The sequence below is a fragment of the Lolium rigidum genome, chromosome 3 (assembly GCF_022539505.1).
Source record: "Lolium rigidum isolate FL_2022 chromosome 3, APGP_CSIRO_Lrig_0.1, whole genome shotgun sequence".
Taxonomy (NCBI): Eukaryota; Viridiplantae; Streptophyta; class Magnoliopsida; order Poales; family Poaceae; genus Lolium; species Lolium rigidum.
Genome location: NC_061510.1, coordinates 272,791,861 through 272,936,039, shown reverse-complemented (window position 1 = coordinate 272,936,039; position 144,179 = coordinate 272,791,861). Strand labels below are relative to the sequence as shown.

The following is a 144,179-nucleotide window of genomic DNA, read 5'->3' as shown; positions in this document are numbered from 1 at the left end:
CGAGTAGCAAGATCGCTCCTAGGAAGCAACATGTGGCTTGTTGGTTAGACCCGACTGTTTATTTCTGGACTTTTAGTCCCATTTGGATCTTTGTACTCAGACTATTTGTTTCCGCTTATTGTATGATGTACTGATAGGACATGTGTCCTCAGCGGGATATTTGGATCTTACTCAATTGAGCTTTGCTATATAAACCTTATTTCCACCTTTTATGTCGTAGATATTGATGTTGTGATATGTAATTTTGTATTCCACCCTTGTATCATGTGCACTATGCGCGTATGTTATGAAATGTGAAGCACTCGGGTCTAGTGCCAATCGTGAGACCCATGTAGTTTAGTTGTGTGTGAGCGTGACCTTTGCGCATGGTGACTTCGTGGTCCCTTGTAGTAACCTCATACGCAATTTTACTCATGGCATGCTCGTTTTATTTAAGCCCTTATTCCTGGGGCTTACATGGTGCGCCACTGATACATAGTAGCGGCGCACCACAATTACAGTGCGCCATTGGTAGTAAATTCACGGATAGTTATTTTCCTAGTAGTGGAAATCACGATCATCATCAACTACTTCTCCTTCTTATCCGTCCTTTTATATTAAACTCTTTTAATTTTTACAACATATTTATTCCACCACATATCATATGTAATTTCCTCGTAAATACAAACTGTGGTGAAATTATATGTTTAATTTTTAAAAATCGATATTTCTCAAACATTGAGTAGTAACTATTCTAAGTAAACGATACCACCCTGTGTGAACATCGAAAATATTTTTATACAAAATATGGAAACTTGGAAATATATTTATTATTTGTAGTTGAAATCAAGGAGTTTCTTAGCGTGATACATGCTTTCTATTTGATAACAATAAAATACATTTCATTTGGTTAGTATTCATTGGAGATATTCTTTTAATTTGTATTATAAACGGAAAACCTGTTTCAGTAGTGATTTTAGTTTGGGATATTAAGTTGATATTTTTTCTCTATCTTATCCAACTTGAAAGATCACATTCATTGATAAATACTTTTATTAACTATTTGTTTATCTTATAATACTTTTATATGCACGGGTGACCAAATATCTAAATACCTTAGTACAATGTTCTATGACATGAGTGCAATGTGGTGTTGGCGTGACAGCATAGTGTGTCTTTAGGCTAGCCGGACTGTCTATCTCGCGACTAGCCAAACTTTCTGGCTCAAATATTTAGACGTTAATTAATTATCTAATTATCTAATAGCCCATGGTGAGTTTGAGGTAGGGATTTTTACTAGAGACTCAAAAGAGATAGTAGTGGATGGACACGTCTTTAATTCCCCCCCCCCCCTTTCCCCTCTCGTGAGTCTACAGTAACTTGAGAGTCTCCTCTGTTTTGCCGGCTCCCCTCTCCGTCTCCTCCGGCGGCCTCGCCGGCCGGAGTCACTGGGGGAGGGGAGGCCGGCCCCCCTATGTATATAGTAGCCTAGGAGTAGTTTTTGTTCCTTCGTGGTGTCTGGCGATATGCCGGCGGATGGAGAGCTCCCGGCGATTCCAAGCGGCGCTGGGCGGCCGGTGACGGAGATCTGGATGGTGGCAGCGGCGTGGTGCTGGTGGCCACTGCTCAATCTTCTTCTTTCCCCGTCCAAGAATAAGCTTGAAGAAGCTGTCAAGGCCCTAGATCTTGGATTTGGGGTCATGGCTGCTGCTATCTGCAGATCTGCGGCGGCGGCCCGTGGTTGGTGCCTCCTGCTCGTTGCTGCCGTGGTGGCGAGAACGACAACAAGGCCCTACCACGGATCGGTCTTCTCCTCGATCTGCGCCAGGGGAGTTTGCAAGCTTCTCGTCGGAGGACTTCCACGGCGCCTCTGTCGCCGTACCTAATGGCCGAAGGGCGGCCCCTCCACCCTTGGAGGTTCATCACGGCGCCGCTGTCGCCGTACTCGTTGGCCGGAGGGTGGCCCCTCCATCCTGAGGCAACGACGCTCGTTCTTCGTCCTCAGGTCTTCCTCAACCTCCAATCATCTAGAAGGAGGCTCAAAAGCATCGTCGGAGTTAGCTCCGGCCTCCATGCCCCAAGTGGTTCTGTCCCCGGTGGCATGGAGGTTGACTCCGGCGACCTCGACGGCGGTGGATCTAGAGCTGGACTGGATCGCGTTTCTTTTTTACTCTTTAAGGTCCTTAGTGCAAAGTGCTTGGGTCGATTTGTAATTTTCCTTTTTCTTAGGACCCTTTCTGTAATTTGTACTTTCACCGCTGCTTCGGGGCCTCTCCAAAAAAAAAAAAAAAAAAAAGAGATAGTAGTGCTTGGGAAACGCCCCAAATTGAACAACTTTTGCCGTGTTACCTTGTCCGGTGTACTATCCTAAAAAAATGTTGGATATCTGACCAGAGAGCACTGACCACCACGACCAGATTTCGCAGGGTAGCCTGCTACGCAACAGGGTAACGCAAACAAGGAGGAGCCTGCGCCTGATTCCACCGGCATTGGATGCTGGCACGGCAGGCCTGCTGACGCGCGCCCCGCCGTCCATCTCGTAAGGCGGCAAAGGGGTCGATGATCTCTTCCCGACAGTTGGTTACGAAGCTGCATCTCTGTTGCCCCGTCCTGTCTGTCCTCATCATTCTCTCGACGCATGCCAGGCACAGGCAGCCCAGTTTGCCGCCTTCAGACTGCACCGCAAAGTTTGACGCTGCTGCTAGCCTGGTTAAGCAGGAATTAGCATAGCAGCACGCAGGGAGAGCTCCAATCATGCTAATACACGCGCTTCTCTGAAACAATCGATCGAGGACCACGCACGCAGCAGCTTTTCAGCATCACCTGCCTAGCTAGTTTCCGCCCATGTACTTGGCAGACAAGAAGGCTCTGCGAAGCTCTCTGATCCTAGCAGAGCAGGTGTTTCTACGGTTCAGCTTAGCTTGCTTTGCTTCTTGTCCTCGAGAACTTCTTGGCTTCAACTCCAGTTCTGTGCGATATCTTTTTTGGGTACGTATGATGTGTGCCGGCGCTAATAGAATTGCCCAGTAGTGCCAATTTATCCTGCTGTTATTCTTAAAAATGGTCAAAAAGATGATAACAGGAAGAAAAAAGAACACACAGCTTGTCATACCACCAGGCACCATCAAGTTCATCAATAAAATATAGAGGGCTTTTCTTTGCTCGGCAATGAATACTACTACCGGGGCCAAATGTAAAGTTAATTGGAACACTGTGTGCCACCGATAAGAAGCTTGGAGAGTTTGGTGTCATGAATTTGGATAAATTAGCCACGGCCCTTTGCCTAAGTTTGCCTTGGCTAGAGTGGAAGGATAGCACCAAGGTTTGGGCGAGATCCGTTAACCCATGCCCCGAGGAGGATATAGACATATTCTACGCCGACACCACAATCACTATAGGAAACGGTTGCAAGACACCTTTTTGGGACCCCCCTTGGCTTGAAGGGAGGAGACTCAAAGACACTACCACACTCATCTTCGCTACTTCAAAAACTAAATCTTGGAAGGTTAACAAAGATTTGGAGGACAATGCTTGGGTCCGAAAAATCAACTTAGATGAGAACTTCACCACTGATCACCTCTCCCAATTCGTAGAGCTATGGATAAAGTTGCAAGGGGTGCACCTAAATGAGGATGTCGACGATGATATCTCTTGGAAGCTCACGGAAAATAGACAATATTAGGCCAAGTGTGCCTATGAATTGCAATTCCTCGATTCCACTATATCCTCTTTACACAAGACGACGTGGAAGGATCGGGCTCCTCCGAAGGTTAAGTTCTTCACATGACTTCTCATGCAAAATAGGATTTGGACCGCGGACCGTCCAAAAAAAGCGTGGTTGGCCAAATTGTGGCTTGTGCCCACTTTGCAAGCAAGTGACGGAATCGGTTAGTCATTCATCCATAGCTACTTCATTGTGTGCCTTTGGAACTCCATTAGGCATTGCACTAGTAGGAAAAAAGCTCATCTATGGCGCACCTAAATCCATATTCTGTGGCGCATGGGCTGGTGCGTCACCGAATTCTTGCCACAAAAATAAGAATTCTGTGACGCACCTGCTCATGCGCCACAGAAAGTCTTATTTCTGTGGCGCTCCAGGCAAGGTGCGCTACAGAAAGAGAAAGTCTTATTTATGTGACGCACCGGTGGTGCGCCACAGAATTATTTTTTGAATTTCAAAAAAAAATGGCGGCCAGATCTAGATCTAGATCTGGGGCCGCTGAATTTTGTTTTTGAAATTTCGCCGGAAGGTTGCCGGAGGTGGATGGTTGGGTGGGTGGGTGGGTGGGTGGGTGGGGTGGGTGGGTGGAGGAGGAGGCCGGCCGGAGGAGGTGGTGGTAATGGAGTAGGACGAGGTGGTGGTGGTGGTGGAGGAGGAGGTGGTGGTGGAGGAGGAGGAGGCGGTGGTGGTGGTCGCCGGAGGAGGAGGAGAAGGTGGTGGTGGTGGTAGTGGTGGAGGAGGAGGAGGTGGTGGTGGTGGTCGCTGGAGGAGGAGGAGGAGGAGGAGGTCGCCAGGGGAGCTCGCCGGAGGAGGAGATGGTCACCGGAGTAGGAGAAGGTTGTCAGGTGTGGGTGGAGGAGGAGGAGGGAGAAGAAGGGAGGAGAAAGAGGAGAAGGAAGAAAAAAAGAGAAGGAGGAGAAGAGGAGGAGAATGGCGCCTCCGAAATTCAAAATTCGGCTCAAAACTTCGGTGGCGTATGGGCAGCTCCATGTGCCACATAATTTTTTCTTCCAATTTTTTCTTTTTGCAGCAAAAAATCTTTACTTTGCCGTAACTTTTTACTCTTTTCCAATTTGGCGATTCTAAAAATTGTCTAACCGGGCAAATCCCGGTGAATTCGGATGTAGAATTTTCTCAATGTCATTTTGATATATTGTGCGTTTTTTTAAGTTCGTATGCAACCACAAATCCATTTGATGATTTTGCTAAGCAATTTTGCAAAAAAAAAAAGTCGAAATTCATGTTTGTTAATTCTCAGTGGTACTAGATGACATAATACATGGGCACCTCGAAAGATTTTATTTTTTGAAATTCCTATCTATTTCTTTTGTATTTTATAGAGCTAAAAAGGCGATCCACAGGGGGGTGAAACTGCGTGGGGAGCAAAAAAAACTTTTGTGGCGCATGGAGCTCATGTGCGCCACATAAATATATATTTTCTGTGGCGCACGATTCCACGTGCACCACAGAAAGTCTTATTTATGTGACGCACCCAGGCTGGATTTTGTGCGCCACAGAAATAGTGAAACCAATGATTGGGGCTGAGGCCCACCTTATTTCTATGACGCATACGAGTGAGGTGCGCCACAAAATTCGCTATTTCAGTGGCACACATTGCCTGGTGCGCCACACAAATAAATTATGTGACGCACGCAAAACTGGTGCACCACAAAATAGCATCCCACCTATAGCTAATTTCCTATTAGTGTTGGTTGGGTATTCCCGGTAACCTTCCAAACCAATGGGCAGATCTCTCCATCAAAATGTGGTGGGACTACATGAAAAGTGACGCCACTCCAAACCGCAAGGTCATCGCCTCCCACTGCTTGCTTGTCACATGTGAAATTTGGAACGAACGGAATGCAAGGGTTTTCTGCAACATACATGCTTGATGCGTGTAGTTGACACGTCCGTTGGGAACCCCAAGAGGAAGGTGTGATGCGCACAGTAGCAAGTTTCGCTCAGTAAGAAACCAAGGTTTAATCGAACCAGTAGGAGCCAAGAAGCACGTTGAAGGTTGATGGTGGAGGACTGTAGTGCGGCGCAACACCAGAGATTCCGGCGCCAACGTGGAACCTACACAACACAATCACAGAACTTTGCCCCAACGTAACAGCGAGGTTGTCAATCTCACCGGCTTGCTGTAAACAACGGATTAGATGTATAGTGTGGATGATGATGGTTGTTTGCAAAGAACGATGAAAGAGCAATTGCAGCAGTTTGTATTTCAGATGTAAATAATAGGACCGGGGTCCACAGTTCACTAGCGGTGTCTCTCCCATAAGATAGCAGATGTTGGGTGAACAAATTACAGTTGGGCAATTGACAAATAAAGAAGGCATAACAATGCACATACATATATCATGATGAGTACTATGAGATTTAATCAGGGCATTACGACAAAGTACATAGACCGTTATTCAGCATGCATCTATGCCTAAAAAGTCCACCTTCAGGTTATCATCCGAACCCCTTCCAGTATTAAGTTGTAAACAACAGACAATTGCATTAAGTATGTTGCGTAATGTAATCAACACAAATATCCTTAGACAAAAAACATCGATGTTTTATCCCTAGTAGCGACAACACATCCACAACCTTAGAACTTTCTGTCACTGTCCCAGATTTAATGGAGGCGTGAACCCACTATCGAGCATAAATACTCCCTCTTGGAGTCACAAGTATCAAGGCCAGAGCCTCTACTAGCAACGGAGAGCATGCAAGAACATAAATAACATATATGATAGATTGATAATCAACTTGACATAGTATTCAATATTCATCGGATCCCAACAAACACAACATGAAGGATTACAAATAGATGATCTTGATCATGATAGGCAGCTCACAAGATCTAACATGATAGCACAATGAGGAGAAGACGACCATCTAGCTACTGCTATGGACCCATAGTCCAGGGGTGAACTACTCACACATCGATCCGGAGGAGATCATGGCGATGAAGAGACCTCCGGGAGATGATTCTCCTCTCCGGCAGGGTGCCGGAGGCGATCTCCTGAATCCCCCGAGATGGGATTGGCGGCGGCGGCGTCTCTGGAAGGTTTTCCGTATCGTGGCTCTCGGTACTGGGGGTTTCGCGACAAAGACTATATGTAGGCGGAAGGGCAGGTCAGGAGGCGGCACGAGGGCCCCACACAACAGGCCGGCGCGGCCAAGGCCCAGGCCGCGCCGCCCTGGTGTCTGCCCACCTCGTGGCCCCACTTCGTAAGTCCTCCGGTCTTCTGGAAGCTTCGTGGAAAAATAGGCCCCTGGGCGTTGATTTCGTCCAATTCCGAGAATATTTTCTTACTAGGATTTCTGAAACCAAAAACAGCGTAAAACAGACAATCGGCTCTTCGGCATCTCGTCAATAGGTTAGTGCCGGAAAATGCATAATAATGACATATAATGTGTATAAAACATGTGAGTATCATCATAAAAGTAGCATGGAACATAAGAAATTATAGATACGTTTGAGACGTATCAAGCATCCCCAAGCTTGGTTCCTACTTGCCCTCGAGTAGGTAAACGATAACAAAGATAATTTCTGAAGTGACATGCTATCATAATCTTGATCATACTATTGTAAGCATATGAGATGAATGCAGCGATTCGAAGCAATGATGAAGATAATAAGTAAACTAATGAATCATATAACAAAGACTTTTCATGAATAATACTTTCAAGACAAGCATCAATAAGACTTGCATAAGAGTTACTCATAAAGCAATAAATTCGAAGTAAAGGCATTGAAGCAACACAAAGGAAGATTAAGTTTCAGCGGTTGCTTTCAACTTCAACATATATATCTCATGGATAATTGTCAACACAAGCAATATAACAAGTGCAATAAGTTAACATGTAAGAATCAATGCACACAGTTGATACAAGTGTTTGCTTCTAAGATAGAAAGAATAGGAAAACTGACTCAACAATAAAGTAGAAGATAGGCCCTTCGCAGAGGGAAGCATTGATTACTGTATTTGTGCTAGAGCTTTTCATTTTGAAAACAAGAAACAATTTTGTCAACGGTAGTAATAAAGCATATGAGTTATGTATAAGACATCTTATAAGTTGCAAGCCTCATGCATAGTATACTAATAGTGCTCGCACCTTGTCCTAATTAGCTTGGGTTAACACGGATTATCATTGCATAGCATATGTTTCAACCAAGTGTCACGAAGGGGTACCTCTATGCCGCCTGTACAAAGGTCTAAGGAGAAAGTTCGCATTGGATTTCTCGCTTTTGATTATTCTCAACTTAGACATCCATATCGGGACAACATAGATAACAGATAATGGACTCCTCTTTAATGCATAAGCATTCAACAGTTAATATTCTCATAAGAGATTGAGGATTAGCTGTCCACACTGAAACTTCCACCATGAATCATGGCTTTAGTTAGCGTCCCAATGTTCTTCTCTAAGACGAACATGCATATCAACTCACATGATATTCAACAAAGGTAAAAGAGTTGATGGCGTCCCCAGAAACATGGTTACCGCTCAACAAGCAACTTACTAAGAAATAAGATACATAAGTACATATTCTTCACCACGATAGTTTTTAAGCTATTTTGTCCCATGAGCTATATATTGCAAAGACAAAGAATAGAAATTTTAAAGGTAGCACTCAAGTAATTTACTTTGGAATGGCGGAGAAATACCATGTGGTAGGTAGGTATGGTGGACACAAATGGCATAGTAATTGGCTCAAGGATTTGGATGCACGAGAAGAATTCCTCTCAATACAAGGCTAGGCTAGCAAGGTTGTTTGAAGCAAACTCAAGTATAAAAGGTGCAGCAAAGCTCACATATGAACATATTGTAGCTATTATAAGACTTTATATTGTCTCCTTGTTGTTCAAACACCTCAACCGTAAAATATCTAGACTCTAGAGATCAATCATGCAAACCAAATTTTAACAAGCTCTATGTAGTTATTCATTAATGAGTACAATGTACATGATGCAAGAGCTTAAACAAGATCTATATGAGCACAACAATTGCCAAGTATCACATTATTCAAGACATTTTACCATTTACCACATGCGGCATTTTCCGTTTCCAACCATATAACAATGAATGAAGTAGTTCAAATTTCGCAATGAACATTTAAGATGAAGCTAAGAACACATGTGTTCATACGAAACAGCGGAGCGTGTACCTCTCCCAAAAAAAGAATGCTAGGATCCGATTTATTCAAATAAAAACAAAAATAAAAACAAACAGACGCTCCAAGTAAAGCACATAAGATGTGACGGAATAAAAATATAGTTTCACTAGAGGAACCTGATAAGTTGTCGATGAAGAAGGGATGCCTTGGGCATCCCCAATCTTAGACGCTTGAGTCTTCTTAAAATATGCAGAGATGAACCACGGGGGCATCCCCAAGCTTTGACTTTTCACTCTTCTTGATCATATTGTATCATCCTCCTCTCTTGACCCTTGAAAACTTCCTCCACACCAAACTCGAAACAAACTCATTAGAGGGTCAGTGCATAATTCATATATTCAGAGGTGACATAATCATTCTTAACACTTCTGGCATTGCACAAAGCTACTGAAAGTTAATGGAGCAAACAAATCTATCTAACATAGCAAAACAGGCAATGCGAAATAAAAGGCAGAATCTGTCAAAACAGAACAGTTCGTAAAGACGAATTTTAAAGTGGCACCAGACTTGCTCATATGAAAATTCCCAAATTGAATGAAAGTTGCGTACATATCTGAGGATCACGCACGTAAATTGGCAGATTTTTTTTGATTTTCTACAGGGACTACTGCTCAAATTCGTGACAGCAAGAAATATGTTCCTGCGCAGTAATCCAAATCTAGTATTGGCTTTACTATCAAAGACTTTACTTGGCACAAAAATGCATTAAAATAAAGATAAGGAGAGGTTGCTACAGTAGTAAACAACTTCCAAGACTCAAATATAAAATAAAGTGCAGAAGTAAAATAATGGGTTGTCTCCCATAAGCGCTTTTCTTTAACGCTTTTCAGCTGGGCGCAGAAAGTGTGAATCAAGTAACATCAAGAGACGAAGCATCAACATCATAATTTGTTCTAATAATAGAATCATAGGTTAACTTCATTCTCTTTCTAGGGAAGTGTTCCATACCTGTCTTGAGAGGAAATTAATATTTAATATTACCTTCCTTCATATCAATGGTAGCACCAACAGTTCGAAGAAAAGGTCTTCCCAATATAATGGGACAAGCTGCATTGCATTCAATATCCAAGACAACAAAATCAACGGGGACAAGGTTATTGTTAACCATAATACGAACATTATCAATCCTCACCAAAGGTTTCTTTATAGCATTATCAACAAGATTAACATCCAAATAACAATTCTTCAATGGTGGCAAGTCAAGCATATCATAGATTTTCTTAGGCATAACAGAAATACTTGCACCAAGATCACATAAAGCATTACAATCAAAATCATTGACCCTCATCTTAATGATGGGATCCCAACCATCTTCTAACTTTCTAGGAATAGAGGTTTCAAGTTTTAGTTTCTCTTCTCTAGTTTTTATGAGAGCATTTGTAATATGTTTTGTAAAGGCCAAATTTATAGCACTAGCATTGGGACTTTTAGCAAGATTTTGTAAGAACTTTATAACTTCAAAGATGTGACAATCACCAAAGTCTAAACCATTATGATCTACAGCAATGGGAGCATTGTCCCCAATATTTTGAAAAATTTCAGCAGTTTTATCAATTTCAGCAGTTTTAGCAGTTTCACGCAATTTTGCACGCTTTGCACTAGGAGTAGAAACATTGCTAACACCAATTATTTTACCATTGATAGTAGGAGGTGTAGCAACATGTGAATCATTAACATTACTAGTGGTGGTAATAGTCCAGACTTTAGCTACATTATTCTCTTGAGCTAGTTTTTCATTTTCTTCTCTTTCCCACCTAGCATGCAATTCAGCCATCAATCTAATATTCTCATTAATTCGAACTTGGATGGCATTTGCTGTAGTAACAATCTTATTTTCAATATCCTCAGGTTTAGCAGCCATTTTATTAATTAAAGAGGATTGTGACGCAGACAGGTATGAGATTCGGTTTTCAGCATTTGAAATCTTAGTTTGCAAACCCGAAATCTCCATATTCAAATTTTTAAGTTGATTTCCTATATTTTTCAACAAGGTATATTGTTCATTCATAGTTTTAGTAAACAATTGATTTTGCTCATATTGTGATTGCATAAAGCTCTTAGTGGATCTTTCAATTTCTAGCATCTTTTCCTCATATCTATCGTAAGAGTGATCATTACCACTAGCAGGATATGTCCTATAGTTGTTACCCAAGTTATTCCTATAAGCATTATTATTTTTAATGAAGTTCACATCAACATGTTCTTCTTGGGCAACCAATGAAGCTAAAGGAACATTATTAGGATCAACATTAGATCTACCATTCACAAGCATAGACATAATAGCATCAATCTTATCACTCAAGGAGGAGGTTTCTTCAACAGAATTTACCTTCTTACCTTGTGGAGCTCTTTCCGTGTGCCATTCGAGAGTAATTTGTCATCATATCATCAAGAAGCTTTGTTGCCGCCCCAAAGTGATGGACATAAAGGTACCTCCAGCAGCTGAATCCAATAGGTTCCGCGAAGAAAAATTCAATCCTGCATAAAAGGTTTGGATGATTGATGTCTACGTTCCCCCTCCTTTCCTGTAGACAGTGTTGGGCCTCCAAGAGCAGAGGTTTGTAGAACAGCAGCAAGTTTTCCCTTAAGTGGATCACCCAAGGTTTATCGAACTCGTGGAGGAAGAGGTCAAAGATATCCCTCTCATGCAACCCCGCAACCACAAAGCAAGAAGTCTCTTGTGTCCCCAACACACCAAATAGGTGTACTAGTTCGGCGAAGAGATAGTGAAATACAGGTGGTATGAATAAGTAGCAACGGTGCCAGAAAATAGCTTGCTGGCGTGTAGTTGATGGTGGTAGTGTTGCAGCAGTAGTAACGCAGTAAAATAGTAAGCAAGTAGCGATAGCAGTATTTAGGAACAAGGCCTAGGGATTACACTTTCACTAGTGGACACTCTCAACATTGATCACATAACAGAATAGATAAATGCATACTCTACACTTTTGTTGGATGATGAACACATTGCGTAGGATTACACGAACCCTCAATGCCGGAGTTAACAAGCTCCACAATAATGCTCATGTTTTAGTAACCTTTAGTGTAAGATAGATCAACGTGACTAAACCAAGTACTAGCATAGCATGCACACCGTAACCTTCATGCATATGTAGGAGGAATAGATCACATCAATATTATCATAGCAATAGTTAACTTCACAATCTACAGAGATCATGATCATAGCATAAACCAAGTACTAACACGGTGCACACACTGTCGCCTTTACACACGTGCGGGAGGAATAGAACTACTTTAATAACATCACTAGAGTAGCACATAGATGAATTGTGATACAAAACTCATATGAATCTCAATCATGTAAAGCAGCTCATGAGATTATTGTATTGAGGTACATGGGAGAGAGATGAACCACATAGCTACAGCGAAGCCCTCAGCCTCGGGGTGGATTACTCCTCCTCATCATGGAGGCAGCGATGGCGGTGAAGATGGCGGTGAAGACGGCGGTGGAGACGGCTCGGGGGCAATTCCCCGTCCCGGCAGGGTGCCGGAACAGAGACTTCTGTCCCCCGAATTGGAGTTTCGCGATATGGCGGCGCCCCTGGAGTCTTTCTGGAGGTTCGTCTTTTCTGTCGATGTTTTTAGGTCACGACGGCTTAAATAGGCGAAGAATCGGAGTCGGAGGGTCGAAGGGGTGGCCACACCATATGGCGGCGCGGCCAGGGCCTGGGCCGCGCCGGCCTATGGTCTGGGGGCCCAGTGCCCCCCCTCTGGTCCTTCCCGGGTGTTCTGGATGCTTCCGGTGAAAATAGGAACCCGGGTCTTCGTTTCGTCCAATTCGAGAATATTTCATTACTAGGATTTCGAAACCAAAAACAGCAGAAAACGGAACCGGCACTTCGGCATCTTGTTAATAGGTTAGTTCCGGAAAATGCACGAATATGACATATAATGTGCATAAAACATGTAGATATCATCAATAATGTGGCATGGAACATAAGAAATTATCGATACGCTCTGAGACGTATCAGCATCCCCAAGCTTAGTTATCGCTCGTCCCGAGCAGGTAAAACGATAACAAAGATAATTTCTGAAGTGACATGACATCATAAACTTGATCATATTGTAAACATATGTAATGAATGCAGCGATCAAAACAATGGTAATGACATGAGTAAACAAGTGAATCATAAAGCAAAGACTTTTCATGAATAGTACTTCAAGACAAGTATTAATAAATCTTGCATAAGAGTTAACTCATAAAGCAATAAATCAAAGTAAAGGTATTGAAGCAACACAAAGGAAGATTAAGTTTCAGCGGTTGCTTTCAACTTGTAACATGTATATCTCATGGATAATAGTCAACATAGAGTAATATAACAAGTACAATATGCAAGTATGTAGGAATCAATGCACAGTTCACACAAGTGTTTGCTTCTTGAGGTGGAGAGAAATAGGTGAACTGACTCAACATAAAAGTAAAAGAATGGTCCTTCAAAGAGGAAAGCATCGATTGCTATATTTGTGCTAGAGCTTTTATTTTGAAAACATGAAACAATTTTGTCAACGGTAGTAATAAAGCATATGAGTTATGTACACTATATCTTACAAGTTGCAAGTCTCATGCATAGTATACTAATAGTGCCCGCACCTTGTCCTAATTAACTTGGACTACATGATCTTTGCAATGCACATGTTTTAACCAAGTGTCACAATGGGGTACCTCCATGCCGCCTGTACAAAGGTCTAAGGAGAAAGCTCGCATTTTGGATTTCTCGCTTTTGATTATTCTCAACTTAGACATCCATACCGGACAACATGGACAACAGATAATGGACTCCTCTTTAATGCATAAGCATGTGGCAACAATTATTATTCTCATATGAGATTGAGGATATATGTCCAAAACTGAAACTTCTACCATGATTCATGGCTTTAGTTAGCGGCCCAATGTTCTTCTCTAACAATATGCATGCTCCAACCATTAAGGTGGTAGATCTCTCTTACTTCGAGACAAGATGGACATGCATAGCAACTCACATGATATTCAACAAAGAATAGTTGATGGCGTCCCCGAAGCATGGTTATCGCACAACAAGCAACTTAATAAGAGATAAAGTGCATAAGTACATATTCAATACCACAATAGTTTTTAAGCTATTTGTCCCATGAGCTATATATTGCAAAGGTGAATGATGGAATTTTAAAGGTAGCACTCAAGCAATTTACTTTGGAATGGCGGATAAATACCATGTAGTAGGTAGGTATGGTGGACACAAATGGCATAGTGGTTGGCTCAAGTATTTTGGATGCATGAGAAGTATTCCCTCTCGATACAAGGTTTAGGCTAGCAAGGTTATTTGAAACAAACACAAGGATGAACGGTACAGGAAAACTCACATAAAAGACATATGGTAAACATTATAAGACTCCATACCGTCTTCCTTGTTGTTCAAAACTCAATACTAGATGTTATCTAGACTCTAGAGAAACCAAATATGCAAACCAAATTAGCAAGCTCTAAGTATTTCTTCATTAATGGGTGCAAAGTATATGATGCAAGAGCTTAAACATGAGCACAACAATTGACAAGTATCAAATTATCCAAGACATTTTAGAGTTACTACATGTAGTATTTTCCAATTCCAACCATATAACAATTTAACGAAGAAGAAACTTCGCCATGAATACTATGAGTAGAGCCTAAGGACATACTTGTTCATATGCTACAGCGGAGCGTGTCTCTCTCCCATAAAGTGAATGCTAGGATCCATTTTATTCAAACAAAACAAAAACAAAAACAAACCGACGCTCCAAGCAAAGTGCATAAGATGTGACGGAATAAAAATATAGTTTCGAGGGAGGAACCCGATAATGTTGTCGATGAAGAAGGGGATGCCTTGGGCATCCCCAAGTTTAGACGCTTGAGTCTTCTTAGAATATGCAGGGGTGAACCACCGGGGCATCCCCAAGCTTAGAGCTTTCACTCTCCTTGATCATATTGCATCATACTCCTCTCTTGATCCTTGAAAACTTCCTCCACACCAAACTCGAAACAACTCATTAGAGGGTTAGTCCATAATAAAAATTCACATGTTCAGAGGTGACACAATCATTCTTAACACTTCTGGACATTGCATAAAGCTACTGGACATTAGTGGATCATAGAAATTCATCCAACATAGCAAAAGAGGCAATGCGAAATAAAAGACAGAATCTGTCAAAACAGAACAGTCCGTAAAGATGGATTTTATTAGGCCACCAGACTTGCTCAAACGAAAATGCTCAAATTGAATGAAAGTTGCGTACATATCTGAGGATCATGCTCGTAAATTGGCTTAATTTTCTGAGCTACCTACAGGGAGATAGACCCAGATTCGTGACGACAAAGAAATGCTGGAACTGCGCGAGTAATCCAAATCTAGTACCTACTTTTCTATCAAAGACTTTACTTGGCACAACAAAACATAAAACTAAGATAAGGAGAGGTTGCTACAGTAGTAAACAACTTCCAAGACATAAATATAAAACAAAGTACTGTAGCAAAATAAACACATGGGTTATCTCCCAAGAAGTTCTTTTCTTTATAGCCATTAAGATGGGCTCAGCGGTTTTAATGATGCACTCGCAAGAGATAGTATTTGAAGCAAAAGAGAGCATCAAGAGGCAAATTCGAAACACATTTAAGTCTAACATGCTTCCTATGCATAGGAATCTTGTAAATAAATAAGTTCATGAAGAGCAAAGTAACAAGCATAGGAAGATAAAACAAGTGTAGCTTCAAAAATTTCAGCACATAGAGAGGCATTTTAGTAACATGAAAATTTCTACAACCATATTTTCCTCTCTCATAATAACTTTCAGTAGCAACATGAGCAAACTCAACAATATAACTATCACATAAAGCATTCTTATCATGAGTCTCATGCATAAAATTATTACTCTCCACATAAGCATAATCAATTTTATTAGTTGTAGTGGGAGCAAATTCAACAAAGTAGCTATCATTATTATTCTCATCAAGTGTAGGAGGCATAGTATAATCACAACAAAATTTACTCTCCATAGTAGGCGGCACCAAAAGACCACTATCATTATAATCATAAATAGGAGGCAAAGTATCATCAAAGAAAAATTTCTCTCAATGCTTGGGGGACTAAAAAGATCATGAAAACCAGCTTCCCCAAGCTTAGAACTTTCTATATCATTATCAACAATGGTGTTCAAAGCGTTCATACTAATATTACTACCAGCATGCAAATAAGATTCCATAGGTTTTTTAATTTTCGCATCAAACAATCCATGTCTTAAATCAGGAAATAGAATAAGAAGCTCATTGTTGTCCATTATGCCAAACTAGTGTAAACAAGAAACAAAAAGATGCAATTGCAGGATCTAAAGGAAATAGCTTCGAGCACACACACAACGGTAACAGAAAAGTACTTTACCTGAGACCGGAGTATGAGAGCCTTTTTACCTTTCCTCCCCGGCAACGGCGCCAGAAAATAGCTTGATGTCTACGTTCCCCCTCCTTTCCTGTAGACAGTGTTGGGCCTCCAAGAGCAGAGGTTTGTAGAACAGCGGCAAGTTTTCCCTTAAGTGGATCACCCAAGGTTTATCGAACTCGGGGAGGAAGAGGTCAAAGATATCCCTCTCATGCAACCCTGCAACCACAAAGCAAGAAGTCTCTTGTGTCCCCAACACACCAAATAGGTGTACTAGTTCGGCGAAGAGATAGTGAAATACGAGGTGGTATGAATAAGTAGCAACGGTGCCAGAAAATAGCTTGCTGGCGTGTAGTTGATGGTGGTAGTGTTGCAGCAGTAGTAACGCAGTAAAATAGTAAGCAAGTAGCGATAGCAGTATTTAGGAACAAGGCCTAGGGATTACACTTTCACTAGTGGACACTCTCAACATTGATCACATAACGAGAATAGATAAATGCATACTCTACACTTTTGTTGGATGATGAACACATTGCGTAGGATTACACGAACCCTCAATGCCGGAGTTAACAAGCTCCACAATAATGCTCATGTTTTAGTAACCTTTAGTGTAAGATAGATCAACAGACTAAACCAAGTACTAGCATAGCATGCACACTGTAACCTTCATGCATATGTAGGAGGAATAGATCACATCAATATTATCATAGCAATAGTTAACTTCACAATCTACAAGAGATCATGATCATAGCATAAACCAAGTACTAACACGATGCACACTACTTGTCGCCTTTACACACGTGCAGGAGGAATAGAACTACTTTAATAACATCACTAGAGTAGCACATAGATGAATTGTGATACAAAACTCATATGAATCTCAATCATGTAAAGCGAGCTCATGAGATTATTGTATTGAGGTACATGAGAGAGAGATGAACCACATAGCTACGGCGAAGCCCTCGGCCTCGGGGGTGGATTACTCCCTCCTCATCATGGAGGCAGCGATGGCGGTGAAGATGGCGGTGAAGACGGCGGTGGAGACGGCTCCGGGGCAACTCCCCGTCCCGGCAGGGTGCCGGAACGAGACTTCGTCCCCCGGATTGGAGTTTCGCGATATGGCGGCGCCTCGGAGGTCTTTCTGGAGGTTCGTCTTTTCTGTCGATGTTTTTAGGTCACGACGGCTTAAATAGGCGAAGAATCGGAGTCGGAGGGTCGAAGGGGTGGCCACACCATATGGCGGCGCGGCCAGGGCCTGGGCCGCGCCGGCCTATGGTCTGGGCCGCGCCGGCCTATGGTCTGGGGGCCCAGTGCCCCCCCTCTGGTCCTTCTCGGGTGTTCTGGATGCTTCCGGTGAAAATAGGAACCTGGGTCTTCGTTTCGTCCAATTCCGAGAATATTTCATTACTAGGATTTCTGAAACCAAAAACAGCAGAAAACAGGAACTGGCACTTCGGCATCTTGTTAATAGGTTAGTTCCAGAAAATGCACAAATATGACATATAATGTGCATAAAACATGTAGATATCATCAATAATGTGGCATGGAACATAAGAAATTATCGATACGTCGGAGACGTATCAATGATCATCCAAGTAGTCAGTCCATGGGTTGGGCAATTCTTTACCAAAGATTTCATTCTCTCCCATGCTTGAGCAACATGTTCATTATCTAATTGCTTGAAATTCATTATACTACTTCTCAAAGATATAATTTTAGCGGGAGGATAATATCTACCAATAAAAGCATCCTTACATTTAGTCCATGAATCAATACTATTTCTAGGCAGAGATAGCAAACAATCTTTAGCTCTTCCTCTTAAGGAGAAAGGAAACAATTTTAATTTTATAATGTCACCATCTACATCCTTATACTTTTGCATTTCACATAGTTCAATAAAATTATTAAGATGGGCAGCAGCATCATCAGAACTAACACCAGAAAAGCAGGTTTAATTTCAAAGAATTCTGCTGTAGTAGCAGGTGGAGCAATAGGTGTGCATAGGAAATCATTATTATTTGTGCTAGTGAAGTCACACAACTTAGTATTCTCAACAGTACCCATTTTAGCAAGTAGTAAATAAAGCAAACTAAATAAAGTAAATGCAAGTAACTAATTTTTTTGTGTTTTTGATATAGAGAACAAGATAGTAAATAAAGTAAAACTAGCAACTAATTTTTTTGTGTTTTGTTTAAGTGCAGCAAACAAAGTAGTAAATAAAATAAAGCAAGACAAAAACAAAGTAAAGAGATTGGAAGTGGAGACTCCCTTGCGAGCGTGTCTTGATCCCCCGGCAACGGTGCCAGAAATTTGCTTGATGCGTGTAGTTGACACGTCCGTTGGGAACCCCAAGAGGAAGGTGTGATGCGCATAGTAGCAAGTTTCCCTCAGTAAGAAACCAAGGTTTAATCGAACCAGTAGGAGCCAAGAAGCACGTTGAAGGTTGATGGCGGAGGAGTGTAGTGCGGCGCAACACCAGAGATTCCGGCGCCAACGTGGAACCTCGCACAACACAATCACGTAACTTTGCCCCAACGTAACGAGCGAGGTTGTCAATCTCACCGGCTTGCTTGTAAACAAAGGATTAGATGTATAGTGTGGATGATGATGGTTGTTTGCGAAGAACGAGTAAAGAACAATTGCGGCAGTTTGTATTTCGGATGTAAAGAATAGGACCGGGGTCCACGAGTTCACTAGCGGTGTCTCTCCCATAAGATAGCGGATGTTGGGTGAACAAATTACAGTTGGGCAATTGACAAATAAAGAAGGCATAACAATGCACATACATATATCATGATGAGTACTAAGAGATTTAATCGGGGCATTACGACAAAGTACATAGACCGCTATCCAGCATGCATCTATGCCTAAAAAGTCCACCTTCAGGTTATCATCCGAACCCCTTCCAGTATTAAGTTGTAAATAACAGACAATTGCATTAAGTATGATGCGTAATGTAATCAACACAAATATCCTTAGACAAAGCATCGATGTTTTACCCCTAGTAGCAACAACACATCCACAACCTTAGAACTTTCTGTCACTGTCCCAGATTTAATGGAGGCATGAACCCACTATCGAGCATAAATACTCCCTCTTGGAGTCACAAGTATCAACTTGGCCGAGCCTCTACTAGCAACGGAAAGCATGCAAGAACATAAATAACATATATGATAGATTGATAATCAACTTGACATAGTATTCAATATTCATCGGATCCCAACAAACACAACATGAAGGATTACAAATAGATGATCTTGATCATGATAGGCAGCTCACAAGATCTAACATGATAGCACAATGAGGAGAAGACGACCATCTAGCTACTGCTATGGACCCATAGTCCAGGGGTGAACTACTCACACATCGATCCGGAGGCGATCATGGCGATGAAGAGACCTCCGGAGATGATTCCCTCTCCGGCAGGGTGCCGGAGGCGATCTCCGAATCCCCCGAGATGGGATTGGCGGCGGCGGCGTCTCTGGAAGGTTTTCCATATCGTGGCTCTCGGTACTGGGGGTTTCGCGACGAAGACTATATGTAGGCGGAAGGGTAGGTCAGGAGGCAGCACGAGGGCCCCACACAACAGGCTGGCGCGGCCAAGGCCCAGGCCGCGCCGCCCTGGTGCCTGGCCACCTCGTGGCCCCACTTCGTAAGTCCTCCGGTCTTCTGGAAGCTTCGTGGAAAAATAGGCCCCTGGGCGTTGATTTCGTCCAATTCCGAGAATATTTCCTTACTAGAATTTCTGAAACCAAAACACAGTAGAAACAAAGAATCGGCTCTTCGGCATCTCGTCAATAGGTTAGTGCCGGAAAATGCATAATAATAACATATAATGTGTATAAAACATGTGAGTATCATCATAAAAGTAGCATGGAACATAAGAAATTATAGATACGTTTGAGACGTATCAATGCTCCACACGTTCTTATCCTTGAAAGCTTTAAGAGAGAAGCCCGATTGTGGGTAATAGCAGGAGCAAAGAGTTTAGGGGTGGAAATAATACCAGGAGAGTAATCCTTTGTTTCGCCATTTTGTAAGGACTATCTTGTCTAATTTTTTTTACTTATTTAATAGAATGAAGCAAAGTTATTTCAAAAAAAAAGGCAGACAGCCCAGATCAAATGGGTCAGGCCGTTGAGGTGACATGGACTGGAACAGGCCGACATGGGCCGGTCGCCTGTCCACCTTACCAAAACAGACAAACAAACACATTTCGAGTCCGATTTGGTAATTCATTTGGATCACTGGAGCTACACTATGCGAGGAAATGTTGAATACTTGAATATCTGACTAGTGAGCACTGACGATTTTGCAGGGCAGTATGCTACGCGACGGAGCCACGCAAACAAGAGGAAGAGCAGAGCCCGTGGTGGTCTGCTGCCACCAGCATTGGATGCTGGCACGGCAGGCGGCCGACGCTACGCCCCCGCCGTCTATTCCGTAAGGCCCCGTTCGTTTAATCCCGAATAGCCATGGATCGATCTGGATTGAGGCCCAATCCCGGCTGCCCATCCCTGCGATGTATTTTTTCCAGACCAGAGAAACTGTGGTCTTCGCTTATGCCCTGGAGGGATTAGTGCCCGTCCCATCCCGTCCAACTTCTTCTTGCTTTGTCTGGATTTTTTTTCTCCTCACTTGACCCGTGGAAAATTATCCAGGAGGTGACACAGAGAGAGAGAGGGCGTTGGATGTGGAACGTAAGCTGATGCAAATGACTTAAACGAACAAGTATATTTTGGAGGGGTTAACAGGGATTAGTCCTAACATGGATTGGGTGATAGCACGGGATCAACCCAATCCAAACCTGAATTGGTTCCCTGCTTGGATTGAATCCCAACAAAACGAACAAGGCCTAAAGCGGCAACGGAATGGATGATCCCTGGCCATCAGCTAGTTCCAGAACTGCTATGCTGTCGACTCGTCCCCTGTCTGGCCTAATCATTCTCTCTAGCCTCCACGCATGCCGGCGGATCGCCCTGTTGCCGCGTGCAGAATGCACTGAACCACGCATCTGAGCCGCTGATGGTTAAGCAGGACTGAGCAGCGCAGCACGCATCATGTTAAAGGGTTAAACACGCGCACCTGGAACAATCACCCGGAGCACGCATTAGCTTTTCGGCATGCTAGCTAGCTGCCGTCCGTGTACTTCGCGGACAAGACTCTGTGCAGCACAGATCGATGCTAGCAGTTGTTTCTACGGTTCACCTTAGCTTTTGTCCTCGAGAACTTGGCTTCAACTCCAATTTTTCAGGTTCCTAGGCCTTTCCTACGAGCATTTTTTTACGTCGGATTGGACCGTCAGTTTTAACACATAGGAGTAGCTAGAAGAGAAAGTGAAAACATAACGTTTAGATGAAATAGGGCACCCACGGAATAAACGGCTAGTACCTTTTCTCGGTGAGGTGTGCTTAGATGTCTCCCCTCCGCTCCCGCCACCATTAAAATTGAGAGGATAAGTTAGCCAACGAAAAAGTATTGAGAAATCCTGGCCGTTCACGAAGGCCAAAGTTTGCAAAGGGGGAACACTGAAGCAAAACCCGTTCTTTGTAACCGTCCTGATCAGGCACAGGGATGCCAAAACCAACTTAATACTTTGGTCTCTTGTTGCGAGGCTTTTTACGGTAGGGACAAGAAAATATTAGCCATCCAATCAACAGATCCAATGGTTCAATTTAATCAATACTAGTCGTTTCAAAGAGTAGTATTTTTCCACCCAAGTACTAATTTGGCAGGCGCACATCTAATAAAGAAAAGCTTTCCTTTGCTCAACATTTCTTATAATAGATTTTCTTTTTAGGGAAGCTTCTAATACCTTCTTTATTTCATTCCTTTATAAACAATTTGTGCATGTGCCTAGAGAATTTGGATCTCATTACAGTTCATATAGAGAGAAAAACGTATATCGCCAACGGGAGTGGAGAAAGTATAAATAGAGTGCCCAAATCTCAACCGAGAACTTGGTCAATTATTAAAAAATCATTTGTGTTTAAAAAATAACAAGAATGATAATAACTTTTCCATGTAGTGAAATAATGTACCGCTTGCTTTCAGAGTAATTCTTTGCATAGATAGACTGACAATCTCAGATTAGCAAAACAAAGTTTAAAATAGGTAAAAACTTCATCACAATGAAGATGCATTTCTATCTAAATGGCAGTGGTGAGAGCATCTTCACCGATGCTCTCCAAATAGGCGCCGGCGGGGGCGCCGGCATAGCCTTATGGGGGACGCCGGCACTGCATCCTCCATTTGGGGGGTGCTGCTCCCACACCGGCGTCCCCGCCCCCCAAAAAATCATATGTAATGAAATATTAAATTTATACATTTAGACTAGTGTTATACAAACTGACTCGAGTTTTAACTAAATTTTAAAAAGAAACTAGCGGCGTCTCTGGAATGTGTTGTAGTCGAGGTTGTCCGCGTCGTCGGCGTCGCCGCCACCATCGTCATCGGAGAAGGCAAATGACCAGTCGTCCTCCTCCTCCTTTGGCACCGGCAGCTCAGAAGGACAGTGAGGTCGACGAAGTTCTTGCCGTGGTCCATGGCGGACCACACCGCCGCCTGCCGCGGGTCGAGCGTGATCTGCCGGTAGTCCTCGTCGACGGAGTGGCCGACGATGAGGTGCTGCCCCGGGAAGTCCTCCGGGTCGCCGCCTCCACGGAAGGCCGCATGCGCCTCCGCCTCCATATCCCACCACCTCTTCTTCGCCGACGGAGGTTGTGGCGAGCCCGTAACATCCTCCTCCTTGGGACGGCGGCGTTAAACCGTCCCCGCGTCCTCCGAGCTGGAGCCGAAGCTGTGCGCCTCGGGCCGTCGTGGATGACAACGCCGCCCGAAGGAGGGGCGTGCGCGGCCGAGCGCGCGAGTTGCCTAATGTCATCATCCTTGCCGACGGCCTCCATAGCGGCGGCTCCTCCGGCGCCATGCATTGCGCCTACGGGTAGAAAAGGGGCACGAGTACGCGGTCGACGCCGTGGATGCGCAGACTTAAGCCGTACTCCGCTAGCGTCGCGTTGACATTGTGTCCTTGCCACCAGGCCCGCCGACCAACGCGGTTGAAGCGGCCGGACGAGTGCGTGAACTTGATGTCGCGCTCGTCTTCGAAGCGCTGTGACCACGCCGGGTTGTTATGCACGTTCGCCGGTTGGCTTTGCTCCGCCGGCGGCATGTGTGTTCGCCGCTCGACGATGAGAGCGCGCGTCTCCGGTCCAGGTGGCAGCGGCGGCAGAATGGCGTAGCCGGCGTTGGAGTTATGCCACCTGTGCGGCAGCTTGAACTACACCGGCACCGGGATGCGCTGCCAGTAGAGGACGTCGGAACCGCCTCGGTTGATGCCAACGACCGTCCAGTACGCGTCATTTTTAATGCGACATGTCGCCTCCTGTCGACAAGGCGGCCCCACCCGCAAAACCCCCCGTGGCGCTTTCCGCCGACGCGCCCGATCCGCGCCCTTTGTAAAGGGGCCGACACGGGGTTGCCATCGCTTCTATTGGGCTCGAAAACGCGCCGATGCTTTTTGGGATGCGACGGTGTGAGCCCAATTTGCCCGCCGCCCCCAAAATGCTATCGGGGCTGCCGGTGGAGAAGCTCTAAGTGTCGTCGACTGCAGACCAGATGATTCTTGGTTCAGGCCACCCCATTTTTTTGCAAGTTATTGTATTCTAATTTTAAATTTTTTAAATGATGTGATCTTTTTCATTTATCCGGACACCGACCTAATTTTTAAAATATCCTATCTATACCAGCAGTAGGGCATGATCGAGCCTATGGAGATCCAGCCACTGGTATTTTTTAAAATTCAAACAAAAACTTAAATTGTATTCATATTTTAGGTAGTTTTTAAAATACTACGTGTCACTTGCATGCTTGGTAAGTAGGAACGGATTATCAAATTCTAAACGTGACATAATTTGCAGCAAAGATGGTAACAAATCCACCCAAATCCGTGTCATGATTTTCTGACCATGTAAGTTATTCAAAATACTACTAGTCCATATGACTAGTAAATTGTACCGTAAAAGACCCCCTTGTTGCACTACATCATATAAAAGGGTGAAAAGCCCGACAACGATCGATCTGACCAAGTTCTCTATTTTCTTAACTGCTCTTCTACATCTCCTCATCTGTACTGATCTAGAGAGGCTAAGAGCAACGGGAAGACATATCATATACAATACACCGGCGGTGTCTGGGCAGTGCCGCTCAAGACCAGAGTATCCCTAGGCATCTGCTGCCTCATTGCTTCAAGCCTGAACAAATAGGCGTCGATGTCAAACTCCAGCGACTCGTAATGATTCTTAAACCATGTTTAAAGGTATTCTAGTTGCTGCCATGCATGATCTTATGCTGCTCTCATGGGCGGATCCAAAGAGTGGCCAGGGTGATTCTTGGACCACCCTGGGATTTTGATTTGACCAGTTGTAGGAGGAAAATTAAGGACACATGTGTGTTTCTAATCTGGCTTTTGTTCAACAAGACATCCTGCCTTTCGATATCTTTCCTTGTTCTGCAATCATACATACAAACATGAATCACTTTGTCCTTAGTCACCGGTCACTCGCCAGTTTCCGCCAAAACCTCTTCCAGTAAAAATTTCCCTCCTTCGCGCATCGCTAAAATTTCAAAGTGGATTTGAAATTTTTGAGTTAGAATCGATTATTGAAGAGATAATGGAAGCAAACACGGTACCCACTTTTTTGCATAGATAAAAGCTTCGTCTTCATCTCCTTTACGGCCCGACGATGGATGTGGTCTTGGAGCAAATTAAAGTAATTGTGTCGGTTGGCTGGATGAGCGTTTTTTGAACTTTTGAAGATATGTATGCATATTTATGCAAAACCTACATTAATATGTTTGTAAGACCGTGATGCTATTGCTATTTATAGTTCTATTTTAACAGCTAAATTCATCTTCCAACTGCCTAGCTATGCCAAGTTATGTAGTTTAATCGAGAAAAACAATTAGGCTTGTCCTATTTGCGCCAGAAAATTTTATGAAGGTGGACCAACATTTTACTCCAACAAAACAAGTCGGATTTTCTGTGGTGCTTTGCATATGACTTCGCACACGTTGAGCACCAGAAATTTACCGTAAAGATCAAAGGGAAAATATACGTATTTGCTGGCCTTGCTTGCAAGATTAGCAGCACGCAGGCACGGAAAGAATGATTGGTCGTTACTGTTCCAAGTTGTGTGTTAGGAAAGGATTAACAACAGCAAGGCTAGCGTACTCCTGTTCCTGAACGTATATATGTACGCTGTGTGGTCCTCGGGAACATATCAAATGGCCCAGAAAGCTGCAAAACGATGGATATTATCATGGGTTATCAGCAGCGCCGGTGACCGATACCACTAGTATATTTTTGCTAGGTCCAGTTGAGATGAACGAGCGATACCGTGTGTACAAGGCAGGAACATCAATCATTTGGACGGCTCTTCCTGCTGCTCATGGTAGCATATCATGGACTGTAGCTGTAGGCCTCTCCTGCTTGCTTTGTTAACCGTAGCTGGCTCCTAGACGCCATTGTCAAACTAGCTTAGCCTACCATGAGGCTGTGGCTGCACTGCTAGACATGTTAAGGGCATATCTCGTACCCTTTGCTCCATTTCATTCCACACTCAGGAGCAAGCACATCAGGTTATATCTAGGAGTACGCAACTTCTTTAATTCGATTTGAGTTTCTGTATATGGAAAATCTACAATTTCATCCCAGTTTTATTTGCAACATATATTCATACTCATACTACACCCGGATGTAGTTACACCCATGCGTGTTTCTCATAGTTTAGAGAGTATCTATCATACCAGAGAGTATATACATGTAGTATGAAATATATAAGATTATTTTATACGTATACATATGCATCTATTTTGGATATACAACGCAAATTATGGGTTCAATTGTATTTTTTTCACCGAAAATTGTTTGGAGTATCTAGATATATAGTAGGAACATACTCAAACTGATAAAGTATATTATATTTTCGTATGGTAGTATATGAGACGTGTGTGTAGTTACACCTAGACGTGTGTGTATATTATTGACTTGAAAAGTAAAAAAAAAAAGACGGTCCATGATGCTAGGGCTCACCACCATGCGTGTACTAGATAGACGCTTCACGGATGCACATGCTCCACAGTCCACACCACATACACCAATTTTTGGGTGGACACGTGTTTTCTTTCAATTTGTGGATGTGAACGTCTTGTATATCGCCATGTGCCGACATGTGTTATGACTCTAATGGCATATTTATCGTAACGGTGTTAGTTTTAATGAGAGCAGATGCAGCAACACGATTATGTTAGACATTGCCACATGTCTTCACTGGAAGGTGCCTAGTGTCTTCAGCGGGCTAAGCCACGGCATCATTAACAACATGCTAGACGACAAAATGCTTTCACGCGACCATATTGACAACGCAATCATTGGTCTTACAGGCTGACACGTCGATCTGCTACACTGGGACCACCCGACAGGGATTAAGTCCGTCGTGATGCTCTTACGTAGTCATAGAGGTACTTTCTATATTGTCTCAAAACTATCACTACGGGCGGTGTCTCTACGTGCTAAGAATAATAGTGATAATGTCTTTACATTTTAGAAGACATAAAAGAGACATTATGTTGTGTCTCTAGGGTAAATAAATGTAAAGAAATCATGTACAAGGCAATACTTGAACTCATAACCTTAAATATTAAGACTTATTCAATTAACCATCTCACCCTTTCACAAGTATATGTTTATACTTGGAATAAATTTCTAATTATTATTGCCCACCGTAACCAAAACATAGAACAAATATCTCTAAGGAACAAGCAAAATGCATCAAACATTGCCTTTAGATAAAAAAGTAAAGACATAAATGAAGTGTCTCACGGATTACCTCTTGATAACTTATCTATGACACTTTGGAGTGTCCCATAAGTTGTCTCTAGAATGAAAATTGCAATCGTTACAGAAATGTCTCAACTAACATCCCTACATTTGAGACTATTTCTAAAGTGTCCCAAAAAGTGCCACTACAACATGCAAAGTGTCTTAATGTGATTTTCAAAGAGGCAAAGTAGGAAGTGTCTCTAGTAAGATGTCTCTATGGAAGGTTTTTCTTGTAGTGGATGTACGGGGTCGGATGGGTTTCGGCCTTGGACTTGGCTATCATGGATCCATGGCACGGGATGCTCAAACCAGCAGTCTGGCCATCTGTGACGCGAGGTTGCCAATGAAATTCCAAACAGTCAGTATCACGAGTCTGTGATGGTTTTTTGACATTAGACGAAGAAGTAAATACGTCAGCGAAAGTTGAGTATGTTGTAGTGGGAAGAGGAGACATGGAGGAAGGGGAGGAGGCAGGAAGGAAGAGGAAGAGGAGGTAGGGAGAAAGGGGAGGAGGCAGGGGTGGATAAGGGATGTGTGGATGGGAATATGGTGGTGTTAGTGGGGGTAGGTGGCCGTTTCGAAATTTCAGAACTAGTAGTGGCGCACCATCACTATCGGTGCGCCAGTGGTAAGTTTTACCTCTTTGATTTTTTCTGCATCGAAATCAAGTGTAACTTTTTCTTTAGATAATTTTTCGTTTAAAACACTTTTTCTTACGATGTCGTATGCAAAATCCATAACTGTTTTATCGAAACATGGATCCATCTTGCAAAATATGACGAAATACATGTTTTATTATTTTTACTAACAACTAGATTACATAGCATATGGATATCTCAAAGGATTTTAAAATTTAAAATTTCTATCATTTCCTTTTATTTTTCCAAAACTAAAAAGGTGATTTGGGAGGGGGGAGGGTGAGGATATTTGGTCCCCGCTTACCAATGGATCCTGGTGCGGCACTGGTAAGTGGGACGCCCTTAGCCACCCTAATGCTAGCAGTGACGCACTGTTTGAAGTGATGCTAAGTTCTTACCAATGATGCACAGGTTTGTGGTGCGTCACTGGTACATAGTAACGGGGCACCACAATTATAATGCGCCACTGGTAGCAGAACTACGACTGGCTGTTTTTCTAGTAGTGAAAATCACGATCATCCACTGCTTCAGCATCTTATCTATCCTTTTATATTAAACTCTTTTACTTTTTACAAATAAATTATTCCACCACATATCATATGCAGTTTCCTTGTACATACAAACTGTGGTGAATTGTATGTTTTCTTTTTTAGAATTTTTTTCGCAAGCTGTCAAACATTGAGTCGTGACTATTCTAAGTAAACGACACCCTCGTGTGTGAACATTGAAAACAATATTTATACTAAATATGGAAACTTAGAAATAACAAGGTCGACTGGCAAATACTTATTATTTCTGGTAGAATCAACGAGTTTCTTAGCAAGATGCATGCTTTCTATTTGATAATAATAAGATACATTTCATTTAGTTAGTTATCATTGGAAATAGTCTTTTAATTTTATTGTAAACGGAAAATGTGATTCAGTTGTGATTTTAGTTTGGGATATTAAGTTGATATTTTTCTCTACCTTATCAAACTTGAAAGATCGCATTCATTGCTAAATACTTTTGTTAACTATTTCTTTATCTGATAATACTTTTATATGCAAGGGTGACCAAATATCTAAAGACATTGGTACAATATTCTATAACATGAGTGTACCAATAAAACTATTATTACAAAGGACGTACTAGAGATCAATACGGTCAAACTTAAGAGTGACTAGACGAAAAGGCCTTGGGAAACGCCTAAATTGAACAACTTTTCTTGTGTTACATTGTCTTGTGTATACTTAGAGTATCTCCGCTTGCGTCCCAAGAGAGTCACCTAAAAAGATTTTTGGGCCGGATATCTTTTCGGCTCTAGTCGCGCACTCTAGTCGCGCGTTCCGGCCGCGTGCTCCAAAGCCCACATCCGTCCGGCATGGTCTAATACGCTGTCCGGCGCCCCGAGTCCATCCCCGCTCCACATGGGACGCTTCGGGCGCGCCGGGCAAAGCGCAAAACCAGGCGGGGATTGGCAAGGCCAACGCGTCATTGACACACGAATGATGCTCAACCGTAGCCTACCTCGCGACGGAATTGTTATTGACACGCAGCGATGGTGCAGTTGCCGGGAAGGGGAACCACCGGAGAGGCAACCGCGTCGATCGATGCACGAACCGCTAGAATGGAACGTGAACTCTGCGGAAGAGCAACCACAACCCTCTTTGACATATGCGCATTCGGATCTCCAACCGGCCATCGCTCTTCATCTCTACGACTGAGCAACCTTGATGTCGTGCAAAGCACACCGTTGGGGAACCCCAAGAGGAAGGTATGATGAGCACAGTAGAAAGTTTTTCCTCAGTAAGAAACCAAGGTTTAATCGATCAGTAGGAGAAAGAAATCACTTCTGAAGGTGTTGCTAGCTGACTTTGGCAGGGCGCAGTACCGTTGTCAGTAACAACGTGGAACCCACGCACAACACAACGAAAATACTTTGCGCCAACTTACAGTGAGCTTCAGAATCCTCCCAAGCTAGGGTCGATGATGGCGATAGAACTTTTCGTGGATGGAGGCTCGTGTATTTAGGTTTTTCCCGAACAGAACAATATATAGGCGGAATGGCGAGGTTGGTGGGCGCCCGAGGGGCCCACACCATACCTAGGCGCGGCCAGGGGGTGGGCCGCGCCTAGGGGTGGTGTGGCCACCTCCTGGCTCTTCTCCGTCTCCTCTCCGGACTCCTTCATGACAGTAAAATAGGAACTTCGAATTTCGTTTCGTTCAATTCCGATAATATTTTCTGTACAACTTTTCTGAAATACAAAAACATCAGAAAATAGGAACTGGCACTGTGGCATCTCGTCAGTAGGTTAGTTCCAAAAAAATGCATAAAAGTGCCACGAAGTGTAAACAAAACATATAGAAATTGGTGTAAAACAAACATCGAGCATCAAAAATTATAGATACATTTGCAACGTATGAGCATCCCCAAGCTTACTCCTGCTCGTCCTCGAGTAGGTAAGTGATAACAAAAATAAATATTTGAGGTGACATGCAGCCAACACAATCTTGATCAAGTTATTGTAAAAGCATTGTGAGCTGGGATCAAAGTACTCTAAACATAGGCACGATAGATATAATTATAATAATAGAACTTAGCAACTATATTACAACATGAGAAGTAACTCAAAACAAAAGATCATGAATAATAGTGCACTGAAAGCAACTGTTTTTTTTAGCATAGAGAAAACATAACAAAGTGGTATTCAGCTTGTCCTTTATGGAATAGAAAAACATATATGCCAGGACACCTTTAAAATTCAAAGGGTGACTAGATACAAGTAATTTGAGAACAAGTAATAACATTATCATGAATCAATCAATAATAAATTTTGGGACTATGAACATTATACTCAGAATGACAACTATGTTCTCTTAATTGGTGCATAAAGTTAGAAGATAAAAACTCAACATAAAAGTAAAAGAAAGACCTTGCGCAGAGGAAATCAAGATTACTCATGTGCTAGAGCTTTTTATTTTGAATAAAATAGAGGTATTGAAAATATATTTTGACAGGTATGTATGTCTATGTCAACGAATGGCATCAAATAATCTATCATCCTTTCATGTTTAATGGCTTCAAGAGCGGCAACCATAGAGAGAACAATAAAGTTTCTCTTCTACTTTGTTTGAACAAGCTAAGTTCATGATTTCTCAAGTACATAGTGTGAGGAGATTTTGGTTATTGGTTCATTTTATATTTTAGTGGGTTGGACATCCACTTGCCTTCTCTTTTTGCAGGACTAGCACATTATGCATGCTAGTCAAGTTGTGAAGCCAAAATAAACATGAAAAAGATAATATAGCATTCAACACTTCCTCGTGAGCTAAAATAAGAACACAAAACAAGTAATAATTTTTGAAGGTTTAAAGGTAGCACACAAGCAATTCACTTTGGAGTGGCGGTGAAATACCAGATATATGTAGGTATGATGGACACAATTGGCAAACTTTGGTTTTTGGGAGTTGGATGCACGAGTAGAGCTCATACTCAGTACAGATGAAGGCTAGCAAAAGACTGGGATCGACCAACTAAGAGAGCAATAATGACCATAATCATGCATAGCGACAAAACATTATTAATCAAAACATAAAGTGATATTACAAGTTAAAAAATAAATGATCATTGAGGCTTTAGGTGAATGGTTTGTAATCATAACATGGTGTAAGCATGTGGCAAGTCAACCCAATAAAGCATCAAACGAGAGTACCACAATATTATGTTTTCGTATGGTGGAAACAACACATGATTCTTTGAATGACACATTAAGCACCCCAAGTTATTTGAGACAAGTCATGCTACAACTATAACTACTAATCATATAATTAAAATAACATCTAACATGACATGTTAAAGTCTAAGCCACAGTCTAAGCAAGCTTCCTTTTGCACCACTATAAGCATGAAACATTTTACTCGTCTCCAACACTAACCAGTTTATTTGAAACAACTCCCATAGATAATAATCAAAAAATACCAGAGAGCTAATCATACCTTACTGAAGAAAACTAACAAGCTCTAAACAAAATACGAGTGAAAAGCCAGAGCTAAATGCAGTACTAGAAAAGAGAACACTCGCAGAACAATAAGAGTGAAAACTAGAGTGTTCTATGCAATTAAAACAGAGTGTGTCATTCTCCAAAACAAATATGCTCGGATCCAACCATATTCTAGAGCAAACAAAACAAAATAAAACTAAAAAAATAAAGACACTCCAAGAACAACACATAGCATATGAAGCAACAAAAATATAGCGTCTTGAAAGATAACCTGATACTTTGTTGATGAAGAAGGGGATGCCTTGGGCATCTCCAAGCTTTGACGCTTTGCCTCTTGGATATTTCTTGGGGTGACATGGGCATCCCAAGATTGAGATTTTGTCCATACTTCATCTCATCACATCATTCTTCTCTTCCTACACTTGAAAACTTCCTTCATATAAAACTTCACACAATTTTCATTAGCAGCATTAGTGCAATAAAAATAACAAATCTAGTTGGGTCCAGTTCTAACATAAGTCAAACATCCATTAAAACATTAGCTACTGTAGAAACTTCTTCAAAAAGCTCTTTCTCTCAAAAGAACCCAAAAAGAAAAAGATTAAGAGGCAAACGCAAATAGTGGTAGAAATCTGTCAAAACAGAACATCGGGTAAATATTGATTTTTTCGAAAATCCTCTATTGCTCAAATAAAAAAAAGTGCAAAACTAACGAAAGTTAGATAATAACCCAGGTCATATGCTCAAAACTTATCAGATCAATACGACGTTCTGGCTGGGAATACGGATTTTTTTTGGGACAACACAAAATCTGTTTCAGGACAGCAACTTCCCCAAATATTACTTTCTTCTTATTAGAGGCTATTCTTGGAACAAAAACGAAAAAATTATAAGGAGAGGTTATTACAGAGGTAACAACTTCTAAGATTCAACAAAAGAGAAATTACAAAAATAAAACATGGTTATGTCCCAAGAGTGCTTTTCTTTAACGCCTTTGAGCTAGGCGCCATAAAAAGAGTTTGAATCAAGTATTTTCAAGTGAAGAAGCATCAAGATCAATCACTTCCTCTAAAACACAATTTGTCCAAATAGGAACTTTAGATATCCCCGGAGATGATTCAACATGTAAATCACTCTTAGTTGCACTAAAGGTTTTATCAATTTTAAAAATATTATGGGGTTTTGGTATAGGCATTTTGGGAACATACATAATTTTTTGCTCTTTACCTACAAAAGCACTCTCCTTCTTAAACCCAAGAGAAGAAAAATTGAACTTAAAGTTTCCATAGCCTCCTCTAGTTTATCAATCCTAAGTTTTCGATTATCATGAGTATTGCTAGCCATTCTTTTATTGATACTTTCTATTGATTCATTAACTTTGCTAGTATTATCAAGGAAATTGGACAAACTTTTCTCTAGAGAGTTAAGTCTTTTTACAAGTTCTTCCAAAGTAATCTCAGTTTTAGCAACATTAGTAGATGGTTTTCCTACTAAACTTTTAAATACATTGCAGGCTTCCAAAGCAGGAGTACACAGAAAATTACCCCATGTGAGAGTATCCAGAACATACTTATTCCAGCTAGATATACCAACATAAAAGTTCCAAAGAAGGATCATGGTAGAATATTTTTTAGTACATCTATGATGAGATCACTTATTCTATACCAAGCATCTTTCAAACTATCTCCCCCTTGTTGCTTAAAAGAACGAACCTCAACTTCAGGAATACTCATTTTAGCAAGATTAAAATAGAGCAACAAAAATAAAAGCTATAATAGAAACTATTTTTTGTGTTTTTGATATAAAGAAGTAACAAGACAAAGTAAAATAAACTAAGAAAAACAATAACAAAGTAAAGAGATTGGAGATGAGAGACTCCCCTTGCAGAAATCCTCTTTCTCTCCGGCAACGGTGCCAGAAAAATAGCTTGATGTTGTGCAAAGCACACCGTTGAGGAACCCCAAGAATAAGGTATGATGAGCACGGTACCAAGTTTTCCCTCAGTAAGAAACCAGGTTTAATCGACCAGTAGGAGAAAGTAATCACTTCTGCAGGTGTTGCTAGCTAACTTTGGCAGGGCGCACTACCGGTGTCAGCAACAACGTGAAACCCGCACACAACACAACCAAAATACTTTGCCCCAACTTACAGTGAGGTTGTCGATCTCACCGGTTTTGCTGAAAACAAAGGATTAAACGTATAGTATGGAAACAGATATTTGTTTGCAATGAAATAAAGAGAACAGTAAAAGAGTTGTTGCCGTGGGAGTTGGCAATAAAAAGAACATGTATTTGTAGTGTAAAAGAAAGGACCGGGGTACACAGTTCACTAGAGGTGTCTCTACATAAAGATAAATAACAAGCTGGGTGAATAAATTACAGCTGAGAAATTGACAGAATAAAGATCATACATGATAAGATGATTACTATGAGATTCATTTGGGCATTACAACAAGATACATAGACCGTAATCCAACTGCGTGTATGACTAATAATCCACCTTCCGGTTAGCGTCTGCACCCCTTTCAGTATTAAGTTGCAAGCAACAGATTATTGCATTAAGCAAAGTGTGTAAAGTAAACAATAGAATTATCCTTGGATAAACTATTGTTGTTTTCTCCTTAGTAGAAATAACACATCTACAACCTTAAAAGTTATTGTCACTCTCCCAGATTACTAGAGGCATGAACCCACTATCGAGCATAAATACTCCCTCTTGCAGTCACAAGAACATACTTGTCAAGAGCATCTACTAGCAACGGAGAGCATGCAAGATCACAAATAACATATGACAAGTATATAATCAATCTCAACTATAGTATTAAATATTCATCGAATCCCAGCAAACACAACATGTAGCATTACATAAAGATGATCTTGATCATGATAGGCAGCTCACAAGATCTAAAAATGAATCATAAATTGGAGAAGATAACCATCTAGCTACTGCTATGGACCCGTATTCCAGAGATAGACTACTCACACATCACTTCGGAGGCGGGCATAGCGATGTAGAGGCCTCCGGTGATGATCTCCATCTCCGGGAGGGTGCTGAGAAGAGCTTCAGAACCCTCCTGAGTGAGGGTCGATGATGGTGGCGGCGACGGAACTTTTCATGGATGGAGGCTCGGGTATTTAGGTTTTTCCCGAACAAATGAATATATAGGCGGAAGGGCGAGGTCAGTGGGCGTCCGAGGGGCCCACACCATACCTAGGGGTGGTGTGGCCACCTCCTTCCAATTCCGAGAATATTTGCTGTACAACTTTTTAAAAATACAAAAACAGCAGAAAACGGGAACTGGCACTGTGGCATCTTGTCAGTAGGTTAATTTCAGAAAATGCATAAAAGTACCACGTAGTGTAAACAAAACATAAAGAAATTGGTGTAAAACAAGCATGGAGCATCAAAAATTATAGATACGTTTGCAACGTATCAAACCTCTCCTCTCTGCCCATGAGCAACATCTCTTTGCCATCAGATTCCGATAGCGAGGGGAAGTCGCCGGGATGGCGCCATTGGTGGGAAAGAACTGCCACGCCTAGCAGCTCTAGCCCCCCGCCGACGGTCGGCCAGGAGAGGAGGGGGAGGCTGTGGCCGACGATGTCCTTGAGGAGGAGGAAGAAGAGGATGAAAATTCCATGTGGAGACGGCTGGAGCCGGAGGAGGCGGCGGCAAAGGAGGCAAGGGCCCGGGTGAAGGCGAAAGCGGAGGCGCAGCTGGCGTGCACCGACGACGACGACGAAGACACCAAGAACAACTTATCAGAGGGGGACACAAGCTCTTCGGAAAAGGTAATGAGCAAGAAGCGCCTCCGTGAGGATAACGAGGCGGGCCCATAAAAAGAAATAGTTTAAAAATTAGTTTGAACATATTTTTTCGCAGTTTTTATGTTTAATTTGTTTCAACGTGTCGCTACTTTCAAAATCTCGATTCTACCTACAAATTCCATCTCTCTATTGAAATAAAAATGCCAAAAAAAGTTATTTTTATGTTTGGGGGGTGCAGCTGGACAGCGATGCGCCCAAACCCAGCAAGCGGAGACATCCTCACGTTGTTTAAGGACCGGTTTGGGGATGCGATTGGAGTGAGATGCTCTTATCCTAGAAGAAGAAAAAAAGCTGAAATGTCTGGCCAGCAAGCCCTTGACCACCACGATCAGATTTTGCAGGGTAGTCTACTAGGGGCGACGCAAACAAGAGTGGAGCAGGAGAGCCCGTGCCTGGTTCCACCGGCAATGGATGCTGGCACGGCAGGCCTGCTCACGCGCGCCCCGCCGTCCATCTCGTAAAGCGGCAACGGGGTCGATGATCTCTACCCGTCAGCTGATTCAGAAGCTGCATCGCTGTCGCCTCGTCTCTTCTCCTAATCATTCTCGCGACGCTTGCCAGGCACACGCAGCCCAATTCGCCGCCTTGAGACTGCAGTGCAGCACGCAGCTTAGCCTGGTTAAGCAGGAATTGTGCCTCACTTTCCCTTCCCCGTGCTACAGTAGAGAGGAAGAGAAAAGGGAGTCCGCCACCGTCCCTCGCTCCACCGGTGGCCGATCTGGTGGTCCTCTCCCTCTCCGGTCACCGTTGAGGTGGCTGGAGAGCGGGGGGACCCCGGATTCGTGCCGGCAGTGTGTAGATATTAGGGTAGGCTTCCTTTTCGTCGCCGGCAGGGTGGTGGTGACGGCGGCGATGTGGAATAAGGTGGCCGGTGCTTCTTCCCCACTACGGCGAGGCCATGGCTGGCGGAGCCGTGAAGCTACTGGCGTCTGGTGCCCCCAGATCCGTCGATCTGGTGGGAGATGGTGCTCTGGGCGTGGTCTCCGCGGCGGTGGCGGCCACCCTCTGGAGCTAGGGTTCCTGGGGGGTCGGTGCGGCGGCGGTGCCGATCCCTGTGTGGATTTTGTCCTCGGGTTCCGCCGTCGTGGCCGTGATTTCTCCATAGCCGCCACTGAGCTTCTGAGGTGTTGTACAGGAGATGGGCTGGCCTTCAGCCGGCACGCTCTAGGAGCTGGCTTCTCCGACGTGGGCGAGGTGGAAGCGGAAGGGCGACGTCGCTGTTTTCCATCGACTCCATCGATTGGCTTCGGCGGCGTGGCGGCTCGGACAAGCACGGGGAGTTCCCCGGCCATGGATTCAAAGAGAAGGCAAACCCGTCGTAGGCGGGTGCAGGTACAGGTCCACAAAGCAGCGGTGACTGCGAGGGGCTTCTCCGAGTCTTGGTACGATGGCGTGTCTCCTCTCCCTCCGGCGTCTTCGACGGCGGCGGCCGCAGGGGGCGCTCGTTGGCGTTTTTGCAAAAAGATCTTCTGGGCTTTTCTGTGTTCTCCGGGTTTCGTGAGGTCTTCTTTGCAAAGTGTCGGAACAGCTGTGTTTTCTGGAGTTTTCATGTCGTTTCCGCGTTGTAATCCGATGTTATTTTAACAGAGACGTGGTAACTTCTCCAAAAAAAAAGCAGGAATTAGCATCGCAGCACGCAGGGAGAGCTCCATCGTGCGCGTCTCTCAAACAATGAGGAACACGCATCAGCTTTTCAGCAACACCTGCATGCTAGCTGCCTGCCGCCCGTGTAATGTACTTGGCAGACAAGAAGGCTCTGCGAAGCTCTGATCCTAGCAGAGCAGGTGTTCCTACGGTTCAGCTTGGCTTACTTTGCTTCTTGTGCTCGAGAAGTTCTTGGCTTCAACTCCAGTTTTGCATAAACTATGAGGCCACCCCAAGTGCGGGCAATCGTGCGACTTTTTGTGGGTAATATATGCCGGCGCTAATAGAACTGTCAAGTAGTGGCAATTCATTTTGCCATCATTTGAAAAAAATGGTCAAAATTATGAAAATTGGAGGAAAAAAAACATACAACACGGGCAAAATGGGCCACGCTGTTGAGATGACATGGACCCAACATGGGCCGGTAGCCTGTCGACCGTACCAAAACAGACAAACAAAGCATAATTCGTGTCCGGTTTGAATCACTGGAGCTGCACTATGTGAGAAAATGTGGAATGTCAGACCAGTGAGTACTGACCATCACCACCAGAATTTGCAGGGCAGTATGCTACGCAACAGAGCCACGCAAACAAGAGGAGCAGAGCCTGTGGTGGCCATGGTGGCCTGCTGCCACCAGCATTGGTTGCCGGCACGGCAGGCCGCCGACGCACGCCCCGCCGTCCATTGCCGTAAAGCGGCAACGGAATCGATGATCCCTCTGCCATCAGCTGGTTCTGAAACCGCAATGCTGTCGACTCGCCTCGCCCACTATCTGGCCTAGTCATTCTCTCGAGCGTAGACGCATGCCGGCCGATCGTCCTCTTTGCCGCCTGCAGAATGCACTGAACCATGAAGCTGAGCCGCCGCTGCTAGCCTGGTTAAGCAGGACGGCACACAGCGAGCGGCTCCATCATGTTAAACACGCGCGCCTCAATCACCTTCTGTTACAAAGATCATCCTTAGCAGAGCCCGTAAAAACACGATCTGAAAAACTAGAGTTCAGTTCACCGGACTCGTATTTACAGATTGGAAAACTGCTGTCGCAGAATAGAGCTTCTAATCCAAAACCGTAAAACAGCTAAAGATCCACCTCTTAGTTTTTTTTTTTCTCTTTTTCCTTTTTTCCCTTCTTCTTCCCTAGGCTCTCACATAGGCCGGCCACCCACCAGCCGCCCACACCAGCCCCGCCCTGCCGCGTGCCGGCCCCGCCCCGCCACGCGCTGCTCCACGCCGCACCGCCACGAGCTCGCCCCGCCCCTGTTATCACCAGAATTTGACCAAGTCAGAGGTGGGCCGCGATCGAAGATGGGTGTGAAGAAATATACGTGGAGAATTATATGAATCGGCCTGTTGGGCTTAATTGCCCGTGTATCTGTAACATATTAGATCTATTTTAGTTTAGAGATAGAATCTTAGTCGTGCACGGTTTAGTGCACGCCCTCATTAGAAAGTCCCCTGGACTATAAATATGTACCTAGGGTTTATGGAATAAACAACAACTCACGTTCAACCCCAAAAACAAACCAATCTCGGCGCATCGCCAACTCCTTCATCTCGAGGGTTTCTATCGGGTAGCGACATGCTGCCTAGATCGCATCTTGCGATCTAGGCAAGCACAAGCTCCACGTTGTTCATGCGTTGCTCGTACTGAAGCGTTTTTGATGGCGAGCAACGTAGTTATCTTTAGATGTGTTAGGGTTAGCATTGTTCTTCGTTTAAGCATGCTTACGTAGTGCAACCCTTGCATATCTAGCCGTCCTCACGCCTATCTCAGGTGTGGGGGCGGCACCCCGCTTGATCATTATTTAGTAGATCTGATCCGTTACGATTGCTCCTTGTTCTACAAGGATTAGTTTAATATCTCGCAATAGTTTGGCCTTACAATGGGGGGAGGATCCGAGTGGCACGTAGGGTGGCGTTCGCAAGTCCTAAACGGGATGTTCCTAGGATCAACTTCATGTTGGTTTTTGGCCTTGTTTAGGATCGGCTTACGAGCACCGTGCGTGGCCGCAAGGCCCAACCTGGAGTAGGATGATCCGGTTATGCGGTGAAAACCCTAAATCGTCGTAGATCTCATTAGCTCCATCTTGATCAAGCAGGACCACCAAGTATTCGTGCACCCCGTACGGATCATGGGTGGATCGGCTCTTCGAGCCGATTCACGGGATAACTCGAGAGCCGATCGAGGCTCGTATTTAACGTTTACATGTATGCCCCGGCAGAAACTAAGCGAGGCAACCCCATCACCTTCCCGACCAGGTATAGGTCGGTGGCACGCCCTGCACTTCGCAACGCCGCGTGTGACCGGAAGAGCATTGCGGGCCGTCGCTCGGAGGGGTCTCAGCCAGCCGCAGCTCTAGGCTCCCCCCGGCTCTACAGGGTTGACAAGGCCGCTGCCCGCCGGTGGGTTTTGGCAGTCAACACATTCTGGCACGCCCGGTGGGACAATCGTCTACATCAACCACATCGCCATCTACATCTGAGATGGCGGACGGCACGCCAGCTCACCTACGAGGATCCGCTCGACGACCTCAAGAAGCAATACAACGAGATCAAGGCTACCCTCGAAGCCGACCTCATCGGCTCGTATCACAGGACCCGTCCGCATGGCGTCACGCGGAAAGATTTCTCACCGGAAGGCGCACTCGACGAAGTGGACCTATCCGTCCCGTCAGAAGAACGTACCAGGGCCGTACGCCACGAGATTGGTGGCATGGTGGCTCACTCGTTGCGCCTCCATTCCGAGAGCCCGGTGAATACTTTGGAGCATGTCGCCGTTCGGATGATCGGGGAGGTCATGAAGAATCCGCACTCTTTGTTGGAGTCAGCTCTCAGAACCTACCAAGGGAAAGTGTCACTCCAGCCCCGCTTGCCGTTGTCGCGCACATCGGCGACACCAGGAACGCATAATTCACCGGCGCGTGCCGTTGGCAGGATTAACGGTACTCACCCCTGGAGGTGCCAACCAGGACATCCATTCAACATCAACATGATAGAACTGGGGCACCCCCTTGAGGAAGATAAAGGCGAGGGCAACTGCTCTTATGGCAAAGACAAGGAAGGAGCTGCTCCATGTGATCGGCCCCGACACCGCCAAAACATCCTGGTGATGATCAAGGTAGAAGCCGATGCTAGTAATCGGCCCGCTGCATCCGTATCGCCCGCTCTCCCGCATGCGGAGTCGACCTTACGGGTGACGGGAAGCCGGGGTACGGGTTCACATCAGCCGATGAGCTAGAGGAAGTTGACATCGGTCCCGGGGATAAGCCTCGACCTACTTTTATCGGCAAGAAGTTAGATCCGCAGCTCGGGGACGGATGATAGCCCCGTTGAAGGAATACCCGGATTGCTTTGCATGGGATTACACAGAGATGCCTGGTTTGGACAGGAGCATCATTGAGCATCGCCTCCCCCTGAAGAAAGGATTTCGGCCGTTCCAACAACGAGCACGTCGGATGAGGGCCGAGATTCCGGAAGAAGTCAAGAAGGAGATTGAGAAAATGTTGGCCGCCGGATTCATCGGGCCATGCGGGTATGCTGAGTGGATCTCCAGTATAGTTCCGGTGGAGAAGAAAGACCGGCCGATGGCGCGTGGCCATCGATTTCCGAGATCTTAACGAGCTACCCCAAAGGACGAATATCCGATGCCCGTGGCGGAAACATTGATAAACGCCGCTGCTGGCCACAAGGTGTTGAGCTTCATGGATGGCAACGCCGGTTATAATCAGATTTTCATGGCTCCGGAAGACATACACAAGACCGCATTCGGAGTACCGTGGGCGGTAGGCTTGTTCGAATACGTGGTCATGACCTTCGGGTTAAAGAATGCCGGTGCAACGTACCGGCGAGCCATGAATTATATATTTCATGATCTGATCGGCAAGTTGGTGGAGATCTATATCGACGACGTGGTGGTCAAATCGGTATCCATGGAGGGGCACTTGGACGATCTACGGCGCGTCCTAGAACGGACTCGGAAATTCGGGCCGAGGATGAATCCGAAGAAGTGTGCTTTTGGCGTGACTGGCTGGTCAATTCCTAGGTTTTCTCGGTTCATGAACGGGGAATTGAGATCGGCTCGAAAAGTCGGGAGGAGGTGCGTACCATGCAGCCGCCAACCACGAAAAAGGAGCTTCAACGCCTCATCGGCAAGATCAATTTCGTCCGGCGGTTCATCTCTAATCTGTCGGGACGAATCGAGCCGTTCATGGCGCCGGTGAAGACCAAGTCCGACGACGAGTTTCACCGGGGGCGAGAACGACAACGAGCGTTTGATGAAATTAAGCGATATCTCGACGACGCCGCCCGTGCTAGTTCCGCCCCGAGCAAGACGAGCCATTCTACATCTACCTCGTCGTAGGCTGATACGTCCATCGCTTCAGTAGTGGTGCAACTCTACGACGGCGTTGAGAGAGTCGTTTTCTACCTCGGCGAGGAGGATGCTGGACGCCGAGACAAGATACCCCGAGGTCGAGAAACTTTGCCTCTCGTTTATTCTTCACCCGCACCAAGCTCCATCACATCCTTCGACGGCGGAGATCATCGTCATCCGTAAATCGGACGTCGTCAAACACATGTTGTCGGCCCCTGTTTTGAAAGGCCGACTCGGTAAATGGATGCTTGCTGCTGTCGAGTTTGATCTCCGGTACCGACCTGCGAAGGCGGTTAAGGGCCAAGCGTTAGCCGATCTCATCGCCGAACGGATCAGCACCAATATAGCCGCACTATCCATCCGTGCATGGGCTATGTTCTTCGATGGATCGGTTTGTGACGGTGGTTGCGGCATCGGCATTTTACTCGTATCACCTCGGGGCGAATACTCCTTCTCCATCGGATTATCTACCCCTTGCACCAATAACGTAGCGAATATGAGGCAATACGTAAAGGAATGGAATTGTTATTGGAAGCTGGAGCCGAAGTCGTAGAGCTCTTCGGGGACTCAAAGTTGGTGATTAACCAGCTCACGGAGGAATATAGTTGCGAAAGTGAATCGCTGTTCCCATATTGGGTGGAATGCCGTGAGTTGATGACACGGTTCCGTACATTAACTTCAATTGGATCCCAAGGTCCCGGAATACCGATGCCAACAACCTCGCACAAATGGCGTCGAGCTACATAGACATAGCCGACGGAGCGGAGGTTCGGATACAATTCCCGGAACGAGAATGATTGGAGAGCCGAGATCTTCGATTATTTGAAAGATTCGGCTCGGGGGCACCTAAACGGGTGAGATACGAGCCATGAAGTATGTCCTTATAGGAGACGATATGTTCTACAGGACATTAGAAGGGTTGTTACTCAAGTGCCTAGGACCGATCGAGTCAAATCGGCTCTTACATGAGGTGCATGAAGGCGCTCGTGGAACACATCGATCGGCTCATAAGATGAAGTGGTTGATCGAGCGATCGTGGTTTTATTGGCCCACTATGCTCGAAGATTGCTTCAGCTTATTACGAGGGATGCCAAGCGTGTCGATGTTTGGAAAAATTCAGATGGTGCCAGCATCGTCGATGAACCCCATCATCAAACCTTGGCCGTTTCGGGGTGGGGCATGGATATGATCGGCAAAATCCATCCGGCATCAGGTAAAAAACATGAATGGATTTTGGTTATCACAGATTACTTCACCAAGTGGGTGGAGGCCGTCCCTATGAAAAAAGTAACATCAGAGGACGTGATCAAGTTTGTGAAAGAACACGTCATTCATAGGTTTGGAATCCCCCAGACTATCACGACCGATGGAGGTTCGGTCTTCACTTCTAAAGAATTCAGAAGTTCCGTGATGATGCTCGGGATTAAACCGATCCGATCATCCCCCTACTATGCTCAAGCTAACGGACAGGCCGAGGCGTCCAATCAAAGCCCGATCAAGCCGATCAAGAGGAAAATTGACGAGAACCCTCGGGATTGGCACGAGAAGCTATCGAAGCGTTATGGGCCTACCGCATGTCGTGTCATGGAGCTATAAAGACCTCGCCGTACCAGCTTGTATATGGACAGGAGGCCGTATTGCCTCGGGAAATTACGGCTGGATCAAGACGCGTCACGTTTCGGAATGATCCGACAGCCGAAGAATATGCAGCTTTGATGAGCGACACTATTGAGGACGCAACGGAACTCGGGCTTTGGTCGTTGGAGAAGATTAAGGAAAACAAAGCCGGGGTGGCTCGTGCTTACAACAAAGGTTAGACCAAAGGAGTTCCAAGTTGGTGATCTTGTGTGGGAAGCCGTGTTGCCATTGGGAACCAGGGATAAGGCATATGGCAAATGGTCTCCTAATTGGCACGGCCCGTACAAAGTGGTCCGGGCCTTGAAGGGTAATGCGTACATGCCTGGAGGAATTGAGCGGCGAAAAGTTTCCCGTGGCCGTTAATGGTCAACACCTCAAGAAATATTTCCCAAGCATGTGGGATGATGGACGAGAAGATGTGGGGGCCGATTTCAGAATCGGCCAGAAAAAAAAAAACAAATATATACATCGAGCCGATGCACGAGCATCGACTTGAGCAAACATATGGAGATTAACAGCTTGCAAGTACAGCCGGTGCACGGCATCGACTTCGTAAAACAGAGCCGGTACGCTGATATCGACTTTAGCAAAATAAGTTTATACACAGCTTGGCCTCAGACAGCAAGATGGGCCGATATTGTGCCATCGGCTCCCTGTACGACAACTCGATTCGGCAATCGACAAGGGGGAAATTAGTTGAGGGATTTTCTTCATTGATGAGGGGATTCCTTACAAAGAAAGAGCCGATTGCTTGGGAAGGGAGAACAAAAGAAGGGTCTATTGACCAATCTACTATTGCTAGGCCTATTTTAGTAGATCTTAATCTATGGGCCGTCGCTTCCTTCGTCGTCGTCCTCGGAACTCTCATCGGCACTACTGCCGATGGGTTCCTCGTCGCTGCTTCCGTAACCCTCTACGGGAGCTTCGTCTTCGTCTTCATCGTCGCTGCTGTCGTTGTCCCACCACATGCGGAGACGCTTCGCTGGCGGATAACCCTCGAGTGAGTCATCGTCGTCGTCGTCTTCCTCTTCCTCTTCTTCAGAGGTGGGGCAGCCGTCCCGGGGAACTCGGTCGTCCTCGCTCTCCGACCCGGCTTCCCCGACGACGAGGAACCGAAGATCTCCGTCCCCGCCGGTCGTGGACCGGTCGTCTTCGGACCGGACAGAGGAGGCATGGTCTTCCGGGTCCCATGCTTCCGGGGCGCGGATGTCCGGTGGCGTCTCGCGGGAGGAGGAAGACCCGTAGGAAAGCTCGGAGGAAGAGTCGTGGAAGACCGACGAGGAGGAAGAAGAAGAGGAAGACATGGCCGTGGGAGTTTGGGGGTTTTTGGGTGCCGATGGCCGCAACGTAGCAGGATGGTGAAATGGCGAATTGCTCGGAGCGGTTAAATAAAGAGAGCCACGGTGAAAAAATTCAATGCCACAAGCAGTTTTCGAGGAGGCAAGCACTCAAAGACAACGGTCAAATTGTGCGGAGCAATGGTTCTGCTCTGCCATGACATGACCCGACGAAAAATGCTGCAATGGTTCTGCTCTGCCATGACATGACCCGACGAAAGAAAAAACGTAATGATTTTGGAAATATCATTTCCAAAACCAGGGGGGCATGTGTTATCACCAGAATTTGACCAAGTCAGAGGTGGGCCGCGATCGAAGATGGGTGTGAAGAAATATACGTGGAGAATTATATGAATCGGCCTGTTGGGCTTAATTGCCCGTGTATCTGTAACATATTAGATCTATTTTAGTTTAGAGATAGAATCTTAGTCGTGCACGGTTTAGTGCACGCCCTCATTAGAAAGTCCCCCGGACTATAAATATGTACCTAGGGTTTATGGAATAAACAACAACTCACGTTCAACCCCAAAAACAAACCAATCTCGGCGCATCGCCAACTCCTTCATCTCGAGGGTTTCTATCGGTAAGCGACATGTCTGCCTAGATCGCATCTTGCGATCTAGGCAAGACAAGCCCCACGTTGTTCATGCGTTGCTCGTATCGAAGCGTTTTTGATGGCGAGCAACGTAGTTATCTTTAGATGTGTTAGGGTTAGCATTGTTCTTCGTTTAAGCATGCTTGCGTAGTGCAACCCTTGCATATCTAGCCGTCCTCACGCCTATCTCAGTGTGGGGGCGGCACCCCGCTTGATCATTATTTAGTAGATCTGATCCGTTACGATTGCTCCTTGTTCTACAAGGATTAGTTTAATATCTCGCAATAGTTTGGCCTTACAATGGGGGAGGATCCAGTGGCACGTAGGGTGGCGTTCGCAAGTCCTAAACGGGATGTTCCTAGGATCAACTTCATGTTGGTTTTTTGGCCTTGTTTAGGATCGGCTTACGAGCACCGTGCGTGGCCGCAAGGCCCAACTCCGGAGTAGGATGATCCGGTTATGCGGTGAAAACCCTAAATCGTCGTAGATCTCATTAGCTCCATCTTGATCAGCAGGACCACCAAGTATTCGTGCACCCCGTACGGATCATGGGTGGATCGGCTCTTCGAGCCGATTCACAGGATAACCCGAGAGCCGATCGAGGCTCGTATTTAACGTTTACATGTATGCCCCGCAGAAACTAAGCGAGGCAACCCCATCACCTTCCCGACCAGTGTATAGGTCGGGTGGCACGCCCTTGCACTTCGCAACGCCGCGTGTGACCAGAAGAGCATTGCGGGCCGTCGCTCGGAGGGGTCTCAGCCAGCCGCAGCTCTAGGCTCCCCCCGGCTCTACAGTGTTGACAAGGCCGCTGCCCGCCGGTGGGTTTTGGCAGTCAACAGCCCCTCGCTACCACGAGCTCGCCTCGCCCCTCGTCGCCCCACGCCGCTGCGAGTTCGCCGCCCACAAGCTCGCACTGCCCCATGCCAACTAGGAATTTGGCTAGATTCCGGCAACTGTACCTGCGGAAGCAGTTGGTCTCATCTGAAATTTCAGCGCGTCACGAATAGAGTTTGGTGTTCAGTTCGGCCTTTCAACCCCTACAAATACAGGTCGAGTGGGGTTTTCGGTCTCGGCCTTAAAACTTTTTTTTTTCGATTTTGGCTCGTTTACGGTTGCTGATATGCGCCATTTTCTTAACTGAACTCCTAAATTGACATATATTATTCGGTTTTTTCCAGTTTATGAGATCCGCTAAAGATGCTCTAACACCGAGGAACAAGCAGCAGCTTTTCAGCATGCTAGCTAGCTGCCGTCCGTGTGCGTACTTCGCAGACAAGACTCTGTGCAGCACAGATCGATGCTAGCAGTTGTTTCTACGGTTCACCTTAGCTTGCTTTGCTTATTATCCTTTCTTGGCTTCAACTCCAATTTTTCAGGTTCCTATAAATTTCCTACAAGCGATATTTATGTGGGTTTATCTGTTAGTTTTAGCCGAAGTTAAAAATAGCGTGATATACGTCTTAACAACAACTATTTTCAGACTCTAAGAAAGGTATAGCGAAGCTAAGCCATTTAGCGTTTACTACAAAACAAGAAAACTCCTAAAACTAGGCATCACATCAAATATTTATATTATTTATAAATATGAAAAGAAATTCAATGATATAAACGTGTACTGAACAATAATGATGATTGTACTAATAAAACAAGTTTATAAATATGTAGCAACAAAAGGACCTACCTATACGCTGGTGGTGTTTTGGAGACCTAAGAGGATCCCCATATCATCTGATACCTCACTACATCAAGCGAGCAGGCGACGATGCCAAATCCCAGTGCCTCGTAATGATTCTTCATACCCTCTGTTAATGAAATCCCAGTTGCTGCCATGCAGGAAAAGTCCGGTTTGAACATGGGTGCATGTGAACCCATGTTGGAAATGCATTTTTCAAATGTTAAAAAATTCTGAAATAAAAATATTCGGGTACGTACGCATGTTTCATGTGTGCGTAGAAAGTTTTCGCGGAGAAACCACTTTTTTTATTTCAGAATCTAAAAAGACAAAATACGTCACATATATACTGCTATATAGCCCTGCAAAATTTCACTTTTTTGCCGAGGTAAAATAAAAGGTTTTTTCGTCACGAAACTCATGTCCAGGGCACATATTTGAGATCATCTGGGAAATCATTTTGTGTTTCGATTTTTAAAACATGTTTTGACATCACAAACGGAACTTTTCAAAAAGTGGGTTTACATGCCCCCATGTTCCATATATGCACACAAACGGATAAGATCTACCATGCATGATCTTATCCTGCACCTGATATTTTATATCTAACATTTTAGACCAAAAGAACAAGTCTGATTTTCCTGCGGTGCATATGACTTGCATACGTTGAGCACCAGACATTTACCATGAAGATCAAACGGAAAATATATGTATTTGCTGGCCTTGCTTGCAAGATTAGCAGCACGCATGCACGGAAAGAATGATTGGTCGTTACTGTTCCAAGTTGTCTGTTAGGAAAGGATTAAAAACAGCAAGGCTAGCGTACTCCTGTTCCTGAACGTATATATGCATGGTGTGTGGTCCTTAGGAACATATCAAATGGCCCAGAAAGCTGCAAAACGATGGATATTATCATGTAGGTTATCAGCAACGCCAGTGATCGATACCACTAGTATATTTTAGCTAGGTCCATCCAGTTGAGACGAACGAGCGATACCGTGTGTACAAGGCAGGAACATCAATCATTTGGAGTGCTCTTCCTGCTGCTCATGGTAGCATATCATGGACTGTAGCAGTAGGCCTCACCTGCTTGCTTTGTTAACCCTAGCAACCTTTTGTAGCCTTTCGTGTACGAACTCGTAGCTGGATAGGCGCCATTGTCAAACTAGCTTAGCCTACCATGCGGCGGTGGCTGCACTGCTAGACGTGGTGAGGGCATCTCTCGCACCCTTTGCTAGATTTCATTCCACACTCAGTAGCAAGCACATCAGGGCATCAACAGCGGGCCGACGCATTTCGTCCGAAATGCCCGTTTGCATCGTCCTGCGGACGCGTTGTGGCCCAGTGCGACCGTTTGCGTCGGGGTAGCTCCAGCGGTGCGGACGCATATTTTATCCGGGGACAGCGTCAAGGTCGCTAATGGCGTTTTACGTCCCATCGAGGACTGCCGCCGGCGATTAACTGTTCCAGCGCGACGACGATCGTTCCGCGCGCGCCCAATACATTGGCAAGTTTCGGCGGCGTTTCGCGCGCGGGAAACGCCTGCGCGCCAACGCCGTTTCCCGCCCCGCCGTGGATATATGGTGGACACCGCCGGGTGCGACGGGCACACCTCAAGCTAACCCTACCATCCATCCATGGCGGACCACATGAGTTGGGAGCATGTTGTTCACATGTGCCGCCAGCTCCACCCGGAGGAGGAGGAGGACGAGGTAGCCGCCGCCGGCGTTGAGGCCCAGCAGCTGGACCTGGAGGTCGCGGAGGCGGAGGCGGAGGTCGCGGAGGCGGAGGCGGCAGAGCGCGCGGAAGGGCGCCTCGCGGCGACCAGGGCGGAGATCGCCAACGCCATGGCCGAGCTCGCGGAGGCGCGGGCGGCCATCGCGGCCCCTCCGGCCGACGCCGTCATCCACGACATCGTGGATGACGACCCCCCCCGTGCCCGGGCGCCCGAGTGCGCCGGTGACCGGCCGGTTCCGCTCGCGTCCTTCGAGTCCCCGGGCCGGGACGCCCGAGCGCCGTCGAGCTTGGGCGGCGGAGGAGGAAGCCCACGGCTATGCGATGGCCATGGTCGGGGGTTAATGTGCTCCGACCTGGACTCGCTCCAGCGTAGGGGCCCTTCTCCCGCGCGGGTCGAGCAGGGAGAACCGGGAGGCGGAGGTCGCCATCACCGCTAGGGACGAAGCCGTGGCGGCGCGGCCGGGAAAGGGCCCGCTCGTCGCCGACGTGGCGGCGATCCGAGCCGCGGTCCGAGGCGGAGGAGGACGCGAGCTGCGGCGGCGGTCCGAGCGGCGGCGGAGGAAGAGGCCCGGCGGCGGCGGTCCGAGCGGCGGCGAGAGGAGGAGGAGGCCCGGCGACGGCGGAGGCGGCGGCTACCAAGGTGGCCTTTGCGACGGTGACGGCCCCGTGGGACAGCTCCCTGGCCAAGGCCCTCGAACGCCGCAGGCGGCGGGACGAGATGTCCGTTCGCCGGCGTGCGCGGCGCGCGGAGTGCGAAGCGCTCCCGCTTCGACGACGGCGCCGGCCCATCCAGGCGGCCGATAGTAGGGCGCGCGACCGCGAGTAACCGAGGCCGGTGTAGGCCGGCGCGACGGCGAGTAGGTACGGCCGTTGTAGTTTTAGGTTAACTCGACTAACCATCTCCGTAAAGATGGTCCTTTTGACCAATCAATAGTAATGAAAAAATCTTTTGCTTACCTAGTCACCGCCGACCCGGACCGGATGTACCCAACGCGGACATTTTCCGCGACCGCCGAGCGTCCGCGGAGACGCAAACCTGGCGCATTTTTGGGCCAGGTTTGCGTCTCCGTGGACGGCCCGGTCACTTTGCGTCGCCCCGCTGGAACAGGCCCCAGACGCATTTCCGGTCACGGTGGACGAAAACGATCGCTGAGCGTCCATTTGCGTCGCGGCGCTGGAGATGCACTCAGACTATATGTAAAATCGATTTTAGTTTCTGTCTACAGAAAATCTAGTACAATTTCATACTAGTTTCATTTGCAACATAATATTATTGACATGAAAAGTTGAAAACAAAAGACAGCTCCACGATGCTAGGGCTCACCACCATCTATGTGTGTACTGGATAGACGCTTCACGGATGCACATGCTCCACAGTCCACACCACACACACACGCCGTGGAGAACAGAGCAGCGTCTACGGAACGGACAATAGACAACTCTGAAACTCCAGGACCTCCCTCTAGATCTTGGACAGAGGCACACCTGTTGCGAAACTCCAAAGTATTCAAGAATTTGACCATGGAGGATTGGTGTGTGAGTTGCAAGTTCCCAATAGGTGAGGCGGTACTAAAGACAGTGGACTTGAGAATATTAGTATTTCCTCAGCTTAGACATTGGTCCCTTCTTCCCAGGAAGAACACACAGCCCCAAGAATAAAACTAGCGCTCATGTTCCTCACACCGAGAAAGGTAGTGCAATGCCATTAATGAATGCCAAGGGAAAGATGACACCATGCTTACTCAAGCATCAGGGATGGATGTACTGTACTAGTGTAGCACAGCAGAAAAATAAAGGGTGCTACTACTGCCTAGTATCATGGTTACAAAGCTCACTAGCACATATTATTAAAAGGATAAACCACAGTGTCATCAGAGTAACTGGGTAACACACTTTGACAGCAGCACCTGAGCTGGGGAGCTGGAATGGAAGCAGCACATGGGGGCCATATGGCCATCATAGTAATGAATCATTACTTCCTCCAACATGCTGCAGACCAAAGTAAAATGCAAGCAGCCCAAAAAGGCTCATTGATGTCACACTGCTGCCGGGATTCAACATCCAGAAAAGCTAAAATCATTCCTGGTGCGGAGTGTGCAAAAACAGGGACATCGCAAAACCAGTCCACTCATTAGATGTCTTTGGATTACAACAAGCTTTTCTGTTGAATACAACCTTCATCTTCTCAGGGAAAAATAACAGAGATGCGAAGGAAGCAGGTTCAGGAACAAATGAAACCTAAATAGGTAACAACCATACAGAAGCTATACTTTTCTCATATGTTAGCTTGGCCGGGAACCATCACCAAGCACAGCAAACTGAATGGCCAATTGGATGTAAATGACAGAAATGCTAAAAAACACTGTCGGCTACCGACGAGGAAATGCTTCTTCCCCGCTGACCCCGGTGACTAATTAGTATTGCTAAAGGAGCACAAACAGGCACCACCAGCGATGACCTCTGTTAGGTGGACGCACCAAGTTCTTCCACATGATATACTGACAAAAAGTCTGAAATAGCAAACAAGGTTTACCTACTCCCATCTCTCTTGGTGACATACTGAGATTAGAAATGACTCTTCACACAGAAGCTCCTCAAGGATATTCAAGACCTTGTGAATGCCCCATGCTGCTTCCTATACACTGAGGTCATCTGGAAATCCCAAAATCGAAATCCTCCCTTGACCTGTTTCTCTCCTACACTACATTCATCAGTCAACTGCAATGAAAGAAGCAAGTATGAACTGAACAGGCTAATGAAAATCAGTGATGATCTTCGGGTATGGTTCCCCTCCATGCTAGTTTATCATCATCTGCCTTCTCCAGTGCAGCAACTTTGGCACGGTGACCAGGGGGAGGACCAAACTTGTTCTTCTCGCCATGAGGAAGCTCGACAGCTTCACAAACAGATCCAGACTTGATATCGGTGGGTGGGATGAAGCAATCCATGGACAGCCCAGGGACATTGAACGCCACCTCCTCAATGCTCCATGCCTCCTCCATCCGAGTCTTGGTGTGGCTCATGGCCACCTCGCCGAAACGGAAGAGGGTCACAGCCGAGCGCCCAGAGTGCGCAATCATGATACCATCCACCGGCCGGTAGTCCTCGATGAAGGAATTGATGGTAGTCTCCCAGTAGACCGCATCCCCGCCGGTTGTTGACTGAATCCGTGTCAGGTGCGAGTCCTCAATGTGGACGAGAAGGCCAGTCCTCTGGCTGAAGTACCCGAACATGACATGCCTGATGATCTCCGCGAGGCCCTCGGTCCGCGCCTTGAGGGTCTCAGGGTCGGTGCAGAGCTTGAGAATGAAGCAGTCCTCCCCGTTCACCTTCCTCTCCCCGATGCACCGTGCGCCGGCGAACATGCTCGCTGCCGTCAGTGGATCCAAGCCCTGGAAAGACATCGATCGAAGCATATGAGCATTGAGCTTCTTCCATGGCCGTATGGGTACTAGATATAATCACATACAAGGCGTGGGATGCACAGTGCAATTATGTACCTGAAGAGCACGACGGAGCGGGCGAACAGGGCCCTTGGCGGCATGGGAGCCGAGCCACGGTGTATGGCGCCACACGAGCTTGCCATTGCAGCCCGCATGCACCTTGCTCCCGCCGACGGCCAGTTCGATGTACCACATCTCGGGAGCCATCTGCCAGAGCACGAAGCGGCCCGGCTCGGCGCAGCGGGCGGCATTGCGGTTCTTGACGAGTCTGCCGGCGTTCTCGAACTCGGTGGCCACCATGCGCACCTTGCCCATGACGTAGGTGTTGCGCACGGAGGAGAGCAGCCTCTGCCCGCCGGAGGCCGCCAGGTACTGCTGCAGGATGTACTGCGCCGACGAGGTCTCCTGCGGGAAAAGAGCACGGTAACAAGGACAGAGTGAGTTACAGGTCTGGTAACAGTAAATTTAACTGTGTTTTACTACTGGACATATGCGGCATCCTTGAATCGAACACCTTGCCGACAAAATTTTCAACACGTATTCGTCGTCCTAAGGGAAGGAACAAAGAAGGTAAGATTACTAGACCACACGGAGACAGTAGACGTCAGTGATGGCGTCAAGCGCTCCTTCCTTAGCTCACAAGCTCGGTAAAGAAGACGAATTTTACAGCGCTATGATGAGAACGTGGGTAATAAGTTTTTTACAGTATGCAGGACCATTAACTGAAGAATTAAGAGAACTAGTCAGACACAGACATCCAAGAAAAACGCGACTCGAGCATTTCGCCGAACACATGGCTTGACCAAATCTGGCGCTAACAAAGTGGGGGAGAAAATACAGCAGCATGAACAAGAAGAAGAATCCGCGCTTACGATGGGCGTGTCCTTAATGCTGAGGTGCGGCAGCGGCTCAGCGGCGCAGACATGGACGGGCGCGAGCGGCGCGCCCATGACGCCGAGGAGGAGGCGGAGGTCGTTGCGGGCGGCGCCGGCGCCGGCGGCCGCGGCGGCGACGGAGGAGGGCGCGCGCGCGAGCTGGCCGCGGACCCAGCGGCCCCAGCCCTCCCTCCTGCCGCCCGCGGCCGCCCAGGCGGCGCCGGCGCCGTCGCCGGACTCCGGATCGGGCCCCTCCATGAGCGGCGCCAGCATCTCGCCGCCCGGCCCCCCGGAGAACCTGAGCGCGGCGTCGAGGTCGGCGGAATCCGGCCTCCGGCGCGGCCTGGCCGGCGAGAGGCCGCGCGCCACCTCGTGCTTGAGCGCGGCGAAGAAGCCGTGCGGCCGTTCCATGGTCGCAAATAGGGAAGAAGGTCCGGGATGGTGTGTCGGCTGTCTGGCGCAGTGCTGGCTGCCGAGGCTGAGGGCTGGTTTCAGAATTTATACGGAGGTGTGGGGCCGCGGCGGAAAGAGGAGGTGGGGCCCAGCCGCCGGAAGAGCAAGCTGGAGTGAGCGAGGAGAGCGTGTGTGCTCTCGGGATAGCTCAGCTGTGCCGTTGGTGTTGTGCGTGACACCGTGGGAGGGACGTTTATACGGACGTTGTTCACACCGCACGTCGGCTGCCGCTTCTCCTCACCGCTTCTCGTACACTCACCCTCTACCCTTCACTCTACAAGCATTGTGCTTCTACAAGTAGTAGTATGATGGCACATGTGTTGTTCTTGATATGGTTTTTATGGGCATTTGTCATTTTTTTCAATGTTGGAAAGGATGTGCACTGTGTACACATGTCATAATATATGGAGCAAATGTTGATGATATGGTAGCGCTTATATCTTTCTTAATATGGTTTTGTTGGGATTTTTATGTGTGCTTGATTTGCTTGATTCGATGGCGACAAAGGAAACCATAGCCAACGATCTTTTCAAATAGGTTGCATAGTGTGGATATAAATCATACATATGAGAAAGAATGGTGGTTTTATATAGAGTAGAGTAAGTTCTTTCCGGTGCCGACAATTCTATTGATTGGATGTTTCACGGAGGGCCCATTATTGCCGAGTAGAACCACAAATGTGGGTAGACGACGAACTGGAGAAGTCGTCACAAGTTATTTGTTTTGGAGTGCATGTTATGGGTACTAAATTTGCACGATTCGATGGCGACAGAGGAAACCATCACTAATGATCACGATGTTCTTCCATCGAGATTTGGTTCACGACAAATGCAAAATATCGTTACGCTACAACTACGAGAAGGACACACAATTCACATGAAAACACCGACGTATATGTGACAATTAATGCAGTTATACAGAACAACTCTTATCCCTGTAAAATGCATTGATCACCCTGATTAGGTTGTTGTTTGATACCACCACAAAGACGCAAAATATATCTAATCTAAGGAATAAAATAAGAAAAATGGGTCTAAGTTCAACAAAAAAATTCTCAAGAGCAAGGGAAACTGTTGTTTCCCTGCTGCCCACAAACACGTATAAAATGGATGACGGGAGAAATGTAGCATCACTTTTCCTGCAAGACATCTTGCAAGAAGAAGATAACCTCAAACTTTGACTGGTCAATTTTATTTCTCATGAAGATAGCAAGTTAAGTGAAAGAATTTATCACACAAATAGTCAATTTTCTGGAACTTGCTTCGTAGTGAATTGGGAAACGGGAAGAAAAAGAGAAGGTTGATGCTTCCCTTGAGGTTAGAGAAAATTATCTTATTAGTGATATCCTAAGAATTGAGTTAATCAAGTTCACAATTTCGTATACATGAAAAAGGTATGATAGGAAAAGCCCTCCTCATAATAGGTTAGATAGCACTAATATAAATTCCTTTTATTCCAAGGCAAAGATAGGATCACTTAGCCAACATCATTAAGATATTTTGATGATTTTGTCGGCATCGAACTGTTCTCAAATTGTTTTATTCAAGAACTCAAAACACCCCAATACAATAAAGAATTAAAGCGTAGAATTCCTATTCGAGAAATTTTTGGGCCCTTAAGCATTATTGTACCTAGTATTCTTCATCTTACTATTTATCAACGCATAATCAGATCATGTTAATAAAATATTTGTTTCTTGACATTTTGAAACAAACTTTCCAACTACTTGAAGGACTTAAATACTCTTTAATCCCTGAAAATCAAAGGATTTCTAATTTAGATATTAAAAAATTGTTGGGTCCATTCCTTTTGAATTGTCGTTGTGTCCCTCATGATTGTTGGGATGCGCCATCGGAAATAATTCACCTCGGACAATTTATATGTGAAAATGTCTATTTAAATCGCACATAAAAAATCTGGTCAAATTTCCATTATCAATATATATTTTGTTGTTACAAAAGCAGTTAAACCTAATTTGTCCACTTCAACAATACACCGTTGATGGTCATTATGGAGAAATCCTTTACACAGGTGATAGGTTAGTAACACTCATATATGAAAAATCGTGATCTGGTGACATAACACAAGGTAGCAAAAGCGGAACAAATCTTTGAAGCGCATTCGATTCATTATCCCTGAATCTCAAAAGAATAATTGAGTATTGGAAGCGTATACTAAGAATTCTTGGGATCCCCTGGGGGATTCTTGATTGGTGCTGAGCTAACCATAGGCGAAAGTCCCAAAGTCTTATTTCTTTGGTTAATAATCCCAAAAAATGTATCAATCCCATTTGGTAAAAATCCATAACACACATATAGTGATTGTTATGCATCAAGTAACATCAAATTCCGGGTTTCCAAAGATAAAATGTGTAAAAGTAAATTCAACTAGGGAATTAATTGGACTATTGCAAGTGAAATGAGCAAGGAAAGCTTTGGATGAATCGATCTATTACCTGGTAAATAAAATTGGAATAAAAAGGGCTTCTTGAATACCCAAAGTTCCATATAAGAAGCAAATTTTGAAGAAAGTGCTGTGAGATTGCATTGATTTGTTGAAAGGGTTGAAACAAAACATAGTTATTGGTGTGATTACACTAATTGGTACTGGATTCCAAAAAATTGTCCATCGTTCCCCATATGTCAAGTACCTTTTATTTAGAAAACAAAATATATTCGCTTTGAAAATGAGAGATTTTTTGTTTCTTCAAACATAATTAGTTTCTTCCGATGCTAACATCACAAACAATCTCTACGAGACATTAGAACCACCATTTATACGATTTAAGGATACATAAAGGAGATTTTATTTACTGTACTAGACTTTGTGAACATATACAACACTAAAGTGCAATTGTGGGCATACGATGAGGTAGATAAAATCGTCACGAGTTATTGGTTGTGGGTGCATATTATGCGTACTAAATATGCACGATTCGATGTCGACAAAGGAAACCCTAGCTGATGATCACGGTGTCCTCCCCCCAAGAATTCGCTTCACGACAAATGTGAATTGTCGTTCCGCTACAATTGCGAGAAGGACAAATAGTTGAAATGTGGCCATCGAGGTTTGTGTGACAGTACTTTTGCGGCGCAACTTTTATTTATCTAAATGTAAATGCATTGATTCGTCCTGGCAGTTTGATATGCTTTTTCAATATCTGTTTTGCTAATTCTCATGCAATGAAGATACGAGCCGAGTGCTACAATATTGGAGTAGCTTAAAGATAGACCGGGAAAATCTTCGAGCCGCATCTGCACCGATACTCCTTTTAATAGCAAAAGAAAAATTGGTGTCGGGGAAATAAAACAACAAATCGGTGACCCCCGAAGGAGGTGAGCAGATCCCGATCCCGCCGTGCATGCGGCCAGCGCGGCGTGATCCCGCGACGGCGCCGTTGGTGTAAACTTCGGCCGGTGGTCACTCGTCACTCTCCGGCTAGATCATCGATGGGTTCGCATTTAGTCACTGGCGTGACGACTGGACACTGCTTTGGACGGACGGATGGACGGGCGCTGCTCCGAGTTTAAAGCCGTCGTCCGTTTCCGACTTTCTGTTGCTGCGCCTAGCTACTATACTGCAGCGGAGCGGTGGGTGCAGTGGAAGTCCGTCCGATGCTAGCTTGGCTACGTAGTACGTACAGCGAAGCAGCGCCGCAACGAAACAGCGGGAACTCGGACGCACGCAACGTGCTTTTGCTCCGTCTCCACGGGAACGATGTCACCGGCGCTTTGTCGGACCTGGGTTTCGCTTTGGACGATTCAGTTTTCAGTTGAGGAAGAAGAGGTTCGGGAAGCCACAGCTGTGCCGACCTTGGAAGCGTCTGCGCACTGTGCTGGCCAACAGTAACGTAAAAGGCCACTTTGGGAGGGAGGGAGTGATCTCGCCTGCTTCGTTTCGTTTGGTTCCTGGGAGAAGCCTGAACCGATCATACCTGATCAGGACTCGGGAGAGCGTACGTGGCGCCCACAGGTCTGATGTACTGATCACATCAGGTAATTCTCCATCTGTTTCAGATTAGTTGACCACTAGCATATATCAGATTACCATTATAGATTTCTTACATTTGGGAATGGAGGTAGCAAAATTTATTGGCACACACCCTGTGCAGCATTTCTAAGAGCTTGCCCATATATATATATATATATATATATATATATATATATATATATATATATATATATATATATATATATATATATATATATATATATATATATATATATATATATATATATATATATATATATATATATATATATATATATATATATATATATATAGAGACGCGCTATTTGACTCCCCGGGAGCAGAATATTATTCTGCACCCGAGCCATCGGCCACGCCACGCCAGTTCACCTAGTCCATCTCGTAGGAGCCGAGCAGTTCCGCATGCGTTGTAATTTTACGCCATCCATTCGAACTAGCACACGTCCATCCGGCAACGGCTCAACAGTTGTGCGTGTGTTGTAATTTTACGTTGCATCTGAACTGAATCAGTTCGTACCATGCTTGTGTTACTGCATGTGTTGTAATTTTACATCATGCTTCCGAACTGAATCTGTACGCTGCGTACGCTGTTTGTGTTCATGTGACAGCTTTTGCATCTTAAATGTTATTCAAACGCTTGTGTTCATCTGACGTAACCTTTTGTACTTGCAATATAAACTTATACTACGAGCTATGCAAGAATAAATCACATAATCACATTTACACAATTTTCCGTAGCAACAATACATCTCATAATCACGTTTACACAATTTTATGTCGCAACAAAAATAACCTGACTTAAGGAAAAGGCATAGTCATATAGGGGGAATAAAATGTATTCTATTGTTCCCTCAATGATTCAACTAACTGAATGAATCAGTTTTTGGATAGTAAGAATTACCCCCGATTACTCTCATACCTCTTGCCTACCTCCGAATAGTTTTTCTGAAAAATTATTTCTTCTGGACATCACTAAAATTTTCTGCGACGCTTTGTAAGTTAGCTAATCTACAACAAAGCAGTGCCGAAGAGAATTGTTCAGGGAACTGATGTCTGGTAGAAAGGCTGCTGCTGGAGTCTCCATAAGAGCCCGTGCCCCTCTGCCATTTGGGACCTGAGGCCGTCGGTGGGGACAGGAGCTCCGACATCGACCACTGCATCTCCAGCACCTGGTTGACGAGGACATGTTGATGGCGAGCCGCCAGTGCTGCCTCCATGCTTCCCGCTGTCAGCCAAGCAATCTGATAAACTGCAAATCACTTGAAATATCAATGAATAAGCAAATGAATAAATTGAAAACTTGAAATATCAATCAGTAAGTAAATTGCGGCAATTGGGCGCAGTTAAAATTGTTGAAGTCAACTAAGAACTCTATGAGGAGGCAGTCCATGAGACATACCACTTTCTTTGTTGGTGTTCGGACAAGTGTACTCTATCTCTACATATACCTACTTCCAAACAAAACAACAGGGGCAACATGTGCCCTGAGTTAGCATTTTCTCGTGCGTCCTAGCCCAAATAGAGATAAATATCGTCTAAGTTTCAAAAATATTGTCTCGCTTGTAGCTATTGGCTTACTGCCAAAATGATAAAAATAATGATTTGGACCTTCCGCATAGAATCAAAAGCCTGGGCAGTTGACATAAAATATATTTGTTTCAAAATTTTGTCAGAAATGCTCAATCTGTAAGCTCCAATAGAGATTAGAAACCCCACACGTAGGATTCTTGTTTCAGTAATACATGGCTGATGTATGTATGATAAGAAGAAAACAAAGTCAGCAACTCATTACATGAAGGATCATAAGTTATTCCATGGCGACATGCAGAAGGTGAGCCAACATATTCTAATATTTTACATGAAAAGCTGCATACCTAATCATAAACTTGTTGGAATCAATAATAAAATAAAACCAAACCATATTAAAATATTAAACTAGCTACATCTTTTTTTGGAACACCGCAAAAAGGTTACAATAATCTAGCACTCCAGAAGATCTAAAATATAGGTTTATACGAGAGTTAGCTACATCTTTTTCTTTTACAAGGAGAGAGCTAGCTATTTCGGAACTACCAAATTCAGCATTCAATAAATTGATAAGCTTCTAGTCCCCAACAAATCGATTGATAAGTTTATCCAAACAAGCATGTAAGAAAAAATTCTGAACTTATGGCATGGTGGGATGTCTGCCTAATGTCACATCATCTAAGAATAACCATATGGCATCACGTTCCTAAAAAATTACAACAAGTAAGAAAAACAAGCTTTCGGAACATGTGTTTTATAAGATTGCGCATCTGAATCTATTAGGGAGGGTTTCTATCCTTTAGTGCTTTGTTTTCTTTTTTTGTATTTTCAGCCATAGATGATTATGGCACTACAGGTTGGCAGTAACGTAATATATTAATTCAAAATTATTGGAAGATGATATCATTTGGGATAGAATCTGTTGTATACTTACATTAGAAAGCTGAAAATGTAATGAGTAGTGAAAAATAGGGCTGAATGAAAAGAAACGGCATGAAGAAACTTAGACCTTTCAATTTTAACTTTACTGAATAGCACACTCTCATCTAGCTAGCTAGAATCGTGTGATTACTCACCAAAATATCACATTTCCATCTCGTTTATGTTACAGAAGACTAACAAGTAATAACCTGAGTGAACAGTCAAATTTCTTGTTATAAAAATTAATCCTGGTTTGAGGGAAGGTTAAAAAAAAATCTGCCAAATATTGACATGATGGGTGAGTGTCAGTATGAGTCTGCCTCATTGCAACTGAAATAAATCTAATGGGGACATTGGGGCTTTATGCAGCAGTAATCAGTTTTACCAATTCTAAATTGTCCGAAGTTACAAAATTGCACATTGCACACCCAAAAATTACATTGTGTTCTGCTAATGCTCAATTACACGTAGTTTTTATAAATCTTGTCAAGACATGATCATTAAAGAGTTTCTGGATTCCGTTTTCTTTGAATAAAGGCTATCTTAACCATCGTTCTGTACTCCTATGTCTTCTTCAGCAACTAGACATATACATATTTATCAGCTAACATGTATTAGTCTTCACAAGAATATCAGGACACAAACTCTCCGCAAGAAAAAAGAACGTGCCACAGATTGATGGTTTAGTGGATAGTTTCACAGAGTACGCAGATGACAAATGATCCATGAGAGAACAAATGAGCTACGTAACCTGACATCCATGGGCATGAACCGCTTGCAGCCACCACCCGCCACGCCGCCCGACAACAAGAAAAAGGGAACTCGCATGATTTTGTCCTATATAACCCAAACAATCTATGGGCTGTGATGCATGTGAAGACACGTACATCTGGCTTCAGAATTCAGTTAATGATAAGCTTATTATCCTAATAAATGAGCGGATAATCTTGACAGGCTACAAGGAAATTAGCAAATGAAAAACAATAACATAACCTTAGCTAAAAAAGGCTCGCTGGATTCATGCTTGAGGTCAGGCCCCACAACTACACAAGGCTACAACATGAACAATTATAACACTTGTTATATCATCTCCCTTCCCACAATAAGGGAAACAGCCACTGAACAACAAATGCAATGGATGAACATAGAGAAAAAACTTTCCCCGTGAATATGTGTCGCAGAACCCTTTGAAAGCAAACAAGACTAATGTTCTAATCCCCTAATGTGTACTCCCACTTGCCATTCGAAGCTCCAACTTTCTGTTTGATGGCACCATGGCAGAAATTACGAGAATTTAATTAACCTCATATTGCAAACTCCTTTCAGTTATGTTGACCAACTGTTGGGAAATAAGCAGCGAATATTTGTGGACATGAAAAAAAAGGATGCATTGGTCTAATGTGCTGTAAAATTGCGCCATCTAAGAAATGTTGTCGTGTTCTTATGTTCCAATAAAAAAATTAACATAAGAAGTACCAGCATCAACTTTTGGCCCACCGTAAGAATTACCAGAATCCTATTAACATAGATTTTGTTAGTGATTGTTAGATAGTTCTGAAGATCTGAGATTTGAACCCCTAGAATGCATCCTACATCTCTTTTGAGCTAAACTTATTTCTTCAAGCTAATATAATTCCCAAAATCAGTATAATTGCACATGAACCAAATTATCATATAGCCAACTTTGTATTGCCTAATCCTTTCAGTATGAAAGGGATAACGCAAAAACTACATAGATCTGATAATTTTTATAATCTAATAATGAATAATTAATGGACATATACATTAAAAAATAGTAGCTCTGATCCTAAGGAGACATTATAGACAACAGAATTGATAGCTCTGTTTATGGGGAGAGAGATTAGGACTGGTACCGTGGGCCTAATATGGAGAGAGAAGCTATTTTTGATTCGTCCCTGACATCAAACCTCGTATCGCCCGGATCAGATCACCGCTATGCAATTCTTTTCCACGATTGGCTGAGTAGGAGAAAGGCACGCATTATCAAATCTTACAGAGGCCATACAAAATTCGTGCAAGCAGATTGAAACGAGCAATAGGTACCTAGCAAGGAGATGCAACAATACGCGTCAAAATTGAGGCTGAGGCCGCCGGAGTCACCGTCCACCCGCCGGCTGCTCGTCCAATCCCCTCCAATAGATACGAAGAACGCCACGCCGCCATTGCTGCGGATGCGACCGTCCGACCACGACGCTGCCGAGGGCAAGGTCGTCTGGGAATGAGAGGTTAGATGGAGGAAAGCAAGTGCTCGCGGTGGGCGGCGTAGTCGCTCGTGTACGCGCCGTCGTCCACCGGCAGGCACTCCACGCGCAGCTCCCCTCGGCGCCGCCTGGGATTCAGGATCGTCGGCGAGGGAGTGGAAGGAACTGAACTCGGGGAGCTGGATTCGACAAGCAGGACGCAAATACCGCGCAGAATCTCCGGGCAGCAGCGGCCGGGACCCTGAGGTCACCGGATTTGTGGAGCTAGGAGGAGCGTATTGTGGCAGTTTCTGGAAACAGTACCGAGTGGGGATATCACGTTCCGATCCTCACGGTAAAGAAAACCGGCAACCTAATAAACCAAAAAAAATTACAACGGGTGGAGCCTGCCCATGGTTTGAGCCGCACCGGAGCAACGGCTCGGTCAGCCGACCCGGGAGCAGAATAAATTATTCTGCACCCAGGGGTATAATAGAGTTTCCCTATATATATATATATATATATATATATATATATATATATATATTTTTTCCTGTATATCAAAAAATTAAATTTTGTTTTGCTAATTAAACCTGCATCTTTTTTTTGGCAATTAATCATATTTCTCTGTCCTCTAGACGTCTACCCAAATACAGGTACTCCGAGCCGGCATGCCCCACTGCTCAATAACAAAAATACACACATGGAAATGCCAATGACCTGAGCGTGAAATTTTGAGCCACCGGCATTCCTCTTCAATTCTAGCCACCGGACCTGCCATGGAAGGCAACACTGACCTCATCCATCACCCTGCACCACCCGTCGTCATCCATCCCCCAATTTTTTGTCGTTGCCGGGCGCCACGTGGAAGCACAAAAAGCAACTGCCAATGTCGCGACCACACAATCGAGGTTGAAGAACACTCTCCCGAGCTCATGTGACGACAGCACACTCGAAGACGATCGAGGTGCCTCCCCTACTCTCGCCCCGCCCTTTGTCGGCGACTGATGCGCGCCCCGTCACGGCGCTCCTCGTCTAAGGGCCAAGCCACTATCTTATGTTGTGGCATCCAACGGCTTATCCGAGGTGCTCAGTAAATGCCGCAAAGGCAACTGTATTTGTTTTCCAATTTTTTGGTTGAATTGAAATTATGTCATGATATGTAGAGCCATATAAAAAACTAAAATTTACAAATTTTAGGCTTGCATTAGAATTTTCCATCACATGAAGTGCCAACCGATTTTTTTTTATCGAATTGCAAATTTGAAGTGATGTAGTTGTATTATGTGTTAACAAATTTGATGTTTGTAGTGTGGATGACGAAAACTTGTTGCATTTCACTTGTCTAGCACTGGTGGGTGTAGATGATGTCGACCAATCACAAGATGTGAATAATTCAAGACAAGAATATCTTGATATGGAAGGTGGGGGATTTGTTGGTTCTACTCTACCTAGGGCATTGACAGGAGCAAATTTCACAATAAAATTGGATGATAATTTTGTAGGTCATGCATGGAGGAGAATCGTAGGGGTTGGGCAAAAAAAGTGTCACTTGGATTGTATGCTTGATCACTTCCGAGCCATCAACATGGGTGGCATCTGTTAAACATAAGTGCCCTTTACCGTAACAAAAAAAAACTTCACAAATGCCCCTCTCATATTGTTGGCACACTAGAAAACAAGAGTACCATAAGTGGTGATCAAGATTGGAACAAGTTGAGCCTCTCAATCGAAGTGGTAAAAATTATCAGGATAATGTAATGAATTAATTGCCTTGATCACTTGATAGAACATTTGTTGAGTTCATTGAAGTTTAGCTTTCTTTAGCATTTGTGATTCCCAACTCAACATTGCACCAGAATTGTGAAAGGGCAAACCAAAGAAAAAATCAGAAGGATGTAGACGTCCTTTGGTTTAGACCATCATTTGTTCTTGCTCCAATGTGATGAATGGAAGAATAGAAAAAAATAATGAAATCTCGACTCATAGAAAGGTAAATATATGTTAGTTAGAGAGGTTGCAGAAGTTGTCACCTGTTGAGCATTGAATTAATGATGAGGGAAGGAATCGTCCACCTCTTTGTTGCCAAAAAGTGGCCTAGTGGAAGGATGAGGGGCTGAAGAAGGGAGGATAAAATGCTTACAACGAATCCTTTGATAACATAATGTACATAAAAGGACATTGTTGCTTAATTAGATGAAGGACTTGAAGACCAAGGATATGCGGGTGGCCGATGAAAGGAAGGGTGTATAGTTGAGGAGAGTTGTTGGAAAGGATAGGAGGGTGTCATCACAGGATATGCTTAAGAGGTTGGAAAAGAGAAGAAGCCAACATACACAAATGGTCAAGATGATAAGAGAATAGCATATAGCTTATGCATGGGCAAGTATTGGCATCAAGGTCAGTGGGTCGCTATGAAGGTTTTGGTGGCATGAAAGGCATGGGTGGTAATGATAGCATTAGTGACATAAGCTCCACTGTGAAATGGAGACAATAGTGACATTTGAGAGTGAATGAGAAATTGTTTGCATTTGGGATCTCTATTTCTTAATGAATATGTTTTATGCACTTTCATTTTGCTTATGATGCACTATGCTTTGACCACAACATGAAGATGGAAGTTACAATCATCATGAAATAAAATGTTTAGTTTATTTGTATTGTATGTACTATTTTGAGAGATGAACTAGCAGAAAAAATCATGGGTACACAATTTTCAATAATCTTCAAAATTGTAGCATGAAATTTTTTTACTCAAAATCTTCTCTCTCCCATATCCATAAGTAGTTTTGGATACAAAAAGGGGAAAGACGTTGAAGATGTTCTGACATGCATGGCTTGAGGTATCCTGACGAGGGTGATTCTCGGTAATGCCCAACATGAGGGGCTTAGGGTTGACGGAATCCTGCATGCTAACACGGGACATAGAATACCAAACGAACATGGAGAGAGATTTACCCAGGTTCGGGACCCTCGATGAGGTAAAACCCTTAGTTGCTGCTTGTCAGATCTTGATTTATCGAGTAGAATAGGTTACAATGGGGTAGCCGATAGACTACTATGGTGAACTCGCCAGGAGGCAAGGTTTCTAGGGTTTGTGTATGCTCAGTTGCGAGGGTTGTGTGCGTTCTTCTTCTTGTTCTGTCGTTCGGCAAGCCCTCTCCTGGCCTTTATATAGGAGGCCAGGTCCCGAGACTTCTGTCCGAACTCGACTAGGTTACATTGGGGCCTAATCTAATCTTTCCTTTATTGACGTCTTCTTTCCTTGTTCGTCAAGAGTCCATCTTCTGGTAAGTTTCCTCCGTTGCAACCGACATACGGGCCCACCTTGGTCTTGGACAATCTTCATGGGCCCCTAGTTGGGCCAAGGAAAGTAGACTAATGTCAGGTACCCGAAGGGTAATGCCCACATCATATCCATTTTAAGAAATTGCAATCACAGAATCGGAACGAGTGGGTCTAGAGTCCATCCTAACACACTTGAAATGCAGCTTCTCCCTTCTCCTTTCCAAAAGCAAGTGGATCTCATAGCCTTAGACAATTCGAAAAGTAGGTCTCAGTCTCATTTTCAGATGCCATTTTCACAATTGAGTTTCTGAACAAGTAAAAAAAATTATATAGCATTATCCAGTACTTTCATGATGAACTATTCTTGGTATGATTATATTGGTCACACTTCACCCAAATTTGCCGAGAATAAGCAGTGCTTACTTGATAATACTCTACAACACACTAGAAATAGGGTGGGAGTTATCAAGAGCTCCTAAAATATGTTAGAGCATCTTACGTGAGAGGAGGATTTTAGAAGGTTCTGGAAGCTCCAAGAACAATCATGGTAGAAGTTACTCAAAGTGAACTCTAGAGTCAAGGAGAATTCAAGAGTAAGATACTTAGGTGTACTAAGAATATTCATATATTGATAATGTTATACAGAAATTTAGAACTTAGATATTTGTAGTATAATCCCTACGATGATAAAGCTTATCACACCACTAGTAGAAAATCTCTCATCAGTACCGGTTCCAGAGGGGCTTTAGTACCGGTTGAGCAACCGGTATTAATTATCCGGCACTAAAGCCCCCCACCCTTTCGTACCGGTTTCTTACGAACCGGTATAAAAGGGGCCTCCACGTGGGCCACCAGGAGAGCTCAGGGCTAAGGATCTTTGGTACCGGTTGGTAATACGAACCGGTACCAAAGGTTCCCCCGCGGCGGGGAATTTGCCCAAATCTCCGCCGCGCGAGAAGTGGTTTTTAGGGTTTTTGGAGGGGTTTAGGGATATCGGTTTGTTTCATATCGCGTCGATGCACCAGAAACGCGTTTGGGTTTAGGTAGTACATGAAGATCAAGATGATGCATAGCAAGTTGGTGCATATAATATAACACACATGTTTATTGCATAAGATCGCAAATTAAGTAGCACTATGCATGAAGATCGATCTTCATGCATAGTGGTACTCTCCGAGGCGTACTCTATATATGTCTATTACATGTAGCATAGTGGTACTCTTCGAGTCAACTATATATGTAACATGTACATCTTCATTCATAGTGGAACTCTGCGAGTGGTGGTATGACGTCCCGAAGGAAAAATCCCGCCAATTCCTCGCCTATTGCTATGAAGCGGTCATCGATTGAGAGCTTGTTCCGCTTTCTTGCCAACTATAAAAGAATAAGATACAAATGAATACATGAAACAACTATTACTGAAACTCAGCACAACTTATGATAACAAAACAAATTTGTGAAGATTGTTTTTGTACCTCTTTATTTCTTTCATTATTCGTTCTCTCGTTGATAATTCTGCGGATGTACTCGCAAACGAAGAATCCACGAGAGATCGGTTCCCGGAGGTTGTTGCGGGCATTTCTTTACAAGAATATAATTCAATCAAACAATAGTCAAGTATGATAATTAAAAGGTGTGTGAACCTAGGTAGTACTACTTACTTTCGCACGCCATCGCAGCTTCGGTGTCCATTCACGGGACGTATCTTCCTTGATGAAAGTTTGCCATACGCTGCTCGACAAAAGAAAATGCATAAAAGAGTCATCAATTAGTTCAAAGCAGGAAATTAACGAAACAAACCGATAAGAATTAAAATTACCTTCTGAGCATTAAAAAACAAGACAAGTATAGATCCTTTTTTTTGCTTAGTGAGTCCAAGACTTCAACTTCTGCAATTTCCAAATTGATGACGAGAAGAATAAAGTGAAACCTACGCACGTTTCAATATGTAGTGTCATATACATAAGTCATTAGTTAAAATTTTGACATACGGTGAGCAAAATATAATGTGTTATAAGACGGTAAGACTCACTCGAAGTTGTAAGGCCAAAGTATTAGCTTTTTGTCACGTTGTCGCTTCAAAAACCTTAGCAAAGTCTGCGGTGTATCCTTGTTATAGAGGGGATTCTCTATGGTTTTAACATGCATTGTGTTCGGGTCAATGAACCCAATGTCTGTGATATCGTCCCTTTTGCATTCGAGCATCTTCGATCTGCATAATATAGCGCACACAAGATTATAATCTGCGAGACAATGAACGACTTCTCAAATTAAATAAATAAATCACTTACGAGACAATAGCAAGCGATGATTGATTTGTCGAGGGCCCGGAGATTGTATAGCCGAAAGAGTTCGGCGAAGTCAACGTTCACACGGTACTCCTGGAAGTAGTGCTCTTCCCTAACTCGCACCATGATAGTCTCGATCCCTTCCTTTGAGGCCTTAAGGTACCACGAATGCAAGTTACGCATACATGTTGGTACCTTCCCGAGATTCTCGACCAAATCTTTCCCTTGAACAAACCGATATGCTCGTTCAGCTAAGGCGTAATCGGTTGCGTCTTGTCGAGAACTTTGAACGGTCTTCCCGTCAAACACCTTGAGAGGGGCGACCGATTGAACGGGTTGTTGTCCGAGCTGGTAGACACCGTGTATCCCTTTTATCTCCCCGATACCCGATTGAACGGGTTTTGTCGCCTCGATCATCTTGTCATACGACCTTTCAATAGAACGCACATAGTCGGATGGCGGCGATGGTACGGGGTCATATAGATTGTCAACGGTACGCACAACTTTCTCCCGATCTAGTGTCTTCTCAAAAGGTATCTCCGGCACTTTCGGTGCAAAAAATTTCTTCACCTCGGCCCGAACGGCCTCCGCGTTTTCCTCCGGAGTTTTTTCCCAAGGTAACTTCTCCGTAGGCGGCGGTTGTTTCTCCTTTCTAGCTTTCTTCCTAGGCGGCGTGCCGTTCCGCTTAACGGACGCTGTCTTACGCGGAGGATCTCGAGATGGTGGACTCACGCCGGGGTCCCTCTCGGGTAGGTGTGGACTTGGCTGCTCACCGGGACCGCCACCGGGAGGAGTCGATGGCATTTGCTGCTCATGTGTAGGAGTCGGTAGCCTTTGCAAAAGGACGACGTACTTCTTCGGCCATAGGGCGAAACCGTGCTTGACATCGGCCGGTGTCCTCTCATCTTCACCTCTAGGAATATCAAGCTCCACTTTTTCAAAACCCGAAACAACTTCATCCACCCCGACACGAACACAACCAGGTGGAATGGGCATATGATGGTGCATTGCTCCATCTTCACTTGGGTACACATAGCCGACCGCCACCTTAACGGACGCGGTCCCGATTAACATATGTAGCTCGCAATCTGTCTTCTCCGTGACATAATCCACGGGGTAGCTTCATCCACATCCGTCAAGATGCGAGGAACCGACACCGCTTCTTCGCTGAGATGGGGCAGCATCGGCTTGTGGATCCTGTAGAAACAGCGGTCGATCGGGTGCCCTCCGATTTCTCTCAAGAGCCTCCACCCTAGTTAACAACTCCGTTACAATGTCGGCGTCCTTCTTCTTCTTTCGCGAACGGCTTCTATAAGTGTCAACGCTGTCCGGCCACGCTTCCTTCATGGTGAGACCTGGGCGAGCTCGTACCCGTCCAACATGTTCGGGGTTCCCCGGAGCGAGTGTCGGCTCGTCATTCTCTCGATCGGGAATGTACTCTCCCTTTCGACCTTGTCAATTGCATCTACAAGCTTCGGTACAATTGCCTCAATTTTTTCCTTCCGTTTTCCCTTCGCAACGATCAGCCCTGTCTTTGGGTCCAACCCCGCCCCATGAGCGAACAACCATAACTTGGACCGTTCGGGCCGGTCCCATGTCCGTGGAGTGATTCCATGATCAATCGGTTTATTCTCAAACGCTGTCCACTTCGGAATGGCACTCTTGTAGCCACCGACCCCAAATGATGCGGAAGTTTCTTCTTTGCAGCATTTTTGGTATTTTTCTTCGATCGGGACACAAAAGTAGACGATTGCTTATACTCCTTAAATGCGGCCCGGTGATCTTTTATCTTCACTAGATTATCATCGAATACTTGGATCTTCATTCTTATATTTGTCCCATAAATTTTTCTTGAAGGTCTGGAATTGTATGGCCATCTTCTTCCATGTCCATTCCTTGACTTTATTCTTCTGGCCTTCCGTCATGTCTTCCGGTAGGCTGAACTTTGTCAGTAGCGTGTCCCAAAGAAATTTTTTCAACTTGTCGTTGAGATAACTAGCACCACTCTCCGGGTTCTTCGGCTTATGCCACTCTTGAATGCTGATCGGTACATGGTCCCTAACAATAACTCCGGATTGACTTGTAAATTTGCGGCAAAACTCCTTGGGCTCCACTGGTTCACCATTATCCTTGAATGCCGTGAGGGCTAACCTGCCCTCGCCCTTTAGCACCCGCGTCGGGCCTCGTTTTGATCTAACGAGACTTGCTCGATGATCCGGAAGGCTAAAAGAAAAAATTATTCGTTAATAAGTGCAATACAAATAAATGAATGCATCTAGGGATGAACATATAGACTAATTGATACATAGATATACACCTCGCCGGAGTTTGTGATGGACACTTCGTTGTCTCTTCTAATTTGTTCGGACTCAAGTCCCTCGCCGAAATCATTCGGAAAGTCTTGGAAATCATTGTCATCTCCATCGTCGGGTTCCGGACCACGGGCACTCTCATAGATCAATTGCTGCACCGCTTCTTCCCCCTCCTCATCTCGGACGAAGGTGCCGTCCTCCATACCTCAATGTCACTCGCAAAATTAAGAAAGCAATTGTATTTCATTCATCATGTCATGATCATATAACAGATTGCTAGATGGATAACAATTGAAATGAAGAAAGCAAAAAAACCCTAACGGACCGCCACGGCCATGGACACGGTGTTCCCCCTCCTCCTCTCGCTCTTCTCTCTATGTCGCGGCGGCACCGCCACGGACTCGGCACCGCTACGGACCCTAACCCTAACACTCGGCGCTCCTCCTCTCGCTCTTCTCTCTATGTATACCGATTAATAGCGAAACCATAGAGTGCCGGAACACCGCCTAATTAATGTAGCAAATCTTCAACATAGAGTGCCGAAACCATAGAAATCTTGAACAATGACTTGAAATCAATTAAGGGGCTTAAGATAATGTTAGATTCCTGCTAAAAATGTAGCAAACTAAGAACGAGAACACCGCCTACCGCGACGCCATCACGCGCCGCGACGCCATCATCACCGCCTACCGCCGGGAACGCGAGACGGCCGCCGGCCCTCCCGGCGGCATGGTAGAGAGCTCCCCGAGCGTCGCGCCGGAGTCCACCCACGCGGTGGCGGGCGGTCCCCGGGTGACCCGCACGGAGCGAAGGCGGGCGAGGTCGACCACGGCGAACGCCGCGCCGGGCCGCACCGACCCGTAAGGGATGTTCATCCGGACATGGACATCCCACGGCGCGTGGGGCTGGACACCGAGTCCGTGTGCCCGTCGCCTCCCACCCACGACCGCACGGTGCTGCGCGCCCGCTCCCCTCCGCACGTGACCTTCGAGCACCCGGTCTACTCACCGAGCAACCTCAATGGCATGCCCCGTCCCTTCGTCACCCGTGTCTACGCCGTGCCGCCCAAGCTCCTCGCCGGCATCAAGTCCAGTTGCGCCCCGGCGTGTCCACCTACTGCGCGGTGACCGCGCACCTGTGGCGCGCCATGTGCGTGGCCCGCGGCCTGGCCCCCGACGCCGAGTCCAGGCTGCGCGTGCCGGCCACCTCTCGCGCGTCCACTGGACCTCGTCACCGTGCGCGTCGGCGACGTGCTTCGTCGCAGCCGCCGGGGTTCGTGGCGGAGCGGCATTTCGTCGAGCACGCTGCGGGCGTGTGTGAGGGAAGGCCGGCGGCGGCGCGGCGGCGCGGCGGTCGACGCGCGCGCGGGCTCCTCCCGGCAGGCGCGCGGCGGCCAGGGAGGCGACGCGAGGGAGGCGAGGCGAGGGAGGGAGAGGAGGGGGTGCTCACCTCGGTTGCCGGCGCGGGGAGAGGTGGAGAGCGGCGGGCGACGCGGCGACGACGGCGACCCGGCCTGTTGCTGCGCGCGACGGTGGCCTGCTGCTGCGGGCAACGACGACGGCGGCGGCTACGGCAGTAGCTGCGGGCGACGACGCGGGCGACGGCGAGCTCGGGCCTGTCTGCGCGCGGAGGAGCTGTTGAATTTGGCGAAGTTTTGCCACGAGCCTAAGTGATAACACAGGGGAGAGGGCCTTTGGTACCGGTTGGTGCCACCAACCGGTACGAAAGACCTTTCGTACCGGTTGGTGGCACCAACCGGTACCAAATCTTTTTTTTAGTTTTTCTTTTTCTTTTTATCTTTTCTGTTTCTTTTTTACTTTTCTGTTTCTTTTTTACTTTTCTGTTTCTTTTTACTTTTCTCTTTCTTTTTTACTTTTCTGTTTCTTTTTCTTTTATTTTCTATTTCTTTTCTTTTTATTATTTTCTATTGCTTTTCTATTTCTTTTCTATTTCTTTTCTTTCCTTTTCTTTTCTATTTTTTTTTCTTTTCTGTTTCTTTTTACTTTTCTGTTTCTTTTTCTTTTATTTTCTATTTTTTTCTTTTTATTGTTTTCTATTGCTTTTCTTTTTCTTTTTCTTTTCTATTTCATTTCATTTCTTTCCTTTTTTATTTCTTTTTTCTTTTCTGTTTCTTTTTTACTTTTCTGTTTCTTTTTTACTTTTCTGTTTCTTTTTCTTTTATTTTCTATTTCTTTTCTTTTTATTATTTTCTATTGCTTTTCTTTTTATTTTCTATTTCTTTTCTTTCCTTTTCTTTTATATTTCTTTTCTTTCCTTTTCTTTTCTATTTCTTTTTTTCTTTTCTTTTTCTTTTTTACTTTTCTATTTCTTTTTTTACTTTTCTGTTTCTTTTTCTTTTATTTTCTATTTCTTTTCTTTTTATTATTTTCTATTGCTTTTCTTTTTCTTTTCTATTTCTTTTCTTTCCTTTTCTTTTATATTTCTTTTCTATTTGTTTTCTTTACTCCCGCCACGACGCCGTCCGCGCGGGAAAGTTTCCCGCCACGTACGACGTCGCGCGGGAAACTTTCCCGCCACGACGCCGCGCGTGGGAGAAAAAGGCGGGGAAAGAAAGGGCGGGAATAAAAATTTATTACGAGTGAACTCGAATTAAAAGTACATAGCTTAACCGAAAATTAAAGATACATGGCCAAATTCTACTTGTTGGAGTCATTCGGTCATACTCGTGCCTAGCCCTGTAGTAGTCGCCACTCTGTAGTCGTCGTAGTCGCCGTCATCATCGTCGGCCGGCATCGGGGTCGCGGTACTCGAACGTCGGCGGGTGAGCACGCGTGGGTCGGGACCGAGGGTAGCGCAGGCGGGGGCCACGGTAGGCCATGACGCCCTGGAGAGTCCGGCCGCGCCACCACGGCCGACGGCCGGCCTCGTTGAAGTTCGGAGGAGGCGGGCCGCCCTCCTCGTGCTCGGCAAGCGCCCTCTCACGCCGATTGATGAAGAAGCTTTCCCAAGTCGGGCTGTAGTCGGGATGCCACCGGGGATTCCTCCGCTGCTCCGGCGTGAGCTCGAAGTAGTAGTGGTTCGTGATGGCCATCTCGCGCGCCACACCTAGAGGGACTGGAGGGACCGGTACGCCTCCGACGCTTAGCAACCAGCCGGTCGGGACGCGGTAGCCCGGCGGGCGAGGGGTAGTTCGAGGCGCAAAGCGCCTCCGCCTCCCGGGGGTTAGAGATGCGATGGAAGCCATGGGAGAGAATGATGAGGTTTGCGGATATGAGTCTAGATGTGATATGTAAATGGTGGCCAAGCCTACATATATATAGTGAAAAAATGGCGGGAAGACAGAGGCGGGAACCGGTGGAAAGCGCGGGAAGAAAATAGGCGGGAAGACAGGATCGAGGCAAACCTTTAGTACCGGTTGGTGGGTGCAACCGGTACTAAAGCTGTCGGCGAGGATAAGGACGCCCTGCTCGATGAGATATAGTATGTAGCGCACGACGCCCGTCGGTGGGATAAGGACGCGTGGGTAACCTTTAGTACCGGTTGGTGGGTGCAACCGGTACTAAAGCTGTCGGCGGGATAAGGACGCCCTGCTCGATGAGATAAAGTATGTAGCGCACGACGCCCTGTCGGTGGGATAAGGACGCGTGGGTAACCTTTAGTACCGGTTCGTGTCTGCAACCGGTACTAAAGCTGTCGGCAGGATAAGGACGCGTGGGTAACCTTTAGTACCGGTTCGTGTACGCAATCGGTACTAAAGTCTGTCGGCGAGGATAAGGACGCTCTCGCCTATAAAAGGAGCATCGATAGACCATGGGAAGCAGCTCAACAAGCCAACATGGATGGAGAGTTTCATCACCATGGATGGAGGAAAGGGTTGGGAAATCTCCCGTGGCGGAACTTGTCGAAGATGCCCTTGGTGCACACGCCCTATGGCATCTTCGGAAGTTCCGCCTCGGAAAAATTTCCCTGCAAGCCCGTGGAAGACTCCATCTCCTCTAACAATGTTGGGGAAAGGGTTGGGAAATCTCCCGTGGCGGAACTTGTCGAAGATGCCCTTGGTGCACACGCCCTATGGCATCTTCGGAAGTTCCGCCTCGAAAAATTTCCCTGCAAGCCCGTGGAAGACTCCATCTCCTCTAACAATGTTGGGGAAAGGGTTGGGAAATCTCCGTGGCGGAACTTGTCGAAGATGCCCTTGGTGCACACGCCCTATGGCATCTTCGGAAGTTCCGCCTCGGAATTTTTTCCTGCAAGCCCGTGGAAGACTCCATCTCCTCTAACAATGTTGCGGAAAGGGTTGGGAAATCTCCGTGGCGGAACTTCTCGAATATGCCCTTGGTGCACATGCCCTATATATGGCATATTCGGAAGTTCCGCCTCGGAAAAATTTCCCTGCAAGCCCGTGACTTAACTAGTAAAACAAGCCAACCATCTCCATTGTTAATATCTTACATACAGTAACATCATTACACAAAAGTGATTTCCATATTGAGATACACAAGTTATGATCCCTATATGTAGCTAGCTAGTCTTCTGAGTTTTCTTCGCCCGTTTCCCTTTCTTCTTACTTGCGACGCAACCATGGACAATCTTCATTGTTTAAGATGATGCTTGGGTCAATTTTTACCTTGAAGGGTGGAATATCGTCAAACTTATTATAATCTTCGACATGTCTGTCTTGTCCTCTACTCCCACGATGTTTCTTTTTCCTGAAAGAACTATGTGCCGCTTTGGCTCATCGTATGATGTGTCCTCTTGCCTTTCTTTTCTTTTTTTCGGTTTGCTAGACATATCCTTCACATAAAAAACCTGAGCCACTTCATCGGCTAGGACAAATGGTTCGGTGTCGTACCCAAGATTCTTGAAATCCACTTGTAGTCATTCCGTACTCTGCGGGTCTACCCGTACCCCGTCTTTCGAGGTTGAACCATTTACACCGGAACAAAGGGACCTTGAAATTAGGTCCATAGTCAAGTTCCCATATCTCCTCTATGTACCCATAATATGTGACCTTGTTCCCATTGCCATCTTCCGCATCAAAGCGGACACCACTTGTTTTGGTTGGTGCTCTTTTTGTCTTGGGCGAAAGTGTAAAATGTGTTCCCATTAATCTCGTACCCTTGAAAAGTCGATATAGTAGAAGATGGTTGCTTGGCCAACAAGTACAGCTGCTCGTCATCGGTGACATTCATGAGACGTGTTTGCAACCAACCGCCGAAAGTCTTCATGTGTTCTCCATCAATCCAATCTTCACGTTGCTCGGGTATTTAGAGCGTAAGATCTCCTTGTGTTCCTCTTTGTACGGAGCCACCAAGATGGAATTAAGTAGAAGCTGTGTAGTGTGCTTGAGTGAAAGAATGTCCGTCCATACACGTTGCTGATTTCTTTCCTAGCGTACCTTTTCCACGCAGTCTCCCCTCATAGCGCGATTCGGGAACACCGATCGGCTTAAGGTCGGGAATAAAGTCAACACAAAACTCAATGACCTCCTCTGTTCCATAGCCCTTGGAGATGCTTCCTTCGGCCTAGCACGGTTATGAACGTACTTCTTTAAGACTCCCATGAATCTCTCAAAGGGGAACATGTTGTGTAGAAATACGGGACCGAGAACGCCAATCTCTTCGACCGGAGTGAACTAGGAGATGTGTCATAATATTGAAGAAGGATGGTGGGAACACCAACTCGAAGCCGACTAGACATTGGACCACATCCTTCACGTAAATTTTGTAGAGTAAGTGGATTGATCACCTTCGAGAAATTGCATTGAGGAACGCACATAGCTTCACAATGGGTACTCGAACATTTTCCGGCAGAAGCCCCCTCAATGCAACCGGAAGTAATTGTGTCATAATCACGTGGCGAGTCATGAGACTTTAGGTTTTGAAACTTTTTCTCCGACATGTTTATTATTCCCTTTATATTCGACGAGAAGCCGGACGGGACCTTGATGCTACTCGGGACTTCAAAAAAGATCTCCTTCTCCTCTTTGGTAAGAGCATAGGCTGGCAGGACCTTGATACTTCTCTCGGATTCGAGGTTGTTTCCTTCGTGGATACTTTGCTTGGTCCTGCCGTGCATCCGGTGTATCTTTTGTCTTCCCATACACGCCCAAGAAGTTTAGCGAGTTCACGCAAAGATTTTTCGTCACGTGCATCACGTCGATTGCGGAGTGAACCTCTAAGAATTTCCGGTAGGGTAGCTCCCAAAATATCGACTTCTTCTTCCACATGGGTACGTGTCCGTCAACATCATGCGGAACAGATTGTCCGCCGGGACCCTTTCCAAAGATCACTTTTAAATCCTTGACCATATCATATATAACTTCCCCATTAGGGCGGGTAGGCTTCGTTCGGTTATCCGCCTCACCTCCGAAATGCTTTCCTCTCTTTCTTACGTGATGTTGTTTTGGAAGAAATCGACGATGCCCCGGTACACATTCTTGTTTCCCAAATAATTACTATCGATCTCACCTAAACGAGTGTGTGCATGCATTGCATCCCTTGTTTGACTGCGCCCGAAATGTTACCAAGAGCGAGGCCAATCATTGATGGTTACAAATAACAACGCTCGTAGGTTAAATTGCTTTTGTTCGTGCTCATCCCACACAGGTACACCTTCGTCACGCCACAACTCTAAAAGTTCTTCAACCAATGGCCTCGGGTACACATCAATGTCGTTGCCGGGTTGCTTCGGGCCCCGGATGAGCACCGGCATCATAATGAACTTCCGCTTCATGCACAACCAAGGAGGAAGGTTATAGATACATAGAGTCACCGGCCAGTGCTATGATCGGAGCTCTGCTCCCGAAAGGATTAAAGCCATCCGTACTTAGACCAAATCTTAAGTTCCTTGCGTCATCCGAAAATGACTTGAACTCTCTGTCGATTTTTCTCCACCGCGACCCGTCAGCGGGGTGTCTCAGACATCACATCTTTCTTACGGTCCTCTTTGTGCCATCGCAACAACTTGGCATGCTCTTTGTTCCGGAACAAACGTTTCAACCGTGGTATTATAGGAGCATACCACATCACCTTCGCAGGAACCCTCTTCCCGGGGGTGGACTCACCCTCAACATCGCCAGGGTCATCTCGCCTGATCTTATACCTCAATGCACTACATACCGGGCATGCATTCAAATTCTCGTACTCCCCGCGGTAGAGGATGCGATCATTGATGCATGCATGTATCTTCTGCACCTCTAATCCTAGAGGGCGGACAACCTTCTTTGCTTCGTACGTGCTAGAGGGCAACACGTTCTCCCCGGAAGCATCTTCTTTATTATTTTCAGCAACTTTTCAAATCCCTTGTCGAAGTACCATTCTCTCGCCTTCCATCTGCAGCAATTCCAGCGTGGTACCCAGACTTTTTCGACCATTTTCGCAATTTGGGTACAACGAGTTTGTTGTGATCCTCTAACATTTTCTCCAACTTCAACCTATCCTTTTCATTTCCGCGAGTTCATCTTCGCATCAAGAATGGCCCGACCCAAATCGTCATCCGGGTCATCAAAAATCGGCTCATCGAAAATGAGCTCTTCTTCGACTTCGTCTTCCCCCATTCTACTACCACCGTCTTCGGTGAATAAGGGATAGTTGTCACTATCCTCTTCTTCTTCGTTGTCTTCCAATATAACCCCTCTTTCTCCGTGCTTGGTCCAACAATTATAGCTGGGCATGAAACCATTCTCCAGCAGGTGGACGTGAAGGGTCTTCGAGGTAGAGTAATTCTTCATATTCTTACGGGAACTACATGGACAATACATGAAACCATTCGACCGCCTGTTTGCCTCAGCCACGTTGAGAAAATAATGCATGCCGATAATGAACTCGGGATGGCACCGGTCACCGTACATCCATTGTCGACTCATCTGCATTTTATATATATCAAAAATCATTAAGTACACAACATCATGGATATATGAGTGACCAACTTAATTAATATTCAAGTTCATCACATAAAACTAATTGTTTTTTTATAAAAGAAGAGGGGCTCACCGAGGTGGTACCGTGCCGGCTAGGGGACGACGCTGGCGATCGACAGCGGTAAGGACGGGGATGATACTAATTAAAACCTACAAAAAATACCATAATTTCAGCTCAAATTGCATATAAAAAAATAAAATCACTAACTTAGGCATTTAATCGAACACCTTGCTTGCACTACAAAAATAGTACGAGTTAAAACTACCAAAGAACTCGAGCTAAATTAGGAACGCCGGAAGGAAGGATGATATTGCTAACCCTTGGATAGATGTATGCCGTTAATCTTGTTAAAATGGTGGAGAAAAATAAAGATTATTGGAGTGTGAGAGGTGGATATTTGGAAATGTGAGAGGAGAAGTGAGAATGAGATATGCAGGGAGCTGGGCGCTGCCGCGCGCTCATATAGGCACAGACCCTTTAGTACCGGTTCCTTACACGAACCGGTACTAAAGGTGCAACCCCGGCCCCACCACCGCCCGGAAATCGAGCCCAAACCCTTTAATACCGGTTCTCGTTACGAACCGGTATTAAAGGTCCATAACGAACCGGTATTGATGTCCCACGCACGGAACCGGTATTAATGCCCCCTTTAGTACCGGTTCGTAAGGGAACCGGTACTAAAGGCTTAGATGGATGAGAGGTTTTCTACTAGTGACATCCAAGGGAGATGTACACTTACAAAGATGAGTGATCTTCTCTCCCATGTAGGCTCAGCCAAAAAAGCAAGAAGGGTGACAAGTGGTAGGAGTTGCCGAATATGTGAGAGGTAGGGATGGCCTTGAGAGTGTCGTAGTATTGTGAGGTATCCACATTACAAGTGTGTACAAGTTGAGGTGTTCAATAAATATTGAGTTATCCTAGTGTGAGAGTGGGGTTTCCATAAGAGAAGGGTCTTCAAAGTAATGTGTCTAATTGAACCACCACGTAGTGGGATTTCTACTTGTTGTATTAGTGTATGTGGAACCCTTGATGTTTTCCAACAAAATTCATAAAAGTTGAAAAGTGTATGTATCTATGGACATTTACAAACTGACTAAGCAACCTTTATCTAAATATGATTTAAGTTATTAAAAAACCTACATAGCCCGTTGAAGTTTGCTTCACTTTATCTTTTAAATGGACATTTTCCACCAACAGCTCAATGATCTTCTCACCCTAGAAACTTGGAAACATATGAATATTAACAAATATTTTCATATGAGACTACTTACTTTCACTAGTGGAAAACGGGGCTATAGGCCCGGTCCATTTGGGCCTTCAGTCCCGGTTTCCAATATTCTAGCTTCCAAAAAATAGATTTCTTCTTCCACATGGGCGCGTGTCCGGCATCGTCATTCGGAACAGACCGTCCGCCATGACCCTTTCCAAATATTACATCTAGATCCTTGACCATACCAAATATATCAACACCATCACGATGGGGAGGCTTCCTCCGGTGATCAGCCTCACCGTTGTAATGCTTGCCTTTCTTTCTTACGGGGTGGGTAGTCCTAAGAAATCGACGATGCCCCAGGTACACGACCTTCTTACATTTTTCCAAATAATCACCTTCGAGCTCATGTAAACAGTGCGTGCATGCATTGTATCCCTTGTTTGACTGTCCTGAAATGTTACCAAGAGCAGGCCAGTCATTGATGGTTACGAAAAGCAGTGCTCTTAGGTCAAATTCCTCCTGCTTGTGCTCGTCCCACACACGTACACATGTTGACCACAGCTGTAGAAGTTCTTCGACTAATGGCTTCAGGTACACATCAATGTCATTCCCGGGTTGCTTCGGGCCTTGTATGAGCACTGGCATCATAATGAACTTCCGCTTCATGCACAACCAAGGAGGAAGGTTATATATACAAAGAGTCACGAGCCAGGTGCTATGGCTGCAGCTACTGCTCTCCAAAAGGATTCATGCCATCCGTACTTAGACCAAACCTTAAGTTCCTTGCATCCTGTGCAAAGTTTAGGAACTCTCTATCGATTTTTCTCCATTGGGAGCCATCGGCCAGGTGCCTCAACATCACGTCTTTCTTACAGTCTTCTTCGTGCCATCGCAACAACCTAGCGTGCTCTTTATTTCTGAACAAGCGTTTCAGCCGTGGTATTATAGGAGCATACCACATAACCTTGGCAGGAACCCTCTTCCTGGGGCGCTCGTCCTCAACATCAGCAGGGTCATCTCGTCTGATCTTATACCGCAAGTGCACACCGGACATGCATCCAAATTCTCGTACTCACCGCGGTAGAGGATGCGATCATTAATGCATGCATGTATCTTTTGCACATCTAATCCTAGAGGGCGAGACAATCTTCTTCGCTTCGTACGTATCGGCGGGCAATTCGTTACCCCTTGGAAGCTTCCTCTTAATTATTGTTAGCAACTTTCCAAATCCCGAGTCGGTGACACCGTTCTCTCGCCTTCCATTGCAACAATTCCGAGTGTCTGCCTAGCTTTTTATGGCCATCTTCACAAGTTGGGTATAACAATTTGTTGTGATCTTCTATCATCTTGTCGAAGGCCAACCTTTCCTTTTCGGTTTCACATTCTCTCCTTGCATCGGCAATGGCCCGACCAAGATCATCATCAGCGAGGCTCATCCGGTGCCTCTTGATCTTCTACTTCATTGTCTTCATTGCCTTCGCGGTATCATCGTATTCGAGAGAAATTGGGATAACCGTCATCATCCTCTTCCTCTTCTTCATTGTCTTCCATCATAACCCCTCTTTCTCCGTGCTTGGTCCAACAATAGTAACTCGGGCATGAAACCGGATCGCAGAAGGTGGCTGTGAATGAGACTCGAGTGAGCATAATTTACGGTATTCTTGCAGTTGACACATGGACAATACATGAAGCCACCATGTTTGTTTGCCTCCGCCACGGCCATAAAATTATCCAGGCCCGAAGTGAACTCGTCAAACGCGTCGGTCAATGTACATCCATTGCCGATTCATCCGCATGATATAATTTAGCTGATCAAAACCATTACGGAACATCACGATGTATATATACACATGCATTTTATCAATTACAGATGAAAAGGATAAAGTTGTTAACCTCGATGAAGAAGAAAAAAGCAAGTTAAGTGTGTCTTGATTTGTGTAAACTCAAGTGGCAAATCCTCTTAAGCATTTCATCAAACACCTATTGTGCATGTGAAGAAGAGATGAGAGCAATACACCCCTCTTGTGAAGAAAGTGAAAAAATGGCCAAGTGTGGCTCACACTTGGGCAGGGCAAGGTAATATAGCCAGATTGGGGACCTTGTCCCGGTTTGTAACACAAACCGGGTCCAGATGGGGGACCTTTGTACCCGGTTTGTATTACAAACCGGGACTAAAGGTTTCCCACGCCTGACACGGCCTGCCGCGCCCTGCCGTGGACCCTTTAGTCCCGGTTTGTATTACAAACCGGGTCCAAAGACCACTACCGGACAGGCTCTGAGCTAGTGGAGTCGCCCTTAGCAAAACGAACCGGGACCAATGCCCCCCATTGGTCCCGGTTTGGTTCTGCACTGGGACATTTGCTTGGGACCAAAGGCCTCTTCTCCACTAGTGTTTCATAATTAAAATGGCCATGTTCTCGGTCCGTCATAGTTGTAGTCCTTACCGTCATATAATCTTAGCAGAGGCATCCTCCACCCACAAGTTATCAACACTTAAATTAATTCCAGCAACCTCACAATATTCAATAAACGTAGGGGAACCTGATATACCAAATGTAGTGCTACAATTGTTGGCAAGGTTCAACCGTTACCGTCGAATAAATTTTTCAGAAAAAAATAATAAATGTTATTTTCAAGCATTGACTCTATATATGTAGGGAAAATACATGACGACCAAATGTTAATTAAATGTCATATTCATACTTACATTATTTCCCATGAAGGGTTGTTGATTCCTACACTAATACAAAGCCCTCCAGTTTTTTACTATCACGTATTGCCCGGCTGCTAGGATTACAACCAAGTCAAAGTGCGCCAAATTCTTCATTTATATTAGTGCAGGGACTTTCTTGACAAAAAACAATCAAATGCCAAGGGTTTCTGATCTTTGTAATGGTATTGTCATTATGCAGTTTGATACATTCGATCCGGATTATGGATGCAGTATAGTAGCTTTTTCCCTAGAAAATCTAGGTTTAATCGAACCTTGGGAAGAATTTTCTTAGGTGTAAGATTATGTTATTTGTCGAAACCTTGAGAGTTTGGTTGTCTTTTTGTTACCGGACCTTTCCACCTTAACTTTTTGTTGTTTTTGTTGTGTATCTATTGATGGAGATAGGTCGGGTGAAAACCAACAGATGTGCATACATATGGGATAAATATAATAATAAACACAACATGAGTCATGTTCAAATAAATATAAATATTGTGCACGACACGTCTTAATTCTCTATAGCTTTAGTCAGCCGCTGCGACTATGTACTTTTTCTTCACTACCACACCTCTGCAGCCCAGGGTGTTAAGCAGTCATTAAATTATTAAACAGACCAGAACATTACACATAGTGACGTTACCGTTACCCCAAGTGGATTTTAGGTCCTCTATTCTACTAATCCCTTTTGTCACTTGCTTTCGATCTAGACGTTGAAGTACCACTCATACTCCCACAATACCTTGATCGATCCTCGGAACTTGGGTACCTGACAAGTCTTTAGATCGAGGCAAGAGATGGTAAACAAGGATAAAATCCTATTCAAACTTAACACAATATTCCCATGTAAGATGCACATAAATGCTACGAGGCTTCATCCAAGCCCGCAGCCCGTGAGGACTACTCACTCATAACGAGATCAAAGATCTTGCAAAGATGGATTAACTATAAATATCAAATAGTCTAACAATATCGCCAAATCGAGATTACATGTAGATGGACTATGCCTATGGAGGTGGAGAAATGTATGTGGAGATGGTGATGGCGGCGGCTCGACGATGGATCTCCTGGGGGTCGAATTATATAGGGATCCCTTCACGAAAGTTGCTAGGGTCGACTTGGCCGGGGCGGTGGCACCCGATACGGGCGGGCTCTGCCCGTAGCACTGCTCATCAAACCATTTGTCGGTCTTCTTCTCGAGGCCTTTGACTTGGTAGTATTGGCAACTCATGATTCTTCATTAATTTTCCCAAATTTCACCATAGAAGTGTATATTCCTGAAAGGAAACATTTAAAGAGAAGATTTCCACATCGTTGCGGTAATTAGTCATTAGCCGGAAAGATAGAGTGACATTTTAACAATTTCTTGACAAATATGTGATTTAAACATAGTGTATAGATGCTGGATTATCCAGCTGTCACAGTCCTTTCCCTCATATAATCTAACAATATTTTATAGAACAAACTTAAATTAAGCTCGAAAGTGACTACAAACTAATAAATTTGTTGTTTCACTTTCTTTGGGTTGGGATGGTCCGCATACCGCTCTTAGACCATGGGAGTGTTGCATCATCGAGGATTTGTTCTCCATCCGTTGGTCGAAGAATGTTAACATATATATGATGTGGCAAAACATCTCTAAACCGATAAGCTAGCTAAGGGAGGGAGGTGTTTTATATGTGAAACTGAAGAAATAGATATTTTCACTTCCGTCCTTTATGTGAGGAAATACGCTAGGGCCCATGAGTTGAAGGCGGCATGTGGGGCACATTTTTAGCCATATGTCTATATCGTCATGGCCGAGCTACTTATCCTCTCCGTGACTTCTCGCTTGGTAATGGCCCGAGGAGATCCCAGAACCCCGGTAACAACCCTATGTCTAGGTGGACGTATATTTTCAAGCTTGTGAGGTGCTCAATATAAGAGTGGGGATAGCCGACTAGCGGGGATCCATCCAACTTTGCTAGCTATCTTCTACCTCGATGAGGAAGAGAGCAAAGTATATAGTGGTATCAGGTGAGATAATAATCCCCCCTCCCCAAGGAGAGGGGGTATATATAGGGAGGGTAACCATCCTAAGCCTGTGGGATCTAGTCTCCCTGGGGTTCTTTGAAGGACACGACATGTTGTCGGAGGAGGACATGCTAGGATGGGACTTGTCCTCCTAGCGGCTTGTCCGGATGTGAATGGGGCGAATAAATCGATTGTACGACGCGACCCATCCCCCAAAGTCATCCTTCCCCACTGCTTGGGCAGGGGTTGTTCCCAGGCGGATTTCCTAGGATGGGACATGACCTACTTGGGACACCTAGCTTCCGACTCCCCGCAACCCCGTGTCATGGCCAACCGGTTAGATTTTAGGTTCCTTGAAGAAGCCTCTCGGCTAAGCTGTCAAAGGGGCACCTGGTATCCCATAACTGTCACCCAAAAATTTCTCGACTCCTCCACAATGGTCATTGTCGGGGGGAAGACCCCGGGTAGGGCAATGGACGCAGAGCAGCCGGCTGGCCACTGGCCGGCTCGCGGCAAAGGCCGGCTGAGGAGCAGCCGGCTGGCGCCGTGGCCGGCTGGTCCGGAAGCCGGCTGGCTCTAGGTCCTAGCCGGCCCGGCTACGGCCGCCAATGCGCGTAGCTGGGCCGGCTTCTACAAGCCATATCCGACTAGGGGTTTGTACCTCGGACCGACTCGAGGCCGGCGAGTCTTGCACTCGGAAGGAACCGGGTTGGTGATCCGGGTTCCCAAAGTCCACGCCGACTTCATCTTCCGTAAAGCGCGGGGCACCGTGGAGCAATAGTGCCACGCGCCGGACAGGCCATCATGGCCTACGACGATCCGTACGGCTACGGTGGGCTGATGGCGACGGGGACACCTCCTCTCCATACTCGCCGACCTCGGCAGCCGGATGGGACAGGCCATGAGGCCTCAACGGCTCCCGACGTCACCGCCTCGGGAAGGAGCGGAAGCCGGAGCCGGCCAAGCCGGCCGATAAACTATAGGGTCTTATATGTAAAGTGCCGGTGCCTATATAAGCCGCACTACCCCCTCTCGTGTAGGGGATCGATCATTCTCACTCCATTCCACCCTTAGCGCTGCCCCGTGAGAGAGACCATCGTCTCCCTTAGCCTCCCGGGAGCAGCCGGACACAGCTCTAGGAGCACCATTGTATTGTGTGATCACCATATACACTCTAGCAGGAGTAGAGGTTTTACCTCCATCGGAGGGCCTCGAACCCGGGTACGTCGCCGTGTCGCTCGTCCCCATACCCGCATCCGGATACCGCCGTGAGATCCCTCGGGAACCACCTTCGATTAGCCACCCTATGGCATATGCCGTGACGATACCACGACATTTGGCGCCTACCGTGGGGCCTTCAGCATCCTCGGCCGGTGTCTTCATCCGGACGGGCCTCACCATCACCACCGGCGAGCGAGTCGCTTCAGGCTTGATCTGGAGATTCGGCTCCCTCGACTGCGTCAGCGACAACGTTGGCTGCTTCGCCGACCGGCCCTTCCCAGCCGGCGGCAGCGTCATCAGCTTCGGCGGCTTCGACGTCTACGTCGCCACCGTTGCACCACCGCGCTATCCGCGCCAGATCCTGCGCTGCGCAAGCCCTCCCCCTGGAGCCGGCGCTAGCCTCACCACCGCCAGCCCCTGCATCATGCACGAGGTCATGCAGCCGGCGACGAGCAGCCCGCCAAGTCCACGCGCGTTCGCGGCCCCGACCTGGAGCGCAACGTCGGCGGGCATGCATCCGCATCAGGCGCAAAGCCGCCACCACCAACATCCCGGCTGGAAGAAGTCCGGGCAAAGCTGAGCACTCCGCTCACCACCGGTGCCGGCGCCGACGCCGCCACCGTCGAGGCGGACCTGGAGGCGCACCGCGTGCTCCTCCTCAAGCAGACCGAGGAGCTGGCTGCTGCTAAGCGCCAGTGGGACATCACCCACCGCGAGTACAACCGCGCCCACGGCCTCACCCCAGGCGGCGACAACCCCAGCCGAGCCGGCCAAATCCGCCGCAGAGGCCGCGACCTAGGCGCCGAGATCGACCGCGACGGCGCGGACGCGCCGGCTCCGTCAATGGAGCTGCCCATCTACAACACCCCCGACAAGAACATGCTCGCCGCGCAAGCCGCCGCGAGAGGAGCTGCGCGGCCTCGAAGGCGAAGAGTTACGCCGCCAGACCACGCGGGTGACTGAGTTGCTAAAGGCTGCCAACCGGCAGTCGAAAGACCCCAGGTACGCCCAAGACCCTAGAGCTTCTCACGCTCGTGGTGCCGCAGGCAACGCCAGGGACACGGCCGAGTCCATCTCCCCAGCGCCAAGCCGGCGCAACGACTCCCGCGCCACGCACGCGAGCTCAAGCCGGCCGAGCCGCCAGCCAGGCGGCGGCAGCAGCCGCAGCCGGGCCCCACCAAGCCGGAACCAGGAGCAAGACTCGGAGCCTCGACGCCCACACCGGCCGGCTCCGAAGCCGGCGGCGCTCGCCGGCCGGCCCATACCCGGCCGGGCCCGCGCATCGAGCCGACGGACGCCCGAGATCGCCTCGACCGGCTGGTCGAATCCCGCATTGCGGAAGAGGAGGATCCGGCCGGCCCCAAGTGCTTCGGGCCCCGCATCGCCAACGAACCCATGATCGACGGCTTCCAGCTCCCGCGCGACACCCCCAAGTACGACGGCACCGCCAAGCCGGAGGACTGGCTGCTGGACTACTCCACCGTAGTCGGCATCACCCGGGGCAACAAGCGCTGGGCGGTACGCTATTCTCCCCTGATGCTAGTCGGCTCCGCCCGCACCTGGCTCAACAACCTGCCAGCCGGCAGCATCAACGGCTGGCTAGACTTCCAGGAGGCCTTCGTCAGCAACTTCACCGGCACCTATCGCCGGCCGGGTCGCCCTCAACAGCTTGAGATGTGCAAGCAGGGCCCGGACGAGACGGACCGCGCATACCTGACGCGCTGGTGCGAAATGCGCAACTCCTGCGAGGGTGTGCATGAGATCCAGGCCATCAGCTTCTTCATGGGAGGCTGCCGGCCCAACACCATGCTGTGGCACAAGCTACGCCGCAGCGACCCCAAGTCGATGGCCGCCTTAATGGCCATCGCCGACAAGTACGCGCTGGCTGAGGAAGCCGGCAAGGCGCCGGCTGATTATTCACCGGCCCTAGCAAGACGGGACAACAATAAGCCGGCCGAGCACAAGCCGGCCGAGGGCGGCTCGCATGGCAGCCGGCGGGACAACTACCGCGGCAAGCGTCACAACGACCAGCCGGACCGCCGGTACGGCTCCGCCCACGTAGCCGCCGTGGCAGACAACGCGGCAGGCGGGAGCCGCCGCCAGAAGCAAGACCGGCAATGGAAGCCGAAGTACACCTTCGAGCAGATGCTCGACTCGCCGTGCAAGTACCACAGCGGCACGAACCCCTCCAACCACACCACCCGCGACTGCCACTTCATGAAGCGGCTGACAAGCGGTGAACCTCTCCCGCCTCCACCCCCGCCTCCACCAGCCGGCGGGCCGGGTGGCCAAGCCGGCGCAGAGAACGCCAACCTCGAGCACCACGAGGCTAACCAGGTGCACCATGGCCGATATCTAGCCGAAGATGCTACCTACATCATCTTCACCTCCGAGCCCGAGGACAAGACGAGCCAGCAGAGCCGTTCCCTCGAGGTCAACGCGGTCATACCGCCGGTCCCCCGAGTACCTAAACCGGTCGGAGCAGGCCATCACTTTTGATCGCCGCGACACACCGGCTGTCCTGCCGAAGCCGGGCAGCTACGCCATGGTCCTCGACCCCACCATCGCCACAACCCGGCGCAGCGTGCGTTTTTCGCGCGTCCTCATCGACGGCGGCAGCAGCATCAACATCCTCTACCGCGATACCGCCCGCAAGCTGGGCATCCAGGAGGCCGAGTTGCGCCCCACCCCCACCGTCTTCCATGGCATCGTGCCTGGCCACCGCTGCCGGCCGATTGGCCGGATCACGCTGGAGGTGATGTTCGGGAAGCCGGATCACTTCCACACCGAGAGAATCGAGTTCGAGGTGGTGGACCTCGTGAGTCCCTACCACGCGCTCCTGGGCAGGCCGGCCCTTACCAAGTTCATGGCGGTGCCCCACTATGGGTACCTGAAGATGAAGCTGCCTGGCCCCAGAGGGGTCATCACCATAGTCGGCGACTATCGCCGCTCCATGGACTGCGCCACGCAGAGCTCCAAGATGGCCCAGACGCTGGTCATCGCCACCGAGAAGCAGCTCATCCACGACGCCGTCGCCCTCGCCAAGGCCGCGCGGACGGACATGCCGGCTGCGAGCAACCCGGCTGGGACGACTCACTTCCAGCCGGCCGACAACACCAAGAAGATCCTGCTGGACCCGGCGCAGCCGGACAAGTACGTCACCATCGGTGCCGGCTTGAGCAGAAAATAGGAAAGCGAGCTCACCAGGCTTCCTCCGTGAGAATCGGGACATCTTCGCATGGACTCCAAGAGACATGCCGGGTGTGCCGAGGAGTTGGCTGAGCACCACCTCCACGTCCGACTCGAAGCCAAGCCGGTGAAGCAGCCTCTCGGGCGCTTCGCCGAAGAACGAAGGAAGGCCATCGGTGAAGAAATCGCCCGGCTGCCGGCAGCCGGCTTCATCATGGAAGTGCTGCACCCGGACTGGTTGGCGAACCCGGTCCTGGTTTTGAAGAAGAACGGCTCCCGGCGCATGTGTATAGACTACACCAGCCTCAACAAGGCGTGCCCGAAGGACCCCTTCCCCTGCCGCGCATAGATCAAGTTATAGACTCGATCTGCCGGACTGTGAACTGTTGTCTTTTCTAGATGCCTATTCGAGGCTACCACCAGATTCCTTTGAATCCGGCTGATCAAATAAAGACTTCGTTCATTACCCCGTACGGGGCTTACTTGCTACACGACTATGCCGTTCGGCTTGAAAAATGCGGGCGCCACCTACCAAAGGTGCATGCAAAAATGCTTGCAGGATCAAATCGGCGGAAACGTTCACGCATATGTGGATGATGTCGTTGTAAAGACCAAGGAGACGACTACCCTCCTTGATGACCCGAGAGAAACCTTCACCAATCCGAGAAGATTTCGGATGAAGCTCAACCCGGCCAAGTGCACATTCGGCGTGCCGTCTCGGCCAGCTCCTTGGCTACCTCGTCTCTCGGCGAGGGATCGAAGCCAACCCGGAGAAGATCGGTGCCCTGGAGAAGATGGAACTGCCGCGAGTGCCTCAAGGACGTCCGGAAGTTCGCCGGCTGCCTGGCTTCCTTGAGCCGCTTCGTCGACCGGCGGGGGAGAAGGCACTGCCCCTGTATCAATTGATGAAGAAGGCGGACAAGTTCGTCTGGTCACCGCAGGCGGATGAAGCCTTCCGTGACTTAAAGCGCATGCTCTCAACCGCGCCAATCCTTGCAACGCCGGCTTCAATGGAGCCGATGCTGTTGTACATCGCAGCCACCAACCGAGTGGTTAGCGTTGTCCTGGTGGTGGAGCGCAAAGAAGCCGACGAGGAGCGAGCTGGTTCAGCGCCCAGTCTATTACCTTAGCGAAGTGCTCTCAAGCAAAACTACCCCCACTACCAGAAGGTCACCTACGGCGTCTACATGGCGGCCAAGAAGCTCAAGCACTACTTCCAAGAGCACCCCATCAAGGTAGTTGCCACAGCGCCCTTGGCGGAAATCATCGGCAGCAAGGATGCCAATGGCCGGGTTGCCAAGTGGGCCCTGGAGCTAGCCGCCCACACCATCCTCTACGAGCCACGCACAGCCATCAAGTCGCAGATCCTCGCGGACTTCTTCGTCGGCCGGGCTGAGATGCAATATCTGCCGCCCGTGCCGGATTCCACACATTGGAAGATGCACTTTGACGGCTCGAAGATGCGCAACGGCACGGGAGCCGGCATCGTCATCACCTCTCCCAAGGGAGACCGACCGGACTACGTCCCGCAGATCCACTTCGCCGCATCCAACAATGTGGCGGAGTATGAAGCGCTCATTCATGGGCTGAAGCCGGCCAAGGAGATTGGCGTGCGTCGCATACTATGCTTCGGCGACTCCGACTTGGTCATACAACAAGCATCCGGCGGCCGGGACGCGAAGGACGCCAACATGGCCTCATACCGCTTCCATGTCCAGCAGCTATCCCGAGCTTCTTCGACGGCTGCGAATTCCACCATGTGCCACGAGCAAACAACGAGGCGGCCGACGCCTTGTCCAAGATTGGCTCAACCCGGCAAGCCATTCCGCCGGGCATCGCCTTGGCGGTTATCAAGAAGCCGTCCATCATACCGTCACCGGATTCGGATTCAATATTCGTGCCGGCTGACCCGGGGGCTGCTCAGCCCGAACCCGGGGCTTCATCGCCCAAGTCGGGGGCTAGCAAGCCGAACCCGCCGGCTACCATGCCGAACCCGGGGACTTCTCGGTCCAACCCGGGGCTTCATCGCCAAACTCGGGGGCTAGCAAGCCGAACCCGCCGGCTAGCAAGCCGAACCCGGCGACCATGCGGTCGAAGCCGGAAGCTCCCACGCAGGGAGGCCCTGTTGGTCGGCGTATTCGAGATAAGATGCGTACCTTCATGGGCACAAGAATTCCTCTCCTACCTCACCGACGGTGTGCTGCCTGATGATAGAGTCCGGGCCGGGCAGATTGAGAGAAGGGCCAAGGCCTACACAATCATCAACCACCAGCTGTACAAACGCAGCGTAAGTGGGGTGTTCCAGCGGTGCGTCGAGCCGGCTGAAGGGATTGAACTCCTACGGGAAATCCATCAAGGAGAGTGCGGACATCACGCCTCATCCAGAGCCATAGTGGCCAAAGCCTTCCCGAGCACGGTTTCTACTGGCCGACCGCGCTCGGAGACGCAGAAGAGTTGGTGAAGAAGTGCAACGGCTCGTCGGCGCTTCGCAAAGAAGAGACACCAGCCGGCTTCCGCCTTGAAAACCATCCCCATCACATGGCCATTCGCCGTATGGGGCTTGGATATGGTAGGCCCATTCAGAACGGCGCGAGGCTGCATGACACACCTCTTGGTGATGATTGACAAATTCACCAAGTGGATCGAAGCCAAGCCAATCAAGAAGCTGGATGGCTCCACAGCCGTCACATTCCTCAAGGAAATCATTGTGAGATTCGGCTACCCCCACGAGCATCATCACCGACAACGGCAGCAACTTCTCCCAAGGCATCTTCTCTCGCTATTGCGGGGAAATGGGGATCCGGATGGCCCTATCTTCACGTGGCGCACCCGAGTCCAACGGACAAGTGGAAAAGGCTAACGGCTTAGTCCTAGCCGGCATCCGGCCCCGGCTAGTGGAGCCGCTTGAGCGAGCAGCCGGCTGCTGGATTGAAGAATTGCCCAATGTGCTATGGAGCCCGCGCACAACGACAAACCGCTCAGTCGGCTTCACACCATTTTTCCTCGTATACGGGGCCGAAGCCGTCTTGCCGACTGATATCGAGCACGACGCGCCAAGGATCAAGCTCTACACAGAAGCCGAAGCCAAAGAAGCTCGCAAAGATGGAGTTGACCTGGTCGAAGAGGCCCGGCTGCTGGCTGCGTCCAGATCTGCTATCTACCAGCAGAGCCTCCGACGCTATCACAGCCGGAAGGTCCAACCCTTAGCATTCCGAGAAGGAGACCTAGTGCTCCCGGCTGATCCAGACGGACGACCGGACAGCATAAACTCGTCATCCCCATGGGAGGGTCCCTTCATCGTGAGCAAGGCGGTAGGCAATGATTCCTACTATCTCATAGATGCCCAAGAGGCTAAGAAAAACAAGCGAGGACAAGGCTGACGAGGAGACTAAACGTCCCTGGAATGTCAACTTACTCCGCCCATTTTACACATGAGAGCAGGAACGTATGTATCCCTTGTATCCCTTTTGTAAGCTATGAAAAAGCATGCGCCGAGAGCGCCGTTTCCGACAAGTTTTCCGCGTACTCTACTTCGTTTCGCCAATTGGCTTGAACCCTTTCACGCGGCCGGCTCAGTAACGTGATCCGGTTTCCGACAGCCGGCTTCCGATCCAGCTACAGACCGCAACCCGGCTGTCCGGCTGGCGGGAGTAAGGCCTAGGGATCCGGCACGCGAAAACGACTAAGGGAAAGAGTAAAAGCGAGTTGACTTGCAACTTTTCATAAAAGTGCCGGATTGCCGAATTCAGCTCGTTCGACCGAAGTACTCGTCGGCCTCCTCAGCGGCCCGCTCTTGATCCGGCGACGGATCGCAAGTCGGACGTACGACCGGCAAGAGCACAGCCAAAGAGTGGGGCGGATGGGAAAAAGCGAACAAGTCGAAAGAAAGCAACTCGGCACGCAAATGATTAACAAACACATTAAAATGTGACCTAATAAAAGAGATGATAATATCCATACATATGCACCCGGCATCCCGGGGATTTAATAAATTGTCTTGGCAAAAGCAACAACTAAAAGACAGGTAAATAAGGGCCAGCTGGAGGAGCATCGGAGTGGCCGGCTGCCGGATCGTCTTCGGGCAAGTCTTCCGCCTCCTCATCTTCCATCTCGTACTCCTCATCAGACTGAGGGTTCGGGTCCGCGACGAAGAGGCTTTTGTCGACGAAGTCGGCGATGGCGCTGGCTCGAGCAAGCCGGGCGGTCTTGTGTTCGGCCGGGAGCTTGTCCTCCACGCCGGCTCGCCGATACTCGAGCTGCTCCAGGTCCACCTCGTTGTACAGGGAGAGGACAAAGGACAGCGCCATGTCGGCACCAGCGCGCGTGGTAGACTCCTTCCAGTCGAGGAAGCGATCCGGCGCCCGCTCCATCAAAGAGGTGAGGTTGGAGATATCTTGCGGCACCGCCTCCGCGGGCCACAGCATCGGGACCAGCTCCTCAGCCGCCTTCCGGAGCTCCCAGCCAAGCTTGGTGATGGGCTCGACGCGGGTAGCCATGGACGCCATGTAGTCCTCCATGGTGAAGTACTCCGAGCTGCCCTCGCCAGTCGCCCGCCTCCTGGACTCGCGCGCAACGCCAACGGCTGCCAAGGCCGCGTCCTGCGTTTCCGGGAAGGCCGCTGCAAGAAAAAGCATGTCGAAGCCATCAAAGCCGAAATAAGCTGAAAAATGCAAATTTCCGAAGTCCTAAAGTAGCCTCGGCGGCAGCCGGCACGAGCCGATCGCCCTCAGCCCGAAGATGGAGATTCCGAGCTCTAAAGTAAGGTCGGCGGCAGCCGGCACGAGCCGACTGCCCCCAGCCCGAAGATGGAGATTTCGAAGGATAAAAGAAAAAGCCTGGCGGCAGCCGGCACGAGCCGACTGCCCCCAGCCCGAAGATGGAGATTTCGAAGTCCTAAAGTAAGCCTGGCGGTAGCCGGCAGGAGCCGACTGCCCCCAGCCCGAAGATGGAGATTCCGAAGCTCTAAAGTAAGGCCGGCGGCAGCCGGCACGAACCGACTGCCCCCAGCCCGAAGATGGAGATTTCGAAGGATAAAGAAAAAGCCTGGCGGCAGCCGGCAAGAACCGACGCCCCCGGCCCGAAGATGGAGATAGCGAAAAAGATAAAAGTTTCGCCGCCGGCTACCAACCTAGGCCGGCAGCCGACGAGCCGAAAGCCGGCAAAGGGAAGGGAACATAGAGGCACTCACCCGACAAGCCACGATCAAGCGCGCCAATCTCGTCCGTCCAGCGCTTGGCAGTAGCCGTCAGCTCCGTGGACTTGGTGGTGACCTCCTCCTGAAGCGCAAGCCGCTGCTTCTCCACCTCGGCCGCCGGCTCAGATCCTCCACCTTCTCCTTCTCCGCCGTCCTAAGGGAGGCGAGCTCAGTGAGATGGTTCTGCTCCAGCAGGCGCAGCCGCATCAACTCCCCCTCAGCCACCTTGAGCTTGGCGGCGGCAGATCGGCCCGCCTCCTCGCTCTCGGCGCACTGGGCGCGAGCAGCCCGGAGATCCGCCTCCAGCCGCGGGACCTTGGCGGCCTCAACTGCGAGGCAGCCGGAAAGAAACGTCAGCCAACGAAGACTAAAAAGAAAGAAGACATCGAGTCGGAAGAAGCAAGATCTTACCCTTGACGGCCTCCAGCTCACGAGCCAAGCTGGCCCGGTCCAGCATGGCCTTGTGGTAGTGGGTCACGGCGCGGTTGTACAGATTGGTGCGCCGATCCGCCACAGCCTAAGGAAAAAAGAAAAATCAGTATGCTAGGCGAAACCCGGACTGGCTCCAAGCAGCCGGCCCATGCCTCGGAGGGCTACCAGGATGAGAACCAAATCAAAAAACAGATGAAGCTTACCTTGCTGGCTTCCTCCACCTTGGCGAGGTTGGCCGCGGCCTCGGCAGCCCTAGCCTTGAGGTTGGCCTCGCGGCTGGAGAAGAACATCTCCACCGATGCTTGGCCGGGGTTCCCCTCCCGGCTGGTCACCTCATAGGAGTCGGCGCGGAGCCACGCCCGCTCCATAGTGCCGCCCGAGCCAAGGCTGGAGTCGGAGGCGGACGGCACATGCGGGAGCGAGCACCCTTGGCCACGTGCGAGGCCCTGCTGCGACGTCGATGGGGCTCCCGTCCTCACCGGCGCGCGCGAGTCGGCGCCCTCCGTGCGCGCCGGCTCATCCCTTGCCGGCCTCTGCCTGGCCGGCTCCCCCGTCGTCGGCTCCGGTGGTGGCGGCGCTGCGGGCGAGCGGATGGCCCGGTCGGGCGCAGCCATCTCCGGCGCTCGAGGTGCCCCCTCCGGGCTTTCATCCAGCACCACCACGCTCGGCCTGGCTCCGGCTCCGGTCGCGGGCGGCGCAGCCCTGCCGGCTCCGGCTCCGGGCGCGGGCGGTGCAGCACTGCTGGCTCCGGCTCCGGTCGAAGGCGGCATGCCCCGGCCGGCCCCAGCGGCTGGGTCCAGAAGACGAGACCGGCGCGGGAACATGTCGTCCAGCGTCGGCTGGCGCGTCGGCTCGACCCGCGTGCCGCGATCAGGCGCTGAGGCCAGCGGCACGGCGAAGGAAGGCGCCCCTGCGGGAGGCGGAGTACCCGCAGGCGGCGGCGGCGTAGGTGCGCGCGATGGAGGCTGCGGCGTCGACTCCCTCCTTTGTCGAGGAAGTGGCGACACGACGCGCGGAGTCTGCGGGAGCCGCCGCCCTGGGCAAACTTGATGGGAGCCCTAGCCGAACAGATAAGGAAAAGATAAGCATAAAAAGTAAGGAAAGAAAAGGAATCAAACAAAAGAGAAAAGAGAACTCACCAGGCCTGCTCCGGAACCTTCTTCGGCTGCAGCCGGCGGAGCTTCTTCGCCCTCGCCTCCAAGGCGGCAGTAGAGCGGAGGTCGCCGGCTCGCTTCTTCCCCTTGGGCGCCGAAGTCGCCGTGGTGCTTGGCGGCCTCGCGCGCAGGGGCACGGCGGGGAGTGGCCCCGTGGCGGACGTCGCCGGCTCCTCGTCCTCCTGCTGCTCCGGTGAAGGGGGAGGATTGTGCTCCCCTTGGCCGCCTAGGTCAGGCGCCTGCAGCAGGTCGTCGTCACCAGCCTGGTCGCCGGCTTGGTCAGCCGGATCGGCGTGATCCGGCGCCCATCTCCTCGTCGCCGGGTCGCCATCCTCGACGTTTTGGCGGTCGAAGAGCTAGAAAAAACAGAACATGAGCAAACGACAAGCCGGAAGTCGGCAGAAGAAAAAGGAAGTCGGCCTCGCAGCCGCAAGCCGGAAGTCGGCGGAGACACAAAACTTACCAGCTCGGGTGGGTGGTCCCTGTCATGGGGCGCCAGCCCGTAGTTCCACTCCTCAGGCATGTTCGCCTTGGTGATGTTGTTCACCCGGTGGGCGACCCGGGCCTTGGAGAGCAGCGCTTGGACGTCCGGTTCGGATCGAACCGGCCGGACATGTGCCCGATTTTGTGGGTGCGCATCCGGAGCGGCAGCACCCGGCGCTCGGCGATGGTGCGAGAGGAGGTCCTCGGCGGTCAGCCCGTTCGCGACGGCCGCCCCCGGAAGTCCCAGAGCTGATTCACCTCGGCATCCGGATCCGTCGTGCGGGCGTTGTAGCTCCAGTTGATCCGGCCGACTGGAGGAACCGGGTTGAACTCCGGAAGGTTGATCCGGTCGACGAGCTGGCCCTCGTTGCGCACGTAGAAGAACGACATCCGCCAATTCTTCACCGAGTCAACGGTTGGAATCTTGGGGAAAGGCGTACCGGGCCGAGTGTAGATCGAGGCGGCGCCGCGAGCTCGCGGGCGGCCCTCAGTAGTTTGCGCCTTCAGGTAGAACAGCCGGCTCCAGAAGTCGATGTCCGGCCACAAGCCGGCGTAGGCCTCCATGAATGCCACATAGCAGCTGAGGAGGATGCCGGCGTTGGCCGGCAGATGGTGCGGCTGCAGGCCGAAGTTGTCAAGGAACTGGCGGAAGAAGGTGGAAGCCGGTAGGCCTAGCCCGCGATCGAGGTGCGCGCCGAAGACGACGCGCTCGCCGGGCTGCGGCTCGGGCTCCGTCTCCCCGCCGGGCGCCCGCGTGACCACCGACGACGGGATCCGGCGGAGGCGCACCAGCCGCTCGATGTCGTCCTCCCGCATGTACGAGCCCCTCCACGATCCGCTGGCGGAGGCCATCGTCGAGGAAGAAGAAGAAGATGACCACGAGAGGCGAAAGGGCGAAGAAGAACCTTGCGACGGCGGCGGCGACGACGGCGGCTGAGGACGCTCCGTTGAAACGCGGGGCCCCATGGCGCCGGCTCGACGGAGTAGCGGCGGCGGATCGGCGGAGATTCGCTCGCCGGAGTTCGCCAGCGGGAGGCGTTCGCCGGAGCAGCAACGGGCTCGAGCGCGAAGAAGAGAGCGAGAAGAGCAGGAGCGCGAGGAAGACGAAGTGAAGCAAGTGGCCGCCTCGGTACCCTCCCCCGCGGCATTTATAGCCGACCGCGGCGGGCGGTTAGCCTCCAAGTGGCGATCGTGGCCACATCGCCCGGATCCTCTGCGCATTAACTTCCCCCCACGACCGCTGCCGTTACTGGAAACCGCCACACCACGTCGCCCACGACCGCATCGAATCCGGAGGGGACATTGATGTCACCAGACGAACCGGCGTCAGACCAGTCAAGTCGGGTGCAGGACCCGAGGCGGCGGAGACTCCGGCGCGCCGCAAGCCGGAGCCGGACAATAAGTTCAACTCGGACCAAATGTCATCAGCAAGGCGGAGACGCCATCAAAACTTGCGAGAGAGCAAAAGCTGCGTAAGAGTAAATAGCGGCCGGCTAGAAGCAGCCGGCAAGAACGAGCCGGATGAGGGCGCAGCCGGCTGAATGGAAATTCTCAGTCGGCCCCTCCAAGTGCCGCCAAGTATATTCGAGAAGCCGGGAAAACCTCGCCTAGGTCCTTCTAAACGCAGGACCTTGCCGGCTTCGGGGGCTAATGTCGGGGGAAGACCCCGGGTAGGGCAATGGACGCAGAGCAGCCGGGCTGGCCACCGGCCGGCTCGCGGCAAAGGCCGGGCCGAGGAGCAGCCGGCCGGCGCCGTGGCCGGGCTGGTCCGGAAGCCGGCCGGCTCTAGGTCCTAGCCGGCCCGGCTACGGCCGCCAATGCTGTAGGCCGGGCCGGCTTCTACAAGCCATATCCGACTAGGGGTTTGTACCTCGGACCGACTCGAGGCCGGCGAGTCTTGCACTCGGAAGGAACCGGGTTGGTGATCCGGGTTCCCAAAGTCCACGCCGACTTCATCTTCCGTAAAGCGCGGGGCACCGTGGAGCAATAGTGCCACGCGCCGGACGAGCCATCATGGCCTACGACGATCCGTACGGCTACGGTGGCCGATGGCGACGGGGACACCTCCTCTCCATACCGCCGACCTCGGCGGCCGGATGGGACGAGCCATGAGGCCTCAACGGCTCCCGACGTCATCGCCTTGGGAAGGAGCGGAAGCCGGAGCCGGCCAAGCCGGCCAGTAAACTGTAGGGTCTTATATGTAAAGTGCCGGTGCCTATATAAGCCGCACTACCCCCTCTCGTGTAGGGGATCGATCATTCTCACTCCATTCCACCCTTAGCGCTGCCCTGTGAGAGAGACCATCGTCTCCCTTAGCCTCCCGGGAGCAGCCGGACACGGCTCTAGGAGCACCATTGTATTGTGTGATCATCATATACACTCTAGCGAGAGTAGAGGTTTTACCTCCATCGGAGGGCCTCGAACCTGGGTACGTCGCCGTGTCGCTCGTCCCCATACCCGCATCCGGATACCGCCGTGAGATCCCTCAGGAACCACCTTCGATTAGTCACCCTATGGCATATGCCGTGACGATACCACGACAGTCATACATGCTCTTTAGATTTTGTTTCTACGCCCATCTTGAGCGGAGCTGGAGCCATGTTATGGTGGTAGAATGGCACCATAGTTGGTGTAAGGGCATCTCCAGCGGGCGCGACGCAAATGGTCGTTTTCGTCCGCCGTGACCGGAAATGCGTCTGGCACCCTCTCCAGTGGGGCGACGCAAAGTGACCGAGCCGTCCGCGGAGACGCAAACCTGGCCCAAATATGCGCCTCGGATGCGTCTCCGCGGACACTGCGCGGACGCCGAAAGTGTCCGCTCGTATCCGGCGGACGTTTCGTCCGGCCCGCCCGGCGGCCGACCTCGCGTCGATGCGTCTTCTCAAACGCGCTCGCGGCCGGCGCCGGCCGCGTCGCTCGGCGGTCCGCGCCACGTTAATGGCGATGCCTCGGCTGCCGAGCAGCCGCAGCGCACCTCCGCCAACCACGTTAATGGCGTCGCCACGCGTCCCGCGGCCACCGCATGCCTCCGGCCTATATAAAGGGGCCGCGCCTTCTTCTACCTCATCCACTCCTCCATAGAAACCCTTGTGTAAAATAATCTTCCAATTTGTAATATTTCGAAGTATGTTGAAATGAAAAAGAGAAAAAAAAATGCGTCGGGCCGCTGGAGCCAACCCCAGACGCAAACGGACACGCGGACGAAAACGGTCATTTCAGCGTCCGCTGCGCGACGCAAACGAACGCGCGCGGACACTAAAATACGTCGCGCCGCTGGAGATGCCCTAATGTGATGATGTGGTAGTGGGCACGGACGGAGCCAAGCCCATGGGTCACCGAGGCTATGGTCCTGGTCTAGAGGCTAAAATCACACGGAATACTTCCCAATAAAACATGGAAAGGTCATGAAAATAGAGTTTCCAACCTAGTAAATTCAGTTCAGCCCTGTATGTGGTCGTGGGCTGGCTTCGCCCCTGTTGGTAGGATTGTACCCCTAAATTCCTTTGAACTAAAAAGCTCTAAATTTAATTTAATCTCTTCGGTTCAGTGGTTGCTGATGGCATGATGACGTAGGCTCACACGTACAGTATAAGGGAGGCACAATCTTGAATCTGCTCTCAGGTTGGGTGGGAGTGGGACAAGCAGACGACTTCGTCACAAAAGACGAGTACTCCGTCGAGGTTTGACTGCTTGGTCTCAGTTGTTTCACTCTCGCTGCAGATAATTTATTCTGAGCATAGGTTAGCGTTCTGTCAGTTAACAGTCAGTATCAGCTTAAGGGCTGACAGCAAATTAACAAATCTTCAGCTATACGTACCTACTCAATGTATTCATCCATTCATAAAAGATAGCAGTCCCTCTCGACCATGTGAGCAGACAAACATCATGAAGGTTTTGGTCTCCCTCACACATTAAGTGATGACAACGATGGCCCCTATAGCCGCGGATGCTGTTAAGTTGTTGTTAACTAGTACGTAGGAATAAGATAGTAGTACATGATCAGTGCATGCATGCATGGAGCTAAGCATAATTAGGCCAGCATGAATGGCGACTCCACCTACAATGTTCACCACGGCAAAGTGCAAACAATTAGGCAGATCGAACCAGATCATGTTCTTTTTGCTTATAGCGCCTAGATATGCATCAAAATAACCTCCTCAGTTTCATATTAACTATCACAAAATTGTCTAAGCATACTTGTATCTAGATGCGTTTAGTGTGTACATACATGCAATTCTAAACAATTGTGCGACAGCTAATATGAAACGGAGGTACTCCATCCATTCTAAATTAATTAACTTAACTTTGTCTATATACGTGTTTTTTAATGTATAAATAAATACATAGTTATCTACATGCAAGTAGAAAGGGTTTGCAGGAGAGATAATGTATATATCATTGATCCTTGCTTCATGCGGCTCCCTCCTTTTTCCCACCTGGATTGGATGCGAACTTGACAGCCAGTGCAGCCATACATATACACATTAGTTCGTGCATATCCTAGTACGTACGCATCATCAATTCATCATATGTTATCCTGTCTGCGCCTTCCACTATCATGATATGAATCAACTGATGGATGGGGTTTTATGGCGAGGTTTTTTTTTGTATAACAATTATTTAGTTGCTCACCACGTGTAGATGGATGGGGTTTTATGGCGTTGTTTGGGTTAAATATTTGGCATACCCATCGATGTGACTTCGCCATGCACAAGTAGGCAGTCTGTCCCTGGCGTCGATCCCATTCGGTTTTATATTGTTTTCTGTCATAGAGAAACAAAAGACATAAATATAGAACTTTTGGGTTGAGCATTAACTTCTAGCGATTTTGTGCATAATGTTAATTAATTGCCAGTATGGGCACCTCGACGAGATATGTAGATCGCCTTGACGCACTACTGACGCTTTAGGTGTGGCCTCGATGAAGCTAGATGCCAAAAAGTTATGAAAAATACCTGAAAATGTTCTAAAGTACCAACATGTGATAAATTTATCATCTTGTGAAAATAATAATTTCTAAAGTGAATTTACATACCTCGGAACAAAAACAATACAATACAATTCAACTGTCAACAACAATAGTGAAAGTGGAAATCCAATTATTCATTGCATAGTTTATCCTCTTGGGTTTATAATGGTATAAAATATTTGGATTTAGTGAAGCCAAAATTTTATGACACATTTCATGTTTGCAGTGTTGAATATCCTTTCAAATAATTTTTCTCACTTCTTGCGTATCCGTCATCCGATGTAACCGACTTTGTCCAAAGAAGCGGGTGCGTGTAATAAGTTGTTATCAAGAAAATATCATGATTTAAATCAGATCAAAATTGGTACGTACACATTATGTTAATTAAGGTCATGTTCAATTTGTAGTATCAAAAAGAATGTAGGAACAAAGAGAACACACATTGCAAGATCTTATCCTCTTGGGTCTCATGTGATTGAAACAAGAACGAGGATCAAAGAGTGTTTGATTACACCACACGAAAACATAGAAGCTCATGGTAATTTGATTATTTTTTTAATAGGACAGATTTAGTGGTAAGTTTCATTTGTAGCCAGGGTCAAATGCTATGTAGCAACACAAAATCCTAAAGTTCCTGTCCCAAAAAATTTATATGAAAATCTCGAGGTTTGAAATGTTTCTCTTTTCTACCCGAAAAAAAAAATACTACCAAAGACTCATAACTGATGAAGTTCATAGTCGGTCGGCTAATGCAGAAATTTAATCGCACCATATATATACTTTTTTGGCAACCAATACCACATATATTTACAGTATGTAGCAATTTCATCGCACCATACGCACCCTTTGTGCGCAGGCTGTAGTGCATTGATGGATCTCTCATACGGTGGTACCATGCGATGCATGCATCGATCATATATAGTCGTGACGAGTGCCATAGCCCATATGCATGCATCAGATCTCCGATCGGGCCAGAGGCTGGTTCCACACTTCCACAGGGATGCCTGCGTGGCAAACAGTCAAGTTTCATGTAGCCACAGCGCCATATATAGGCGGGCATATGCCATCTGAATACGGCAATGGCTGATGCATGCATGACTGGGTGGTGGCCTGAGAGAGAAGCACCGGAGCATGCAGACCATGCCCTGGGAACCTGAAACCCCGTTCGTCTTGCTCGGGGACCTCGGGTCGGCATGGCGCCTGCACAGTCGGGTACGTACGGACTAGCCTATGTATAGTGTACACATATGGTTTTGTCTGGCCACACATGGAAATGAAAATGCAAATATGGTGAGTGCTGACACGTGACGAACAAATTTGTGGTGATTTTTTCGCGGGAGGTGTTAGACAATGTACTATGTGTGAAAAAAAGCGGTTCCTAACACTCTCTCCTCCTATTGAATCGATTTCATACATAACAAGAAATCGGATCAAATGATCTGACACAAAAAAGCAGCTCCTGTTGTTGGTTCCCTTCTTTGTTTATAAAGTATACATGCATGCATGCATGAGATAGGGAGAATGGTCCCACATGGCGTAGACTAAAAAGAAAAGAGAGATTCATCAATTGGCATGCATGTATATCAGAGCAAAGCGATTCACACACAAAGCCGGTTCCTAGCACTGCCATGTTTTCCTTTGAACCGAACACGGGCATCTTCATTTTGAACATCGCCATTTATGTCCGTTTCGGTCCATTTACGATGGGCCACGAACACTAACATCGGCCGCTCCACCCCCATTGTACGTTTAGGTCAAGGCCTGCCCAGCGGCCCGATGCATTATTTTGTAATTTTCATATATAGAAAACCATAATTTACATAGATTTAGAAAGATAAATAAATATTGAAAAATAAAACGCGTTGAGCCTAGGCCTATTCTAGTAGTCGCCGTTGTCATCTTGGGCCAGGTCCACGAACATCGCCATCACCCAGGGTTAGTCAAGTGCTGGTGCAGGCAGATGATAGGCCAACGGTGGAGGAGGAGGCACTGCCGCTGGTAGCTGTTGCTCCCAAAGGCACCTAGGAAGGCAATGGTACGCCGTTGGAGGTCGTGAGGGATAGGGCGGAGCTTGCACGGGCCACGATTCCTATGGCGATGGTGGCTGCGTGATGGCTCGTGAAAACGACCATATTATTGTTGGATATGTGCCCTAGAGGCAAATGAATAAAGATGTTTTATTGCCATATATGTATTTGTCCATAATCAGTTTTATGCCATGCTATATATAACTGTATTAAGCGAAAATATTAATGCACATGTGGTATGTAAAAAAAACCTTATCCCTACTAAAATTGTTCATTGATAATAGTTGATCAAGGTTTCCTGAATCATGGACATCAACATCATTAACAATGGAGTCATGTTGTTCCATGAATGACATGATGGACTCAAAGCCAAATAAGAGCATCTCCACTCCCCCCATATACGCTCCGGTGGTACCCATTTTTGGCCCATATGGGGGGGGGGGGGGGCTCTGGCGCTAAACAGAAAATGGGGACTGGTCAGCCCCCAGCCGTGACCCCATACAAATGATGTACATTTTAAATAAAATTATTATTATTCCATTATAAATAAAAGACAAGTCATATTCATATGTGGGCCTATAGCACATGGACTCCAAGTCGTCGTCGTTGTCATTGGAGGAGCCGTCGTCGTCGCTAGCCGGGCGCGGCTCGAACCTACGAGGCGGCAGTGGCAGTTGCATCTGCAGAGGCTGTGGCGGCGCAAGTGGCGACGACAGATGGCCGCATCGGATGCAACCTAGGCTGTCGTCACCACGGCATGCACGGTAGGCCTGCTCCTCCTTCACCCACTAGCACTGGCCAGCCTCCACCGGCGACGGCATTGGTGGCTTCAGGGAGGCGCGGATGGCCATGCGTTGGCCCAGGAAATCCTTCCGGTCGCCGGGGCAGCTAAAGTCGCCGGCGACCATGGCGTACTCCGGCGACGCCTTCCACTCCGGCCCCTCCTCCGGCCTCTCCGGCTGCGGGGGGCGGGGGGATAGGGCGTGATGTGGGCATTACCCTTCGGGTACCTCGACATTGGCCTACCTCCTTTGGCCCAACAAGGGGCCCATGAGATTCACCGCAGCTCAAGATGGACCAATACATTGGTTGCAACGGTGGAAAGATAGAAGGGGACAGATTCATGATGGACAAGGCAAGGAGACGTCGAATAAGGAAATGATAGATTAGATCTTTTTGTAACCTAGTTGAAACCGTGTAGGACTCTCGGGACCTGGCCTCCTATATAAAGGCCAAGAGAGCGCCTGCCGGACCCTACCCTCACAATCACATACAACCACGCATACACCAAGCCCTAGAAACCTTGCCTCCCGGTGAGATCACCATCACGTAGTCTATCTGTTCCTCCATTTAATCGATTTTACCCATAATCAAGATCAGACAAGCAGCAGTAAGGGTTTTACCTCATTGAGGGCCCCAAACCTGGGTAAATCACGCTCTTTGCTTGCTTGGTATCCGATGTCTCGTGCTAACCTGCAGGATTCCGTCAACCCTAAGGCCCTCATGGTGAGCTCCATCTCTTGGCGATTGGCGAAGAAGGCATCCTAAGTTGAGGAGTTGCACCTTGGGGGCCGGGGGAGACCGGTACGCCTCCGACGCTCATGCGCCAACCCGGGGGGCATATGAACCCCGAAATGCAAGGGTAGTTGGAGACGCTGAGCGCCTCCACCTCCACGTGGGTGAGGATAAGATCACCGGATGCCATGGGTGAGCTGTGTGAGAGAGAAATCTGTAGAACTAGGGTGAGATGTTGCCCTTCCACCACTTCCCGCCTTCATATAGCGCTGACAATGGCGGGAAACGGTGGAAAGAGCGGGAAGATGTAGGACGGTATCGGCGGAACTGGCGGGAATATTGTAGTGACCCTGCATACCACTGCATGTTGTAGTATGCCAGTCGTTGATAAAACATTCACGAAGTACCAATTCACAAATATTACATCCCTCAGAGTAGTACAACAGAACATAGCTGGTCCATAACTCATTCACAAAATATTACAATCCAAACATATACATCATCTCAGAGCTCCTCTGGGTCCAGAGAGGTTTACTCCTGGGTTCGAGGTGAACCCAACTTAACTTACAATATAAGAGTGTTAGTAGGTTATACATTTATTCCACCTGAGCAACTAAGTACTAAAGTGTTCGCACTGCTCGGTTACTACTAATACTACGGTAGTCTAAGATTGTTCTCCTTCGGAAGCATCCCCGGTTCCATAGAACATAAGGTAGTCTACGCCTTCTACACTGCCTGAGAGGCCTGGCTCCTCATAGCAGATCTCCTCTGCTCCGCCTTGTCCGTCAGTTGCCTCCTCGAGGTGATTTAGACAGTATAAGCAAGGGATTATAAGAGGTATGAGTACGAGCGTACTCAACAAGTTCGTATTAGGAAAGAGGTGTTTAATGCACTAGCTACGATATTAGACTAGAAAATCTAATACCAATGCATGTTTTTATAACCATTTTTCAAAAGGTTGCTTTTATTCAGAAGAACTATGTCCGTCAGCCTTCACAGGTTTACTAGAACTTCATGGAGTTCCTTTCCGGCAACGTTCGCAGTTCCAAATCCCGGAACAAGGAGTGACATGTCACAATTCATTACACTCTGCAGAGGTGTGTTGCTTTACCCATAAGAGATCTTAACCTTGGTGCCAACCGGGCAACTTTTCCGTCCACACTTCCTTTGGTGTGAGGCCCGGTATAAGGTCTTAGCCAAATTATACTCCTTCGCGACCTCGCACACCAACCCTTTGTTGAAATTCCGACCTTGGGTCCTCGCCGGTCAGCGTATCCATTGGATACCATCAACCTCGACTAATACCTGGTTCAACGACCTGATACCTTCGCCGGTCATTGCAACCCATCATAGACCGCATTACCGTGGGGACTTAGAGGTTCCCCACCCCTCCGGTTGTTCTCGCAAGATACAACTGCTACGGTAAGCGCATTCGTTGATGTACGAGAGGAAAAAGCACAATTGACTACTCTGTCCCATTCCAGATATTATGGTTAACACGAGTTTTACGGCACAAGAATCACTGGACGACATTTGTTGTTTAATCCTAGATGGATATAACCCTTGCAATGGAACCTTCACCATACTCATACCATGGTTCCATTGCCCACCATTTAGTCATATTCATAGTTATGAAGATAACAATATTACTTTTCATGCAAGAGTGATAAGTATAGTAATTTGCAAGTAATTTGATAAAAATACTCAAGTTGACATGAGCAAGCGATGAACTTGCCTGAAGACTGCAAAGTGTTGCAGTTCGATGGTGTGGACTGACCCTTGTCCTCTGTTTCTGAAAGATAGCATCATTGTCCGGTAAGGGCAATGGTTAAAGATTCAAATATCATACTTTCCATTTTTAGGGTTTGGTTCCCCGCTTCCCGGTGTTTTGTTACTTCGTGTTAGAGGTGTCGAATAAGAACAATTTATGATTTCTCCTTAAGAGTGAAAATATTAACTTGGAATATTGCCAAGTTATTTTGAAGTCCTTTTTAATTTATGGACTTATTTAATCATTAAAAAATATGGTCTTATTTTTAATGATTCTTTATTAATCCTTTTTATTTGAATTAAATAATGATTCAAAGTTTGTTGTCTCAAAAATTCTATCGCATATTTTATTTGGATAGAGAATAAATTTTAACTAGTTTGCATATTTTTCTCTATTTTTCTTAGAGTTACATTCCATTTTTAAAATTTGGTCAAAGTTTCAGTTTAAGGAGAATTTGGAAATGACCAAATTACCCCTGGGCCCACCTGTCGGTGTAACCCAGTGGGTTAGGTCGAACCGACCCACCTGGTCCGGCTCGACCAGCCTCACTTCTCTCTCTCTCTCTCGCGCGGGCTACTGAAACCCTAACCCTAGCTCCTCTCTCGCGACGCCTGCGTCGCCCTCGCCATCGCCGGCCGATTCCGGCTGACTCCGATAGTACTGATCCTAGCCGTGCGGCGCAATCGAACCGCCCCGTGACGCCGCTCACTTCTACCGTCTTCGATCTGGAGATCTCGCCCTCTCCGCTCGCCACCGACCCCCTTCTGCAACCTAGGGTTTGCGGATTCACGGCGATCCGCCACTCACCGGCGTCTCTGATTATGTGGCACCTCCGTGGTCTACACCGTGGGGGTGCTGGGTGTTGCGGTGTTGGCCGTGGCCTGGTTTGGCTTGGCCTGGCGCCACCGTGCACCCGGCGTGTGCCGCCGTGGCCGCCATGGCTGCGACTGCCATCTGCTTGCCCAGGTATGTGCTCCACCCTCTCCTTCTCATCTGTTCTTCCTCCTCACTCACCACTGGTTGCTTTGGCATCCATGGTGTTGTGCTGATGTTGTTGCTGTGTGCTGCTGCTGTGTGCTGCTTTTGTTGCCATGCCTATGCTACTGCTTTGCTGTTGTTCTAGCCTATGCTGCTCCTCCCTACTTGCTGTGCATGGTTCTTGTGAAATCCATGTATGCTACTGGCCTGCTCATGCCTGTATCACTTGTCTACAGCTACTCCTATGCTTGTGGTTATGTTGTTGTTACTGCTGTGACTCTAATGCAATTGCTCATGAGCATGCTATGATGCTCATGGCTTGCCATGCTGCTTCAGCAGCTGTTGCTATGTGCTGCTTGTGTAGTTGGATTCAGTAACACATCACCTCTTTGATGTGCTTCTGATACAATTATAATTTATATATTCAGTTTCTGTTTAATTCAGTTAAGGTTTGGTGTATTATTCAGTGACTGGTTAATTACTGATGCTAGGCTTGACTCTAGCATGCTTTGGCATGCTCAAGCAAGCTCTGATGATCCATTGATCATCAGCTGCTTGTTGTTTGCTTGCTAACCTGCTGTTTGTGCTTGGCTGGTGCTCATATCTGGTGTTGGTGCATGTTTTGGCTTGGTAAAGCATCTACTGATGCTTGCAGTGGTTACTGCTTATCTCTGTGGCTTTGGATGATCATGTGATCATCATGGGCTACCTGTTTGATAATATAGCCCAGCAGTCTGCTCGTGAAAAAGAAATCCTCACTCGCATGGAGTCGCAGAGTCGACGTTTTGTGAGTAAGTACTCATATCTCTTCTATTTCTTCGGATCATCAAATTCTTCTTGGCTCGCTTTTCTCTGACAAGCTTCTTTTGACTCACTTAGGGAAAACGCAGCAAGATTATGATCTGGAGAATCCTGAAGGTGATCATACACTTGTCTGTTTTATCTTACATGCTGTTGTTGCTTGTGTATCAAGCTTCTCACCAAGTACTGGTGGTTGCTGTTACTTGTAAAGGCAATACTGTTGGCTAGTTGGTTTATTTGATGCATCTGGCTGCATCTGTGTGGTTTATATCAAGTATTTGTGCTTGTCAGTGAAGTTGTGCTTCATATTTCTGAGAAATAGGCATGAACTGCTTGATGCAGTGATGATTCCTGTGCATCTGTGCAATATCTGGATGGAAACCAACATGTGTTGGCACCTCCTGTGATGCTTGAACTCCTTGGAGTGATGATATGATGCTCTGGTTGGCTTTTATGGATGGCTGGGTAGTTGTTGTGACCCTAGCAGTGCATGACTTGCTAGTTATGGTTGCTCCTACCCCTTCTGTATATTTATGTGCAATATTACTGGCAGACATTCATGTGCTTCCAGTATAGTTGATGTTGAAATGAAAATAGACATATAACTGTCTATAATCTGATGGTTTAGCTAGCTATGTGGTGCTTGGTGAGTCTGGTTGGGTTAGTTAGGGATCAAATCTTTGCTGGATTACTTTGGTTAGCTCCATGACAATTATGTTGACTTAACCAATGTTCCCTTGGATGATTTCCTACTAGCTTTTCCCTTATTTTGCTTGCACCAAATGGCTGTGTGCCAAATGATGATACAAATAGGGTAACTCCACCCTATGGCTTGTGTGGCTTATGCATATGCTTGATTATTATGAGCAAAACAAAGCTTGCTCATGATTCTCTGGTTATACCTCACTCCAGCTCCTAGACAAAGGTGTTGGTGTAGAGGATTTGCTTCTGGATGGTTTGTGTGCTTGCCCTGCTCCTCCTGGCTAGCTTGTGCTTGATCTACTCCATGGTGTCTTGATCAACAGTGAGCAGTTCTTGGTGGAACTATTTCTGGATAGTTTGCTGGTTATATGTTCTTCCTGTTCTTGTGTTCTTACCCTGGTGAAGCTTCTATCGATGAGCTGCTAGGGTTTTGGCTTGAAAAAGTTTATATATGTGCCTCTCCTTGCTTCCTTGGTCGACAGCAAGCCTGGCACCATTTTGGTGACTCCCCTCTGGTCTGTGTGCTATTGGGCATGCACTATGCCTTGTGAGCTGCTTAGGTGGTTCCCTGTTGGAACTTGGGCATTTGAGTGGATCAGCACGGCTGATCTTGGTAATATCCATCCAATTCAGTTTTGTTTACTAACCTGCCAAGTGTCATTTCCACTTGGCTTAATACTTCTTTTGTTTCTTTGTTTGTGTATGCAGATTTGGAGGGATGATCAAGGATCTCTCAATCATGTGTGGATCAAGAAGATCAAAATGATCTCTTAGTGTAGTTTAGCATATTCTTGTACTTTGTAATTTTCTTTTTTCTTTTTCACTTGTTCAATTTCAGAAATGTGTTATAATATTAATAATTCATATGAATATTGTAATTGAAAATGTATCTGTGTGTGAATATCAATAAAGCTCAAGTTTCTCTAAAGAGCTTTTCATATATGTTTCTATTCTTTTATATTCATAATTTTCCAATTTCTAAAATTGTTTATTGCATTAATCCTTATTTGAATTATGTTATATCAAATTGAAGTTTGAATTTGAAATTCAACACTAACTTGTTTGAATTCAATCATGCAACTTAAATTGAAATATGAAATGTTCCCGTCTCTTCTCGAAACCCTAAGTTAATATAGGATAGGTCCAAGTTTATCGAACTCTCTAAACCCTAACCCTGTCTGGTGTCGTTAGAGAAACTTGTCCCCCCTTGTGTTGTAGTTTATAAATAAGCGTGAAATTTCCCCATATTTTACGATGCAATGCACATCCCTTTCTAAAACTACCTCGCAATCGTCTCGAATACTGGGATGTTACAGCCTTTCCCCCTTAAAGAAAACTTGGTCCTGAAGTTGTGGTTGGTAATACCTAAATAACTCCGGATAGGATTTCCTTAGATCTTCCTCTTTCTCCCAGGTGGCTTCTCTCTCGGGATGGTGTTTCCGTTGTATTTTGCAGTATTTGATTGCTCTGTTTCTGAGTTGTTTCTAGTTCGCCTCGAGAATCTTGGCTGGCTTTTCAATATAAGTCAAATCTGGCTGAAGATCTAGCTCGTCATGAGATACTGGCTCATCTGGTATCTTTAGACATCTACGGAGTTGTGACACATGGAATACGTTGTGTATCTGAGATAACCTTCCCGGTAGATCCAATTCAAAGGCTACCCCTCGGTTCTGACTCAATATCTTGAAAGGTCCGATGTATCTAGGGCTAAGCTTCCCCTTTACCCGGAATCTCTGAAGACATTTCATTGGACTTACCTTAAGGTATACCATATCTCCAACTTTTGGTTCACATGTCCTTCTCTTCTGATATGCGTAACTCTTCTGTCGGCTTTGAGCTATCTTGAGTCTGTCCCTTATGACATCAATGATCTGCTGCTTCTCCTTCACATAGTATGGATCAAACTCCTTGCTCGAACCTGCTTCATACCAACAAATTGGTGACCTACACTTCCTTCCGTACAGAGCTTCAAACGGTGCTATCTTGATACTGCTTTGATAGCTGTTGTTGTAAGAAAACTCCGCTAATGGTAGGTGTTCCTCCCATGATCATCCGAAGTCTAGGGCACAAGCCCTAAGCATGTCCTCAAGTATCTGATTCGTCCTCTCGGTTTGTCCTCCCGTCTGAGGATGATAAGTTGTGCTATAGTCCAACTTGGATCCCAAATCTTCGTGTAATTGTTTCCAGAAGGCTGATGTGAACATAGATCCTCGATCTGACACTATGTTCTTGGGAACTCCGTGTTTACTCACAATCTGTTTAATATAAAGATCTATAAGTTTCTCACCGGTATCCTTTTGATTCACCGCTAAGAAATGTGCACTCTTAGTCAACCGTTCCACGATTACCCATATCATGTCCTTCTTTTTATTGGTCATGGGTAGTCCGGTGATAAAATCCATTCCTATCTCCTCCCACTTCCATTCTGGAATTGGTAACGGTTGCAATGGTCCTGCGGGACTTTGATGTTCTGCCTTAACTCTCTGACATGTGTGACATTCTGCCACATATTGAGCAATTTCCCGCTTCATGTTGTTCCACCAGAACAACTCTTTTAGGTCCATGTACATCTTTGTACTTCCTGGATGGATTGAATACGGTGTTTGATGTGCTTCTCTGAGTATAACTTCCTTAATCTCGGCATTATCTGGAACACAAATCCTTTTCTGAAACCATAAGGATCCAGATTCTCCTATTTTAAACTCCGAGGATCTTCCTTCCGCGATCCTTCGTATCTCTTCCACAATGAATGGATCATCCAACTGACCCAATATGATCTCATTTTTCAAATTCATGTTCAATTCTTCCGCAACTTGCAGTGCTGCTAGTCCCTCACGTGCTTCCTTTTCCCAGAGTTGTATCTGTGCTTGACTTATCTCCCTCTTATGCTCCGGTGCTATTTCTTGTTCAACTCCTCCGGTACTCTTTCTGCTTAAGGCATCAGCTACAACATTAGCCTTTCCTGGGGTGTAGTTGATGGTCAGGTCGTAATCCTTGATTAACTCGAGCCATATTTTCTATCTCATGTTCAGTTCCTTCTGAGCGAAGAAGTATTTGAGACTCTTGTGATCTGTATAAAGCTCACACTTGGCTCCATAAAGAAAATGTCTCCAAGTTTTCAATGCAAATACAACTGCTGCTAGCTCTACGTCATGTGTTGGGTAATTGACTTTATGACGTCTCAATTGTCTTGATCCATATGATATCACATTCCGATCTTGCATGAGTACACATCCCAATCCATGCTTCGATGCGTCACAATATATTGTATAGTCCTTGCCAGTTTCTGGAACTGCTAACACTGGTGCGGTGGTTAATTTCTCTTTTAGAGTTTGAAAACTCTTCTCACACTCATCTGACCACACAAATGGTGTGTTCTTCCTTAACAACTTAGTCATTGGTCTCGCTATTTTGGATAATCCTTCAATGAATCTCCTATAGTATCATGCCATTCCTAAGAATCCTCTGATTTCCTTGACATTCTTAGGTGCTTCCCACTCTAAAACAACTGCTACCTTGCTTGGGTTTACTGCTATTCCATCCTTGCTGACAACATGTCCAAGAAATTCTACTTGTTCTAGCCAAAACTCACACTTGCTGAATTTGGCATAAAGTTGATGCTCTCTTAGTGTTTGCAACACTATCCTGAGATGCTCTGCATGTTCAGTCTTATCCTTGGAATATATCAAGATATCATCGATGAACACGATGACAAACTTGTCAAGATAAGGCATGAATATCTTGTTCATGAGGTTCATGAATATTGCTGGGGCATTGGTCAATCCAAAAGGTACGACTAAGTACTGATGATGTCCATACCTTGAAACAAAAGCAGTTTTCGGAACATCTTCTTTCTTGATCTTTATCTGGTGATACCCTGATCTCAGATCAATCTTGGAAAAGACTCCTGCTCCCCTGACTTGATCAAACAAGTCTTGAATCCTGGGAAGTGGATACTTGTTCTTGATAGTAACATTATTCAGGTTCTGGTAATCTCCGCACATCTTACGGCCTCCATCCCCTTTGTCCACAAATATCACTGGTGATCCCCAAGGTGAAATACTTTCTTGTATGAATCATTTTGTTCCAAATCATCCAATTGCTTTTTGAGTTCCTTCAACTCCTTAGGTCCCATCTTGTATGGTGCCTTGGCAATTGGGGCTGTTCCCAGAATTAGGTCAATAGTAAATTCTATCTCCCTTATCTGGTGGCATTCCAGGTAATTCCTTCGGAAAAACATCTTGGAATTCATTCACTATCGGGATGTCCTCCAGCTTCACTTCTTTCATGCTATTCATCTGTAGCTCAACTTCAATCTGAGTATGTTTGTCTCCTTGATAAATCATCCTTCCTCCATCTGGGCTTTTCAAAGACACTGTCTTGTTTGCACAATCTATCAAAGCTCCATTCGCCTCTAACCAGTTCATACCAAGAATGACATCTATGTCCTTCATAGGTAGAACAAACAGGTCTACGTCAAACGCACATCTACGGATCATGATGACCTGCTCTTGCTTAACGTGGGTAACTAATATCGTCCCCCCTGCAGATAGTATGGTAATAGGTGTTTCTAACTTAGTGCAACTAATCCCATGTTTGATGATGAATTGCTGAGAAATGAATGATGTGGTTGCACCAGTATCAAAAAGTACTTTGCCAGGATGAGTGAGTATCTGAAGCGTACATATGACTGCTTTGTCTGAATTAATCACCTGCTCTAGGCTGGTACAGTTAAGCTTCCCGAAGGCTTCTTGTTCTTCCAATTCCCTCCGGAATTCCCACTTCGACCCCCACCTCCTCCTGACTGTCCACCTCCATTCTTTCTATCAGGGCAATCCTTCAACATGTGCCCCTCCTGGCGACACCCAAAACATATTATCTTGGGCTTCCTGCAATCCTTCGAGTAGTGTCCTTTGGCTCCACAACTACGGCAAATGATTTGAGCCATAAACTGTGATGCTGGCTGGTGTTGGGCTTGTTGTTGATTAACTTTTTCGGCTCAAACTTGGCCTTCTTTCTCTTCTCTTCTTGCACTTGTTTGAAATCATCTTCTAGAGTGATGGCTACATCCACCAACTCTTGAAACTCAGTGGCTCTCAACATCCTGAGTTGCACTTTGTGTGCTGGACTCAGTCCTCTCATAAATCTCTTCTTTCTTTTCTCCTCTGTGTTGACTTCCTCAGCGGCGTATCGAGATAGCCCTGAGAACTCTCTGACGTAAGTCAGAATGGCTTTATCCTTCTGTTCGAGATTCTCGAACTCGCTGCGTTTCAGCTCTATTATACTCCCAGGGACATTGGATTCCCTGAACTTCCTCTTGAACTCTTCCCAGGTGAAAACCTTCTCAGCTGGGTATACCGCTACAATGTTATCCCACCATGATGTGGCGGGTCCACACAACAAATGTGTTGCGTATCTTACTTTCTCCTGATCAGAACATCCAACAGTATTGAGCTTGCGCTCAGTGTCCATCAACCAATCCTCTGCGCACGTCCATGGCTTTTGGCGCATAGGCGAAAGATATTGGCTTGGTGTTCTGGAAGTCCGACAAAGTAACACCTTGATTTTCTGGTCTCTCCACCCTATTCCGCTACAGCAATTCCTGAAAGAACTTGTTTTGCCGCTCCATAGTTGCGCGTTGTCTTTCTTCCAGCATTTGCATGTACTGGAGAAAGTTCTGTTGCGTCATTGATACGTCTCCGACGTATCGATAATTTCTTATGTTCTATGCCATATTATTGATGATACCTACATGTTTTATGCACACTTTATGTCATATTCGTGCATTTTACGGAACTAACCTATTAACAAGATGCCGAAGTGCCGATTCTTTGTTTCTCGCTGTTTTTGGTTTCAGAAATCCTAGTAACGAAATATTCTCGGAATTGGACGAAACAAAGACCCAGGGGTCTATTTCGCCACGAACCTTCCAGAAGACCGAAGAGCATACGAAGTGGGGCCACGAGGTGTCCAAACCACAAGGCGGCGCGGCCAAGGGGGGCCCGCGCCGCCCTGTGGTGTGGGCCCCTTGTCAGCCCCCCGACTCTGCCCTTCCGCCTACTTAAAGCCTCCGTCGCGAAACCCCTGATGCGAAAAACCACGATACGGAAAACCTTCCAGAGACGCCACCGCCGCCAATCCCATCTCGGGGGATTCTGGAGATCTCCTCCGGCACCCTGCCGGAGAGGGGATTCATCTCCCGGAGGACTCTACACCGCCATGGTCGCCTCCGGAGTGATGAGTGAGTAGTTCACCCCTGGACTATGGGTCCATAGCAGTAGCTAGATGGTTGTCTTCTCCTCATTGTGCTTCATTGTTGGATCTTGTGAGCTGCCTAACATGATCAAGATCATCTATCTGTAATACTCTATGTTGTGTTTGTCGGGATCCGATTGATAGAGAATACCATGTCATGTTAATTATCAAGTTATTGCATATGTGTTGTTTATGATCTTGCATGCTCTCCGTTACTAGTAGAGGCTCTGGCCAAGTTTTTGCTCTTAACTCCAAGAGGGAGTATTTATGCTCGATAGTGGGTTCATGCCCGCATTGACACACGGGACGATGACGAGAAAGTTCTAAGGTTGTGCTGTGTCTTGTTGCCACTAGGGATAAAACATTGGCGCTATGTCCGAGGATGTAGTTGTTGATTACATTACGCACCATACTTAATGCAATTGTACTGTTGCTTTGCAACTTAATACTGGAAGGGGTTCGGACGATAACCCGAAGGTGGACTTTTTAGGCATAGATGCGGTTGGATGGCGGTCTATGTACTTTGTCGTAATGCCCAATTAAATCTCACTATACTTATCATGACATGTATGTGCATTGTTATGCCCTCTCTATTTGTCAATTGCCCGACTGTAATTTGTTCACCCAACATGCTTTTATCTTATGGGAGAGACACCTCTAGTGAGCTGTGGACCCCGGTCCATTCTTTAATACTGAAATACAAATCTGCTTCAATACTTGTTTTACTTGTTTTCTCGCAAACAATCATCTTCCACACAATACGGTTAATCCTTTGTTACAGCAAGCCGGTGAGATTGACAACCTCAGCTGTTTCGTTGGGGCAAAGCACTTTGGTTGTGTTGTGCGGGTTCCACGTTGGCGCCGGGATCTCCGGTGTTGCGCCGCACTACATCCCGCCGCCATCAACCTTCAACGTGCTTCTTGGTTCCTCCTGGTTCGATAAACCTTGGTTTCTTTCTGAGGGAAAACTTGCTGCTGTGCGCATCATACCTTCCTCTTGGGGTTGCCCAACGAACGTGTGAAATACACGCCATCTGTCATCGGTGGTGGTGGTGGTGGAAACTGGTTTCTTGCGGCTTCATCTGCCTCTTCCTTCTGCTTTGCCTCGCGCTCGAGGCGTTGTGCTTCGCTCTCCTCTCCTAGCATTTCCGACATCTTCCCCTAGCTCTGTAACACAAAGTGGTACTCATAGTTACTCCACGCGCAAGTTTTCTGAGCTCAACTTTGTGCACAGAACTAATCACGCAATGGAAATCAAGAAGCAAATCCAAATCATACAAGACATATACCATGTATCTACATACTTAAGTGGTTTATTTCAATACTCAGTAGTAGTGTGAGTATGCAAACTCACTTATTGAAGTATAATTACAACTTATTAAAATATTACACACTACAATACATGTGGTACAACTGTATTGTAGTCTCGCCTCCAGTGGTGGTCTCTAGTTGTGGCTTCATTCCTGGTACATCCCTGGCTTCCATCCGATCGAACGTGTAGTCCTCCTGATAGAATCTGGAACATATGGTCTCCCAGTCGGCTGGTAATCCGAATCAGAGGATGATCCCAGGGAGAAATATGTCATCATGAAATGATTATTTAATGATTCATAATCCTCCCCTGGGGTATACTCTCCTGTGACTCCGTCATAGGCATTCCCTCCTTCTATGTCAGATTCGATCACTATCGGATACTCCTCGTAATCGCCCCTACTATACTGATGGTTCTGATACTGATTTATGGCGTCCTGATCTATCTCGGGATTACATTTCACTGGATCACTATCAGTTCCCATGAATGATCCCCAACGCCATCCCGTGGAATTCTCAATAGGAGTCTCCGAATGCTGGTGGTTTCCGGATTCCTCTCTGCCCTCATATCCACCTTGTGAGCTACTAGGAAAGTACCTAGGTGTTAGAGGTGTGGTTTGTGGTTCTGGAGCATCTATGTCAATATAATCACCAGTTGCGTAAACTGGTGTATGGACCTCACTCTCCATCGGCTCCTTACCCTTCGACTCCTCCTTGGGCTCAGTGAACTCATCCAACATTGTATCAATTGCCCCCGACAGATGTCAGTTCAACTGAAAGAACAATGTCAGTAGGTTTCTGCAGTTATCCATGTACTTGGCGGCTTCTGCAGGCTTTCTCTTGGCTAACTTGAAGTGGTTTAGATTCAGATCATCGTCCTCCTCCATATGTGGGATATGTGCGAATTCGGAGCCAATAAGATCCTTGGTCTTATGCTCGCGAATGTCTGTGATGGCTTTCGTTATGGCTATGTGATAGGCTGTCCTTATGGTCCTAGCATCTCCAGCAGGCATAACTGCACTCATCCCTAAGGATTCGGGTAGCTGAAGTCCTACCCTGCACTTCGCTAGTACCGTACCGTCATAGTACATGTACTTCATTACCCGGATTTGGGGATCGCACCCAAATTCGAGTAACATTGCCCGGAGTATGTCAGCGAGTTCTCCGTCATAATCGTTCAGAGTGGATTCCTTCACTTTCACGTTACGTCCAGAACGTGAACTGGCCATTTTTGGCTGTGGATAAGAAAGAATATAATATTAGTAATAATGCATCATAACAGTGATAATAAAGAATTATCGCACTAAAAGATATGAATGCTTTATTCTCAAGTGAATAGACACCATATTTTTAGAGAATTCTTTACTAATCCTATATGACTCCTAACGTTCTGTCCCATTTACTAGGTTACAACCTAAGGTCAAAGCTTTTGCTCTGATACCAACTGTGGTGACCCTGCATACCACTGCATGTTGTAGTATGCCAGTCGTTGATATAACATTCACAAAGTACCAATTCACAAATATTACATCCCTCAGACTAGTACAACAGAACATAGCTGGTCCATAACTCATTCACATAATATTACAATCCAAACATATACATCATCTCGGAGCTCCTCCGGGGTCCAGAGAGGTTTAATCCTGGGTTCGAACCCAACTTAACTTACAATATAAGAGTCTTAGTAGGTTATACATTTATTCCACCCGAGCAACTAAGTACTAAAGTGTTCGCACTGCTAGGTTACTACTAATACTACGGTAGTCTAAGATTGTTCTCCCTCGGAAGCCTTCCCGGTTCCATAGATGATAAGGTAGTCTACGCCTTCTACACCGCCTGAGAGGTCTGGCTCCTCATAGCAGATATCCTCTGCTCCGCCTTGTCCGTCAGTTGCCTCCTCGAGGTGATTCAGACAGTCTAAGCAAGGGATTACAAGAGGTATGAGTACGAGCGTACTCAACAAGTTCATATTAGGAAAGAGGTGTTTAATGCACTAGCTACGATATTAGACCAGAAAATCTAATACCAATGCATGTTTTTATAACCATTTCTTCAAAAGGTTGCTTTTATTCAGAAGAACTATGTCCGTCAGCCTTCACTGGTTTACTAGAACTTCATGGAGTTCCTTTCTGGCAGCATTCGCAGTTCCAAATGCCGGAACAAGGAGTGACAGGTTGATGGCGTGTATTTCACACGTTCGTTGGGAACCCCAAGAGGAAGGTATGATGCGCACAGCAGCAAGTTTTCCCTCAGAAAGAAACCAAGGTTTATCGAACCAGGAGGAGCCAAGAAGCACGTTGAAGGTTGATGGCGGCGGGATGTAGTGCGGCGCAACACCGGGGATTCCGGCGCCAACGTGGAACCTGCACAACACAACCAAAGTACTTTGCCCCAACGAAACGGTGAGGTTGTCAATCTCACCGGCTTGCTGTAACAAAGGATTAACCGTATTGTGTGGAAGATGATTGTTTGCAGAGAAAACGAGTAAAACAAGTATTGCGCAGATTTGTATTTCAGTATTAAAGAATGGACCGGGGTCCACAGTTCACTAGAGGTGTCTCTCCCATAAGATAAAAGCATGTTGGGTGAACAAATTACGATCGGGCAATTGACAAATAGAGAGGGCATAACAATGCACATACTTGTCATGATAAGTACAGTGAGATTTAATTGGGCATTACGACAAAGTACATAGACCGCCATCCAAGCCGCATCTATGCCTAAAAAGTCCACCTTCGGGTTATCATCCGAACCCCTTCCGGTATTAAGTTGCAAAGCAACAGACAATTGCATTAAGTATGGTGCGTAATGTAATCAACAACTACATCCTCGGACATAGCGCCAATGTTTTATCCCTAGTGGCAACATCACAACACAACCTTAGAACTTTCTGTCACGAGTCCCGAGTGTCAATGCGAGGCATGAACCCACTATCGAGCATAAATACTCCCTCTTGGAGTTAAGAGTAAAAACTTGGCCGAGCCTCTACTAATAACGGAGAGCATGCAAGATCATAAACAACACATATGCAATAACTTGATAATTAACATAACATGGTATTCTCTATCCATCGGATCCCGACAAACACAACATAGAGTATTACGGATAGATGATCTTGATCATGTTAGGCAGCTCACAAGATCCAACAATGAAGCACAATGAGGAGAAGACAACCATCTAGCTACTGCTATGGACCCATAGTCTAGGGGTGAACTACTCACTCATCACTCCGGAGGCGACCATGGCGGTGTAGAGTCCTCCGGGAGATGAATCCCCTCTCCGGCAGGGTGCCGGAGGAGATCTCCGGAATCCCCCGAGATGGGATTGGCGGCGGCGGCGTCTCTGGAAGGTTTTCCGTATCGTGGTTTTTCGCATCAGGGGTTTCGCGACGGAGGCTTTAAGTAGGCGGAAGGGCGGAGTCGGAGGGCTGACGAGGGGCCCACACCATAGGGCGGCGCGGGCCCCCCTTGGCCGCGCGGCCCTATGGTGGCGGCGCCTCGTCGCCCCACTTCGTATCCCTTTCGGTCTTCTGGAAGGTTCGTGAAAAAATAGGACCCTGGGTCTTGATTTCGTCCAATTCCGAGAATATTTCGTTACTAGGATTTCTGAAACCAATAACAGCAGAAAACAGCAACTGGCTCTTCGGCATCTTGTTAATAGCTTAGTTCCATAAAATGCACGAATATGATATAAAGTGTGCATAAAACATGTAGGTATCATCAATAATATGGCATGGAACATAAGAAATTATCGATACGTCGGAGACGTATCGGCATCCCCAAGCTTAGTTACTGCTCGTCCCGAGCGAGTAAAACGATAACAAAGATAATTTCGAAGTGACATGCCATCATAACCTTGATCATACTATTTGTAAACATATGTAATGTATGCAGCGATCAAAACAATGGTAATGACATGAGTAAACAAGTGAATCATAAAGCAAAGACTTTTCATGAATAGTACTTCAAGACAAGCATCAATAAGTCTTGCATAAGAGTTAACTCATAAAGCAATAAATCAAAGTAAAGGTATTGAAGCAACACAAAGGAAGATTAAGTTTCAGCGGTTTCTTTCAACTTGTAACATGTATATCTCATGGATAATTGTCAACATAGAGTAATATAACAAGTGCAATATGCAAGTATGTAGGAATCAATGCACAGTTCACACAAGTGTTTGCTTCTTGAGGTGGAGAGAGATAGGTGAACCGACTCAACATAAAAGTAAAGAGAATGGTCCTTCAAAGAGGAAAGCATCGATTGCTATATTTGTGCTAGAGCTTTTATTTTGAAAACATGAAACAATTTTGTCAACGGTAGTAATAAAGCATATGAGTTATGTAAATTATATCTTACAAGTTGCAAGTCTCATGCATAGTATACTAATAGTGCCCGCACCTTGTCCTAATTAGCTTGGACTACCGGATCTTTGCAATGCACATGTTTTAACCAAGTGTCACAATGGGGTACCTCCATGCCGCCTCGTACAAAGGTCTAAGGAGAAAGCTCGCATTTTGGATTTCTCGCTTTTGATTATTCTCAACTTAGACATCCATACCGGGACAACATGGACAACAGATAATGGAATCCTCTTTAATGCATAAGCATGTGGCAACAATTATTATTCTCATATGAGATTGAGGATATATGTCCAAAACTGAAACTTCCACCATGAATCATGGCTTTAGTTAGCGGCCCAATGTTCTTCTCTAACAATATGCATGCTCCAACCATTAAGGTGGTAGATCTCTCTTACTTCGGACAAGACGGACATGCATAGCAACTCACATGATATTCATCAAAGAATAGTTGATGGCGTCCCCGTAAGCATGGTTATCGCACAACAAGCAACTTAATAAGAGATAAAGTGCATAAGTACATATTCAATACCACAATAGTTTTTAAGCTATTTGTCCCATGAGCTATATATTGCAAAGGTGAATGATGGAATTTTAAAGGTAGCACTCAAGCAATTTACTTTGGAATGGCGGATAAATACCATGTAGTAGGTAGGTATAGTGGACACAAATGGCATAGTGGTTGGCTCAAGGATTTTGGATGCATGAGAAGTATTCCTCTCGATACAAGGTTTAGGCTAGCAAGGTTATTTGAAACAAACACAAGGATGAACGGTGCAGCAAAACTCACATAAAAGACATATTGTAAACATTATAAGACTCTACACCGTCTTCCTTGTTGTTCAAAACTCAATACTAGATATTATCTAGACTCTAGAGAAACCAAATATGCAAACCAAATTAGCAAGCTCTAAGTTTTTCTTCATTAATGGGTGCAAAGTATATGATGCAAGAGCTTAAACATGAGCACAACAATTGCCAAGTATCAAATTATCCAAGACATTTTAGAATTACTACATGTAGCATTTTCCAATTCCAACCATATAACAATTTAACGAAGAAGAAACTTCGCCATGAATACTATGAGTAAAGCCTAAGGACATACTTGTCCATATGATACAGCGGAGCGTGTCTCTCTCCCACAAAGTGAATGCTAGGATCCATTTTATTCAAACAAAACAAAAAAACAAAAACAAACCGACGCTCCAAGCAAAGTGCATAAGATGTGACGGAATAAAAATATAGTTTCAGGGGAGGAACCCACTACAAGGAAAAGGGCTACCGCCGGCGAACCAAAAATACCCATTGCCGGCGCACCACGAGCCCGCCGGTGCGAACGCGCCGGTGATAAATTGTCACTGCCGGCGCACCAGGCAGTGCGCCGGCGATAGATGGTTACTGCCGGCGCACCTTCGAAGCTTCGCCGGCAAAGAACCACTTTCACCGGCGCACAATCAGGTGCGCCGGCAGTAGTGCTTCCAGCACTGGCGCATGCCACGTGCGCCGGCAGTATGTCATTTAGGTGCGCCGGCAACTAATTCGAAAATTCTTTTTTTCCAGCTTTTTTCCAGCATATTACAATACATATTTGACAGCAGTATATATTTACAACGCAGTTCATTTATACAGTATTACATGCAATATGAGAAGCACATAGAGAGCCAAGTTTCATTTCGGTATTAGTACACAAATACGCAAGTTTCGTTTCGGAATGTTGATTCATACAACACATGTGCATATGCAACACCGAACGACGAAGTTTCACAAAGTTAGAAGTCTTGGTACATAGTCGTCACAAGTATCGTCATACACCTCACAATGTAGGTCCTAACCTAAACTAGAATCACATAGAACATGACCAACATGGTCATGATGACCATCATCACGAAGGCCATGGTCTTCATCCGGTTCCTCCTCATGTCCCTCATCTCTCCCGCTAGATAACGGGCATATCTTCCTTCCGCCTCCACCCTAGTGGGGTATCCCTTGTAGCTGTTGCCGCTGAAACGGTGCACCTGTCTCCGACAGGTCCTCCCGGTCGTCGTAGACTCCAGGAACCCTCCCCTTGTACACGACATATGTCTTCGGCATCTCCATTCACAAGACAAGTAAAACGTTAGTACCAATGCAATGAACAAGTGCCAACTCAAATAAGAGACAAGTAGTATGAACTAAATAGCATGTGCCTCATACTTTGTTGGTCGAAATAAATAATAACATACAGGGATGGGGTCGGTGAGGCTAGGTAGGATGCACAATAGATTGATATTTGTGGCCATCACACCAAGCCTCACTGGCCCCACCCCGGAGTTTACAAGTGACCGAACATTTTAATCATCGGCCAATGCAATTAAGAAGTGCGAACTCAAATAGAAGACAAGTAGTACGAATTAAATAGCGTGCCTCATACTTTGTCGGTCGAAACAAATATTAACATTCAGGGATGGAGTCAGTGAGGCTAGGTAGGATGCACAATAGATTGATACTTGTGGCCGTCGCACCAAGGCTCACCGGCTCCACCCCGAGTGTACGATTGACCGAACATTCTAATCATCGGCGAACTCCAAATACGAGGCAAGTAGTGGTCGAGTAAATGCAAATAATTATTAAGTTATCTACGCCATAATCTTGAAATATATAGCAAAGTAAATGAAACTACAGACACATGTTCACATGCACATTCATACAACTAAATAAAAGCAACAAGTCGATTCTATTGGAATATATAGCAATTATTACGATACGAAGTTCAAGGACATATCGTTCAAGCTTTAGCAAGTGTTCCCGTCGTAGGATCAGGTTGTACGCCTAGGGGGGAATGGACGGCAGCCCTCAAGCGAGTTGAACGGCCTCTCATCACGCGACATCTCCAAGCGGAGTTCTATCTCGTCATTAGGTGGTAGACCGTAGCCGTAGAAGAACTCGCCATACCTAGCGTTGACATCCTGCAGGATTACCGTGCAAATGAACTGCTGGATGCGACCCGGTTCTTTCTAATCTCTCTATCGGGGACATCCGCCATGTTTGCAAACCTGTTTCGAGATTCTCTCGGCAGCAACATGTCATCTGCGTACTTTATGTACTCTTGCATCCGAAGGATGGCGTACCACGCGTCCATCCCATTGTCTTGCGTCGATTGCCTGAGGCGAGGGAAGTTGGTTGTGTGGGTTAAGACCAAGCCTCCTCGGGATTTCCTCTCTACTTTGAGGGGGCCTGCCTTGTTGGCGAAGCCGGTGAGAGCATCATTGAGAAGGGCCCTGTTGTGGGTGTAGTCTTTCTTGCGGTCCCTACCCGAGTCGAGATAGACTGCATGCGAGTGTTGCGGGTGCACGACGATGAGGGTGCAGAACTTGTCTCTGCGGAAAACACACGGATTAACCTTTGGAAATGCAAATGGAGATATAGGATAGAATGGTGATGGGGGACTAGCGAGTGATTACTTACTCGGGGAAGTAAGGGATGAGAATGGCGCCCTTTTAATGTTCGCCAGCATGAAATCCTCGACCTGCCTGGGTGGCAATCGCGCGATCCCCGGCGTTGCAGATGATGCTCTCCCGCATATAGAAGGGGTCCATTATCGCGATGGTCGGCGTCCCCTCCTTAACAATCGGGAAGACAAGCTAAGAGCAACTAGGCGAACCACACTAAAGTGGAGCGCTTGCATGCGATAGATGCTCGAAGATGTCGTTGAACCGGATGAAGCACAAGTCCGCGGGGTACTTCTCGACGAAGTTCATGCCGTTGGCACCTTCGCCACGAAGAGAGGGTAAGCAGGATCTTTTGATTTGAGAAGTAAGTTCTCCACATGCCTGACAGTCTCATGCAAACTCCTCATATCCGGGGTGAGTTTATTCAGGACATGCTCCGGCAGCATCGGTTCACCCAAGTGATGCAGAGGTCGCCAATTGTTTGGCAACTTGTCAAGGAGTGGGACCTTGTCCTTGGATTTGGCCGCCGCCTTGTCTTTGGCGTCCTTCTTATTTGCCCTCTTCCTCTTCTTGGGTTGTAGTGCTGGACCATCCATCGCCGTAGTGGCCGTAGCACGGAGTGTGTTTGGGCTCGAGCATATTTTTGACGGCGGCGGTGGCGACCTCCTCGGATTTTCCTCCTCAGCCCGTTTCTTGAGAATCAAACAGCCTTCTTGGAGCACACATATTTCAATGCCGGCGCATCCTCATGGACAACTTGTGAAGACGTAGGAATATCCCATTGGAAGTTCTCACGTTCGTATTCCTCGGCCTCCGGCGCAGCTGGCTGTTGTGGTGGGGCGCCCGACCTCGGCGCAGCCGGCCGTTCGGTGGGGCGATGACCACCGGCGCCGCCGGCCGTCGTGGAGGGACGCCGACATGTGGCGCCGCAAGGTGCTTGTCTTTGCTTGCCGTCGACCCCGAGTAGGTGTTGATCCGAATTAGGGTCTTCGGCCATAGCAGTACCCAACCCTTCGGTGAGGCCGGATTCAACGGGCTATCGTCATCGGCACCATGCGGTTGATTAGGAGGAAACAAATCCTCATAGCCCGGTAACGCCCGATCCACTTCAACCCGGTAAACGTCATCCGCCATATCTCGTGTGTGCCACTTATTATCCAGGGGCCGAAGGATGGACCCCCTCGCGACGTCTTTGAGTTCGTCGTTTACTCTCATCAGGAAGGTGCATGGCGTTGAGTTAGCCTGCGAGAACATGTGTATGGCGTTAGAGAGAGGGCAAGGATGACGAAACTAATATATTAACTTGATGTACACATTAGTTAATTACCGTGAGGGCATTGAGCTCGGCTAATGTCGACGGGCCGGCACATGCGGCGGCGGGCGTGCAAGTGACGGAGGGGCTGCTACCCGGCATGGACGGTGAATCCCTAGCACCGGCCGACATTGCCGGCGGCCGGAGGAGTCTCCATTATAACATTGTCATTGCCGGCGGACGGCGGCGCCATCGAGTTGCTGCCGTCGAAGCTAACCACTTGCATTTTCGGGGGGCCTTGTTTGCCACCCTCATACCACGCGTGTAGAGCGTCGAAATCTGCTTGGACTGAAGCGGCGACTTCAGCTTTGACTTCAGGTACGAGCGTAGCTTTGAGTTGCGGTACCAGTTGCGGTACCAAACCAGCTTGGACTTGGGCTAGGACTCCGCCTCCCGCTGCTTCCTCTCACTGCGCGCATTTTTATCGGCCACAGACGACAAGCCGTAGTGACCATGCTTGTAGCCTGTACCGGCGCCAGCCACACGGCCTCTATGCGGCCTTCTCGTCGGTGAATGCTCATTAACGATGTTTAGCGCCCGTACGAGAGGCTTGTCCCAGGCTACCCTGCCCGTCGACGCCTGGGAGGAGGAGCCTTCGTCACATTGAGAAAGTCTTTGTGTTTCTTCTTCCTGCGGAAGAAACGCGAACCATTTAGAAATGTTGCTACTATTATATGAACGATACTTGATCTAATTAAACCGGTAAATTGCTTACCAGCTTTTTCTCCAACGCCGGGACCTTCTTGTCGTTCGTGAACCAAATTATGTCGGTTACGACCTTCGGGTCCGTGACAAGTTCCCCGGTTAGTTTCTTCTTATGGTACCGGGACTCGATGAATCTTCTTTCAAGCGGGTCCTTGTACTTGAGCCGAGGGTTCTCAATGCCGGCATTTACATACGCCTCGTTCTCCTTCGCCCAATAGGGCTCCTTTCCCTCGTACCCACGGCTCCCAAGGTTGTGGTTGCCGATGTTAAGCTCCCGCATTTCCTTCCCCCACAACTTGCGATTCTTGGTTGCTTGTAGCTCTTCATTGGCCACAAAAGCATCAAAGTCCGCCTGGGAGACATGCGGAAAGGCGGAGTGGACCTCTTCGAAACCTTTGCCCTCGGCAATCAGCTTCCGCACCATGTACTTATAGCTGCTGAGGTGTTTGGTGAACTTCGGGAGGGCTTGTGAGTTCACAATGTTGTTGGTTTGATGACCGGAGGCGTAGTCGCCTAGGAACTTGTATCGTGAGTGCAACCTCGCAATGAGCTCGGGCTCGCAAAGGCGCTTTGCTCTCAGCTCGGAGGTCCGTCTCGTTGAGATTGACGACCTCTCGGAGGATACATGCCGCTTGGTTGCCGTACCCCTTGGCAACATCCTTAGGCTCCACCTAGGCAAACCACTCGGCGGGGTCCACCTCTTTGACTCGTGTCTCTCGCCGGTGCCGACCGTGTTTTGGCGCCTTGCCTTCCGCGGCCTCTTGGAACCACTTGTCCCGGTGCCACTACTCCCGGCGGCGCCGCTAGGATCGTCGCCGCTTGTCTCGCCGCCACCCCCGGCGGCGCCGGTTGCCTCGTCGCCGCTTGGCGCGTAGGTACTACCCCCGGCGGCGTCGCTTGCCTCGTTGCCGCTTGGCTCCTCGCCACTACCCCCGGCGTCATCCTCCATCTCATGGTCCTCGTCGCCGCCAACACCGGCGGCCTCGGCATCCTCCTCCGTCCTAAAGAAGTGCCTATTGTAGTGCTCCTCTAATTCTTCTTGAGACGCCATGGTGGCTTGCACTAATAGAAGATGAAAAAGAGTTAGAATTCACGGAAAAATTCGGCATGACCTTTGCTAAAAATTGGTCATGCCGAGTGCTAGAATTGCCGGAACGGAAATGAATCGACATTCCGGCACTCAATAGCAACTCAATCCCCTGTGTACCGAAATGCAATTCACATATATATAGCCATGAACACCATAACCATCAGAAATACACTTAGATTAAATGAACCAAGTAGCATTTAAATGAGTAGCATTTCATTAGGCATTTAAATGAACCGAGTGCATCAACCAAACATCACCATCTCAACCGAAGCAAACCGAAGCATATACTTATGGCATTTTATGAACCAGAGACATCTAAACCAGAGAATTGCTTTTCATCTAAACATTACCGAGAAAAAGAGAGGTACAGATCACAAGGTTTTGAACATGTAAATCCTAAACCGGAGAACTAGCATCAACCATGCATAGCACCAATTTAAATCCTAAATCATTTAATACACATGAACCATTTTAGCAAACCATTTAAATAGTATTGGCAGAATCATGGACTTGACCAATTATCTTGCTTGGACAAACAAGTGTAGTGTGCCTTTTATCTTTCTTGGACAAACAAGTGTAGTACACCGCTGATGTACACAATGACCTATTATTCAGATTGATCCAGATTGTAGAAATCATTCAGGTTAAAGCAATTTGAAAGGTAGTCACCCATACTTATAAAAGAAAAAAGAACGAAAAACAAGTGAAAGGTAGTCACCTGCAGTGCATTAGGCATTTGTAAGCATTAGGCATTTGTATAATACTCGTATAATACAAGTACTATCATAATTTAAATCATTAGGTAAATGCCCCATTAGGTAAATTTGCATTAGGCATTTGCAAGCATCTGAGCATCATTTCATTTGATTTTCATTTTCAATTTTTCTTACTGCAAACAATTCAATGTACAATTTTTAGCATTTAACTAAATCAATTAAATGAAACCTACTACTAGCATTCAAAATTTTATCTATAACTTATAATGAAAAATTGAAACCTACTCGCTAGAATTTGAAACCAATTTTTAGCATTCAAAAATTGAAACCTACTCGCTAGCTAAACCACCCTATTTGCATTTAACTAAACCAAACAATTGACAATTTTTTCAAACCAGAGAACCAATTGGTTTAGGGTTGAACAAATTCAAACCGAGAGAACCCTATTTCCAATTTGAACAAGGACATTTTCATTTGCAATTTCGTTAGGGCTACTTGCAAGAACTGCAAGAACCCTAATAGAAATTTCGTTAGGGCTATTTGCAATTTCGGAGGCAGGGAGAGGGGAAGGGAGAGGGGAAGGAAGAAGGGGAGGGGAGGGGAGGTGGAGGAGGTCCTGGCGGCATTGGGGAAGGAAGAGGGGAAGGGAGAGGGCGGTTCTTACCGAAGGTAGCGACGGTGGCCGGCACGCGTGCGACGCCCTCCTCCTCCTCCGCGTGCGACGCCCTCCTCCGGTGGCGATGGTGTGGAGACGGCGTGGGGATGGGCTTCCGCGGCAGCGTGGCGGGGCGGCTCCGGCGTGCAGAGAGGTCGACGACGGCGCGGCGGCTCCGGCGTGCTAGGCTCGTGCGACGGCGGGTGCTTCTCCAACGGCGGCGCTCGATCTAGAGGCAGAGAGATGTGGTGGCGGCCGGGGATGTGCGTGGCTGGAGAGAAAAAATGGTTAAGTCCTTATTACAGCTGTGCCAGGGTTATTGCCGGCGCACCAGGACCCTGGTTCGCCGGGGACAAGTATTCCCCCGGCGAACAAAGGACGTGGTGCGCCGGCAATAAGCCTGGCACAGCTGTAACCTGGGACTTGTGTTTGTAGCAGTTTATACACATGTGCATTAAAAAATCCTATATTATTTTTATTTATTTATTTATTTTCTCTTTATTGTATGTTTCTTTCCTTTTACCCCAAATCCTATACTGTTTTATTTTTCTTATCTTTTCAAGATAAGAACAAAGCAATATGCATGAGTTATGTAAAAACATGAAGATATGAGTTATATATACATACACAAAATATTGACCAACACAATATTAATTATTCATACATAAAATATTGGCCATGACCATATGAGTAGTTATGAATTACACAAAATATGAGTTATAGATTGCAAATAAAGTTTTACATCATCGATTGAGAAGAGTGTTTCGCTTTCTTCTTGCTTTTCTTGCTCGTCGTTGAATAATTTAGCCCCGTGTCGTGACTTCTTCTTTTGAAGGGTCGACCTGACCTCGGTAGCGTGGTCCTGCTTCTTCTTGTGGTGTATGTTGTGTCTTCGTCCTCGGATTCTTCCATCATTGGGTCTCGAACTTGTCCTTCGAAGTCTTCCTCATTGGCGACTCCATCCATTCCGACGATGGTCCTCTTGCCTCTCCTCACGATAACACGGCTAGGCCTGGATGGGTCGGTTATGAAGAAGAATTGGTGCACGTGTTCTGCCAGTACCCATGGCTCATTCTGCGCGGTGGCGTTCGTGGACTTTGATTTGTTGGCTTCGGGTAGAAACATGGTGGTGAAATACCGGTCTTCTTTTCTGACGCTCTTAGCCCATCTGATACGGAACATCGGCACTTTCTCCCAGACGTAGCTAAGCTCCCAGATTTCCTCGATTCTTCCGTAGTATCTAGTCTTTACGTCACCCGTCCAGGAATCCATCGTTACCCCTGAGTTCTGGTAAACATTGTTCTTGTCTTTTTCTTCCGTGTAGAATGTGTACCCGTTGATATCGTACGCTTGGTAAGTCATGATGTTGGGCGCGGGGCCATGTGACAAGGCCAATACTAGTTTATCCTTGTCGAATCCATTGGTGGGGGATTAGCATCAACGTGGTCTTTGAACCAGCGCGCGAAAGAGGAGTTGTGCTCTCTGTATATTTCTCGCTTCCGTCATCATCGGCTTGCCACTGTTCTCTATCATGGTTTTGTGCTCTTTCAACCAAGGATCGATCAAGTCAATGTGTTGTAGCGCTACTAAGTTGGCCCCAGTCAAAGTCGGAAGTCCGACCGGACATGTGCACGTGCAGTTCCTTCCTTCCATTTTTGTGGCCTACTCCCTCGAACCTGCGGAGGTGCTTGTTTTGAGGCAAACCAACGGGGTCCTCGATGTCTAGATAATTCGTGCGTAAAGAGATGCACTCTTCGGTGAGCCAGCCCTGGACGATGCTTCCATCCGGATGTGACCTCGTTACGAACGTATCCTTTAATGACCCCATTCATTCTTTCAAACGGCATCATGTTGTGTAAGAATGCCGGCCCTAGACTCGACGATATCATCCATGATATGGACCAACAGATGGACCATCACGTCAAAGAATGCAGGCGGGAAGTACATCTCAAGCTCACATAGGATCACCACGATCTCTTCCCGGAGCCTTGCGAGTTTCTTCACGCTTATCGACTTCCGAGTTATGACGTCGAAGAAGTTACGAGCCTGATTAGCGTTGCACGGACATGATCATCCATTATACCTCGGATTGCAACCGGAAGAATCTGCATCATCATCACGTGACAGTCATGAGACTTCATGCCGCTGAAGTTTCATTTCTTGGGGTCCATGTATATGCTTATTAGCCCGGAGTAACCAAAGGGCACTCTGACTCCTAGAAGGCAATTGAAAAATTGATCGACCTCGGCCGGACTAAAAGTGAAGCAGAGAGGGGGACAAGTAATAGTCCGGCTGCTTAATCCTTTTGCGCTTCGACCGCCGTCCGCCTCCTCCTCCGAATGTCCCTCTTGGGCCGCCGGGATCCGAAGCTCTTCCCCGATGCCCAAAACTTTCAGGTCGTGTCATGCTTTCGGCCCATCTTTGGTCCGGTCCGGCATGTTGAGAAGAGTGCCAAGCAAGCTCTCGCACACGTTCTTTGTAATATGCATGACATCAAGGCAAGTGAGGTGTATCGAGAATTTTCCAATGACGGCAAGTCCCAAAACACGGACCTCCTTTTCCATACACCAATGAGCGGCGTCGTTTCCTTTTTCTTCTTCTTCTCTCCGGGCTTTTGACGAATCTTTCCCGGCGCAGGGCACTCCTTCCAAACTTTCGGTAATGTATCGATCTCTTCGCCGCTCTTCTTACGTGGAGGTCCTCGGGGTTCATTTGTACCATCGAACGGATCTCCACGCTTTCTCCACGGGTCGGTCTTCCGTAGCCACCTTCGATGCCCCATGTAAACTGTTTTCGAAGAGCCGGGATCCTTACCAAGCTGCAAAAACATCGTCTCTTCCATGCACTCGACACATGCCTTGTGTCCATGGCACACCCGGCACGAAATGTAACCGTATCCGAGGTAGTCCTGCACCGTCGTGATCAACGCGGCTCTCAAAGGGAAATGTTCTTCCGCGACGGCGTCCCATGTATCTACCCCTTCCTCCGCCCACAACGTTTCAAGCTCCTCCTTTAATAGTTCAAGATACATGTTGATATCGTTTCCTGGCTGTGTCGGCCCTTGAATTAGCATGCTCATCTGTATGTACTTCCTCTTCATGCACAGCCGGGCGGGAGGTTGTAGATCCATACAAACACGGGCCATGTGCTATGTGTGCTGCTCCGGTTTCCGAACGGATTGAATCCGTCCGTGCTCGCACCCAACCCGATGTTTCTGGGATCTGCCCCAAAACTTCCGAATTCATTGTCTAATGCTTTCCACTGGCTTGCATCCGAAGGGTGCGTCAGCACTGGGTGCTCAATCCGCTCTTTATCATTCAACACTGCCTCCTTTCTTTTCGCGTGCCGGCGCATGAGCTTTCCTCCTTGCGGTCCGCGTAGAACCGTTGAAGCCGGGGGCGAGCGGGAAGTACCACACAACTTTCCGAGGAGCTTTCTTCTTCCCTTTCTTGTACCGTTCAGCTTCACACACAGGACATTTGGTCTTGTCCATGTGCTCCTTGCGATACATGATACAGTCGTTGATGCAGGCGTGATACTTTTCGTGGGGTAAGTCGAGAGGGCACGTGATTCTCTTGGCCTCGGCTAGACTTCCAGGACACGTGTTCCCGGCAGGAAGGAGATCTTTCACGTATTCCAGGAGGTCGTCGACGCTTCTGTCCGTCCATCCGTGTTTCACCTTCATCTGCAGCACATCGAGAGCTACTCTCAAGCGAGACTCCCCCAACCCGCGACCTGAGTCGTACAACGGAGTATTCGAGTCTATCTCGAGTTGCTCAAGCTTTGATTTCCGCTTGGCGCCGCCTTTCGTCTTTTCAAGAAGCAGATCTTGAAGATGAGGGTCCCGCACGACTGAAGCTAGCGGCACCTCTTCGTCGCCGTCAAGGTTATTGTCGTCGTCAAGGTTATTGTCGTCGTCAAGGTTATCGTCCTGTGCGACAAACTCTTCATCGTCATCAATATCATGATGCCCTCCTTCTTGCCGGCCATTATTACCACCCGACGCCGTCGCCCCATTGACCTCCGCGCCATCATCACTCATCCATTGAGTGTGTCCATGCATGAAACCATTAGTGAGCAGGTGCCCCTGCAATTTGCACTGAATACGGGTCAAACCATTTCCCTCGTTTGCATCTCCGGCACGGACACAATACCTCCGTGCGGTTATTTTCATACATGTCGATGATCGCGTGTTTCAGATATCTCATCACGATGCTTTCACTCATCTCGATAACCATTATCGCCTGCATGGTAAGATTACATAATTGATTAGAACCATGCATCCGTCGGTAGTTTTCACGGAAAATTTCGGCATGACCTTCCTACACGGTAGGACATAGGAGCGCCAGAAATGTGCCGAAACGGAAACTTGAAGAATCAACATTTCGGTGCAACGTTGGCAACTCATTTTCAACGCCAACACACACACAAGCACAAGCACAACATATATATATGCCACACACGAGAGCTAGCTTTGCTTCAAATGTCCAACATACGTCGATTTCATTCCTTAATTTGTTCATTAATCACCTATTTGTTTGATATATTCGTCGATGAGATCGAGACGACGCGCCGCGACAATGGCGTATGGAAGCCGACTTTCTAGATCTAGATCTAGATTGAGCGGTCAATGCGGGATATTAGATCTAGATCTACATAGGGGGATGTGGGAGATGCATGTAGGAAGGGAAGATTTGCTCAAAAAATATGATTTTGTTTGGTCAAATTGGTGAAATTGGGGATAGAAATGGGCAAAAATGAGCTGGGTTGGGAGAAGGCTCGGGTTTGTGTGGGGAGTGGAGTGGTATAGTAGAGTGTGGGAGTGGTTGGCAGAAATAACTGCCCAGGTTACTGCCGGCGCACCATGGCACGGGTGCGCCGGCAGAACATAGCTATTTCGGCTATACCACCCCCAGGCCAGGCCCAAGAGTCATTGCCGGCGCACCAGCCCAGGGGTGCGCCGGCAATAGCTCGTTTTCCGCCGGCGCACCCCTGGGCTGGTGCGCCGGCAATGACTCTTGGGCCTGGCCCGAATCGACCGCGGCCATGCCAAGTTTTTCCCCGGCGCGTCTTTCCGGAAGGTGCGCCGGCAGTAGGCCCTCATCGCCGGCGCGGCTGAAAACAGGTGCGCCGGCAACCCTTTCCACCGGCGCGTTTCTTAGGTGGTGCGCCGGCACCACTTGCCTCCACCTATAACCATTTTCCTAGTAGTGACCTGATAATGTTGTCGATGAAGAAGGGGATGCCTTGGGCATCCCCAAGCTTAGACGCTTGAGTCTTCTTAAAATATGCAGGGGTGAACCACCGGGGCATCCCCAAGCTTAGAGCTTTCACTCTCCTTGATCATATTGCATCATACTCCTCTCTTGATCCTTGAAAACTTCCTCCACACCAAACTCGAAACAACTCATTAGAGGGTTAGTGCACAATAAAAATTCACATGTTCAGAGGTGACACAATCATTCTTAACACTTCTGGACATTGCATAAAGCTACTGGACATTAATGGATCAAAGAAATTCATCCAACATAGCGAAAGAGGCAATGCGAAATAAAAAGGCAGAATCTGTCAAAACAGAACAGTCCGTAAAGATGGATTTTATTAGGCCACCAGACTTGCTCAAATGAAAATTCCCAAATTGAATGAAAGTTGCGTACATATCTGAGGATCATGCACGTAAATTGGCTTAATTTTCTGAGCTACCTACAGGGAGGTAGACCCAGATTCGTGACAGCAAAGAAATCTGGAACTGCGCAGTAATCCAAATCTAGTACTTACTTTACTATCAAAGACTTTACTTGGCACAACAAAACTCAAAACTAAGATAAGGAGAGGTTGCTACAGTAGTAAACAACTTCCAAGACTCAAATATAAAACAAAAATACTGTAGTAAAAACATGGGTTGTCTCCCATAAGCGCTTTTCTTTAACGCCTTTCAGCTAGCCGCAGAAAGTGTATATCAAGTAACATCAAAATATGGAGCATTGATATCATAAGCTCCCCCATTTGCAGTGGTACTAGGGGCTTTGTCAATTTTAGGCCTATAATAATATTTCTTTGGTTTAGGCACTTTAGAGGCATACATAAACTTTTGCTCCTTTCCCACATAAGCTTTCTCTCTAAACTGTAAAGATGAAAAGGTTGAACCCAAGGTTCCCATAGCTTTTTCAAGTTCGCCAATCCTATTAATTTGATTATCATGGTCAACACAAGTTCCTAGGACACTAATTCTTTCATCAATTCCTCCTAAGGATTTATCAAGTTTATCAGTTTTAACAAGTAACATCTCCAACTTAGTTTCAACACTAAATTTTTTCTCTATGGTTTCCAATTTTTTCATAACATCCTCAAGGGAGGTTTCAATTTTAATTTCATTAACAAGGTGGTGTTCCAAATAAACTCTCAATAATGCAACTAGCTTCTAAAGCGGGAGCGCCTAGGAAGTTACCTCCCGCGAGACAATCAAGAACATATCTATTCCAGCTAGAGATACCAACATAAAAATTCCTGAGTAGGATAGTGGTGGAGTGTTTCTTAGTGCACCTATTATGGGCATCACTAATTCTATACCAAGCATCTTTTAAACATTCTCCCCCTTGTTGCTTAAACGAACGAACTTCAACTTCAGGATTACTCATTTTAACAGTAGTAAATAAAGCAAACTAGATAAAGTAAATGCAAGTAACTAATTTTTTTTTGTGTTTCTGATATAGAGTGCAAGACAGTAAATAAAGTAAAACTAGCAACTAATTTTTTTGTGTTTTGATATAAGTGCAGCAAACAAAGTAGTTAATAAAATAAAGCAAGACAAAAACAAAGTAAAGAGATTGAGAAGTGGAGACTCCCCTTGCAGCGTGTCTTGATCTCCCCGGCAACGGCGCCAGAAAATATGCTTGATGGCGTGTATTTCACGCGTTCGTTGGGAACCCCAAGAGGAAGGTATGATGCGCACAGCAGCAACTTTTCCCTCAGAAAGAAACCAAGGTTTATCGAACCAGGAGGAGCCAAGAAGCACGTTGAAGGTTGATGGCGGCGGGATGTAGTGCGGCGCAACACCAGGGATTCCGGCGCCAACGTGGAACCTGCACAACACAACCAAAGTACTTTTCCCCAACGAAACGAGTGAGGTTGTCAATCTCACCGGCTTGCTGTAACAAAGGATTAACCGTATTGTGTGGAAGATGATTGTTTGCGAGAGAAAACGAGTAAAACAAGTATTGCAGCAGATTTGTATTTCGAGTATTAAAGAATGGACCGGGGTCCACAGTTCACTAGAGGTGTCTCTCCCATAAGATAAAAGCATGTTGGGTGAACAAATTACAGTCGGGCAATTGACAAATAGAGAGGGCATAACAATGCACATACATGTCATGATAAGTACAGTGAGATTTAATTGGGGATTACGACAAAGTACATAGACCGCCATCCAACTGCATCTATGCCTAAAAAGTCCACCTTCAGAGTTATCATCCGAACCCCTTCCGAGTATTAAGTTGCAAAGCAACGAGACAATTGCATTAAGTATGGTGCGTAATGTAATCAACAACTACATCCTCGGACATAGCGCCAATGTTTTATCCCTAGTGGCAACAAGCACAACACAACCTTAGAACTTCTCGTCACTCGTCCCGGTGTCAATGCGAGGCATGAACCCACTATCGAGCATAAATACTCCCTCTTGGAGTTAAGAGTAAAAACTTGGCCAGAGCCTCTACTAATAACGGAGAGCATGCAAGATCATAAACAACACAAATGCAATAACTTGATAATTAACATAACATGGTATTCTCTATCCATCGGATCCCGACAAACACAACATAGAGTATTACAGATAGATGATCTTGATCATGTTAGGCAGCTCACAAGATCCAACAATGAAGCACAATGAGGAGAAGACAACCATCTAGCTACTGCTATGGACCCATAGTCCAGGGGTGAACTACTCACTCATCACTCCGGAGGCGACCATGGCGGTGTAGAGTCCTCCGGGAGATGAATCCCCTCTCCGGCAGGGTGCCGGAGGAGATCTCCAGAATCCCCCGAGATGGGATTGGCGGCGGCGGCGTCTCCGGAAGGTTTTCCGTATCGTGGTTTTTTCGCATCAGGGGTTTCGCGACGGAGGCTTTAAGTAGGCGGAAGGGCGGAGTCGGAGGGCTGACGAGGGGCCCACACCATAGGGCGGCGCGGGCCCCCCGTTGGCCGCGCGGCCCTATGGTGGCGGCGCCTCGTCGTCCCACTTCGTATCCCTTTCGGTCTTCTGGAAGGTTCGTGGCAAAATAGGACCCTGGGTCTTGATTTCGTCCAATTCCGAGAATATTTCGTTACTAGGATTTCTGAAACCAAAAACAGCAGAAAACAGGAACTGGCTCTTCGGCATCTTGTTAATAGGTTAGTTCCAGAAAATGCACGAATATGACATAAAGTGTGCATAAAACATGTAGGTATCATCAATAATATGGCATGGAACATAAGAAATTATCGATACGTCGGAGACGTATCACAGGTCACGATTCATTACACTCTGCAGAGGTGTGTTGCTTTACCCATAAGAGATCTTAACCTTGGTGCCAACCGGGCAGCTTTCCCGTCAACACTTCCTTTGGTGTCAGGCCCGGTATAAGGTCTTAGCCAAATTATACTCCTTCGCGACCTCGCACACCCACCCTTTGTTGCAATTCCGACCTTGGGTCCTCGCCGGTCAGCGTATCCATTGGATACCATCCGACCTCGACTAATACCAGGTTCGACGACCTGATACCTTCGTCGGTCGTTGCAACCCATCATAGACCGCATTACCGTGGGGACTTAGAGGTTCCCCACCCCTCCAGTTGTTCTCGCAAGATACAACTGCTACGGTAAGCGCATCCGTATATGTACGAGAGGAAGAAGCACAATTGACTACTCTGTCCCACTCCAGATCTAATGGTTAACACGAGTTTTACGGCACAAGAATCACTGGACAAAATTTGTTGTTTAATCCTAGATGGATATAACCCTTGCAATGGAACTCCACCATACTCATACCATGGTTCCATTGCCCACCATTTAGTCATATTCATAGTTATGAAGATAACAATTTTACTTTTCATGCAAGAGTGATAAGTATAGTAATTTTCAAGTAATTTGGTAAAAATACTCAAGTTGACATGAGCAAGCGATGAACTTGCCTGAAGACTGCAAAGTGTTGCAGTTCGATGGTGTGGACTGACCCTTGTCCTTTGTTTCTGAAAGATAGCATCATTGTCCGATAAGGGCAATGGTTAAAGATTCAAATATGCATACTTTCCATTTTTAGGGCTTGGTTCCCCCTTCCCGGTGTTTTGTTACTTCATGTCAGAGGTGTCGAATAAGAACAATTTATGATTTCTCCTTAAGAGTGAAAATATTAACTTGGAATATTGCCAAGTTATTTTGAAGTCCTTTTTAATTTATGGACTTATTTAATCATTAAAATATGGTCTTATTTTTAATGATTCTTTATTAATCCTTTTCTTTGAATTAAACTAGCAGGGTGACCCGCGCATTTGCGCAGCTAGATTTGATATTTTTTCTATGGCGGTTATTTGCCTTATGGGAAATAACATGTAATGAAATTATGGCCTAAACTTTTAGTTCTGTCTGAAAATCCATGAAACATAGTAAGGTTATTGATAAGAAATTTGATAGGTAAAACTATTGAAGTATATACACACCCACCGTGAAAATGCATAGGCTTATTCTGTGCCTTCATCTTCCATGCTTCCTTGGTCCTGTCTACCTTCTACAGATGAAAACCCATTAAGAGTTAAATTGAAATACCGTTGTCGTTTTTGTTTATGCTCGTGTTAGCCTCATCATTAGTCATAAGTCAGTTACTTTTTTTTCAATATCATGTCTGATTATTTTATGCATGATTATTTTAATTTAGCTGCCTATGTTCCCCATCTAGCCAAAGCAATGTATTGTCCATGTATATTCACAAAAGAAGTTAAGATCATCTACTTCTCCCTCTCCATTTTGTTTTATCATATCCCCATTGCTTTCTATCAATCTCTTTGGCACATACTTAGGGACTCCTTGAGCCACAATATCCTCAAAACGCATGAATAGGTCATGATTACATGTGCGAAATAGATGATTGTGGAAACATGGGAGTTTTCGGAAATTAATATTTTATTCACAACAATAGGAAAAAACTGGTATCTTAAAAAATTTCAAATCAAGGTTAAGACATATGCAAAGAAAAGCTTGTGTCATAGCCATAGAATTTATGTCATTTGAATTGTTCATTTATGCATAGAATATAAAAAATAAGTTTTAAGTGGACTATAGGATTACTTTATTGCTCTTTTGGATTCAAACCCAAAGAAAATATCCGCCTTTTTTCTATCCTCATTCATTTGAATCAAATGGAAGGACATTTTCACAATAGGAAAATATCCTCTTTCATATTATGCACTAAACTTTTCCATGAGTAATATAGGCCCTAAGCCTATGCCTTTTGTATATAGTTTGTATACATTCGTGAGATGGTCTGGATGCAAAATGCATGCACCGCATGTTAGCTGAAGAAGATTTTTTCGAAGGAGATGGCAGATTCTTTTTCAATCGACTTCTGATGGATTGCGTGGTCCACCTAAACATCTAGTCCATGGAATTGTACCCTTAACTGTAGTGCACAATTGTGATCAGAAACTCAGCAGGGTCCGAACTGGTGCAAACCACGCGGATGTTGCCGGTCGCCCAATCCATACTGCTTTGCTGCTGCCCTCTGGTTGCTCGTCATATGGTTGCCGCAGGAAGGAATATAACATCTGTATCCTACGGATTCCTACACAGACTAACGACAACTCACACCGGCCACTGGACCAACGTTGGCCTATACTTCGACTTCATCCATGCATATAAAGTTTTTTACTCCAAATCATCACCCGTTTGATGCAAGCAGTTGCTGCATATCAGTCGATCGTGTGGGTTTTTGGACTGTGCAGTTCAGAGCATGGGGCTGAAGTACTTACTGGCTGATCCCGTGTAGCGGTGTAGGGAGTCATTGGGCTCAAAGTTCACCAACAGCATGAACAACGTCGTGGTAGTCAGGCGGCAGCGATCAAGCAGATTGCAATCACGCTCGCCATGCACACGTTGGTCTACCAATTGATCCGTGCAATCCATCAACGTCGGGTAGAACAACATCAAACAGGTTCTCCCTAAGCTCAGGCTGCTGGAGTTCATAGCGGCCCGCTCTCCGCAGCACAATGATTTTTGTTGTTCATGGATAACCACCGGAACCTCCCGCCGCCACATTCAGTAGAGATAACACGCCATCGATCGAACGACCAATGCTTTTCCGACGTTGTAGTGTCTCTCCCGATCGCTATCAACCTTTCCGTAGAACTGGCTCTATCCTTGTGTGTTCCGCACATTGCCGTTGCCAGATCGTCAAAGGTGTCAGCTCCGTCTTCGAGCGCTTCAGAGGTTTTGTAGAGAAAGGCACGAAGCTTCCATCAGCATACCCACCCGACGACCTACCACCCCTGAGGCGTGATTATTCTTGTAATTCTGGGATCCCTCACCGATGATCTAAAACTCCTCACTGATCTGCAAACATGAAAGCAGCGAACAGCCAGCCCACTATCGCCGCATCCTTGTTTAAACCGAAGAGTCAAGGGAATTGGAGCGATGCGTAGGGTTTCTGCGCTGTCACCGCAAACGCCTCATTTGGCTGGCTTGCTCGCCGAGGGCGATGATGCCGTCACCGCGATGGAGTCCAGATCGTGCCCGCAAGGCTCTCGCGCGCGAGTTGGAGATCGTCGTGTTGCCGACGGTGGTGATCGGCCGATGAGCTCCATTGATCAATCTAGGTTAAGCAACATGAATATCGCGGTTGTTTAATATAGGTGGAGACGTGGAGAATTGTCTATATATGTTAATCCTCCTTCTAAAAGTTGTTGGTTATGCGCGTACTTCTCGGAAGTAGTTTCCTTGTCATTTTAAACGGTGTTGTATGCTCTTACGTTTCTGTTTACGGTTGCAATTTAAACTAACTTTGGTAACGCGAGGCGTTTCATTTTTTTTAATCCAAGGCGTCCGTTTCAACTATATAACCTATGATTAATCTATACCGTTCGTTGTTTGTTGTTTTAATAATATAATAGATAATGATTCAAAGTATGTTGTCTCAAAAATTCTATCTCATATTTTATTTGGATAGAGAATAAAATTTTAAGTGGTTTGCATATTTTTCTCTATTTTTTTTATAGTTACCTTCAATTTTTAAAATTTGGTCAAAGTTTCAGTTTAAGGAGAATTTGGAAATGACCAAATTACCCATGGGTCCACCTGTCGGTGTAACCCAGTGGGTTAGGTCGAACCGACCCACCTGGCCCGGTTCAACCAACCTCACTTCTCTCTCGCGCGCGCGCGACTGAAACCCTAGCTCCTCTCTCGCGACGCCTGCGTCGCCGGCCGATTTCGGATGACTCCGACGGTACTGGTCCTCGCCGTGGGGCGCAATCGAACCGCCCCGCGACGCCGCTCACTTCTATCGTCTTCGATCTGGAGATCTCGCCCTCTCCGCTCGCCGCCGACCCCCTTCTGCAACCTAGGGTTTGCAGATTCACGGCGATCTGCCACTCACCGGCGTCTCTGATGATGTGCCGCCTCCGTGATCCACGCTGTGGGGGTGCTGGGTGTTGCGGTGCTGGCCGTGGCCTGGTTTGGCTTGGCCTGGCGCCGCCGTGCACCCGGCGTGTGCCGGCGTGGCCGCCATGGCTGCGACTGCCATCTGCTTGCCCAGGTATGTGCTCCACCCTCTCCTTCTCATCTGTTCTTCCTCCTCACTCACCACTGGTTGCTTTGGCATCCATGGTGTTGTGCTGAGGTTGCTGCTGTGTGCTGCTGCTAAGTGCTGCTGCTGTGTGCTGCTTTTGTGGCCATGCCTATGCCACTGCTCTGCTGTTGTTCTAGCCTATGCTGCTCTTCCCTACTTGCTGTGCATGGTTCTTGTGAAATCCATGTATGCTACTGGCCTGCTCATGCATGTATCACTTGTCTACAGCTACTCCTATGCTTGTGTTTATTCTGTTGTTACTGCTGTGACTCTAATGCAATTGCTCATGAGCATGTTGTGATGCTCATGGCTTGCCATGCTGCTTCAGCAGCTGTTGCTATGTGCTGCTTGTGTAGTTGGATTCAGTAACACATCACCTCTTTGATGTGCTTCTGGATACAATTATAAATTATATATTCAGTTTCTGTTTAATTCAGTTAAGGTTTGGTGTATTATTCAGTGACTGGTTAATTACTGATGCTAGGCTTGACTCTAGCATGCTTTGGCATGCTCAAGCAAGCTCTGATGATCCATTGATCATCAGCTGCCTGTTGTTTGCTTGCTAACCTGCTGTTTGTGCTTGGCTGGTGCTCATATCTAGTGCTGGTGCATATTTTGGCTTGGTAAAGCATCTACTGATGCTTGCAGTGGTTATTGCTTATCTCTGTGGCTTTGGATGATCGTGTGATCATCATGGGCTACCTGTTTGCTTATACACTTGTCTGTTTTATCTTACATGCTGCTGTTTCTTGTGTATCAAGCTTCTCACCAAGTACTGGTGGTTGATGTTACTTGTAAAGGCAATACTGTTGGCTGGTTGGTTTATTTGATGCATCTGGCTGCATCAGTGTGGTTTATATCAAGTATTTGTGCTTGTCAGTGAAGCTGTGCTTCATATTTCTGACAAATAGGCATGAACTGCTTGATGCAGTGATGATTCCTGTGCATCTGTGCAATATCTGGATGGAAACCAACATGTGTTGGCACCTCCTGTGATGCTTGAACTCCTTGGAGTGATGATATGATGCTCTGGTTGGCTTTTATAGATGGCTGGGTAATTGTTGTGACCCTATCAGTGCATGACTTGCTAGTTATGGTTGCCCCTACCCCTATTTGAATTATGTTATATCAAATTGTAGTTTGAATTTGAAATTCAAACCTAACTTGTTTGAATTCAATCATGCAACTTAAATTGAAATATGAAATGTTCCCGTCTCTTCTCGAAACCCTAAGTTAATATAGGATAGGTCCAAGTTTATCGCACTCTCGAAACCCTAACCCTGTCTGGTGTTGAGAGAGAAACTTGTCCCCCTTGTGTTGTAGTTTATAAATAAGCGCTAAATTTCCCCATATTTTATGATGCAATGCACATCCCTTTCGAAAACTACCCCGCAATCGTCTCGAATACTGGGATATTGCAAAGATGCAGGCACATCTCGCTGCCAAGGCTGGCCCGCGGCGATTTCCCGCCGTCCGGTGCCCCCTCTAGCCTCCCTTTCTACTAGGTTTGGCCTGGAGGTGCCGGATGGAAAGTTGGGCTGCGCCAGCGCAAAAAAAAAATGGGGGCTGCGGCTGAGCGCGATTTTTGGCGCCAGCGCCCCCAAAAGTGTATAGGGGGCCTTTGGGGAGGGCGAGTGGAGATGCTATAAGGTATTGCAATGTGATCAAGTCACAAAGTTCACGATTGTGATACTAGTAAGAAATGTTGTAACCAAATCTTTAGACCGTGAGGCCATATCTAATCACTTTTACCAGCATGTGCTTAGACATCATCAACCGCCACATTATAACATGGTGGTCATAAAGGGGTTGCCAAGGTATTCCAGTAGGACGGGTTGAGGTGTATGTGTCAATAGCAGGATTTGTACATGGTATAGTCATCCCTGCCCTTAACGAGTGAGCATACCATGTGTTGGTGGCTCCACCTTGTCAAGCCTAATATAAAACCTAAAGAGACCCGAGGCATTGGAGAGACACACAGAGAGAAAAATCCCATTCCACTGTCAGATATGATCCCATCTCCACCGAAGCGTCAAAGCCGCCGCCATCGATTTCAATGCTTCATCAACACCTTAATCATCTTCAGCCCCTCTCCATATACTTGTAATCTATATTTGATATTTGATTGTTGGCATTATAAGTCTCATCATTCATCTCTTTGAGATTTTTTATACAATGTTTACTATTGTTCATCTAATTATGTGTGAGTAGTCCACTTGGCTATGAGCTTAGGCCTAATCTTTGCAACGATGTGTGAATCTAACATTTATGGGATATTATGCAATATGGGAGTAGAGATCCATTTCATGTCTTAGATATTTTTATCCCGATCTTGAAGGTTTGAAAGGTACCCAAACCAACAAGACCGATAAAGGCATTAATGTTTAAGTAGTGTTAGTTGCATGATTTGATGCTATGATCAGGTGACAATACTCATATGTCAATAGTGCATCTAGGCGAGCGATGGCGGCATACACCGCTAACTTGTTGAAGGCATCGTTGCTGCAGACATCGTGTTCTCGCTCGGGCTGCTCTTGGGGAAACCTTAGGTCTGGGCTTCCCGGATCGAACGATGACAACATGCGGCGCCGTTCTCGCTCATGTGGGCATCGATTTTGGAGCAGATGTTGGCTGAGGGGCTCTGAGGTGGAGCAGAGTGGTTCTTAACGCGTCAAGGACGATGGGTCTCAGTGGCGTGGTGCCGTGGAGTCTCGACGGAGGACGTGTACCAAGGTGCCCGTGTAGGGAGGAGGCACTGTTTGGCACCATGGTAGCATCATCAGAAAGATCGGCAATTTTTTATGCAGATGCTAACCATGAAAATTGCTCAGCGGTTTGATGGCAGTGACGTCTTCTATAGCATGTATATGAGGTGCTCGCTAAGAGTTTGCTGAACCAGATGAACACTCTCGTTTTGCCTAGAGGGCGTCTCGGGGTATGCGATGTTCACGGTTCCTAGCTGATGGTGTTTTTCGTTGTTTCTACGCCATGTTGACATGATCTTCACTAATTGTAAGGTTTGTAGGTGTTGCATGGAGGCTTCGAATTTTTAATATATGTATGTGCTCTTTATCCATCCTTGAATAAAATAATAAAGATGGGTGTATACATCTTTTTATTGCATAGGCTGAAAGTCTCACCCTCCATTAAAAAAAAATGCTACCACAAGATTATACGTACCAAATGACCTTGACAGTTGTGTTGTGCTAGCTGCAGTGAACATGCCATGGCGATCTTCAAATTTGAAGAATCTTTTTTGTTTTTATAAAAATAGCAAAAGGAGAATCCGTACCATATATAGGTACACATAATCAGCACATGGATTACATCAGACACCTATATATGGCATAGTACTATCGACAGATCGACGGGAGTGCTATCC

General features: G+C 47.0%; 1 protein-coding gene across 1 annotated transcript; it reads right to left on the bottom strand.

Moving 5' to 3' along the window:
• Window positions 1–50,718: 50,718 nt before the first annotated feature.
• LOC124699510 lies at window positions 50,719–53,336 on the bottom strand. The gene is made up of 3 exons (XM_047231806.1): window positions 52,923–53,336; window positions 52,108–52,455; window positions 50,719–51,999 (listed from the first exon to the last, which is right to left on the bottom strand). Exons 1-3 carry the CDS (start codon window positions 53,334–53,336, stop codon window positions 51,370–51,372), a joined length of 1,392 nt encoding a protein of 463 aa, XP_047087762.1. The 3' UTR covers window positions 50,719–51,369.
• Window positions 53,337–144,179: the final 90,843 nt, after the last annotated feature.

Bases quoted from the DNA above. Each gene is read 5' to 3' on its own strand.
- LOC124699510 (XM_047231806.1), bottom strand. From the start codon at position 53,336: ATGGAACGGCCGCACGGCTTCTTCGCCGCGCTCAAGCACGAGGTGGCG. The intron at 52,456-52,922 runs GTAAGCGCGGAT...CTTTTCCCGCAG, and splicing joins GCATTAAGGACACGCCCATC to GAGACCTCGTCGGCGCAGTA. The intron at 52,000-52,107 runs GTACATAATTGC...ATGTCTTTCCAG, and splicing joins CGCTCCGTCGTGCTCTTCAG to GGCTTGGATCCACTGACGGC.